The sequence below is a fragment of the Perna viridis genome, chromosome 9 (genome assembly GCF_037379345.1).
Source record: "Perna viridis isolate PV_CMFRI_1.1 ecotype Kerala chromosome 9, ASM3737934v1, whole genome shotgun sequence".
NCBI classification, from domain to species: Eukaryota; Metazoa; Mollusca; class Bivalvia; order Mytilida; family Mytilidae; genus Perna; species Perna viridis.
In genome coordinates this window covers 27,351,897-27,468,790 of record NC_142453.1, presented here as the reverse complement: position 1 = coordinate 27,468,790, position 116,894 = coordinate 27,351,897, and the positions used below count along the sequence as shown (strand labels likewise).

At 32.6% G+C, this 116,894-nt stretch overlaps 6 protein-coding genes and 4 long non-coding RNA genes across 35 annotated transcripts; 5 read left to right on the top strand and 5 right to left on the bottom strand.

Annotated features, from left to right (window-relative positions):
- The first annotated feature begins 11,891 nt into the window (after nucleotides 1-11,891).
- LOC148607581 (uncharacterized) lies at nucleotides 11,892-13,289 on the top strand. The gene is made up of 2 exons (XM_088545571.1): nucleotides 11,892-12,537; nucleotides 12,719-13,289. The coding sequence occupies exons 1-2, from the start codon at nucleotides 12,211-12,213 to the stop codon at nucleotides 13,136-13,138; spliced, it is 747 nt and encodes a 248-aa protein (XP_088401697.1). The 5' UTR covers nucleotides 11,892-12,210; the 3' UTR covers nucleotides 13,139-13,289.
- A 3,907-nt stretch (nucleotides 13,290-17,196) lies between these two features.
- LOC148607580 (uncharacterized) lies at nucleotides 17,197-31,034 on the top strand. 5 transcript variants are annotated; one of them, XM_088544438.1, is made up of 11 exons: nucleotides 17,197-17,267; nucleotides 18,140-18,439; nucleotides 19,366-19,593; nucleotides 19,904-19,972; nucleotides 20,479-20,565; nucleotides 21,739-21,758; nucleotides 22,280-22,460; nucleotides 22,698-22,750; nucleotides 23,391-24,376; nucleotides 26,988-27,280; nucleotides 28,540-31,034. In XM_088544438.1, exons 1-9 carry the CDS (start codon nucleotides 17,207-17,209, stop codon nucleotides 23,580-23,582), a joined length of 1,191 nt encoding a protein of 396 aa, XP_088400564.1. In that variant the 5' UTR covers nucleotides 17,197-17,206; the 3' UTR covers nucleotides 23,583-24,376; nucleotides 26,988-27,280; nucleotides 28,540-31,034. The 5 variants fall into 5 exon arrangements, with proteins under 5 accessions (XP_088400564.1, XP_088400563.1, XP_088400561.1 ...); XM_088544437.1 differs by having other exon boundaries at nucleotides 19,904-20,107; nucleotides 22,280-22,445; nucleotides 22,698-22,732; XM_088544435.1 differs by having other exon boundaries at nucleotides 19,904-20,107; nucleotides 22,280-22,445.
- LOC148607579 (uncharacterized) lies at nucleotides 30,450-35,511 on the bottom strand. Of its 3 annotated transcripts, XM_088544439.1 has the most exons (6): nucleotides 35,314-35,511; nucleotides 34,914-34,960; nucleotides 34,057-34,096; nucleotides 32,525-32,610; nucleotides 31,042-31,341; nucleotides 30,450-30,715 (listed from the first exon to the last, which is right to left on the bottom strand). In XM_088544439.1, exons 4-6 carry the CDS (start codon nucleotides 32,574-32,576, stop codon nucleotides 30,450-30,452), a joined length of 618 nt encoding a protein of 205 aa, XP_088400565.1. In that variant the 5' UTR covers nucleotides 32,577-32,610; nucleotides 34,057-34,096; nucleotides 34,914-34,960; nucleotides 35,314-35,511. The 3 variants fall into 3 exon arrangements, with proteins under 3 accessions (XP_088400565.1, XP_088400567.1, XP_088400566.1); XM_088544441.1 differs by having other exon boundaries at nucleotides 34,914-35,511; XM_088544440.1 differs by lacking the exon at nucleotides 34,057-34,096.
- LOC148607578 (uncharacterized) lies at nucleotides 33,230-43,581 on the top strand. Of its 8 annotated transcripts, none has more exons than XR_015915012.1 (7): nucleotides 33,230-33,330; nucleotides 33,446-33,584; nucleotides 34,206-34,995; nucleotides 35,645-35,738; nucleotides 38,505-39,624; nucleotides 40,307-40,464; nucleotides 40,894-43,581. It is a non-coding gene; the product is annotated as an uncharacterized LOC148607578 (long non-coding RNA). The 8 variants fall into 8 exon arrangements; XR_015915013.1 differs by having other exon boundaries at nucleotides 40,321-40,464; nucleotides 40,894-43,580; XR_015915015.1 differs by having other exon boundaries at nucleotides 38,505-38,608; nucleotides 40,321-40,464; nucleotides 40,894-43,540.
- On the bottom strand, nucleotides 41,296-44,754 carry LOC148607577 (uncharacterized). Its single transcript, XR_015915019.1, has 2 exons — nucleotides 44,192-44,754; nucleotides 41,296-43,745 (listed from the first exon to the last, which is right to left on the bottom strand). It is a non-coding gene; the product is annotated as an uncharacterized LOC148607577 (long non-coding RNA).
- A 2,307-nt stretch (nucleotides 44,755-47,061) lies between these two features.
- LOC148607576 (uncharacterized) lies at nucleotides 47,062-62,742 on the top strand. 8 transcript variants are annotated; one of them, XM_088544417.1, is made up of 12 exons: nucleotides 47,062-47,518; nucleotides 49,582-49,804; nucleotides 53,226-53,316; nucleotides 55,679-55,737; nucleotides 56,376-56,672; nucleotides 57,926-58,177; nucleotides 58,321-58,515; nucleotides 59,445-59,531; nucleotides 60,502-60,518; nucleotides 60,946-61,138; nucleotides 61,409-61,461; nucleotides 62,451-62,742. In XM_088544417.1, exons 3-12 carry the CDS (start codon nucleotides 53,291-53,293, stop codon nucleotides 62,697-62,699), a joined length of 1,428 nt encoding a protein of 475 aa, XP_088400543.1. In that variant the 5' UTR covers nucleotides 47,062-47,518; nucleotides 49,582-49,804; nucleotides 53,226-53,290; the 3' UTR covers nucleotides 62,700-62,742. The 8 variants fall into 8 exon arrangements, with proteins under 8 accessions (XP_088400543.1, XP_088400545.1, XP_088400550.1 ...); XM_088544418.1 differs by lacking the exon at nucleotides 47,062-47,518 and adding an exon at nucleotides 52,661-52,842 and having other exon boundaries at nucleotides 49,417-49,804; XM_088544419.1 differs by lacking the exon at nucleotides 49,582-49,804.
- A 90-nt stretch (nucleotides 62,743-62,832) lies between these two features.
- Nucleotides 62,833-74,504, bottom strand: LOC148607575 (uncharacterized). 3 transcript variants are annotated; one of them, XM_088544427.1, is made up of 8 exons: nucleotides 74,353-74,504; nucleotides 71,423-73,156; nucleotides 70,681-70,763; nucleotides 68,456-68,773; nucleotides 66,794-66,903; nucleotides 66,086-66,275; nucleotides 64,456-64,620; nucleotides 62,833-64,168 (listed from the first exon to the last, which is right to left on the bottom strand). In XM_088544427.1, the coding sequence occupies exons 3-8, from the start codon at nucleotides 70,733-70,735 to the stop codon at nucleotides 63,945-63,947; spliced, it is 1,062 nt and encodes a 353-aa protein (XP_088400553.1). In that variant the 5' UTR covers nucleotides 70,736-70,763; nucleotides 71,423-73,156; nucleotides 74,353-74,504; the 3' UTR covers nucleotides 62,833-63,944. The 3 variants fall into 3 exon arrangements, with proteins under 3 accessions (XP_088400553.1, XP_088400552.1, XP_088400554.1); XM_088544426.1 differs by having other exon boundaries at nucleotides 74,473-74,504; XM_088544428.1 differs by having other exon boundaries at nucleotides 70,681-70,753; nucleotides 74,473-74,504.
- A 9,828-nt stretch (nucleotides 74,505-84,332) lies between these two features.
- LOC148607574 (uncharacterized) lies at nucleotides 84,333-93,594 on the bottom strand. 4 transcript variants are annotated; one of them, XM_088544429.1, is made up of 7 exons: nucleotides 93,504-93,594; nucleotides 90,885-90,978; nucleotides 86,580-86,897; nucleotides 86,270-86,376; nucleotides 85,541-85,727; nucleotides 85,181-85,333; nucleotides 84,333-84,622 (listed from the first exon to the last, which is right to left on the bottom strand). In XM_088544429.1, exons 1-7 carry the CDS (start codon nucleotides 93,519-93,521, stop codon nucleotides 84,540-84,542), a joined length of 960 nt encoding a protein of 319 aa, XP_088400555.1. In that variant the 5' UTR covers nucleotides 93,522-93,594; the 3' UTR covers nucleotides 84,333-84,539. The 4 variants fall into 4 exon arrangements, with proteins under 4 accessions (XP_088400555.1, XP_088400557.1, XP_088400556.1 ...); XM_088544431.1 differs by having other exon boundaries at nucleotides 93,493-93,511; XM_088544430.1 differs by lacking the exon at nucleotides 93,504-93,594 and adding an exon at nucleotides 91,180-93,482.
- An 11,951-nt stretch (nucleotides 93,595-105,545) lies between these two features.
- On the bottom strand, nucleotides 105,546-109,257 carry LOC148607573 (uncharacterized). The gene is made up of 4 exons (XR_015915227.1): nucleotides 109,076-109,257; nucleotides 108,509-108,598; nucleotides 107,325-107,391; nucleotides 105,546-106,648 (listed from the first exon to the last, which is right to left on the bottom strand). It is a non-coding gene; the product is annotated as an uncharacterized LOC148607573 (long non-coding RNA).
- Nucleotides 109,258-112,741: 3,484 nt separating this feature from the next.
- LOC148607572 (uncharacterized) lies at nucleotides 112,742-116,790 on the top strand. Its single transcript, XR_015915228.1, has 4 exons — nucleotides 112,742-113,338; nucleotides 114,287-114,395; nucleotides 114,891-114,994; nucleotides 115,566-116,790. It is a non-coding gene; the product is annotated as an uncharacterized LOC148607572 (long non-coding RNA).
- The last annotated feature ends 104 nt before the right edge of the window (nucleotides 116,791-116,894 follow it).

Here is a 116,894-nt window from a genome sequence, read left to right as displayed (position 1 = left end):
TGGCCTCCTATCTGTTAAGGCAATAAGATGTGCTATATTTACATGAAAGTGAATAAGTGAATCCAAACTTGAAAGGTCACTGAACAGGGAAATCCTGGTCTCAGATCTGATAAAAAAAAATAAGCACAAGCAATACAACAAACGATTACACATAGTACAAAAACTGCAAATTACAGAAATACATTTAGTACGTACATTGTAATAATGGATGGAAGTCTCCATGAGCAGGCAAATCCTGGCCACGTTCAATAAGTAAATTCAACAGCTAAATGTACTACAATTTAAAAGTATCAATTCTGATATATCTTTCTAATGCATTTGAGTTCCAACGGCCAAGCTTCTTAATGTAAGCTTCTGAGTAACCTAGGTTGGCAAAATGTGTAGCTGCACCGATGTGAAAAACTGTGGCCTTTATAGAAAGTATTGTCTAGACCAATGAATTGAAATATTTTGGCCATTTGTGTAGCAACAAAATGGTGGGTTACAGGTTTATGGTTAGAAAACTGAAAGAGAGGTCCATCAGAGTGACCAAAATGCTGAAAGTATACAAACAAAGCTCTGACAGGGCAGAAAGCTGGGTCAGACAAATTAACTGCCAGAGATATTGAGACAGGGTGATGTGACTTAATGGTCTTAAAATGGCGCAGCGTCAATGTGGCTGTTTTTTGGGAGAGGGGAAGACATATCTTTATCAAAAGCAGAAAATTGGACATCACCTGTTTGTATTTGAGTCCATTTGAGTCCTCCTTTGACTATAACAAAATCTCTCCTAAAAGTAAGAATGCAGAAAATGATAACAGAAAAACAGCTTTAAGGAGTAATCTAATAGAATAGTCACTGATACATACTTCAATCTTAGACAACATATGGGTTAAAATGGTTTTAGTAATTGGTAAGCGAGAGTCACACTTGGAACCTTGGGCATTATCACAATCTTTAAGCATTGTTTGGACAATAAATGAGTTGGATTTGTCCTCAAGTCCAAAATCTTTTGGATGTAACTTACAGCTGGTATGTGTGATGTAACAGTAGAAGGACTATAGGACCTGGCAAATAAATGACCAATGAAGTTGCAAATTGGCACCAAAGGTAAAGGTAATGACAAAATCAATGTCTTAGAATTACAAAATTCAATTAATAATTTTCAACAATGTCTGTGTGGAGGTTTGGTTGACTTGGAAAGAGCTGACTGCAGGAGCGTTCTTGTCTGAGAATCTAAATTCGGAACAAGTGGTCAGAAGACAACCACTTATCAGCTAAGAAGACGGATTTTCCATTGAAGGAGTCTAAAAAATACTTTTAACCCTAAGATCAGCTCTAGCTTCTTCAGTTAACCTGATATAATAATGTGCCTTTGAAATTCCCAAAGTAAGGTCGATGAGACGTCTGCGGAAAGCTCTACCAGGGCTCACCACAATGCATGCATGATTAAGAAGTCCTATTAAGCTTTGTAAATCCCTCAAATTGATGTTTTTGGCTTATAACTGGTGGCTACAGCTGCACGAATCTTTGCTATCTTGTCCACAGATAAACGCAATTCTAACTGGCTGGAGTCAACCTCAATGCCATACACTGTCAGTACTGTCATAGGGCGTACAGTTTTCTCCTTTTTAATTGAATCTCCTATTTTTGAGCACAATGCTAAAAATTATTCTGATCATTCAAACATCTAGATGAATTTAGAGGACCCAAAAAGATAAAATCATCAATAAAATAGGACATGCCAATAGCACTGTAATTAAACTCCATAATCCACTGCAAAGCACAGGAAAAAGACTCAAATATTTGACAACTGCTACTAGCACCCATGGGTAAACACTTATCATTATAAAAATAGCCATTCCATTTAAAACTTAATAAATGATAGTCAGAGGAATGAATGGGAAGAATACGAAAAGCATCCTCAACAGATAAACAGCCATAAATATATGGAAAGCCTCATTTCAGTCAAAAAGGTATAAGGAATATTTAGGCTTGACATTGGAATTTTGACTATTTTGGACAGAAATTTGACCTGGAGTTAGAGTTACTGCCCATGAGTCATGATCTTGACATGTATTTTTTGGTAATAAAATGTTTAAATCAATATAGTCAAAATTCCAAATCTTGTCTTTAAGGTTTTTGCAAAATATGCGCATCTATTGGCATACCTGTTGTAAGATCAGCAGTAGTATGCTGACCAGGAGCTATAGAAGTAACCCTAGCCGATGGCTCTGAACCTAGAATGTTTTGAGATGTTGAAGGTAAAGCAGTTACAACAGATTTTGTAAACTATTTTGTTTTATCCGGGAAAGATGGAATCCACAATATCAAGCATTTGGGCATGGCACGCCACCACTGGTTAGTGGATGAAGGTGAGAGGGCTTTTCACATATTATAACACTCAGTTATTGTCAATATATAGCTTTTTGCTCGAGATAACAATTAAGGAATGCATAAAAATAAATAAAAAAAAAACATTAAACATGACCACCACACTAAATATTACCCAAAGTCATTTATACATTTTGGTATCTATAAACTGCATGTGCACACATCTAGACGTACTTGTAATTTAAAATGAGTCTTAATGATTTATTTACCCTTCTGGTGCACCTTGTCCATTGTTTCGGTTTTTAGAGGAGTCCGAGTTACTCACTTACTTTTGTAACTTTGTATGTATTATTTTGGATATTTTATGTTCTTTGTTGTGAGTGTCTGTTTTCCATGCCTGGTCTTTTTCGTAGATTTCATTCTTTTGATTGTCGCAAGAATCATGGTTCCCATGATTACTCGTTTACAAATTCCTATAGAAAATCGATCCATAAATAAAAAGACGTACAGTTAAATGAATGAAGAATGTGAAATAAAGTGGTAATCATTGGAACCTCTTGAAAAATTTGAATTATCTTCGGGTATTTCAAACGCATTTGTAATTTGTCATATAACGAGAGTGGGTATAGTGAATATGTCAAAGAGACTGCAACCCCACAAAGATGGAAAAAATCAGCTCAGGGTCATTCATGGGTCTTCAATAAAAATCGATAAAACCTAAAACTACATTAAACACACATGTACAGGGAAATCTTTGCCCTTTTAGACTCCAGTAAGTAAAACAAAAACCGAAAGTGAAAACGATTCAAGACATACAAAGGCCAGAAATTTCTGACGTGGAAAAGTTTCAAAATATGCGACAGGGTTCAACTACTTTAGATTGATCACAACCTTCCCCTTTTTTCAAATCTGGCCACTGTGGGAAAATATTACACAATTAAACACACCAAAATCTTATTTACAAAAAGGCCCTTGTAGAAAAAGAAATCAAGAAACTGCTTATAAGTTATACAAATACACAAATAAAATGACTACTAGCACAAGCAGTAAATTGACAGCCCAGCTCTAGACCAGTTTAAACCAACAAAAAGGTATGTCCTCATTTTATGCAATATATATTCGGATGCAATATACAGACAAACATTGTAAAGAATGTCTGGATCGCGGATTTTGTTTACAATTTTGGGCTATCATACGTAGTTGTCCAATTTCTGCTCCACTGTTCGTTATATCAGTATAAATTATGGCTCCAAGTTTTTAATGGAGTCCGAGTTGCTCATTTGCTTTTGTTACTTTGTATGTATGATTTTAGTTACTTAATGTTCTTTTTTGTGTATGTCTGTTTCCATGTCTGGTCTTTGTCCCTGGATTACATTCTTTGGATTACTGCTATAACCTTGGTTTTCCTATGATTATTCTTAAAAAGATTAAGATAAAACACAGACATTGAAATCAAACAAGTTAAACAAAACGAAACTACTCCCACTGTTTTTCGCAAACAAAAAGAAATCAAACCCTCCAACAGCTTCAAATGTATTCAAGATTCGCGAAAAAGCTCTTAGAAAAATGTCAATAACTACAATACACATACTGCCCATAGTAGAAAGTGTTACGCTGTAGTATCACACCAGGTAAATAATTCATACGAGAGGAAGTCAAGGGTGATATATTTACAAAGTGTGATACAATGCACAACACCCTCTACTACAAGCAGTATGTGTTATACTATACAGAATACGAGAGTGATATATCGTGTGATATGTCGCTGCCGTCGGGGTGATATATCGATCCACCAATTACTGTTAAGTTGGGCGGGGCAAGTAAGGATGTACAGGGAATATACTAAAAAAAACTCATCACCCATTACCCATAAGAATTCAAGATTTTTGTATGAAGTATAATATTGTATAATAATTCATTGTTCACTCCTTAAAGGAAAATAATCACGAAAGTTCTGAAATGTATTTTGTCAAACAAATAGTTCTTTGTAAAATGAATATAAAAGACGATATAATTGGGTTTTTTTTTCTTTTGTGGGCAAGATTGTTATGACCATTACTTTTTTCAATTGCATTTCTTAAAAAAAGCTTTTGGCTAAAAGTTTAGAAATTTGCATATGAAACAATAAAATAGAGAAAAAATTGGTTTTGGTGACATAGTATGAAAATAGATTTTAAGATACTTTATACCCTGGTAGGGTTTCCAATTTACAAGTCATTCTAAGTGTTAAGCGAAACCAGATGTTGAATTAAAAAATATGTGTTTAAACCAAAATAAGAGTAAATTCAAATGTCTGTTTTGGAAATGAAGACTTTAATATTTGTCCCTTCTGAATAAAACGCGGACTTCTTTATTAAATGTTGTTCAATTTTCGAAATAGTTATTTAAGTTACATGGAAAAAATGAACATACGAATGAAACAAGACAATTTATTCTTTATCTGACAGGTATAATAAGACGAGTTCCATTTTATTAATTATTTTTTTTTTGCGGTGGGGGGAGGGGCTCTTTGGCATACTTGGAATTGATGAGATTTAGAATAAAAGCAACGACACCATTTTAAGAACAAGTTACATGATATTTATAATCAAGGAACATGGATACACAATAAATAACGCAAGTTAATTAAAAGAATATACACAGAGCTAAAGAATTAATTTTGTACTGAAAGCTAAGGTGAAAGGATATAACTTAGTGCTGCTCTTTCTTTGACAAGATCATCTATGACGCCTTTCTCATTGAATGAGAAAAACTGGACGGTTAATGAGCACAACTAGTATCTACTGAAATGCCGATTTTGTGTCGAAAAATATGACACACTGGACATATATGTTCTCGATTTAATCGGATGATTAACATACGTACCTAACGTTCTTACTCAACGAAAGAAAGATGGCGGACATGAGTGGCCACGGGTAATGTTGTCCCGGTCAGTTTTTGTGTTTTGTGTATTCATAACAACTATAAGTTGCCAGAAACCAGCTGAGATTGGTAGTTTGGAACCGAGGACTTCATGGCATCATTCAGATATATGTTTTATGGGCGGTAGAAGGAATAAAAGGAGGCGCCAGGACAGTTCGGTGAGTGCGTCATACATCATGTCGAGCACACCTACAAATAACATGACTTATAATGCGCTTCGTAATGCTAACGAAACATTGTATGGACCAGTGCCATTTATTCCAAATGTATCTCCGCCGAATATGAATATACAACCGCAATTAGGACCACAAATGCAGACATCGACCCCGATACACACCAATTATTCACACCTGAATGCACCGCAGGTATTTCTCAGTGACCAGGGTCAAGGACAATTTAATACACAAACAGTGGTACGTCAACAACAGTCTGGGCCTAGCATAGAATTGATACTCAGTGACATTCAAGTACGTTTAAACAAGTTAAATATGTTGGATAGTATAAATGACAGGTTGCGAAACATAGAAGATAGATTTGATTCAGTTGAAAAAGAAATCGACCAACTGAAAAAATCGGTTACAGAACATGACAAGTACATGGAGTCGAAGGACTTCCAATTTAGAGATTTTCACGATAGAATACAAGACCTAGAATTTGCTAGAGATGAATTGGAAAACCCAACCAAGGACATGCATGAAACCATTCTAGATCAGCAAACCCGTGCTATGAAGTATAACCTGATATTTGAAAACATACCAGTTAATGCGCCGAATCCCGAAGTTAAAGAGGAAACCGAAAATATCTTGAAGCAATTCCTGACAAAGGAGCTTGAAGTAAACGACATTCAATTTCACAATGTCCATCGTCTGAAACCGAGGAGAGACGGACAACCTCCATCCATAGTGGCAAAATTTGTTTACAATAAGGACAAGGACACGGTGATCAACGCAGCACGTACGAAACTAGTGGACAAACAGTACAAGGTTTACCAACAATATCCCCTGGAAATCAGTGACCGTCGTCGCGAATTGGTGCCGAGGATGAAGGAACTGCGGGACCAAAATCAAAGAGCGTATATTGTAAAAGACAAACTTTTCATAAACGGACGGCCGTACGTTCACGACGCACGAGGACAAGGGGGAGCAAGAAACCCAGGCGACCGTAGAAACGATCCTCGAAACCAGGTTCAATTCAGTTAGGACAGGCGGCATAGTGATGTTAATAAAGAACATACAATAAATGAATACATTCAAAACTTAATGTTTGTTGTTTAAATGTGTGTGGATTATTGTCCAAATTAAGAGATCCTGACTTTTTAAATATTTTCAATTATTATGATATTCTATTTTTTCAAGAAACCAAAATTGATGAGTTTGATCATTTAGCTTTACCTAGTGAATTCAGTTATGTTGGAAAATATAGAAAGACGTATACAAGAAAATCTGGTGGTTTAATTACAATTTTTAGAAATAATTTGAAGCATTTACTGGAATTTCCAGATACTCAATTAAATTTTGTACCATGGGTTAAAGTTGACCGTAGTGTTTTAAAAACAGATCGAAGCATGTTATTAGGTTGTATTTACATCCCTCCAGAGAATACTAAATATACATCTCTGGACGCCTTCAATGAAATTGAATCAGAAATGTTCCAATTATGCGAACAAGGTGATCCTATTGGACTTTTGGACGATTTTAATGCCAAAACTGGAACTTTACAAGATTATAATGAAACTGATAAATCTTTACTAGATATTTTTGATATGTTAGACGATGTTGATCTTATTAATTTTATGTATGATTATGAGAATATTGTAAAAGCTGGTGCTTCGTTAATCAGAAAAAGTACTTGTACTGCTAGAACAAATACTTATGGTCATATGCTTCTCGATATGTGTAGAAAAAATAATATCTATATTGTAAATGGAAGATTGGGTAAAGATAAGCATGCCGGTGAATGTACATGTCAAGACGTTTCTGTAATTGATTATTTCTTAGCGTCTTCTAAATTATTTTTCCATATTTTAGATTTTGAAGTTAAAGATTTTTCTCCTCAATTTTCAGATGTACATAAACAGCTTCATATTTCGTTTAAAAACTATCGTACGGGTAGTAAGCAGATCGATGTCGAAAATGATAAACCGAAATCCAGTCAAGCGAAGAACAGGAAGTGCGAAAAATCAGAGGAATACGTAAAAAATTTTCTCACTGATGATAGATTGCAAAATATTATCAGCGAAGTAGATGAATTATTCGCCAGACATGAAATCGGTGACGTACCGAGTCAAGTAGATATCAACAACATTATAGACACCATAGATATGGTGTTTGATGACAACGCGAAGAACGTTTTTGGTATTAAATCTGCGCATTCGGATAAGACACGTGAAACGGACGGTTCACCTGCCAAAACGCCCTGGTTTGAGAATGATTGTAAAAAAAGGCGTAAGGCTTTTCATGCGGCTAGAAAAACTTACAGCCTGAATAAGACCGTAGATAATCGAAATAATATGAACTTAGCAAGTCGTGAAGTACAAGAATGTGCTTAACAAAGCATATTCAAGCTTTCGTTCGAAGTTATCCGCAGATATAAGAGAAGCCTCGAAGAATAATCCGAAGAAATTTTGGGAAATACTTAAGCGATGCACTAATGCTAGTAAATCGGATGTAAAAGTTCCGCTAGATGAACTATACGATTATTTTAAAAATATCAACTCGTCAGAAGACGAAGTTGATAATGATCTAGATCCAGATAACGATGAATTCCGCGAACGCGATCTTGCTGACCGCATACTTAACTGTCCTATTGATGCGTCATTAAGAATTTGCCTAATAACAAGGCTATGGGAATCGACTGTATCAGGAATGAGTACTTAAAAAGTACCCTTCATATATTGCTTCCCACATGCGTAAAAATCTTTAACGTTATTTTTGATACCGGTATAGTTCCAGAAAGTTGGACTTTAGGCATGATAAAACCTATTTATAAGAATAAGGGTGATGTACAAGATCAGTCGAACTATAGACCGATAAGTTTATTAAGCTGTTTTAGTAAAGTTTTTACGAGCATTTTGAATAATAGACTTACCTCATTTGCAGATGAAATTAACCTGATTTCACCAGTACAAGCCGGTTTTCGGAGGAACCATTCGACTTTAGATAATATTTTCATTTTAAACTCATTTATAGAACTTTATTTTTTACACAAAAAGAAGCCGTTTTGTACATTTGTCGATTTTAGCAAAGCTTTTGATAAAGTCAGCAGAAGTGGATTGTGGACAAAAATGTTAAGGTCTGGTATAAATGGAAAGTGTTTCTCTGTTATAAAAAATATGTACCAAAACGTAAAATCATGTGTTAGAAAAGATGGCGAATGCTCTGATTTCTTTAATTGTTCTATAGGCGTTCGCCAAGGAGAAAATTTGTTTCCCTTTCTTTTTTCAATTTTCCTGAATGATTTGGAAAGCTTTTTTGATAATCATGATGTTTCATCTTTACAAACTATAGATGATCTTTTGGCCCAGCATATAGATGAGTTTATGAAGATGTTTCTTTTGTTATACGCTGACGATACATTACTGTTTTCAGAAACGTATGATGGCATGCAAAAAGTTTTAAATGTGTTCAATGAGTATTGTAAACTATGGAAACTCGAAGTTAACCAAAGTAAAACAAAAGTTGTTATCTTTTCTAAGAGAAAGTCTCGTCCTGCAGCACCATTATTGTTAGACGGTCATGATCTAAAATATACAGACTGCTACTCCTATTTGGGAATTTTATTTCAATATAATTGTAATTTCGTTCACACCAAAAAGTTAGTAGAGCAAGCTCAAAAGGCTTTATATGCAGTCTATTATAAGATCAGAAATCTTAATTTGCCAATTGATTTACGGTTAAAATTTTTTGACTCTTTAGTAGCCCCTATTTTACTTCACGGAAGTGAAATTTGGGGGACTGGGAAGAACGATAATATAGAAAAAGTACATTTACAATTTTTGAAAAGAATTTTGGGTGTGAGAATATCTACTCAAAATTTTTTGGTTTATGGAGAGATGGGTAGATACCCCCTGGACATCAATATAAAATGTAGAGCATTATGTTTTTGGAGCAGATTGATGTCTACAGAAAAGTTGTCATCCAAGATTTATAGATTATTATATAACTTGTATATTAGAGGTCAAAGTCAGATTATGTTAGTTAAGAATATTGAATCTATTTTTGACAATGCAGGACTAAGCTTTATATTTGGATACCAGATGCAAGTTGAGATTAAAATGATCAAGTTTCATATAAAACAGATTTTGATAGATCAATTTATACAACATTGGCGTTCACAAATAAGTGTATCATCAAGAGGATATTTTTACTCTTTATTTAAACAAGAATTTTGCATAGAACCATACTTATTAAGACTTGAACAAAAACATTACGAAGTTTCGACTTAGTAATTTTCGTATACCTGTTGAAACTGGACGTTGGTAGCACATAGATAGAGAAAATAGAAAATGTACAAAATGTTAGTTAGATGTTGTTGGTGACGAATACCACTACCTTTTTGTCTGTAACAACCAAGAAATAATAACATTACGAAATAGATATATCCCAAATTATTATGTGCAAAACTGTAGTATTGTCAAAATGGCGGGTATGTTCTCTTTGTGTCACACTAATCTTTTGAAAAATGTATCTTCATTTTTGAAAGGACTCGGAAAACTTTTTGTCTAGAAGAGATTTACTCCTGTCCGCTATGTTTCTTTTCTTCCATATATAAATGTCACTTTGTCTTTGTCTTTGTATGTTTTATATGTTGTATGTTGTAACGTTTGTTTGCTCACGTTGCACACTGTGCCTGAGCTTTTCTAAATAAAATCTTGAATCTCAACGAAATAATCTCAGAAGAGTCAGTATTTTAAATTATGGTTATCTCCCTTATCTCAATTTTTGTGATACACTGTAACAGTAAAGAATCAAATTAGAAATACATTAAGTTTGATATAAAGAAATTAAACAGTTTGTTGTTTTGCCTTCTAAAAGTGAATTCTGTGCGTATTTTCGGCCCATATAAAGTATATTCTTTTGTGTAAATCTCTGGACCCGCCACCTGTTTGGATTATAATTCTTATTATAAGCATGATCTATTGTTGGCCATGAAAATAATAGGTTTACACTTTATTTTCAAATGAGTCTTAGCTTATTTGACGAAATGTACAATTGACAATATAGGTCATAAATATCTATATATACGTCTTAAAACTATATACTGATATTTAAGTTACGTATAGCACAGGTTAAGACAAATCTTTGACATATGTATGTAAAATTGTTTTTTGCAAACTTAAATATCATACACATGTTTTCTACGTCTGAGAACGGTTGGTTTACATTAAAAGATAAAATGATCGGTTAGCATTGAACATAATGTTATCTTACTCAGTCTCCGATTCAGACACACGGTTACAATTGACTATATAAGTCATAAACATATATATATATAGTTCTTATTCATGGATATGCATAAGGCCAAAGCTGAGAGGTGTTATTGGTGCATTGCCGTCCGCAGATAGGTCTTCTCCCTTTTGAGAACACTGAACAACCTCACAGCAGTAGATGTTGCAACATACATTGTCAATAGGGCCAAAATTAGTAATTTAAGCGAAATGCATATCTTTACAACACCCGTAGCCAGGGGGTTCATAAGTTTGTTAAGATTTCAATAAAATATACTATTCGAGCAGTCCGCAAATAATTATGCTTGCTGTCACATGTAATGGATTTGTACTAATCGAGTACACGAATGGAACTAAAGTTAATTCGAATCGGTTTTTATTCATGATTGTGCTGATACAAAAAAGTATTTATTTGAAAAAAAATATTTTTCCTACTGTCAATTCCGTATTTAAGAAATACATACTTTACTGGCAATGGTTTTTCTCTGGAGAGGATGTACTCCTTTCCCTCCAGAATTACGCTCCTTTAAATCTCTGATTCTGCTTACAATTTCTTTCATTTCCTGGTTAATGATAACAGCTCCTTCTTTTGTAAGCTTTCTTATTTGGTCCGCTTTCTGTGCTTCAGACGTGGAAAGTCTCCTGTCTTGTACATTTGTTGTGCAGAAACTGGTAAATCATCCACCACATTATTTTTCATCTGTTCTAGAATAAGCGGCCAGTTACATCGATTCTTCTCGTATGCTCTTGAAATGAGCAATTTTTCAATAAAAGAAACCTCTATGTGTGGTTTGGGTGCCATGGTTAAGAATGATAACCGCGTGGTTGGCTTTGCAAGAAAGTATGGGTACAAGGGCAAACCTTGGATTTCATTGGTTCAAAATCATCAAACAACATGATGAAAAAATAACAACTTTAGACCATACAAATTGTGAATATACTTAACAAAAAAGTAAAGCAACATCAGTACATGTACGTGAAATTGTAATTTGTTGATTTGTTTATAAAAAAAGATATGGCAAATAAAAGATATATTTCTGATACACAATTTCCAGAGTTACATGTAGTTTAAAATACAGAAAACATATGCGTACATGTACACATCTTGTTATTACACCTATCCCTTTATACATGTAACACATGTAATTATATGTTGATACCGTAGTTTAGTACATAAATAATTTAGACACACATTTGTTAAATGCTCAAAATGGATAGAAGAGAACACTGGTCCTTATAATGTATATGCAATACAGAAGACTGAAGTTTATATATTTACCATTTAACAAAGAGGAAGATTTCTTGTTTATTTTGATGATGAAGTTTTTCAACGAGTACAGAAGGAATAGCGCAGTTGATCTGCCTTTTAACAACCCAACCATACATAACAGGATACTTGAAACGAATGCTGTACAAGACAGTACGAGTTTTGGGTGTTATCCGGAGAGACAGTGGACTCGTTCAGGGATGTGCTACAGTAACTACAAATATCGCCACGAACAGCCAAATTCAGATTTGGAGGAAGATGTATGACATTGGAGAATAGACTTTTAATGAATTTAACGTGGCTACGTCAATATCCAACTTACACAGTGTTTTCAATTTACTTTGGTGTTAGTATTGCCACAGTAAGTGCAGTACAAAACAGGATGTGGGTACTTCTTTGGGAAGAATATGTTGGATTTATAGCGTGGCCGGATGTCAACACATGGCAACAAAGATTAGGAACCTGGCCAGAAATACAGAATGTTGTTGGATGTATAGACGGAACATCTCACGAAATTCTTGTACCATCAACAGAGCCACAAGAGGAGTTCTACAGTGGCCATAGAAAGTTCCACTGCATTCATACTCAGGTATCAGTTATCATAATTTGATAAAAACTAAACGTTTTCATGTACATGTACAAGTACAATGGGTACATAAAAATAATATTTTATATTCTAATTCCTTTTTTAGTTTTGTTTTTTTGTCTCTGTAGCATATTTCGCCATTCGTCAATATCGATGACGATTAATTTTAAATTGCATTTTACAGAGGATTAGTGACAACCAAAAGAACGTATGCTTCGTTCAGTCAGGATTTCGTGGCCTTGATAATGACGCATTTGCGTACCAGCAGCTGCCATCAATCGGACCTGGGCTGGACTTGGACTTTCAGGCAAATTTATTTTTGTTAGCAGACAGCATATACCTTAACACAAGACCACTTGTTTCACTTTACAAGGCCAATGAGATAGCTGGACAGGCAAGGCTTGAGAAGAGACGTAGGCGTAGATTCAATATTGTTCATAGAAAGAGACGTGTGTATGTTGAGCACGTAATGAAGGAATTGAAGACTTTTAGGTTTGTAGGGCCTATATTTAGACATTGTAGATGGGAGCTATCTTGTATTGTGGAGATATGTGCAGGACTATCAAAGAAAAGGGCAGATTTGATTAAAACTATGCTTTCTTAAGTATAATTTGCATTTTTCTTATATTTATCAGCACCCATATTTAATGACGCCCCACATTCTCATTAAATAATTACATTTAATAATAAACATTTAAATGTTGAAAACTTGAGGTACAGTCATATTATATTTAAGAATAACGACTTTGTGAACGATAGCCACGTTTAAAAGGTATAAATGGAACTAAGTACAAATAAAATATGAATGAATGGTAAAAAGAAATTGATATATGTGAGCCTAAATTTGTGGCCTTACGGCCTTCGCCAGGGGCAAAGAGTACTGAAGATAAAAAAATTATATCTACGTAATTTCTAGTCGTAGCCTAAACTTAATACATTCATTTTCATTGACAGGCGACAATGCAAATTTTATTTGTATCTCAGTGATCACGCAAAACTAAGAAAAAATCCAAGTACTCATGTACTGAATCAATTTTTATCGATTGCTTGAATTTTACGCCTTGAAACACCCGAAGCTCTATTATCTTTACACATGACCGAAAAAGTCCATAAGAATGATTATTACAAAAAGCAATGTCACCAGATCTAGACCACAAATTAACATCATTCCCGAGATATGTGTTATGCTGTAAACTGGTCTTTTCAGGGGATGTAACCAATTTATCCGTGTTGGATTCTTTTCCGTGTTATTTCATTTTTGTGGGGAAACGATTGATTTTAATTGTGCGATTTCTACGGGACTCGGCGGACACACATCATAGCGGGTCCTTAAAATAGACGAGGTTCAACCTATACACATTTTATTTCCCCATAGTCAAGTGAGGAAACTAAATTGTGCATGGCTTATAAAGGAACCTCATCAGGCTTGGCACTTTTAGTTCAATTAGCTCAAAACTACAATGTTTCCGAATGGAAAATTTCCGTGAAAGAAGTACCCATGCTCGGATGCGGGATAAGTAATAATTTAATTGACTTGGGTGTCATATAATTACCTGCCAAAAACTACTCGACTCAAATATGCCATATATACAAATTAACACAATTATTTACACTTTTAAATCCATAAAAATCACTTCTCTAGATACATAATTTTGAATAAAACAATAAGAAGTTATTTCAATAATAAAAATGCACTGTAAAAGTGGACGAAATTGCATAAAATACATTTTAAAGAGTTAACATTTTCCGTGGAGGTTTTGTCTTCATTTTTGATATTCGCATTTTCATTATTTAAACATGTTCATTCATAATGTGGAAAAACATTTGACTTTGGGAGAATGGAACTTTTTGAAATTTGACAAAAACTAGCATACCGTAAAAAGAAGTCCGATTTGTGGTTATGCCTTGAACCATCTATGAGTGGGACCGCAAAAGTGTGTATCGGCTGAATTTCTTAAATTTGTAAATGAAATATCAGTCATATGTTTTGCATTGTACTCGGAATCAACGCAATATGCAATCTACATCGTAACTTATTTACAGAAAGTAACGAAAGGGGAATAAATCGAATGTAAATTTGATACTTGTTTGTATCCAGATCTAGAACTTGTGTATTTCTGGACATTTCAATGAAAAGAAAGATAACTGGAATGTATTTTTGCTACTATATTCACGTGAGGTCTCAGTATCGTATTAATTTTCCCATATAGTGAAGTGCATATTTTTAGGATTAAAAAAAGATGTAAATTGATTCAATAAAACTTTCACTTACGTAGCATTTCTAAGGACATGTGAAAAAATAATTTCCCGAAAAGAAAATAGGGTGAGTCCACAAAGATCGGACAGAAAAATAGTCTTGAAATATAAATAGCCATTTTCCCTACTTTCACTTTCGTTTTGCACTCACCAAACCAACCTTTTCAGTGGAATATATTTATGTTATTATGTTAGATTTTCTTTTAAAAAAGTTCTTCATCTGACAGTGTGATGTTTGCTCTATTTTATAAGTCATTGTTCATATCTTTTGACAAAACATTACTTTGTAGAGAGGCAAAAAGAAAATGCACTATATTTTTATATCATCCATGTACACCCGCTCAACGATATGCAATACGATACTGGTACCATTACGTCCGCACGTTAAGTTTGTTATGCGATAATCTCTACTAAGTATACCGTAGAAGGAGTTATCGAAATGGATGTTTTACGACATATTTGTCCAGTGTGGTGGATGCGTTTTCCAATTAACGGTCGGCATTATCTTGGGAACAAATTGTGTTCCACTCCTGGCCGACCTATTCCTTAATTCTTATGAGGCTGATTTTATAGCAGATCTGATCAAAAAGAAGGAACATCGTTTAACCAGATCACTTTTTTATCTTACTTTCCGCTATGTAGAAGATGTATTATCTTTATAACAATCGTAGTGTCGGGAGATTTTTTAGATGATTTTTCCACAAAGACCTTTAGATTAAAAACACTACAAACGGTATAAAGTCAGCCTTATATCTTGACATACACTTGGATATTGATAGCAAAGGAAAACTCATGACAAGATTATAAAACAAACGCCATTATTCCGTATTGTCATTTTTCCTTTCTTCTGTGGCAACATCCTTTTAGCACCTGCATGTAGAGTTTTTATATAAATCTCATACACTACACCAAAGCGTGTAGTAACTTTTTTACCGTGCTATATCGATTACTTACAATTAGGCTTCTAGAAGGAGTTATATTGTTGAGGCCATCATTATAAAAGTTTTTTGGTTGTCATCATTGATTCATGGATAGTTACGGTGTACCCATCTGCACCATAAGAACCGATTTGTTCATGATGTCATAGTTTTCCTTTCCTCTTTCGTCTACCCTGAACTTGACATTTTAGCAGCTCGGTGGGTGTTTGTAGAAAATCAGAGGACAATAACCCTACCGGTGCACTTTGACCTTTTCTAGTTTTTATCGAATTTCGAGTTGCTAATTTGCATTTTTTTCTTTGTACTTGTTTTTTTAGTTTTTTATGTTCTTTGTTGTGTGTGTCTGTTTTCCCTGTCTGGTCGTCATCCGTAGACAACATTCTGTATCTGCTCGAATCTTGGTTCCCTTGATTACTCTGATAAAAAGTTACAATTAACTCCAAAAAGTTTTACCTCTTCATCATATTTGATATTACTATATATATAATTTTGTCCGAAAGTGTACTCGGGAATGAATTATTGTGAAGTTATCGGGTCGTGTACGCTTGTCATTGAACAATCAATTTTTTTTCAAGGACTAAAAAAGATAGTCTAGTTAATCTTGAGCAGTCTTAAAAGCGTTTTGTCAGCGTCTTTACTTTACAAACTATGATTATTATCACAAACAAATACATATTTATTTTGAAACTAATGAATCATCCAAAATTAGAGTTGACCGAGTCTACATATATTCCAACTATAAATTAAAAAAAAATAATGAAAAAATACAAAATCATGTTTTCCTCAATTTGTGACAAAGCAAATATATTTTATTTTTTCTGATTGAAAAAAAAATTGTGATGCATTTATCAGTATAACCTACTAAAATCTAATTCCAACTTGCAAACTCTCCATTGTTCATTTTTGCAGCAGTTAAAATATATGTATCTTCTCCTTTAGGAATAAGTGGTTTGAATTATTTCTCTACTCGAGATAGCAAAATTTAAGAATTGCAACAAGCGAATTTATTTGTGCAGGTTAAAATCTTAATGTTATAATAGAAAGGTAGAAAGGTGGTATCGAAATCATCATTACGCTAAACGAGAATCAGGTTCTCCCATGACATCTTTAGTAAACTTGACAACTGCAAAAGACGGGAAACTGGCTTAATTTTTAGTAGGAATACATGTAGACTCGGTCAACTCTAACTTTTGATGATTCATTAGTTTCGAAATTAGTTTCAACTGCGGAAATATTAATTTTCTTCCTGATATTAGTTTCCTGGATATTTACTCAAAATAAATATTATGAACGTGCGTGAAATGGTAAGTTATTAACTTTTTTTAACCAACAATTGCTAGAGTGTTGTAAGTATTTTTATATTTTTAATATGTTGTACATTACTTTTCAATTAATTCTGTGGTATATATATTTTTGTAACTTTTTTGTCATATTTTTATATATAAATATATATATATTTACAGATTTTTAACCCTAGCATGTGTAGGTTAAACATGGATATAATGTCAGTCCTTTATGCAATTGTGTTGACAATTTCTAGTAAGTAATGATAATACTTTCTTTATATATTGGTTTAAACGATGTTAAAATTCTACATTCTAGTGAAAATATTTCCTTGAGATGTTAAAAGCATTGTTTTTATTAGAATAGAATGAGACATGAATAACAAGTTCGAGTGAACTCAATATGTCAGACTGGTCAATTTTACAGATTTTTAATTTTGAAAATACTACAAGAAGGTAGTTACGGCTATGTCCAGGATTGTTTTGGTCTTTTCTAATTTAAAATTTTTCAATTAAAAAGTTTTGTTTACGTGATATACTGGGACACCGTTTTCCGTCACTCAGGCAGACCGCCATGCAAATTTGTTTAGTCTGATTTTTTTTTATTTATCGATTTTGTGTAAACTCTTAAGTGTGATTATTTACCTCCTGTCAGAATGACAGCGGTATATAAATGGTAAAATTAGAATTTAACTAGAAAACTACCACAATTTTTTTAAACAAAATCTTGAACAAAATGTTTTCTAGTAAACCTAAAATCTTAACCGGGAAATACTTTTTCCCGGAAAAAAATTAAATTCGAAACATTTTTATCCTCCATCTCGACATTATGACAAATCATACTCCGATGTGTTCTTACACCAATAAAGTTATATACAATGTAAGAGATAAATGAGTTGATTATTACTTCTTTTCGTCACTATAAGGATATTACAGGTTATTGTATAAAAATATTCTTAGAATTAAAATTTCTTTATGACGCATTTTTATGATAGGAATGGTTACTTTTTTGGGTTTATGAATGTCTTGGGGATAAATGTATAATATGAGAATACGACTATAATTATATCATTAAAGCTATTATAAAGATCAACTCTAATGTTTTGAAAGAATTTTCTTCTCTTCCAGTGTATATGAAATATGCCATGGCAAAGGGCGAAGTTGAAATATACGCAAACGAGAATACTAATGTTGACTTACAGTGTTCTTTTCCATTAAACAACTCAACCTGGTCTTACCGTAATGGCAGCTTTATTGTAATCCATGGGAAAATCAATGAATGTCCACATCTACAACAGAAATACAAGATTGAAATGAGAAATGGCTATGGGCAAACGTTAACAATACAAAATTTTTCAAATGCCGATAAAGGAATTTACCGATGCCAAATGGGGATGAGAAGTGAAACATTTTCCTTGCTGCTTTGTCGTAAGTTTTTTTTACAGAAAGATAAATGTTAAATAACAGCATTTAAATATAATAAATTTATATACATATAAGTCTAATTGGATGTTGGAAGTCACCATCTTACTTGCTAGTCATTGCAACAGGTACAGAGACATGTATCATGCATAGTTAGGATCAGCATGTTGATGAAAGGATTCATATGCATATATAATCAAGTCTAAGGTGCACACAAACTCTGGAATCGATGCGATGCTGCAAATTTGCGAAATCCCTCTCTTCTATATAAATTTCGTCTATCATTGTGAGAGTTCCTTTTTTTCTCACGAGTTGGAAGTAGAGTAACGAGTGTCAAAAACATAATGTTTTACGACTAGTTAACATGTATTTACTATTTTTGATTTAGATTATACGCTTGTTAGGTTGTTGTATTTCACCATATCTGCTATTTTTTTTTCTTATTTTGTCATATAATAAGAACGCAAGAATCTGTTTATGTATAACGTAAGACATTGTAACGAATGTATTACAGATAATCAATGACTAATAATGTAAGAACTCTTTCCCTTTTTTTTCATAAAGCAATGGAATTGTAAATAGATTTGAAATTCTTCTAACTTGTGTGTGTAACATCATAAACAAAACAATGTCATCTACTAATACACATACAATCAGTAGAGTAGGGAACGGTTTTTCGCACATAAGCTAGGAAATGTAAACAATGAAATTAGAGACATCGTACTCTATTCCATATTGTTTTGGATGAGACTTTATTCTTACAATGTCTAACCGAAAATATAACTGTAGTTTATAAAAACATATTCATTATTTTGGTTTTGTTTTGTTTTGTTATGTCTTTGTTAGCTTTTGTTTTGTTTTTGTTTTTGTTTAGGTTTTGTTTTTGTTTGTTTGTTTTTAATTTTACAATGATACATGTACAATCATTTTAGGTATTCCCCAACACATCAAATCGCTGGACAAAATAATTCAAAAATCAATCAAGCGGTCGCTTAGTCACTCAAATGGAATTGTTTGTAACATAACATATCCTACAGATGAGGGAGAGTCTGGAAGAATTATATTCAAACATGATGACAATAACACATTCCTCTTTGAGAAATCGTCTAGATATGAATGTGAACTCATCAACAAAGACTTCTGCAGTTTGAACAAAACAAGTGTGCTTCTTCTTTCAACTAACTCAAATATCATGATCGGGTTACATGTAGTAATTAAAAGTAGCTGCATAGTACTCATGATTATATAAATTATACTGTGTAATGTAAACAAACTTGCAATTTATGTGACAATATGATATATAAGTATTCAATTAATTGCATCATTTAGAAAATGACACATCTAGAAATGTTGATAATGTCGCTGAATAAGTATATATTAAAATAAATAATAGCAAAAAGACGTCCAGGAAATACAAATAATGTATGATAAAAAGCACCCTTTAAAACTCTTCCTTATAAATTTTTTTAGGTATGTCAACAGGGTTGTTAGATGTAGACACCAGCGAAGGACTAACAGAATTGAGGTTTTTGAATACAGGTAATACTACCTGCAATGAATCGATTATTTCAATCAAGAGTAAAAGTATTTTGGTGTTACAAACCTGGGCAAAAGACTCACGGGAGGATTTAGTATGCGTGCTCCATAGTGAAGGGATAGCGAATGTAAAAATAGGTATGATGCAATTTTTTAGATTAATAATTGACATTTTGTGATCTATTCTGTTATAGTACTGTTGTATGCAATATTAAAACATAATTCACCTTATTCCGTTTTATATCTTAGACATTTATTGTTTTTTTTAACAAATAGTACTTCGTCAAAATGCTCTTGTTCATCGACCGGTTATAAAATGACAACTGTCTCATAACTCTGTATTTTGCGAAATCTAAATCATTACACTAAAGACTGGACACTTTCCATATGGTTTTTCATCCACATTTGTAACACATGCTTTGCGATACAAACACATTCTGATTAATTTTTTTATATCAAATAGTATAAAAAAATATTACGATATGTTTCCCAATTTCTATTATTGGCAGGATTACAAACAAAAGTATATATCATCACTGTAGTCTCGGGAACATTCATGACGGTTTTGGCTTTAGTGCTATGCAGGCTAATTCATGGTATGTCAATTAGTTAAAACAGTCGTAAACGTGAAATTAACCAAATAAACTTGCAATGACTCGAGCAGTACATACTGAATATTACATTAAAATATGTTTCACATGCATGCCGTATCCACCAGAGACTCCTATATTTTCAAACTCTCCCAGCCTGACTGGTGATATAGGACGAAGATTAATACAGTATGTGAAACATTTTTTGACATTTCAAGTTCATTAAATATGTATCATATATTTCTACTTCATTTTAAGTGTTTGGAGTACAGATGCGATATACGGCATATCGACATAGTCAAAATGATGTATTGTAGCATATTCTGTTTTGTTTGTTTGTTGGGGTTTAACGTCCAAGCAGCAATATTTCAGCTATATTCAGACGACGAACACGAAACCGACGACAAAATGAACACGAAATAATGATGAAACGAAAATTGGATGGGACACAAGGGCAATGGGGTCGACAAATTTTGATTGCCACTGAAAATAGGGAATGGTGGGTAGGGTTGGGCAATTTAGCCTTTTGTGGCGGAGCCTTGTGGTTCCTACTCCGGGAGAATACCACAGTAACGTGCGAGGAAGTGGCATCTTTCCCAACACGGTGCACCACTATGGTTTGCGGTCGTCAAGTTTTCCGTATTATAGCCTGACAACCCCAGCATGTAACACGCCAGGGGTACCCCATTCCACCACTTGGGGCACACATCCCAGTTGCTCTGTGGGCAGAGCGCCCTATCCCCCGGCTAGGGTTCTGAGCACTATTTAGTCGCCTTTTACGACAACTTAGCGCTGCTGCAGGCCTATTCTTTTGACACCCGGACCTGCACGGGGCTAGGATATTCTGTATAGGTCCAGGTGTGTGGTATTTTCGATGTAGTGTTCAGGATAAAATTTAATTAATTACTTACAATGCTTTTACAAAAAGTATATATTCATCTAGAAATATGATAGATGTTCGAATTATACATATAAAGACTTAAATGTACACACTGTATGTACATATGTAAGTATTTACATAATTCTAGTCTGGAATACTAACCATTATCAATTCAAGTCTATAAGTAAATTTATTGAATAATGGCATTTTATAAATATTAAATGCTATAAACATAACAATTCAGAACGTTTTAAATTCTTATTTAAGTTCTTATTGTAGTCTTATTCTGAATGTTGTAGGACATAGATCAGAGGAAGAGGTAAGTTTTTTTTACAATTTTACAATTTCAGGCTGCTCGGCCGTTCTGTATGAATGATTAGATGTTTTTTTTTATATTGTTTTTTTAACGAGTTAATTTTAAAATGAATCTGTAAAATGTTTGTTGACAGTAAAAAAAGCGGCATTGTTACCGTGCGTAATGCTCAAGAAATGACACTTAATTTTCATGAAAAAAGTAGTTTATTTGTACCATTGGTATACAAGGCGATCGGAATTTCATATGTTTTTATTTTTATTTATTTTTTTTTTCAAAATTTCAATATTTGAAGTTATTGAAATCTTTTACAATGTTAAACAATGTTTGACCGTATACTGTATTAAACCTTAGTATAATCACATAAAAGTACTGAAACTACTGCAACTTGTTTACCATGATTATGATACAAAAGGAAAATTACAAATGAAAATATAATACAGAAATATTTTCATAAACAATAGTAATTTGACCTTTACCTGACTGACAAAGTTTCAATAGATTTTATGTAGTAATCTATGTTACAGGAACGCATTGAAGTTAACCAAGGCAATCAAAATGCAATTCCTGTGTCATCGATCAGGTTTCACAGTGAAGAATACTCATCGATGAAGAGGAGACTGCAGATGACATTAGGACAAGAAGTGTCATACTCTGTTTGTCAATCTAGAAATCAAATCACAGCAACACATAGTAACGATATATTAGGTTTATTTCGTTTAAATCATACTTTGAAAAGTATAATACTTAAAGAGCTTTTAATAAATATCGAGTTCAACAGTTCATTTATGCATCAATACAAATTTGATCATTATTACAAAATCTTTATACTTTACTGTTATCATTACCATTTTAAAAGAACGATTAAAAATAAAACAAAATTTATATAATTAACGTTTATAACTGCTGGTTCAGTAAACTGATATAAAATCACGTATGTTATAGGTGAAAACGGAGGTCAACACTCAGTGACAGATCAGGTATATCCCAACAGGAAGGTAAAACATTCGTGTTACAAGTGTTATTGCTTTTAAGCTTTTGTTTCAAAAAACATTATTTTATACTGATAGCAATAGATAATCGGCTGATTAGCCACACGAAATAGAAATAATGCAGTTTTAACCCGATTCAAAGTCGAGGGTTATAATTGCTATTTGATACTACTTTATTACGATAGTTTAAAACATGTGTCTTAACATAGTCTTAACAAGTATAAGTAGCTCCAGATATATTTACTTACAACAAGCTTGAATGCAAGGCACTACTTTAATTCTACCTATAATGACCAGTGCGTGATAATAGCGTGAAAAAACACAAAAACTCGTACAAATTCATTTTCTAATACTAATGTAACCTGATCAACCATGCATAATGGAGACGACGATAGAAATAATCTTAAATCAACGAAAAGGTTTTTGTCAACTGAATAATCTGGCCTGCGTTTATAAAGAGGAATGCAAAAAATTAAGTTGCCAACGTTGTTCAAGATTTAGTTAAACAAAATAATTTTAGAACATGATCTATAATTATGAGCAAGACATTTGATTTTATTTTGTTTTATCCCTTTACAAATCATCTGATGAGTTTATTTAGCAAACTGTCTCATGTTGTACTTGTCATACCTTTTATGATATTCAGGCCTCCCAAGGACAGAACCTGAACTACAGCGATGTTCATTTCAACAGCAGTGAATGTTTGCCGAAAATTGTTATTGGAGATGATCGCCGCACGCCATATGCTGATATTGACTTAGCGCTAAAAGCTGATCCCTTGCCCGAAAGTGATTCTAGTAGCGATGAACATGAGGATAATGACGATTTTATAACTTAGAGGATATGTACTCATTAATGAAAGCCAAAGCTGGCAGCATTGATGGTGACTGTTAAGCAGAATATTTCATTTTACCCATTACTTTATGATTTGCACTATATTGGCTGCATCAAATGAAACAAAACGGTGCTGTATCATTTTCGTACATTTTAAACATACCATGAACAAAAACTACAATGAAACAGCATTCGTTAATGTTCCTTTTTTTGTGTGAATCAAAAACATTCATGAATAGGAAATGTTAAAGATGCAGACCTCATAACACCAGGGATATTTTAGGGTACAAATATACAAATTTATTTATTTACTATTTCAACAATGTTTAAGGTTTGTTAAGATAGTGTTAACATGTAATCCAGAGGTTACCAGCTCCTTGCCTTGATTATCAAACGTAATATTATGACATATGACTTACATTGATTATGCAAAAAAAAACCGTTCAGTTCAGTGTGGGCGTTGCCTATCAAAAATACCTCGAAGATGTTTTCCCTTGACACTTGAAACATCACGTGTTAAACAGATTATCAAATAATTTCAGTGTATTTTATGATATGCGCAGTAAATGTTATTATTCTCTTATGTTTTAACTGATTTTTATGTACAGCGTAAGTGAAGAGAACGATGGTGCAGCATATTCAAAACGACAGTGTGTACATTGATATAAGTTTATACAAATGCAATAGCTAGCTATATGTTTTAGGACTTTAAATTTTAATTTTACAATATAGGCAAGGAACGGAAAGCTTAAAGCCATCTTTGCAATCATCAATGGTGTGGATGCTGAATTAAAGAATGTAATTTGATTTGTTATTCTTCAGTATATCTAGCTTGACACCGAAATAAATATACATGTACAATTAAATATTGACGACATTTCTTAACTTTTCAAAGTCTTTGATATATTTTGATGTCATACATTAATGTGTAAATTCTATTTTTTAATGTTGAAAGGGCATTTGAAGCTTTTCTGATATTTTTGCATAGTTTTAACATTTTGTTTCACCTCTTGTTTAACTTTAATTTCTATACGTAAGTCTCAACCTTTAGTCTTTTCACGATTTTTGTTGTCTATAAAGTCGTCATAGACCGTTTTTCAACATATGCTTGTGATAAAGAGTTTTGAAACCCTCAATTGTCTCACTGTATCGTGTATACAGTAGGAACCTTTTTATTAAACAGACGTGTCAGTTACTTTCTGTATGTTACACAGGTCCCAGGACATGTGGACAATCACGCAAGTCAAACCCAAATCCCGTAAATTTCGAATAGTTACCCAACAGATATCGATGGCTTGGGCTTTATAAAATAACTAATCGAGAATCGTTCTTTTGCGAAAAAAAATGTTATCTAATCGCGCCAAAAATTTTCTCCCCGTTGTTGAATTGCACCAAAAAGGCAAAAAGTATTGGATTTGTAATCGAACAAAATAATATCTGTTTGAAAGCCTTGCCATTTGCAGCGAATATGTTTTGATTACATGTCAAATAAAGTTATAATTTTTACGGTTTAAAACGTAAACAAACGAATCGTTTTGAACTTTACGAGTTTTTCCAATTACCGACCTTTCCAAAGTACCAACCGTATTCATATTGGGCGTTATATAGCAGTATTACTTCCAGTTGATGTTTGTGATATCAGAAGCATGATTGAGAGGACCCAGTAAGACTGAAAATAGTCAATTTCTCCATTATTGTTCGTTGTATATTGAAATAAAATTACACGAATGGTATCGGTGTATAAATGAATCGATTGAAGCCCACTTTTAAAAATTACGAACATACACGTTAAATTCCATGCAAAACTATGACTGCAAAAAACCCTTTTCAATCCTTGTTTGTAAAGCTTACCTGTATAGTTAGTTTGAGAGATAAAAACTGTTTCATCCAAAAGATAGATGCATATTGCCTGACCTAGGCCAAAATTCCATGTGAGCTTATATAATGACTTTGCGTTCGTAATTGCTTACATTTCTAAATGAAATGCCTCGGAGGAAACATTTTAATACGAACACTGAACAATTGGGGAACGTGTGGACACACCATTTTAATTTGTTGCAGTTTTGTATTTAATTATGATTACTTATTTGATAATAATTTTTACCCCTAATTTCTAGATAATTTAAGTCGAAATCTCCAAACTTTGCGTGTGAAATTTTAAGCCATGTAATTTCCCCCTTCCTTTTTTAACCTTATTAATTTAAAAACATATTCTGTCGATGGGATCCACCTGAGGTTAAATTTTCATGTAAATCTGTTAAGCCGTGTTGGAGATATTGCCCCTTTCAATGATATTTCGCTATTTTGAATGCAATTTCTTTAAACATCTTTTTCTCCGAAACTACTTGAACATTTAGATCCAAACTTGGTATGAATGTTCCTTTAGGGAATTTGGAATAGAACCTATGTGGAAAGATGTGGGAATGCTTTATCGTAGGTTTAGCAAAAGTATGACGGAAATGTTATATATGACATTAAGGAAATTTACAATCAACTGTTTAGTGATATAACTCTATACACTAATGAAGTGATGATTAACATTTCCCAGTGACTTTCTATTGTTCTATTGTTTTAAAAAGTACCTACCGCCGTAATATTCATGAAAATTAAATTAAAACAAATTAATTTCCTTTTCATAATTAATAAATCGAGATTTATAATTAGGAAATTTGAATTTCCCGCGCCTATGGGCGCAAACAGGACCGGTTGAACTGTGACGTCACGAAGTCGGTTTGTAAAGTGAAAGTAAATAGGTAATTGATTAAGATGTCCGACGAAATCGCACATTTTGGACTTTTCCCCTATAATTTCAACCACAAATAAAAAGAAGAGATTGAGGCACAACATGTATAAGCAAGTGTCAGATATCATTGACGAACAACGGAATTTGCAGCCAGATGACTAATATTTGTAAGCAAAATATTATGGCTACTTCCGAAGTCCGAAAAATGTTCGTGTGAATGGTAAAAAAAACTTTCAGAACATTTCTCTTTTATCACTCGTGCAATGGTAAGCTTGATAATTCATCATGTTTTGGTGATAAGATAAATATGATCGTAGAAATATTCACGGAATATTCTTTGCTTACATATTATTTGCAGTATTTGTATTAGTACCAAACCGACTTAGTGACGTCACGAGCCAATCGGAAGCTACCGGTAAAAATCAATAAAATCTGGCCATGTCTTTCTTCAGATAGGAGAGTTCTGCAAGATAGCTATCCACTTATATTTCAAGGCCTTGAGCATTTTATAAAAACGCATTTTGCATTAAAGGTTATTTATTTTTGTTTACGTGGGTATGATTTTATCATAAGAGCCTAATTTAATGCAAAGGTGGTTTTTCCCTTTAAAAATCCATAGTATGGTTTAACCATTTACGTCACGAAACTTCTGCTTTGCTTTTTTAGGTTACAAAAAATTTACCAGGCTATTTTTCGTTGAATTGAAGAACAGTCACATTCGAGGAAAATAAAACACATCTATTACATTTGTTTCCATAAAAAATACGACACAGCTCACTGATAACGACACGAGTATAATAAAGGATGCCGTAGCTTTAGGACCGTCATTCCAGGGGCTTATTCGTCCTAAGATCGACTACGCCGGACCAGTCACAACGCACTCTGAAATATTGTACTAAATTGCTTATCTAGACACTTCCAATATTATACTTTTACCGGTAATGCGTATGCGTATGTCTGTAAGTATTGTCATGTGATAAATGAAGGTATATTTGAATTCAGATACTGTTACATGTATATACATGTATATGTACATGTAACGGATTACTTTCCATATGCATTTGAAATACATTTATATTTCAGTATTTTTCATTTCCGAAGTTCTCTGTATCAGACCCTGTTATCAAATTTTTACCTGTAGATACTCCAATTTGGCTGTTCTAGAACGCTTAAACAACGACCATTCTTATACCGAGGGGTGTAGCTTAGATTTATTTTGGAAAAAATATATATATTTCAAATTTGAGCCCAAAAGATGTTTTACTCAGCAACGCAGGATTTTTTTTTTAACTCAACGTAAAATTCCAGAGCACCCCCGCCCTCCCCCTTCCGCCTTGAGAAGAAAATGGTCTGTGCCTTACAAGATGCGTGGACAGACGGACGTGCTATCAGGAAACGTGATTTCCAAAACCCAAGAGTTTTGTCAGTGGGAGTATGGTAACATTCCTTGCGACTGACAGATTCAATGAATGAATGCTTTATGTAATGTCTCTAATTATGTTATAATTTCTTAACTAGATGTACACCATATAACAAGCTGTGGCTTTCTCGTAAACTATACGTCCAATTCACCAACATTTACATAACATTACGTACGATATATGACAAGACTTGCATTGTTTTCTTTATTCTCAATTTTTTTGTTCGCTTTTATATTTGTTTTTCAATTAAAGGAAAATAATTAAACTTTACTAATTAGTTCTTTGCTCGTGAAACTTTTAGATTACGTTGGATCTATTTATAGGTCAAAAGAATATTTTAACGCTATAAATAGAAAACAAATAGTTTCATGGATCTATATTGATTGACCCAGTCACATTCTTCTTATATCACGGTGGAAATCCACCATCATCAATTATGAATGCGAGCTATTACAGTCGAAATTGAACACGTGGGCTATTTTTTTTAAGTAATATTGATATTGGGTAAAATATTTTAGGAGTTTATGCAACCTCCATTTTCTAAATACGAACTGGTGTCAAGCCGAGATTCTTATATCACTCCAAGGGCCTCGATATTGGTCGAGGTTGATACCACATGCGTATTATGTAGTATAATGAAATGTAAATATATCGGTATTTTTTGGTGCAAATAGTTTACGATTTAGTCGAGTCGAAGTTTCAATTCTTATTTGAAGATGTGCTTACACTAATTGAAAACTTCTGGTGATCTCTAAAAGTATTTCCTAGTTTGTAGTTATGTTTTTTTTTCTTTCTAGTGTATAGCTATTCACCAAACAGGCGATGACCAGGAAGGGCGACAGAACTTGTAAAGTATTCAGATAGTATTGATTAACTACGAAGCCTTTTAATGGAATACGTTTTTAAAATTTGTAATACCAGCTTTGTAACAAATTACATATCTGTTATAGCAAATAATAAAATAATGAATTGCATGGTCATAAAAGGCATCCTACATACAGAATAGCGTTTTTAGCTTACCTGGCCGAAGGCTATTAACATGGCGTCCGTCGTCGTCGTTAACAATTTTTCAAAACTCTTCTCCACTGAACTACAAAATCAATTGGAACCAAACTTGGTATGAATGTTCCTTGGGATATCCTGCACAGATGTGGGGATTTTTGATCCGTCGAAAAACATGGCCGCCCATAGGGATCAGACAATAGTTGTTCGCATTAATCTCCAAAATGGTTAGGTTTAGCCCATTCTGTTTTAGATAAAAGTGTTCAGCATGATGAGATCTATCTGCGGTCAAATTGTCATTTTAATCTATTAAGCGATGTTAGAGTTATGGCCGCCGTTATCAAAAATAGAACATAGGGATCAGACAGTAGTTTTTCGCATATATATCCAAAACCGTTAGGTTTAGCCAAATTCTTTCAAAAGCTGAAATGATCTTTATTTCTAGGACTACAAAAGTCTTCAGGCATAAAATTTGTCAGACGCCTTCTAATAAGAGTTATTGCCCTTGACAGGGAAAATGACAGGTTTTTTTACAGTTTTCAGCCAATGTCTTGAAAACTATGATAGATTTACACTTTCATTTACTGAAATGATCTTTGTAATAAGTCCTATCAAAGTTTGTTTTTAGTCAAATTGTTTGACAACTTCTTGTTTACTATAACTGCCCTTGAAAGGCAAAACTCAACCAAGTGAGCGATTCAGGCTCCTGGGAGCCTGTTGTTCCAGCTTCACACATATTGGCCATGCGCATTTGTTTGTTTGTTTTTTTTTGGTTTTGGTTTTTGCTTTTGTTTGTATGTTTGGTTTTTTTTTTTTTGTGTTTTTTTTGTCTCCGAACTGTCAATATAAGTCATCCTAATTTGATACTTGATAATCTTTTTTGAATATTAGCATGATTTACCCTACTATCATTAAAACATTAACAAAAAACTACACGGTGAACTGTTCTGAAAATTTGCTTATTTATTTGCATATGAATATTCCATATAATATCAGTTTTGTACGAAAATTGAATTATGGATTTTTTGCAAAATAGAGGTTTTTATATAAGCCAACAGCTGAAAATTACCCCCCTCTTTTTGTAAGTTTGGTAAATTAAAAGCCTAGTATCTCTTGTACAAAAGGGATAGAATAAAAGTCGATATTATTTCTGATATATTAATCCTTTTAAAGTGTATTTGACTTTAATATTCAGTTATTAATTTAAATATATTGGGAGTGTGACCCTAAAATACCAGATATGGTTCAGTTATTGTCCGAACATCAGGAAAATGCTTCTTCCGAGAGCGTTATTGGTCCTCTTTCTTTCTAAAATGTTTTAGTCTTAACCCCCAAAATCAATATTGTCATAGACGGGCGAGTGGTCCTCCATAAGTTAATTGGTCAGGGTTCCTCGTTTTACTTATAACAATGATGAGATATGCTGCTTCAATATTATATTAAATGAAGTTCATTTGTATTCATACAAGTACATGTAATTCTGTAAGTCAACAAAGATGATGACGGCCTTCCGCATTCTCCAAATATATATATATATATTCTATGTACTTTTTGTCGTAAATAATTCGGTTGTTTTAAATTTATGATTGGTTCGTTTCGAAGAAATGGATTGATTACTGTTATTAATCAAATTGTCTTCTTTTTTTAATTTCTTGTGAGGAAAATATTGTTGCAAGGATATATTGGTCTTATATGTTTTAAATGTTTAATAAAACATACTTCCATATAAAATTACTACAAGTATAACACAAACGACAACAGCAACTGGTAAGGAAAACACAAACGACAACAGCAGCTGGTAAGGAAAACACAAACGACAACAGCAACTGGAAAGGAAAACACAAACGACAACAGCAACTGGTGACGAAATACACATCACATTACTACTAGTATTAGTATTATTTGCTGTGTCTCCAGTTTTCTCTTCTTTTTCTCTTTTTGTTGAATTCATGTCACTATGGTTTGTCGTAGCTGAAATAATATCCATATTTAATTAAATTATGGGTCAAGTAGTTTATTGCTACATGCAACATATCAAAAATGTTATTAAAAGGCCAATATATCAAACTTTCCACTTTTAGAGAAGAAAAAATTATTTGGTTTTCTGAGCGTTCACTTTCGTTGCATAATATTACTGATTCAACCTAAAGTGTCCTTTGACACTCCTATGATATAATATATTTCTGATAAGGATGGACGCTCACTTGGAAGCTGGCATGTTCTATAAATTTCAGTTGAGTTGTAAATCGTGTCACAAATGTTATGAATTAAAAATTATTGAAACCTTTTATGCTTACATCTGTTACATGATAGTTCCAGCTTTGCCTCATAGCTATACAATCCACACATACACATATACAATACATTCACATCCGCCAAACTTATGTTCTTTATCAAAATAGAAAACTGATTCTCAGCACCGTCATTGAGGTTTTCATATTTGGTACCGTCAATAGATTCCCCGTCGAAGATGAGTATGTTTTTATCTGGCCCTACCCTCCAAGTTTTACTCATACAAGTTTTCGTCTCATCGACATAACAAGTAAGAATTACATCATCCCCAATTTCTTCTGCACACTTAGAAATGTTCCATGAAACTGAAAATAAGTCATGTATGATATCAATACGCAAATCGGCTCCTAAATCAATTACCGAATGAACATGTAATGACTAGTTAATTGAAATTCTTCATCTTTCAGAAAAACTCTTTGCCAACTTTGAGCGATGACTTTAAATTGATCTTCTTATGTTTTAATCTCAAAATGTACACGATTATAAATTTATTTTTTTGTAAAACTGACGAAAACAATAATCGGGTAAAACATATCTAAGACTTGTAGTCCGAATGTAAAACATAGTTTTTTGTTAGAAGTAGCAGCTTTAGGCATTTTCAATACTTCAACATATTTAATAAAGAGTTTGAAATTATACAATATCCGTGCAAACAAAGATATAGATATATATATTTCAGTTCAACATATCAAACCTGTACTGACGACAAAAAAAAACTGTGTGATGGACATGCACTTTACAAATAACACATATAAATACAAGGCTACATCATATGGTTACAACAGAATCAAGGACAAGGAATACACATATACCATGCAAAACAAATATAATCTGTACCTTTATCCCTTAATATGAAAAGAAGAAGTTAGGAAATACATACTAATAACTATAAAAAACATTTTGGTATTTATTTATGATTTTTATTAACAAAAACATCTCATTTCATAATCATGGAACGTTTAAACAATTATTAACAATTAAAATTATTTATGTTTATAAGTTTCAGGGTTATGTTGCTACAAAATTAAGGTCATCACTACGAAAGTTTTGTGGTCTTGATCATGAACTTGTGGACCGTTACAGTGTATCCACCTGCACCATAAGAACCGATTTGTTTAATGTGTCATAGTTTTCCTTTCCACTTTCGTCTACCCCGGACATGACTTTTTATGAGCATCTCGGCTGGTGTTTCTAGAAAAGCAAAGGACGATTACCCTATCTGTGCTCCTAGACCATGCTCCCAGTTTATTGGAGTCCGAGTTGCTCATTTACCTTTGTTGCTTTATATGTATTATTTTGGTTGTTTTATGTTTTTGTTGTGTGTATCTGTTTGTAGTGTCTGTTATTTTCCATGAATTACCTTCTTTTGATTTCCACTAGAATACTTGTTTCCTTGATTACCTTTTCAATCAGCATATTGCTTTATCAAACCATAGCACTAAAGTCGAATCAAGAAAGAGAACAAATTCTAATAAAAATGTAACTTACTAATACTTGCATCACAAAATGTCAATAGAAGTACAATTGGTAATATACTCATTGGCACTGTTTATTTTTTCTTTTCTTCTCGAAATCTAGAAAAATATACAGGTAATGACACGATACAACCTAAATTTTCACCAAAGATCAATCAAAGAGAATTTTGAGGCAGCACTACGAATTCTCGAAACTCGATTTCAATTTATGGCTTTAGACTTTCAATTATAAATTAATGATTTGTGTTCTTCTTTTCTTTAAATGAAAGAAACATAATACATTTTTGATATCAAAACCTTACTTAGATATATATTTGTCAATAGTAGATTGGTTATCAAATGTCTAAAGTCTTTTAAGGGTACCAGAGGGTATTTAATGAGCCTGCAATGTAGAATTGCGCCACTTTGAAGGAGAAGAAATATTTTCTTATACAATTCTTATAACAACCCATATGTTTTCCCTTTCAGCTCTTGATTTTCAAAGGGATGGGGGAAAATCTCCAAGAAGTCTATGTCATTGAATTAATATATAAATAAGTGAAAACGTTCCATAACACGTTTTTCAAAGTATACATTTATCGTTGATAAGTATTGCGTAGATTTAAAAATAAAATTAAATGGTCACAAAATTCTTACTTCTAAAAATATATTAATCATGCAATACCTCAAATCTCTAGTATTTGGTTGGGTAATAAATATGTCGATATAGTCAGTACATAACCAAACCTTCGTTTAACAATTTGTACAATTCGTTTTGATAGTGAATAAATATGTTCAACATTTTTCAACCAAATGATAAGAAACAGTCTAAAGGCCGTAGTATGTTAAATGTTTTTAAATGCTATTGAGTATTGATTTTATTTCTCAAAATTTTTGTTTTGTTTTGTTTAGTTTTATTTCTTGTTTAAGTGTTAAAATAATATTTCTATTTCAGAAATATATCATACCTAATAAAAAAGGGGGTTTTATCTCAGAAAAAACACCAAGAACGAAATCAGTGAGGATTTGTATATTTCAAATGATTCGTGATGGATTACATTTTCGGTGTACAAGGAACATGCTGTATAAAAACGGTAAGGTTATCGTGCTTTTCTCATTAAAATGGTGAAATGTCTGCTGGATCAGATTCATTCTAATTACTTTTACATTCCCGAAAGGTTATTTACTGGAGTTTAATTTCCAGAAGTCTCAATATGATTTTTTTTAAAACAAAATTTACATTCTCACTAAAACTGAGAAACACAATATGCTGAGGATTCTTTTATATATCTGCACATGAAAGGGAAATTAAGAATTTTATGATCAAAATCGTCTTGTCTAAAATTCATTTGTTTATTTCAATTAACTGCGGTTCTTTGCGATTCTTTTCTTTAACTTCTCTAACATATTTAAAGCATACAAAGTATAGTAAGTTTCCAATTGAATAGTTGACCGATTATATGAAATTAGTTTAATATTCTATTCATAAAAACTCGCAGAAAAAGGATATTTTGGAATACCGATATGATTTTGTTTATTTTTCGGAATAACCGAATCAGCACTTACCTGCAGTTTTTATATTATCCGTGCGAATTCATGTTTTAAACTAAAAAAAACGTGTATTATCTTTAAGATGCCCAAACATTTTAATCAAGAACTAAGCGAAGGAAATTTATAACACTATAGTCAAAATTATGTATATATTTTTTGTTTAGAGTCAGAATGTCCATAGACTAAATAGCAGTTTTGCCATGCCTGCTAAACTTAAATAGAAGATAAATACAAGCGACTATAACTTGATTTCAGGACAAGTGTTGTTCTTTTCATTCGATTGAGATTAAACAATTTAAAGAGCTTTGTAATAATAACCCGTTACAACTTATTACCAAATTACGCACAAGATTCAGAAATGAATATCCAGTTTAAACTTTGCTGCACAGAAGTTTTGTGTTGTTTTAAAATAAAAGTTCTCACAACAAGACGACCTCAAAAAGGCATATTCAACAGTTAAGATACTGTTTTCCACTATACGTATTTGTTACAATAATATGGCTGACTGGTAACACCGGCACCTACTGTTCACAAACATTTATCATGATACAAACTATGTTCCTTTTTCAATAGTGAAGTCAATGACGTAATGATATACTAAACAAGTTATTCAAATAAAAGACCGAAAATGCAAATGGCTTAGTTCAATGTTTTATAATGTTTCATTATTCCCCGTAAATCATATTGCACAACTTGACAAAATCTTTATGCTATTGGAAGTTCTCTCAGATCAAATATCAATACTATAATTGCACAATAAGATTATTTTGTTGTAACAAACGGAACATCAGTACATGTTTTATGGAATTTCCAGATACAAAAACGTAGAACAACTGACAAATATATACACGAACAATATTACATAAACTTACAATGTCTTTCTAACTTTTGTATAGTGTTGTCTCGTGTTTCCGTTGACCTGTAATGATAATTCAATGTGCCTCAAACATTATGGTTAGTGTACAATCTCCAAACTTTTAATTTATGCTTCATACCAATATTTTAGGATTGTCGCATATTTACATATTTAACAATGAAAATGGTCTTTATTAGGAATTATCACTCTCCATCAGTAATAAGTCAAATTGAATACTAATAACGATCAAACACGAGCTAGAACTAATCTGGCCTTTCAGTGCAAAGAACAAGATCATGATAGCGAAAAATGTTCCTGCTTTTCAAGAACTTCACCGGAGGATGTAAACAGTACTGACACAGTAACAAATGTTTCAATTTTTGCTTGACCTAACGACAACAATGACACGATTTTACCTTTGTCTTTGTGAGTCTATCATAAAATCAATGAAGTCATCATAAAATCTCAAATAAAGTAACGCGATTTCCAATATAATCAAGTACAAGCATTTATTGATAATGAGAATCCATTTTATGCATGTATTAAAGTACATAAAACCGATTTATATTTAGATAGATATTTATATTTTTAGAGTATTACATCTATTTATAGATAACAACATGTAATCTTTTTAGGTCTTTATAACAACTTGTAAATGCGATATTTCAATTGTTCGCTATCTAATTATCAGGAACTAAACATAATTATATTTATATTTCTTTGATTTTATTTTATCTGGGGTCGTAGAACGGAATGATGCTGCAGTTGTCGTCTGTGTCCTCGTCCAGCGTCCGCTCATGGTTTGGTTTAAATACAAAAACTTGGGTAGAAATTTATTGAGGTGAGAATAATTTTCATCGATCGTCGATACATAGGCGTTATTGTAATGGTTTGTTAAAGTCATTTTAATATCAGTGTTGTAGTCGGAATATTGTTCTTTGTTATACTAATTAAGTGGTTTTATATCGGAAAGATGATGAAGTACAGCGTCGTTAAACATATGAAGATGCTGCTTAAAATAGTGGTCAAAGTCTTTTATTTCTTAAAAATTGTTTTTATTTGGTGAAATATGGCAAATATGATGATGAGAATAGTTGGTGTATAACTGGTGCTAACTTGATGCGTAACAATACATGGGAGCTATGAGGGGTCGAGATGAAATGTACAAAGCTGTCCATTGTTTGTATGTTTGTGCATAATGGTTATTAACATTAGACCGAGTCATAAATTACCCTTACTGGAAGTTATTACTTTGTGTATTGAAGATTTGTTTTTGATTTGTTAAATGGATACTTCACCAAATCCATTCTCTTTGTATCACCTTAAAGGGTATTGAAGTTAAACTGTGTTGCAGACTATGGAACGATTGTCAGGTGTGTTAGTGAATATTGATGATAGTATTATTTGTCTGAACAGAAAGTTGAAAAATAATGTTTCGCCTGTCAAACATAGATACTGAATTTATCTTGATATTTATTTGCAGAAAAAATTGTAAGAGTCGATATTGCTTCAGAATATTCATATTTTTTGTTCATTTTTTTTCATATTTAAACATACAGCATATTATGACTAAATAAAGACTTAAGTTTCAAGACACGCATTTAAAAGTAAACATTCATCGTTATTAAGTGTTGCATAGATTTAAAAATAAAAACGTGCATACATCTCTACATTCTAAAATTATTACTTATAAAACCAAGATACAAATGAATATAAATAATCATTAGTAAGTTTAGTATAAAAAGAAATGACACATATCGCAAAAGTTGTGTCTGGTTGGGTAATAGATAGATGGTATCAGCATATTACCAATCCTACTACAACAAGATGCAATAACAATTTATCCTACAAAAAATAAAATATGTAAAACATCAAAAGACCGTATTTGGCTCATTATATGTTCAAGATTGTTAAATGTTAATCTGATTTATCAATATGTATGATATACTGAATATTTAATGAAAATTCATCGTCCGTCTTTGATCTTGAAGTCAGAGAAAAAAAAACAGTATTTTTCTCAATAAGTTCTAGATATATGAAATAAAACTATTTCAAATATCGTATGAAACGAATGTTTTTACAACCTTGATCAAAAAGCTTGTCTCTTTTGCAACCGTGGTGCAGTCATAACTTAGATAGTTGATCTAACACTGGCATTATTGAGAAATGTGAAATGTATATAAATCCATATGAAAGAGTAATTAAGGATTATCTTTTCAACTAATAGCGATGTTTGTTCCTTGGCATACTTGGTCATTCAGGTTGATCCACCGTTTAAATTTAATACTAAGATAAAAGTGAATTATTTATTTCTCTCCAGAATGTCTTTAGACTTTAAAACATTTTTGTCTTGTCTGCTTTAACATAGATTAATCTTTATAAGACACTTCACGCATCTGATTTAAATTATTAAATTTAAATTAAATACTACATTATATAACGTAAAATAATGGAAACTGAATATCCATGTCAAACATTGCTGCACAGGATTTACTTTTCTTAAGATATATATTTTGAAAACAAGACGACGTACAGTAGACGTAGAAGATCATCAGTCCATTTACAGTTACCCGCCTTAAGTATTCGTTAGAAAATGTCAAATGTTGGGTAAAATGGGAACATGCTGTATGTACACAAACAATTATAAAGATACAAACTTTATGCCTGATTTAATAGTTAAGTGAATGATGTACTGATATACGAAACACATAATTCAAATAAATGACCGAAAATAAAAACGACTTACAATATTTTGTTATCTTCAACATGACAAATTCAAATTTTCGCTGGTAGGAAACTTACAATTAAATTCTCATAGCTCAAATATCAATACAATAATTGCTCAAAAAAGATAACATTGTTATTACAAATGGAAAGTAACATTGAACATCAGTACATGTGTTAGGGAAATTCCATATACCAGTGGAGCATGAACCGATTTAGAATTGTCGATAATGCGTCAATAAACTTTGACCAAAAATAAGATCGTGTAACAAAGTTTAAGATATATAGTGCACGTGTGCAGTCTCAGATGGGACCTTTCCAAACATAACGTTTATGCTTAGTACCAACTCTAAATTTACTGAGTAGTTGCTAGGATTCGATAACTCAAATTCGTGAATATTAAATATTGAAAATGGTCTTATATAAAACTGACCCGTGCAGGTCCTCGCACGTTGAAAAACCCTACTATGGTATTCTCCCGGAGTAGGAACCATAGGGCTCCGCCACAGGAGGCTAAATTGCCCGACCCTTCCCACCTCTCCCTATTTCCAGTGGCAATCAAAATTTGTCGACCCAATTATCCTTGTGTCCATCCCATTTTTCATTTCATCATCATTTCATGTTCACTTTATCATCCACTTCATGTTCATTGCCTGAATAAAGCTGAAATATTGCTGCTCGGACGTTAAACCCAACAAACAAACAATATATAAAAAAATAATTTCTCTCCGTCAAAAATAAATAAAATGTAGCCTTTCAGTGCAGATGGACAAAATAACGATAGCGAAAAAAATGCTTTGATATACAATCTTTTGCGAATGATAATTTGTAATATGGCGGCTTTTTTAAAATTTCAATTTTCAATATTTTCCTTATACTTCAGTATAAGTGTATGGATCTTTATGACATAATACTAGATGGGATGGTGTCATACGACAATAGAAGACCGGAAACAGTTGTTTGATCGTCACTTAAATCGTTCAGGAGGTAGGGACCAAAAAAGGAATATTAAACCACTATAATATCAATCTCATACATGTGGTATGGGACTTTGTGGAACAATGCGAAAAGATCTATTTACACAGCCAATACACGAACGCATGTATATCTTATTTATTTGTTTGGTATTTGAATCTTCAGTTTAAGTTATTTTACCCTAACGTCCTGGCCCCGTGCGTGTTACATGCTGGGGTTGTCAGGCTATAATACGGAAAACCTGACCGCAAACCATAGTGGTGCACCGTGTTGGGAAAGATGCCACGTTTTTCGCACGTTAAAGAACCCTGTTGTGGTATTCGATAGGAGTAGGAACGTTTGCGCTCCGCCACAGGAGGCTAAATTGCCCTACCTTACCCACCCACCCTTTTTCCAGTGGCAATAAAAATTTGTCGACCCTATTATCCTTGTGACCCATCCTATTTTTTTTCATTTCATGTTCATTGTCTGAATATAGCTGAAATATTGCTGCTCGGACGTTAAACCCCAACAAACAAAACAAACAAAAACCCTAACGTCCTGCACCCAATATATGAACGACTTTATATCAAACCAAATTAAAAAAACGGCGGATTTTGTTATTGGATACAGTGTATAATTATAAAATGATAAATTATGAGTATAAACCATACGAAGCGACCATACAATCACATTTCGTGTTAGAAAAAAAATGTTTTTTTATGGTTTAAATGTTCTTTTCTTTAACGAATAATGCAGCATGTATAACGTAAACTACAACAGTCTTATTTTAACATACAATATACGTATATAAAAAAACAGCAATATTGACAATTAAACCTCATTACAAGACCTTTAAAACATTATTCAATGATGTGACGCTGTCATTATTGTTGTATTCCGTAGCTACTTTTTATTGACTTTATGATGTGTAAATGTATGTGAATCTCATTGATGTTCATCAAGTTCGATTTTTAAGAACAATGTCAGAATTTGAATCATGTTTCAACTTATATACGGTTGATATGTTTAATACAGTAATTTTACAGGTAAGCATAAGATACACCTATATACAAATGTACATAAACAATATCGAAACTGGAATCCGATCTTTATTTTTTAATTGCAAACAATAAGTACTTATATGTAAAATTTCGACATCTTTATTTTTAGTTAGAAAAAAATACATACACAATATACATGTAGAAACCAGAATTTCCTTGTTTTCTTTATATAGTTTGAATCAATATATTCACGATTAAAATAGAACCAGAATTTCCATCTTTATTTTTAGATTCAATTGAAATATACAACTATAGCAATTTGCCATACACTTATTAGCTAAAAATAGATCAAAATAAACCTATTGTAGTAACAGCAAGTACGTGGACGGACGAAAATTCATCTTATTTACTGTTTTAAATCGCAAATTGTAATATGACATGCTTCAAAGCTCTTTAGACCATACTCATGGTAAAAAATGGATAAACCTGCCTTACATTTCGTGCAACACATAGGCTGTGTCTATTAAAAAAATATGAAGAACCTAGTCGTATTAGAATCGCAATAAATACAAATTTAATAGCTATAAGTCTCTTATACGTTTATTATACGTCATTGTTAAATGTAAACAGCGCAATGATAAATATTAATACAGTATTCGTACAAAGATTATTGTACATGAACGCATGGTTATTTGGATAGTATAAAAGTATAAAATGTATTTAACAGCATTTGATTTCCAGTAATTTAAGTGGGTGAGGAGTACCATGTCGAAAGACAAGAGATTCGGACTGCTAAATGCAATATCATTGTATCGAATCCACACTCAATTTATAACATACGAGGCGACCAATCTGCTGTCTTATCCGAGCGCGTTCCATTGCCAGGTAATTTGAGAAAAGAATAACAATGCTTGTTTTGGAAAGTATCAAGCAATCCAATTATTTTTTTCGTTTCAATAATAACCCGAATCGTCTATAAGAAACTATTTTCTCCTATCAAAAATCGGAGGGCACCTTTTGAATGAAGACATCTAAGTACGGGTTTTATAGTGCTTAAACAGTATACGCTTGCCATCAAAGACTAATAATCTTCAAAGTACCAAGACGGACTTTGGGACATAACACCGCTTTTTGATAAAAAATAGCTTCACATCACAACTTATCTAACAATGTGCATTCATAACTTCAACCTGAACTATACCGTGTCTGATATAATGTATATTTCATTAATGTTTATGTCTAGTATTCAGGTCCATAGTCGTATAATGTAAGCGTCAATTCAAAGTGTAAATATTTTTTATTTTCACTTTCTAGTGTAAGAAGTTTTAAAGAATAATCAAGGGAACCAAGGTTATAGCCGTAATCAAAAGAATGTAATCCATACAAAAGTAACAGAAGCAAATGAGCAACTCGGATGCCACTAAAAACTGGGAGCATGGACCAGGTGCACTGGTAGGAGTTGACCATAAAAAGTCAAGTCTAGGGTAGAAGAAAGAGGAAAGGAAAACAAAGACACGTTTAATAAATAAGTTTTCATGGTGCAGATTAATACACCATAACGAATCACAAGGTGACGACCATAAAAGTATGGATTCGTATTGAATAACTGCACATTTAACATAAATCCCAGTCGAGTAGTGATAAAAACGGACTGAGAAGGTATATGAAATTTTTGCCAATCGACTCATCGGATAGTTATGTGACAGAGTAAATGTAACAATTTGTATTCGTATTTATTGGAAATCCACAATACACTAATATACTACAAAATAAAGTCATATTCTACCGATGCTTATATCATTGTATTAGACCTAGTACAATATTAGATTATTATAGAAAAATCTCACATCAGCAAAAACATATACTTCAGAAATTTTGAAAAAAATAATAAAAAATACATAATTATAATAAAGTTATTTAATAAATATTAATGGATTTTCATACAATAATCTTATAATACTATAAACATACATCTATGTGAACTTTATGATAAAGTACGTGAATTAAATGTATTGTCAATTTTCTATTTCCTCATCTCATTTAATGATTCATACATTTGAGAATATCAATGTCGTTTTCTGTATCCACTTTGGGCTTGTAAATCAGTCAGTTTTATAAATAGACACAAGCAATGGTATAATACCTTGTAAATTCCGATTTCTAACAGTTGTATTGAGTCTATATATACCTATATGCAATATGATCAATATGACAAGTCAATGGTTTAAACAAGGAAACAAAATTACATAAAGGATATTTTCAGATCCTACGTTTGTGAAATACGATATGTATTCATTTTACAATGAATGAATCATTTAACTTAATATAAACTATATGTAGTGTATACCTAAAATAACTCGAATTTGTGACTAATTTTACCTTCTTAGGTTTAGGCATGTTTATTGACAAATTGGTTTTTGCAACTAGAAATTAATTGTTTGATGCAATTTGTTTGGTATATTAATAAAATGCATAGATATATGTTCATTTGAAATGTTGTATAAACGATTGTGACATAATGATTCCCCTTTCATGGGTAATCAAGGGAACATCAAAATTTCATTGGAAATCAAAAGAATGAATCTAGGGATAAAGACTAGACATGGAAAACAGACACACAAAGATGAATATTGAGTAACTAGAATAACACGTACAATACAACAAAAGTAAATGTGGAACTCGGATTTATCTTAAAACTTGGAGTTTTTGTTCTTAAACAGTTACAGATCACCTAACCAGTCTTTTTTTTTCATTTATATTTAGGTGTTGCGAATTTTAGTTAAAAATAATAGATTATACATGAAAATTGCATTTGATTGGAGTTATCGGTCTTGATTTTGTTTTATTTGGTTGATTTTCTCAAAAGTGCAAGTTTGAATTCAGACATGATTATGCTTATGTAAATGAATACCATATGTAGACTGAAAAAAAACATGGTAGTGTCTGAATTTCATGTGGACTACTACTGAAGTTTTTGAGTACAATGCCAAAAAATGCATGCATTTGGTCTCATTGAAACCTCTTACTCCAAAAAGCTGGAGACCAAAACCAAAACATCACTGCCAACCTTCCTTTTGTTGTTTGAAATCCTGCTGTAAAACTGCACCAAGATCCACTGACTAGTTATAAAGTAATTCAGTAAAAACCAAGTTTCTACGGACATCGATGACACGACGGCCGACGACGCTGACTTCACAGACGACGACAGTGCCGTACTATTATGCATCCGAGTTGTGTTTGCCGTTGTTTAAAAATGAACTAACGATCGAATCTGTCAATCAGCCCAACTTTAATGTTTCCCTTGATCACACTTTCAGTGTGTTTCCATATTTTCTTGACGCTACCTTGTGAATGTTACGAAACTCTTTTTATCAAGAATGTGACAATCCATTTGAATAAGGAATCTTTTGTGGAATGTTATGAAACGTGCTGTCATACAGAGGTTCTATACATCTGGTTTTTTACTTATGTAAACTCTTCCGTTCTTTCACTACCGGTTTGATACCGTTTTCCTACAAATAAAAACTCACAATTCTTAATTTCAGATATCGGAATACACGCATACCGTCTATTGTTAAACACTTATCAATTATGATTGTATCAAAAGTTCGAAGAAGGTAACATGTTTATGCTTGCAGTAATCAATATTAGCACTTGTAAACTGTTAACTTAACACAATCGCATTATTTAAATATCGAGACGTGAAATGGCACTCCTAAAATATATCCCCGTTACAAGTTGCATTAGCTGAAATTGTTGAAAATTGTGATTTGTTTCATGATTCGAAACTTGCTCCGTTCGTCCACGATCAAGCTGCAACACTTATATATATGTAATTTTTGTCGTAAATAATTCGGTTGTTTTAAAATTATAATTGGTTCGTTTCAAACAAATGATTGATTACTGTTACAAGATCAAATTATCTTATTTTTTTATTTCGTGTGAGGAGAGTATTGTTGCAAGAATATGCCTCTATAGCTATAGTCTTATACATTTTAAATATTAAAACATACTTCCATATAAAATTACTACAAGTATAACACAAAAAACAACAGCGGCTAGTAATGTAATAAGTATCGCATTATTACTAATACTATTTGTTTTATCTCAAGTTTTCTCTTCTTTTTCTCTTTTTGTTGAATTCATGTCACTATGGTTTGTCGTAGCTGAAATAATATCCATATTTAATTTAATTATGGGTCAAGTACTTTATTGCTACATGCAACATATAAAAAATGTTATTAAAAGGCCGATATACCAAACTTTTCACTTTTAGAGAAGAAAAAATTATTTGATTTTCTGAGTGTTAACTTCCGTTGCATAATATTACTGATTCAACCTAAAGTGTCCTTTGACACTCCTATGATATAATATATTTCTGATAAGGATGGACGCTCACTTGGAAGCTGGCATGTTCTGTAAATTTCAGTTAAGTTGTGAATTGTGTCACAAATGTTATGAATTAAACATTATTGAAACCTTTTATGCTCACATGTGTTACATGATAGTTCCAGTTTTGCCTCATAGCTATACAATCTACACATACACATATACAATACATTCACACCCGCCAAACTTATGTTCTTTATCAAAATAGAAAACTGATTCTTACCACCGTCATTGCGGTTTTCATATTTGGTACCGTCATTAGATTCCCCGTCGAAGATGAGTATGGTTTGATCTGGCCCTACCCTCAAAGTTTTACTCGTACAAGTTTTCGTCTCATCGACATAACAAGTAAGAATTACATCATCCCCAATTTCTTCTGCACATTTAGAAATGTTCCATGAAACTGAATATAAGTCATTTATGATATCAATACGCAAATCGGCTCCTAAATCAATTACTGAATGGACATGTAATGACTAGTTAATTGAAATTATTTATCTGTCAGAAAAACTATTTCCCAACTTTGAGTGATGACTTTAAATTGATCTCCTTATGTTTTAATCTCAAAATGTACACGATTATAAATTTATTTTTTTGTTAGACCGACGAAAACAATAATCGGGTAAAACATATATGACTTGTAGTCCGAATGTAAAACATAGTTTTGTTAGAAGTAACAGCTTGAGGCATTTTCAATACTTTAACGTATTTAATAAAGAGTTTGAATTTTACAATATCCGTGCAAACAAAGATATAGATATATATATTTCTGTTCAACACACTAAACTCGTACTGACGACAAAGAACTGTGTGAAAGACATGCACTTTAACAATAAAACACATAATTACAATGCTATACCATATGGTTACAACAGAGTTAAGGACAAGGAATACACTGATACCATGCAAAACAAATATAATATGTACCTTTATCCCTTAATATGAAAAGAAGAAGTTAGAACATGCATATTAAATAACTATACAAAAACATTTTGGCATTTATTTTTCATTCTTATTAACAAAAGAACGGCTCATTTTATAGTCATAGAAGGTTTAAACGATTATTAACAATAAAAATTATTTATGTTTATACGTTTCAGGGTTATGTTGCTACAAGATTAAGGTCATCACTACGAAAGTTTTATGGTCTTGATCATGAACTCGTGGACCATTACGGCGTATCCATCAGCTTTCGTCTACTCCGGACTTGACTTTTTATGAGCTACTCGGCGGGTGTTTCTAGAAAAGCAAAGGACGATTACCCTATCGGTGTCCCCTAGACCATTCTCCCAGTTTATTTGAGTCCGAGTTGCTTATTTACCTTTGTTGCTATATATGTATTATTTTGACTATTTTATGTTTTTGTTGTGTGTATCTGCTTGTCGTGTCTGGTCATTGTCTATGAATTACCTTCTTTTGATTTCCACTAGGATCTTTGTTCGCTTCATTACGCTTTCAATCAGCGTATTGCTTTATCAAACTATAGCACTAAAGTCGAATCAACAAAGAGGACAAAATTCAATTAAAAATGTACTTTAGTGATAGATGCATCACAAAATGTCAATAGAAATACAATTGGTAATATACTCATTGGCACTGTGTTTTTCTTTTCTTCTCGAAATCTAGAAACATATACAGGTAATCACACGATGAACCTAAATTATCATCAAAGATCAATCAAAGAGAAATTTGAGGCAGCACTACGAATGCTCGAAACTTGATTTCAATTGATGGCTTTAGACTTTCAATTATAAATTATTGATTTGCGTTCTTCTTTTCTTAAATGAAAGGAACATAATACATTTGTTATATCAAAACCTTACTTAGATATATATTTGTCTATAGTAGGTTTGTTATCAAATACCTAAAGTCTTTTAAGGGTACCAGAGGGCATTTATTGAGCATGCAATGTAGAATTGCGCCACTTTGAAGAAGAATGAATATTTCCTTGAAATATCACTTACAACAGAGTAATTACAACTGTAGAAATCAAATCAGTTAAGTTAAGGTTGTCCTCCTTAAGTTCAAATCAATGAGCATTTTAGGTCGTTTTGCAATGAAACGCCTTTTAGATTTAAGCAAACATATCATGGTTAAGGCAAAAAAAAACTCAGCTTTTCAAAAGTAAAATCCTTTAGATATCTATAGCTATCTTAGTAGGTTGCTACAGCTTACAAAAAAACAGTCAAGATGTATGGACTTTCGTATCAACGTATTCACAGTTTGGTTTTCATTTTTTTTTAGTATTTTTTTATATTTGATTAGTACGCATATTATAAAAAACAAACTGTCAGGAAAAACCGTAAAAAATATTTGATATGCGATTGATAAACGTAAGCAGAAATTTCTATGAGAACACGAATGAGAAACTAATTCAAAATAGGACCAAAAAGAAAAGATTTGGAGGTAACTCTACAGCCCCAAAAAGTGTTTAAGATAACTCTATTTTACTATTCTATGAAAAACGCTTAAACAGAATCAATGAGAATTTTAAGGTAACACATTGAAAACAAAAAAATCGAAATCAAATTTGTATCAATTCTTATAACAACACATATGTTTTCCCTTTTAGCCCTTGATTTTCAAAGGGAGGAGAAAATCTCCAAGTAGTCTATGTCATTGATTTAATATATAAATAAGTGAAAACGTTCCATAACACGCTTTTCAAATTATACATTTATCGTTGAGAAGTGTTGCATAGATTTAAAAATAAAATTAAATGTTCACAAAATTTTTATGTCTAAAAATGTAACTTCGGCAATAAGTAACAAATGGCTTAAAATAACCATTAATCAAACAATGCCTCAAAACTCTAGCATTTGGTTGGATAAGTGTTGGTACATAACCAATCATTAGTTTGAGCAACGTGTACTTCTCGTATTGACAGTGAATAAATATGTGTTCAACCAAATGATTAAAAACAATATTTCTAAAGATTGTAGTACGTTAAATATGTTTTTAAATGCTATTTAGTTTTGATTTTATTTCTCAAAAAAATTGTTTTTTCCTTTTGTTTTTGTTTTTGTTTTTGGTTTTTGTTTTGTTGTTTTCGAGGAGGAAATTAGTGTAAATAAAAGTTTTGAATCAAACCTGTTCTGTTTCTTGTTAAAGTCTAAAAAAATCTTTACTTTTTCAGAAATTTCTTTATATATTTTATTATGTCTAATAAAAAAGCGGGTTTTTATATCAGAAAAAAAACACCAAGAATGAAATCTAGTCGTATTAAAATAGCAATAAATACAATCTCAGTAGATATGAGTCGTTTATACGTTTAGAAAGCGCCATTGTTAAATGTAAACAGTGCAATAAATATTGATACAGTATTCGTACAAAGACTATTGTACATGAACGTGTGATTATTTGAATAGTATAACAGTATAAAATGTATTTAACAGCATTTGATTTCCAGTAATTAAGTGGGTGATGACTTCCGTCGAAAGACCAGAGATTCTAGCTGCTAAATGCAATGCCATTGTATCGAATCCAAACTCAATTTATAACCTACGAGGCGACCAAGATTCTTTCCTATGCTAGCGCGTTCCATTGACAGGTAAATTTGAGAAAAGAATAACAATGTTTGTTTTGGAAAGTAACAAGCAATCCAATTAGTTTGTTCGTTTAAATAGAAACCAAAAGCATGCATAAGAAACTATTTCCTCCTATCAAAACTCGGAATGCACTTTTTAAATTGTAGACAGCTAAGTACGGATCTTATAATGCTTAAACAGTATACGCTTGCCTTCAAAGACTAATAATCACATCATAACTTATCTAACAATGTGCATTCATAACTACAACCTAAACCAAGTCCTTATAATAAATATAATATAATAAAAACTGAAATTCGCGTATAAGAATTCGTTGCATCTGTCTGTACTATATTCAAAAACATAGCTACATTTATTATTATAGCTAATCTAATATCTCCTTGTGCGTGAGTGCGTGCGTGTGTGTGTGTTTATTCCGTCTTCCCGTGAAGAGAGTTTTTTTAAGAAATATGATTTAATAACATTAGTACATGCAAATTGTTCTAGTAATTTTAAGTATAGGACAATACTTTATATGTATGTACAATGCATTTGTTTGTTGTTTTCTATTTTACTTTTGAAATTCAGATGAGTTTAATCTATGACGTGTCTGATACAATGTATATTTCATTCGAGTTTATGTTTTATATTCAAGTCCATAGTCGCATAATGTAAGCGTCAATTCAAAGTGTAAATATTTTTTAGTTTCACTTTCTTAAAATAAGAGGTTTTAAGAAATAATCAAGGGAACCAAATTATAGAGGTAATCGAAAGAATGTAATCCAGGAAGAAAGACAAGATATGGAAAACAGACATGCGCAACAAAGAACATGAAGTAACTACAATCGTACATAGAAAGTAACAAAAGCAAATGAGCAACTCGGACTTTACTAAAAACTGGAAGCATGGATCAGGTACACCGGTAGGTTAAGCGTCCTCTATTTTTCTAGAAGCACCCGCCGAGTTGCTCATAAAAAGTCAAGTCCGGAGTAGGCAAAAGAGGACAGGAAAACTATGACACGTTGAATAAATCAGTTTTTATGTTGCAGATTAATACACCATAACGATCCACGAGTTCATGATGACGACCATAAACGTATGGATTCGTAATGAATAACTGTACATTTAACATTTTACTCCCAGTCGAGTAGTGATAAAAAAATGGACTGAGAAAGTATAGAAAATTTTTGCCAATCGAATAGTTATGTGACTGAGTAAAATTTAACTATTTTTATTCGTATTTATTGGAAATCCATAATATATAACACTACAAAATAAATTCATATTCTATTGGGGCCAATATCATTGTATTGGACATAGTACAATATTAGATAAGTATACAAAACTCACAGATCGTACTTCAAAAACACTAGAAAAAATATTACAAAATACATAGTTCTAATAAAAGAGTTATAACAAAAATATTGATGGATATTTATGCAATAACATTATATTACTCTAAATACACATCTATGTAAACTTTATGATAAAGTACGTGAATTAAATTCATCGTCAATTATCTATTTCCTCATCTCATTTAATGATTCATACATTTGAGAATATCAATGTCGTTTTCGGTATCCACTTAATGAATAAGTCAGTTTTATAAATAGATACAAGCAATGGTAAAATACCTTGTAAATTCCGATTTCTAACAGTTGTATTGAGTCTATATATACCTATATTCAATATGATCAATATGACAAGTCAATGGTTTAAACAAGGAAACAAAATTACATAAAGGATATTTTAGATCCTACGTTTGTGAAATACGATATGTATTCAATGTACAGTGAATGAATCATTTGACTAAATATTCACTGTATGTAATGTATACCTAAAATACCCGTTTTGTCACAAGTTGTACCTTCTTAGGTTTAGGCATGTTGAAATGAATTGTTTGATACAATTTGTTTGGTATATTAATAAAGTGCATAAATATATGTTCTTTTTATAAAATGTATAAAAATTTAAGATTGTGTCATAATGATTCCGACAAAACGTTAAAGCATTGAGTTTAATAATGCTTCCTTTTACGAATGAAAGTCCCTTAAATGAATAATCATGGGAACACCTAAAATTCTAGCGGAAATCAAAAGAATGGATCTAGGGATAAAGATTAGATATTGATAGCAGACACACAAAGATGAATATCGAGTAACTAGAATAACACGTACAAGAAAACAAAAGTAAATGTGCAACTCGGACTTCACTAAAAACATGGAGTATACCCAATGTGCACAGATAGGTTAAAGGTCCACTGCTTTTTAGTAACACCCGCCTTATTGGTAATGAAAAGTCAAGGATAGGTATGTAGAAAGAGGAATGGTAAACGTTGATCCAAGTGGTGCCTCATAAACTGATGGCCATATCAGCATTTACATCACCCATTTTGAATATTTTGCGTTGTTTCCTGTCAACCGTTTGTCTTTTGTCTTCGGGATGTTCTCGGCTGTGTTTGGTTTATTTTGGGATGTACAAAAAGTGAAGAAATCAAAATGAAAACCCATTGTGACTATTAATTGGACATAGAGCCCTATTTATTAGACCCTGGAAAAACTACGTCACATAAAGGAGTTTAAAACATATCTTGGACTTTATTGAAGTTTTATTTGGAAGTTTTAGCAGTAAAATAAAGTTATTGCCCTAAAAAACGCCATTGTACATTCCATTAGTTAGGTCTGTGCGAACATAAACGTACTTAAACAGGAAGATTGCGCCTACGTTTTTAATTTTAAATACTAAAGTGTCTTAGTCATATACGTTTGCTATTTTTGGTCAAATAAATTGTATTCTTTAATAGTTATCAGATTTCAATTATCGTTGGCAACGGTCTAAGATATTGTTCAAATTTGAAAGGCATTTTAGGACTCGAACAACTCCAATTCATGACAACTTCATAAAATTACATCAGGAAAAATAGTGAAAAAAACTCATGATGCAAGTACCAATAGTAATTTATTTCTAAAATTACGCCACAGTTAAAAATACGTCAATATTTAGAATTCAAATAAAAACAAACCTTGACCTTGAATGGAATAATTCATTTAAATTCATTCAAATTTATCCCTTTGGAAGAGGTACAAAACAACTTAAACCAAAATTGTCGTCTTATTGTATTGTCCTAAAAGATATCAAATCTTATAGCTAATTTAATACTAGTGTAATTTATCATTGATTGACTGTAATTGATAGACCTTGAAGAATTTTGTATTGAAATTTAGTGTCAATGACACCGTTACGACGATGCATATTGTGACATTGGCATATCATATTTCAAATATAATACAGATCAGACGTGTGTACGTTCATTTTGTACATGTCCTAAAAATTTATTATTATTTAACCTAAAGATTATGATACTTATAAAATGGAAACTAGCATTTAAATGTATTTCTAACGGTAATTTATCGTAACTAGATCAGAAGCATTAGGAAAAAAAACATTATTGAGAACAATGCTTCTTGCACTGAATTTTTTTCTCGAAAAGTAGTAAAAGTTTTTATTTTTTATCTTAAAAAGATGTTCCTTGTGACTGACAGTTGTTTGTTTAGCAAAAAGAAACCCAATTGTGAGAGTATAAATTCACATTCTACTGATACAAATAATCATGGAATTTGTATTTAAGATGTGAAAAAATTACATAATGAACAAAACTTTGGTATAAAGGTAAAGCACCCATAAAATTTTTATGATACTCTAGCTTAAACAGTTATCTTTCGTGCATTCTAGTAACTATAAAGAATTTTAATATTCAATCTTATACGACAAAATTTTAATATATAGTTCATTTTAGGAAAAACTTATTTCAGTATTGAAGATCGAGCAACATATATTGATATTGAAAAGTGAGCTTTATACGGCAATTTGTTAATTTTGTTTATTCCTATTAAAGGGATAATTATTTTCCTTCTAATGGCTAAAAGCATCCATATCAAGAATAGTTAATGTTTAAAATTCATTATGGAAACGATAATAAAGCAACTGGATAAGACAAAATATAAATCTATTGACCGATTTTCAAAAAAGAAAAACAAAACTCAAACAGTAGTTTCCCTTGCAAACTTCTGTCAGGACAACAACACCATCAAAATGGAAGAAGACTTACGTTGCACCATTTACTAAAAAGGGAAAATATTAGACACAGGATAAACATTTGAATACAATCGAAGTGGCCGCTTCTTAAAAAAATGTAGTTCCTAATTGGCCCAATCCAATACCCTTAACACAGTCCCAGCCCTTCTGTTACTGCATAGTACCTTAAACAATTTCAAAGAAATCCAAAAACTTTTAGTCAATTTATTGTCTTGACATCAGTATAAATGCTTTATCTGTCCCTTTTTGGTCCCCAATTCACATTAGTCTACCTTTTGTGTGTACAGTATTTTCATAGACAAACATTTAAACGCAATTATTAACTATATTATGGCATTAAAAGTCCAATAGCAGACAGTTCATACATTTAAGGACAAACACGTTTAATCAAAGAAAAGTGAGCATGTGGTAGCGAACGCTATTTTCCTTTATCTATATTAACTTTAGTATAAGCAAGTCACGGATTGAAGCAACGACCTTCATCACTCTAGGTATAATAACGCAAAAGTGCGACTGCTTGAGGGTACATTTTATGACATGTCAATCTCAATCAAATACAGTCAAACCTCGGTAGCTCGAACTCCAAGGGACCATTGAAATGTGTTTGAGTTATCGGGAGTTCGAGAAATTGAAGTTCGTATATTTTTTTTTCGGTGCCGGTCCGAGGTCGACTTTATCGTTAGAAATTGCCTACTTCCTACGAAGTTTTGTTAGTTCGTAGATCTTTTTCGTTCGCTTTCGGAAGATTATGTTGATTTGTGGACATTAAAAATGCTGTGTTCGCTTTTAAAAACGTGAGGAGTTCGAGTTCCTTGGTCAATAATTTGCTTTCATCCGATTTTCTTTCATGCTTTTATCATACCGACTTCGGAACATTCTCGAACTTCAATCAGTGTTATGTTAAAGATCAAAACTACCCAATTAGTGATGACTTAAATTTTACCTGTAATTAACTAAAATGACACTGATTAATGATAGAGTTTCAGTTTTTCACACCTTTTATTACCCACGCTGACAAAATTGTTGACGAGTTCGAGGTAGTGAGGGTTATTCTCTAAAATTTATTACAGAAAGGACCGACTAGTCAGTTCGAGTGTTCGAGAAATCCAAGGTTATTTATATTGATTAAATAGCAGAAACTTTTGGTACTTTGAATTGTGTACGAGAAATCCCGGGTGTTAGAGCCATCCAAGTTCGAGCGAGATCGAACTCCAAGGGACCGTTCGAGTTATCGAGAGTTCGGGAAATTGAAGTTCGTATCTTTTCCATTTTTTTTTTTTTGCGTTGCCGGTCCGAGTTCGACTTTATCGTTAAAAATTGCTTACTTAATACGAAGTCTTGTTTGTTCATTTATCTAGTGGTTATTATACGTGTATTCAGTTGTTACACTTATTGGAGATCTAAAACAGTATTAATAATTCTTAGATCCTCAGAATTGCCAAAAACATACTTGTTATCGATCAGCTCTAATTTTTTCCGTTGATAGATTGTTAAATTCAGGAAATATTACAAATCTTCCTGTTATTTGTTATCAGAATAAATCATTAATACATGTATGTAGTTTGTTTGTTTATATAATGAAAAGATGTAATCACTTGTTTAAAAAATACATATAGTACTATGCATATTTTTTAGATGTATATCAGGATAGCGCTGCTTTTTATATCAATAATCTGCCTGTATTTCGTAAGTGTTGATAAATGCAATCAATAGACATTACTGTAATGTAAGTATTTAATTTTAGCACATATTCGATAAATATTCAAATTGCTCATGTCAGATATATGTATAATTTTTTTCAACGCCATAGGGAGTTCTATGGGTAAAATTGAATTAAGATTGTTTATAATTATTATTCATGAAAAAAGGTTACTTAATGAGACATTCTTAACATCCAATATAATATATGGAATACTCGATATTCATAACTATAACTTACTATAAGGTTTATTGCATTTATATTGGTGATATATTTGAATATCATCCCGCGCAGATATATCATTGCACGAGACTGCAAGTACAATATTTAACATTGCAACGGATAATACTTAACATTATGATTTTTTTAAGTTGGAAAACGGCCTTATGAAACAACCTGATGTATTTGTATAGATGCAATTTATACTTTATAAATTTTGCTACTGTTGAACTAGTTCTTATTTCTTCAATACTTCATATCTGAACCACTTAAAACTGCATCGCACCATATTTGTTTTACCTAGCCATCAGTTCATAAATTACTGTTGAATACAGTTAATCTCAACTTGGCAGTTTAATCAACGTTGTAAAATGTATTTTGGAGTGACAGATATACGTACATATTTTGTGTTGACACTTTACAACAATGTAATATTATGGGAGTCAATTTCGGAAGGATATGATTTTTATCCCAAAATATTATATTTCACTGCAAATATTAGCAGTAGGGTGTGCCAAAAAAACACAGGATAGCTATATAACCTCAGACGAAGGCGAGGGTGATATATTTTCTGATCATGTTACTCGGTGTATAAAAATCTGGTGCAGGCAGTATGTGTTACATGCATATCTTACGAAAGAACTCTTTTAATACATTCCATTTTTATGTACATGTACATAACCTTTTCACAATTTATGGGAAACTAATCTCTTGTCCAATTGTTGCAAGTCCTCACACAGTGAATGTCAACCTAGATGAAATATTATACAAGTATTTCAACAATGTAATAAATCGACAATAGCAAAGCACAAAACTGAATGCTTCTACTCCCGTAGTGGTATTAATTCAGTGTGGATCTTGAAGAATTCGAAAGATCTTTTGGAGACATTCAGTTCAAGACTATTATCTGAATATAATAGCATTAAAACCCATGATTTTTCAACACTGTTTACTTTTATTCCCATACACACTCGAAATCACGAATTAAAAACATTGTACATCGTTGTTTTTTTCAAAAAAACATAGTACACCTAGATACAAATATATAGTTCTTGGTAGAGATTCCTCATTCTTTGTAAGAAATAATTCTAAATCATCTTCCGAATATACAGAGGAAGATGTTTACAAAATGCTGAAATTTTTAATCGACAACATATTTGTCCAGTGTGGTAGACGTCTTTTTCAACAAAAACGGCATTCCAGTTGGTACAAATTGTGCTCTTTGACTTGCTGACCTATTCCTTCACTCTTATGAGGCTGACTTTATAGCTGATCTGATCCGAAAGAACGAATGTCGTTTAGCTAGATCCTTTAATCTCAGGTAACGCTATACAGATGAAGTATTGTCTTTCAACAATCCTTATTTCGGGGATTTGATACATCGCATCTACAAAAAAGAACTTGAGATGAAGGGTACTACAGCCACTGTGAAGTCAACCTCATACTCATATCTTGACCAAAACTTAAAAATCGACGGTAAAGGAAAACTATTGACCAAACTTTACGACAAACGTGATGATTTTTCATTCAGCATTGTCAACTTTCCTTCCATCTGTGGCAACATCCCTTCAGCACCTACGTATGGATTGTTCATATCACATCTCATACGTTATCCCAGAGATTGCCGAAACAACGCAGACTTTTTGCGTCGCGCTAGAACTCTAACAAATAGGCTTCTGGAACAGGGTTATGTTGCTACAAGTTTGAAGTCATCACTACAGAAGTTTTATCGTCGTCATCATGAACTCGTGATTTATTCAACGGGTCATAGTTTTCCTTTCCTTGTTTGTCTACCCCGGACTTGACTTTTTATGAGCGAATCGGCGGGTGTTTCTAGAAAAGCAAAGGACGCTTACCCTACCAGTGCACCTGGTCCATGAACCCAGTTGTTAGTAGAGTCCGAGTTGCTCATTTGCTTTTGTTACTTTGTATGTATGATTGTTATTTACTTTATGTTCATTGTCGTGTATGTCTGTTTTCCATGTCTTGTCTTTGTCCCTGGATTACATTCGTTTGATGACCGCTATAACCTTGATTCCCTTGATTACTCTTTATTATCTAAAATGAAAATGGAAAAGAGGTGTATATGGACATTTTGTTATTTTGGAATAAAGTATAATATATGGCTATATTGCATGGTCTTTATATCGACCTTTTTCTAAATTTACAGGTGGTGTGTGTTACACGTTATTATGTTTGTTCTATATGCACTTGTTCTGAATAGTTTTGGTAAGTAATGAATACACTCTCGAAAAGAAGAAATTAAATCAAAGTTGAAATAAAAAATGATGCAAACCTTTAATAAGATATTACATAGCAGATGATGAACCAGTAATGTCCGATGAAATGATATTGCACACACAACACTTTAATTTCCGGAAAGGTTTTTGTCGTTTCCGTGTCCATTACGGGAAGAACAACTCGTGTACTTTCAATCACGTCTCTTATAAGAGTCAATCACTTGGTATCTCGGTTACAAAGACTTTGTTCCATTGTGTTCTTGCTGTTTTGTATTCGCGTGGTGATCAGTTAAATTAAGTCCTTGCATGTCTGGGACTGTTTTAATGTTGGTATCAATTAAACAAAACATTTGAATTGCATACTACTTTGACTGCAATTAATCATTCCAAAAATTTAATACTTTACAGCAATTTAAAGTCGCCCGTTATTTTCAGATGGTTCCAATCACACGATCGCGATATTTAGTGAACACTAGTGCATTGCAAATGTTTGTATTGACTTGTTATTTACAAATATTTTAATGACTTAATTGTTTTGATTTAACGTAATCAGTCAGATGTTCCGTATTATAACTTATATATAAAGTTTTTCAAAACATCATTGTTATAATTTGTTTTCTTTTTCAGTGTTTTTAAAATGTGCTTTGGCAAACGAGGGGACACTACAACTTGCAAAATTGAATACAAATGTTGAATTAAAGTGTCCTTACCCAATCAACATGTCCACTTGGGCTCACTCTTCAGGCAGTTTTATTGCAATTTTCGGGACAACGAATAGCAGCACGGACCAATTACAAAAATACAACTTTAAAGAGAACAAAAGTGAGCATACGTTAATAATACACAATTTCTCAGATGATGATGAAGGACGATACAGATGCCAAATGAACAACAATAACACTGTAATTGATCTGCTTCTTTGTCGTTAGTTAATTATTCAGCAATTTTCTGTTTACTTTTTTCCAACGGCTTTGACTTAATATGTAAACAATATTTAAGGTCGAAACTTCAACAGAACTGGGATATCTTGTTTTTGTCATGAGTGAAGCCCCGAGTAATTAATGAAAATAACAATATATTTATCATAGTAGTAAAAGGAATGATTGTGTTATTATTATATTGCAATAATTAATATGGTGATAGATTTGAACTGTAACATCAAAAAGCGGGAAGAACACTTTAGATCAGTGATTATAGCTAAATTCAGTTCAATTTTAACTGAACCATTTATTTTTTTAAGACATTTGTCCTTTCATTGTATGACTGCAAATTTATAAGTTCGAGGTTTACACTTTACAAGGGCATTGTGCGCGTGTACCATCAATGTGAAGACCCGGCAAAATCTATCAACTAATTTATTGAGATGAACCTAAAAACATAGAAAAATTGCACCATATGTTTCCATATATTTTAAAACATATGGAAGCATGTTTAAGACCAATTCGGAAATGTTTGCATTTGTGCTGAAAAAATCATATGGAGCCAACAGTTTGTTTTTTCTAAATTTTTACACATAACAGTTAGTCCTATGGAAAACATATAATTACCATTTAATTATATTTGTTAGTCCTTAACATATGTTTTACATATGTTTTAAATGGTGGTCCTAAATATATGAAAAAACATTTGAGAAGGTATATTTTGCATGTGTTTTCAAAACATTTGCAAAACATATGTTACAATTTCCCCCTTGTACGTCAATATTGCATGTTCGCACGTGTTTGAACGATTCTGTGGACTTTTTAGGTACATTTTTAATCATTTCCTCGAGATAAATCACTCATTGTTGTCTTTTATTTGACTAAGAGTGTTAAATACTTTGCGTTTAGGACTATTTACATGAACCAAATGGCAGTCCTTGCATTTAGTCAAAAACGAGTTAAATTAGAAACGAGTGTGTGCCGCCATAGAAAATACAAAATCAGGTGCCACATTATACTTATGATTATAAACATAATTTTGATAAAGGAAAATGAATTAAAACTTATCTGGAATACTTAAAATAATGCTATTTCATTTTACATTTAGAAATCTGCCATGTGTAGTCGGTATTTGATTTAAATGGACTTCTATTTATTGTTTTCTTAAACTGTTAATCTTGTCCGTTTTGAAGTTTTAAAATGTAATGTTTTATGCATGTTCATTTTCTGATACAACAATGGTGCAATCAATTTTAGGTATTCCACAGCAAGTGAAATTACTAATGGAAAATATTCAAACATCAATGGGGCCAACTTTTGGTTATCCGAATGGACTTATATGCAATAGAAAAGTTCAAACAGAGATTTCTACAGAAGAGCACCAATCCAGAAAAATTATATTTAAGGCTGATGACAATGAAACTGAATTGTTTGAGGAGTCGGTCAGATTTGAATGTGAATTTATCAACAAAGAGTTCTGTAGCTTAAACAAAACTGTTATGACTACAGGTATAGTTTATTTGTTGTATCTTATATGATGAGTAAAATTGGAAACATCAGTTCTGGTACTCCCAGTTTTTAGTTGCTCATTTGCTTTTGTTACTTTGTATGTATGATTTTAGTAATTTTAGTCCCTTTCCTTTTCTCCGCAGGAATTTTTACCGTTTACAATGTTGGTGGAGCGGACGTTTTGAGTTTCACATGTACATGTAATGACACCTCTTGCAATGAGTCAATGGTTGCATTCAAAATCAAAAGTACATTATATTTTTCTTCCTGGAGGAAAAGCTCACAAGAAAGCCTAGTTTGCGTGCTTAGCAATATAATGAACAACAGAACAGGACAAGGTATGGCCGAATAACTTTAACAAGTCATATACTGTAACTATGAAAACTTTCACGTATTACATAGCAGCTAAAAACAATTGTTGTTCTTTCCCTTGTCCCTTAATCCATACAATAAATATCTTAGCCTAGTGAAGTACGCAATGGTTGCGTTGCTTTTTTTTCTTTTTTAATATTTTATACCTCAACAATATCATTATTATTATTGTAAACCTTTAATTTGCTTTAGTTAACTTTCAATTGTAACACTGTCCGTCCGTTTGTCTGTCGTCAACACTTTACACAATAACTCAAAAACGCCTCAACCCAAAACTTTGGTCAATTTTCATATTGATTAATAAAAAACTACATTTAATTTTACATTTATTTAAAACGTCTGTTTTTCAGTTATAGGACTTTTTGCGTTTCAAAAAAGGAAGATTTACCGTTTTCGCTCTCTAACTGAAAAAAAAACTTTGAGCAAATGCCACGAAATTTGGATATAATTTGCGTTCATGGTCATAGCCTCCCTTTCGTTTTCTATAAAATTTCAATTTATCGTTTCCGAGTTTAAGTGCCTTTTCATGAAAATCGAGGTGTTGTTTTTTTTCGTTCTCTCGCTCTAACTGAAAAAGGCGTTCAGCCAAAGTCACGAAACTTAAAGATATTTTTTATATCCATGGCCAGGGACTCCTTTTCATTTTCTGTAAATTTGTATTTCTGATTTTTGGCATTTTTTTATAAAAAAAAGAAGTGGTTTTTTCAGTTTTCGTGCCCAGCCAACGAGCGTTTCATGAGCTTTTAGAGCAGCTTTTTATTTGCTATGCTAGGATTTAATGTCAAACGTTCGGTATTTATTTACTTTTATAAAATATAAATGTATTTGTTTGTTTAATTCAATGACTGAACGATACATTAACTGCATGCTTTGTAATTCTTATGATTTCAACGAGAAGTACGAATAAGTGTGTATGTTGGCATTGTTGCCTCTGGAGCACTTGTGATGGTGTTTGCTGTTGTGCTTTGCAGACATATCAAAGGTATGTTGATCAAGAAAAAAATTCCATTAAAAAACTTTATGCGCAGTTTTTTTATTAAACCCTCATTTACAAATTTATGCATGTAGTGAATGAGGTGACTGCACTTCCTTTCTGCCGTCCGTACTTCCTTTATTTTCTACTGTTACACAAAGACATATCGATTTCAAAACTACTCCTACAACTCAGTGAATGGAATTAATGAAACGTTCACAGAATCTTTATTACATATTTTCATTGCGCACCTCTTATTTCAGACTTTGATCCAAATCACTCTTAAAGTCGTGAAGTGCATGTAATCGAATGGAGGAATCGGGGTAGCAACATGCACAGTTTTCTTCTAGTGTTCCGTTTAAAATCAAACATATTGTTGAAGTTACAATGAATTTCATAGCTATCTGATTTGTTTGTTCAGGCAAAACGATAGGTTTCTATCACCATTCTAAATCATGCTCTAAAACCATTTCAATTAATTTAAGAATACAGTTAACAAGCTATTGAAATGCATATCTTCAATACCAATGTATAGCGTTTTAATGAGTATTGTGGGTAAAAATACTTGCAATACTATTATTGGTAGTATTTGGTAAAGAGGTCATTTCATATCATCATATCATTTTTACACCACATCTATATACATATATCAAGCCCAGGTCAGGTATCGTCCCGAAGACTACTGATCCTGTCGTAGATATGACAACCAAAGATTGATAAAAAAAAATGATGTTATATATAATTAATACGAGAATTATAGTTTTACCAGCCGATTACGAGACGTTTTAGGACAATGATACATGTGACCACATGTTTTGAGACTGGAAAAACCCTGAACATTTTACGTTATATCTTAATATCATTTTTTATTTTGGCATGCGCTTATTTTTTACTTTGAGTACATGGTTATGCATTGGATGTTCCATTACTGTTTGTAATGATAGAACATATAAAAGAACTGATTTAAATAATTTTGCAGGATATAGATCAAAAGAAGTAAGTCTTATTATAAGTGACAAATATTTTCGTTTAAGCAGTATGTCTCGTCTATATTTTTATTAAAAATGTTGGTTAACTGTATTGCACCTTATGTTTACACATTATCTAGTTTTAAGAAGTTTTCGCATTTGACATTGGCAGTAATATGTTTTAATTAGCGTATAACATATCGCAACATTTTGAAAACTTCTTCAAGTACTTATCAATGACAATATTAATGTCCACGTTTATTTCTTCTGATATCGAATAACAGGTAAACCGGGATCTATTGAATGTACATTATATGAATTCCAAAAGTTTTCGATTCAAAGATGGCAGAATATATCAAAGCACACACGTTAGTTCTTGAATAATATCCGTTCAGAACATACAAAAGAGACACTTATTTCGAATTAATTCTCTTATATTTTATATAACGTTACAGGAGAATATAGAAAATAATCAAGATAATGATGTTATCCCTGGACCATCAAACAGCCTTCACAATGAAGAGTACTCATCTATAGAAAGGCGACAGCAGATAACGTTAGGCCAAGTAGTATCCTTCGCCGTCTGCTCATCTCAAAATCAACCAAAAGCAATATGTAACAATGGCAACAGCGGTCTTAGTTGTCAAGGTACTTCGTTTTGTGTTTTTATTGTTGTTTCATTGTCAAGGTACTTCCTTCGTTTTGTGTTTGTAATTGATGTTTCATAACTAACAATGAATAATTTTCGAAAATTACAAGTAATGTTTACATGTTGATTGTCGCCAATTTACGCTCTGTTCGACTATTAAGAAATATCTACTACCAAAAACCGTCATCAGTTGATATCAAATTGTAACAAACCGTGAAAAAACATTTCTATAGTTAACGTTTGACAAATATGCTTCCAATATTGTGTAGGTCACATTACAAAACGCCAATCAGAGACAAGTCAAATATCCACCAGCTACAAGGTAAAATTTTAATGTATTTATTTTTATTCAGACTATTAAGCACTTGTTTCTTTTGGCACATTGATGTATTCTCTTTTACGAATCTGTGACAGCTTTTAGAGAGATAAGGGTAATCAAGGGAACCAAGCTTATAGCGGTAATCAAAAGAATGTAATCCAGGGACAAAGACCAGACATGGAAAACAGACACTCACAACAAAGAACATAAAGTAACTAAAATAAAACATACTAACTAACAATAGTAAATGAGCAACTTAGGCTCAACTAAAACCTGGGAGCATGGACCAGGTGCACCGGTAGAGTAAAAAGGGCAAATAATGTCCAGCTGTTTTGATGTTTTCATTTTCTGAAACATAAATATCTATAGTTTAAACATTCTTATTCTTCTTCATGTGCTCGACGTGGTTTTGCAAAGAACAGATCAATTAATAAGCTAAAATGTCAAGACCTTGGTAACTTCTCATTAGACAAGGTATAACGGTCAAAAGATAAATCAAAGATTTGCGATTGGTACATCATACACACTGATTTTTAGTACCAGGCCACATAAAATTCAGGCACTGGTAAAGTGATTTCTGTTGTAGAAAAACCCACCAAACAAAGGATGCTTTTGCAGTCTATATATGCTATATATTTTTCACATAACAATAATTATTTGTGCTCAGATCAAAATTTTAAGAAAATCATACATTTATCTTCCACACAAATCAACCAAATCAAATATAAACGATTATACCTCTTGCAAAGTCCTTTTTCATGTACAGACTACATAATTTTATCACAAAAGCGCAACAACCAAATGAAAAACTAAAACTTGTTGTGTGATCAGTAATTGTTTCTGAACCAGAAATAACATTGAACTCGGTGGGTTTTTGACAAGCACGAATCATCTCCTGTCTGATTTTCATAAAGACTGATACTTAAGTTAGTTGCAATCTTCGGTTAAGTTTTTAACTTTGAATATCTAATTCTATTTTTCTTAAATTTCAGACCTCTGTTGAACACAATTTGAATTATACGTGTATCAGTTTTAACAATGAGACATGCTTGCCGAATATTATTATTGGAGATGATCGCCGCACTCCATATGCGGACATAGATTTGACAATGAAGGCAGATCCACTGCCCGAGAGCGACTCTAGTGGTGATGAACATGAGGATAATCGTGATTTTATGACTTTAGAAGAAATGCAGTCATTAATAAATGTCAAAACTGAAAAATGTGAAGATGACTGTTGATCTTAAATATTTATATTGATATAAACACAGTCTTGAAAAAATATTCATTTTGTTATTTTTGTTGCAAAAACCAATAACAATATTTGTATAACAAAAATAATAAAAATATGACATAAGCATATCAAAATACTGATTGCAAGCAAATCATTGTTTATTTGTAAAAACCTGTTCAGAAATTAAAAAACAAACATTTCTTCATGAAATCCAATATCATACATGTATTTTGTTTTCACAATAGCAACAAAATGTCAACTTTAAATCCATTCAGAAAATTCTTTGTCATTTGGGTCGCAATTATAACACTTTCCGGTATAATTAGAATTAAGATCACACTAAACTTATCACAAATTACAAAATCTATTACTCTCCCTTAACTAAAAAAGTTGATATATTTTTTCTCATAATTAGTAATTGAATTAATATAAAGTGGTTAGCTTGATACAGTCGCGGTTGACAGAAGTATGATCTAATTGACAATACCATATTTTTTTTCTAATACTGCGATTGTCATCTGGACAACACTAAGAGATTGATCTTATCATTTCTGGCAACCACTTGTTTTGCACGCTTACCCTACCGGTGCACCTGGTCCATGCTCCCACTTTTTAGTGGAGTTGCTCATTTACTTTTGTTACTTTGTATGTATGATTTTAGTTACTTCATTTTCTTTGTTGTGTATGTCTGTTTTCCATGTAGGGTCTTTGTCCCTGGGTTACATTCTTTTGATTACCGCTATAACCTTGGTTCCCTTGATTACTCTTTCATACATTACATTGACTTTCGAATATATCTACCTTTGCTAATGTTGAACATATTCAAATACCCTTCCACTAATATATAATCTTCTATATGAAAGTACTTCCTGCCTTTATTCTTTTAGCTAACGACCGATCATAGCATTACAAGAGGCAGTCGTCATGTCAATCCACAAGAATATAAATGTGCGGCATCAAATTCAGCCGATTTGGGAAAATCTTTGATAAAAGCGATTGAAGTGAAGATTTATGATTGTAAAAGCTACTATTTTACTCTTAATATGGCAACTTGTTACTTATGGGTGGCTCAGAAACTTGATTTACTGCTTGTTAGCCCTCACTTATTCATAATTAAAAAAAAAACATTTTTACTTTAACGATTCACATGACGTTCATTGAATGACGGTTGATACAATAAATGCCATGACAATTAGCAAACAAACACAACTTTTCGAGTGCAACGACTGTGTTTAGTATACAAAGACATTTTTCACATATATAACAAGCTTTTGCTTGTATCATCAAATGTTTCCACGATGCTATCAGTGTAAATCAAACCACCTCTTCCGTCTGTCGAGACCCCTGCACGCCAACGGGGAGGAGGAAGTAGGGTTTTGTGCAGGATGGAGATGATTTTTTTCCAATTTGTTTTATCGTCATTACATAATACGCTTTCGCCTGTGAAACATCGAAGACTCTTTCTTTTTTTACAACCTGAAAGGAAAAGTGTATAAAAGAGGAAATACAGTTTACATTAATGTTTTGCATCTTACGTAAACGGTCTAAGAGTATTTTACCATGGGTTTCGTCAGGATTATATAAATTTATATAACAATTTAATAAATATAGGATAAAAGAAACCAGAATCTACTTCTCTTAACAACTTTAAACTTCCTACTTTTGATAAAGACTTTAAAATGCAGGATCGCTTATGGTTGAAAATATAAACAATATCATTTCTATTAAAATTTTTGTCCTGAAATATTCAATACTATACTTACAACAAAGTACCGTAACAACTAGCAGTACAATCCCTACTGCAATACAAGGTAGGATAATATCGTAACGTACATCCTCAGTAGCTGTTGAATTGGAGGAGTGTATACTAGTATTGACATCAATTATTGAAGAAGTACTGCGGTCACTTGAATGAATATCGTTGGTACCTAAGTATATAAATATTTCATTTTTTATCAAAAGATTCATTTGTAAAAGAAAGGACACAATAAACACATAAAATGTGAAAGAACTTCATGTACAAAACAAACGTAGTTAAAAAAATACACTTGCTCAGTAACTGTTAAGCTTACCTAGAATAAGGAAAAAATTTTAATGTAAAATAATAATCAATCAATGGAACGGAACCAAGGTTATATTGGTAATCAAAAGAATGCAATCCAGGTACAAAGACCAGACATGGAAAACAGACATGTACAACAAAGAACATGAAGTAACTAAAATCATACATACAAGGTAACAAAAGCAAATGAACAACTCGGACGCCACTAAAAACGGGGAGTATGGACCAGGTGTACCGTCAGGATAAGAGTCTTCTGCTTTTCTAGAATCATCCGCCGAGTTGAGAAATATACCTTTATCTTATAAAAAGTTACTTTAAATTAGTGCAATGATCCTCTAAAACCACTCCAAACCTTTTAGTTTGAGGGTATGTACAAATTTAAAGTGACCTATTCCCTTTCACTCAAATAACCATCTGGAAATAGAATACCCCTTTGTAGCTCCTTATTCTTACTTGACTTATGTCACATCCCAAAAACTAATCCAAGTCGTTCTTTTGTGGCATGGCAAAGTGTAGTAAAATTTATATGAGATCCATTCACCTACATTCAAACTGTTCTTCAAACGGAAAGGAAATGCTTATTTCAGGCCTTATATGGTTGAAAAGTCTAAAGAAAACTTTAGAAAAGCCTTTACCCCAAAATCCATCACAGTCTTCCTGTGGTGTTAGGGTACCTTATAAGACAATTTCAAGGAGTTTCATCTACCAATAGTCAAGTTAAAATCTAGACATTAGGAAAATGCATATTTCTAGCATCCCCTTTTTGACGTTTTTATGGTTTTTACTGGAGTAATATAATTAAATTCCATCACATCCTTTTTGCCCCTTATTTTAAAATGGTTAAAAACATAACCACAAACATCAATACCAACTTTCCTGCTATTTTAAAGATCAATTAACAAGTATTCAAGTTATGGCACGAAAACCAAATGTCTGCGGACAACGACTACAGCCCATACCATTATACGACCGCTTAATTTTACAGTCCTTTTAAAGTATCTTGTACAATCAAAAAGCTATATACATAACAAAAATAATCACTAAAATGAAACTTTGCGATAAAGGAAACAAACCCTACACTTTGATGAATGATTAATCTAATAATATGCTGATGCTTAAATTATCTTTAGGTTCCTAAATTGTAACTAGATTTTCACCGAAATCATATACCAAAACAAAAATAAACCATGTAAAATTGTGGCATGACTGTTAAACAAAATATCACGCACTCATCTTGAGGAAGAACAAACAAAATATCAGCTTGATATTTCAAAACATTACCCAAATATGTCAAACCACTGCTGCATGAAGAACAAAAAATTTTTACAAACCTTTACAAGCATATTCCAGTGTTTTATTGTATTGCATTTTGAGATTAGCATGTAATTCACATTCTATTGCCAGTTCAAGAATATGGTTGCAGTCTCCCATAGTCAGGTTGTACAGAAATGTGATAGAAACGTTATAAAAATATCCATTCTTTATCACAGTCGGTGATGTATTGTTCGTCTGTTGTTGATCCTGGAAGAAAACATACATATGAAACAGATGAAAAAGGGAATTTTAATTAACCATAAGATTGAAAAGATAACCCGCGAGCAAAATCAATGTATCTAGTGAAAGTACAGTCTAAGAAACTCAGGTAGTTGACCGTAACATACCAACTTGAACGTTGCTTAGAGGGTGTTTTTTTATCTCTACTTTGTCATAACTAAAATTGAAGACAACATGATGCGAGGATGTTTGGCTTGGTCTACAATGAGTAAATGTACATGGCTAATATGCCATTACTATTTGTAATTTTCTACAACATTTAAAGTAGTACACCTACTAAGAATCATGCAAAAGAATGTGCTATAGAATTCGAAATTAAGGGAGATAACTCTGTAAATGATACTGAAACACAATAGAGTTTTTAATGTAAATTAACTACTTAAACAGATAGATTGGAAAGAATTATTATACATTTCATCCCATATTACAAAATTTGCATGATTCTTTTTTTTTACGTAAATTAACTTAGGCGTAAACTATTTTACTTTAAGGCGAAGCAAACAGATTGGTACTGGAAAAACATTCTGTAAGATAAGGTTCGAATGCACTGCATCATTTCGTATATCAAATGTTAAATTTGTGTTGTCAGGTTTGTCTGTAATTATAAAAAAAATGCATTTAAGCAATATAATTGTTTCAACCAATGTCTCTTGATATCAAATAAATCATTAAGTACTTTTTCATTCAAGAATCGGCCAAAATGTATAGAAGATGTAGCACATGAAGGAAAAAAACGCAGAGATTTTATTGCATTAACCAATTAATGTTACCTACAAACCACCAGAAATAACCATCACACTGCTTTCAAAATTTGCCTTTTTAAGATATTGTTAGGTCAAATTCAGTTGAAATGCACCTTAGAAAAATTGCGGGAACTTTCCCGCACTTTTTCCCTATATAAGCAATTAAAAAATATCTACGTCACAGATGCGTTTGAATAAACTTTAAAGCTTTTCGATTGTTTTCTAGATGAATTGAATATATTTTAGGCAAAAATGACTAAAATGGGGGAAATTATGTGCCACCCATTGCCTGATTCTTACACAGAATGGTACTTAAATGTTTAACTTGTTTCACTTTCATTTTCTTAAGTGGCCTATAACATTAGTTTGCTGATGTTCATTAAATAATGTTTCACCCCAAAAACAAAATAAAATATCGAAGAATTAAAACGGAAGGATGATTCACACAAGTCATAATCCACAAACAGTGCCAAAACATGAAAAACATAGAAGACAGGACGATTTTTATACATAGCATAGATAACAGAACAAAATACAATTTCAAATAAACAAGCAATCAAGACGTCACAAAAAACTAAATCATTTATGAACGCCCACCAAACAAAAACAGGATCACGTCATAGGAAGTGTAACCTTTTCGTACTCTGCCAGCGACAACCGTCACATTACAAGTAAGTAAAATCTGCTAAACGTCATATTTTTTAGGTCGTTTATTGAATACAGTGGACTGAATATATCGTTTTCTTCTGCGAGATATAAACATCCCATAGGGTAATTTATGGAGGTAGACCTAGGGTAAGGGACATAACTATTGAAATCAGTGATATGTTTGTATCATATTCAATTTCACCAAAGCGTATGAAGCTTTCATTTGAAAGAGAATGAAAACTGTCAAAGTTACTTTGACACTTACATGAGATTGATGTAAAATGCTGAATACAAACGTTCCAATGATTTGAAAGAGTTGTATCCCTTACATTTGGTCTACCTCTTTAGCGCACACCGTAAACTTGCAAATCGATGAGAAACAGTTGTCGACATCGCTGAGGTGTAAAATGCCTACAGTATGTCCATCAGCCTTCATTCCTATATCTTTGTCCAAATATAAATCCTGGCAGTATACACATCTCAATGTGGTAATATCACATGCCACAAAGTGTCATTACAATGCTGCAAGCTGCTTAGAAAATATTTCGGACAGACAGGGTAAAACCTATATACACTCCTAAGATTTTGTTTGCGGGAGAAGGGGTATAAAATAGTTCGGACAAACGGACTGGAGGACAGATAAGGCGAAACCTTCATACCACCAACCCCCGAAGACTCCATGCGCGATGGTATAAAAATCAACTTTTTTTGGTTTTTCATCATTTATTTTTTGTATTTGTAAAGTAAAATACTTACGAACAAATAATGATTCTTCCAGTGATAAAAATATTGTGTCGCTGGAAAATCCACAAGAACAAGTATAGTACTGATTTACATCTAATAAACTGAAGTTTTTGATAATAATTGAAAAATTGTTAGCATTCAGATCTGTATTGTCTGCATACTTTGCAGTATTATGGGAGAAATCGTTGTACACAAGAACGGCAGTGTTTGCTCCAATCGTCCACTGACGTACTGGACAATCCTTGGAATTACGTAGGGGACGTTGTGTTTGACATGTGAGTATAACATTCTGTCCAAAAACAGCTGGTCGGGAAGCTAGCTTTGCGATGACTGAAAACAAAATGCAGATATAAGAAGGTTTTTTTCCAGTTGTCTATTTTTATAGATTGTTCAAACATTCATTTTTCTTCTACAATAATTTTTCAATAGCATAAGTGAAATCGATTCGAAATGCACTTATTGATTTAGTAATAGTATACATACAGTACTTGAACCGATCCGCGCAACGGTTTGACTGATCGAAGACCGTTGACTGATTGATTGATGACGGATCGATGACCTGACCGATGACCGTTGACCGATCTGATCGCAATTTTGTTATATAAAATGACAAATGATTCGTAAAATATAAAACATATGTAAAATAAAAGTATAAAATGATGTTCAAATTTATTGTATTATGTATATATGTGTAAAATTGACAAAGAAAACACCGGAAACAGTAAAATATATTAACCGCTATGTGGTTACGTGATGCGATCACCGGTTTGATGGATCGGCTTGACGGATCGATGACTGATCGGAAACTGATCGGTGATCGATGACTGATCGCAATTTTAATTGCGCGGATCGGTCCAGGTACTGTACACCAAAAAGAATGACAAGACATGTTTTGAGAGATAACTTTTGAACTTTCAGAATGTCAATGAACATTTTGACAAAATTAACTCGAATTTGTATATGTGTCTACCCAAAGTGATGTTGTGACAAAAATCTCGTTATTGTTCATTGCTTTGACTTATTACGAATCCTACAAAATTAAGTTTACATTTTATAAAATAATTTTCAATTGTTACTAACATTAATAGCTATAGTATACCAAAAACATACCAGTAACTAAAGTATACAGATAAATGGGATGAATCTAACAAGCTAAAATGCAATATAAATCATTTAATAAAGAATTGTCCCTTTCAGTTCATTCATTTGAATGAAGAATTATCCGGAATTGCTACAAATGGTGAACAATGAAGACAACACAATTTGTTTTAATTGTAATATTATGTGCGAAGCAAGATTTACATTCACATTTTATTGGTATTTGTTAAAAAGAAAAAAAGCTTAAAATAAGAAACCACTAGAAAATTTGTTTTAGATTAAACCAAACACTCCTTCCGTAAATTGAACCTCATTGCTTTGGAATTCACTAAGCCAGTCGATATTTAGATTAGATGAACTAACGTTTAAAAAGTAAATAATACACACAAAGTTCTACTTCTAAGTATATTCAGAAAGCTAGAGTTTGAATAGCTCTATCTGATTACAATGATGAAATAGAATATATATGTACATTCAGAACAGAGGACAGGAGATCGCTATATTCTCTATGGACTACATGTGCAGGCTTTTTACTAATAATCGTGACATTCTTCATCAGGTAGGATTAGCCAGAATAAGGCATGGCTTCAACCTTTTAGCATAAAAATCCCTATCAGGAACTACATATTTTTCTATATCATACGCTGCTTTTAATTCATCAACCATTGATCAAAGTTGAGCCTTAATATTACAATGTTAGCAAGAAAAATGAAGTTCTCTCAATAAACAACTAACGGATAATGGCTGGTCATGTTCAGCCAATTTTGTCAAATTTTCTGACTCCTCTTTTTTTTTTCATTTCATAGCATCAGTATTTTTAGCTCAGTGATCCTCACTTTTCTTTTCATAATTTCATCAAACATACCTTAACTTTTTACAGAGGGACTGGAAAGAATCTCTATTTTCATCAGCTACATTATGTTGCTGATCACGGTTAAAGTTAGAATACATGTACTTTGAAGATATTTTGAAACTAGCATTTTAGTACTCCGGTAACGGGTAGTGATCAGTTAAATGAGCTAACTTTTAGGAAGAAGCAAATGATTATAGAAAATATATGCATGCATTCGAACATCATTGTTAATATAATAAAACACATACGTCAAACACCACATCGAAAAACAAAAACTTTACACTACCTGATGCGGCAGAAAAGTGGACGAGAGGCAGCAATAACAATACAGATATCCTCATATTGCCAAGTTTTGTATTCTGTGAAATACTAAAAAGTTAATTTTGAAGTTAAAAACCTATTTTATTACTTGTATGTAGTCTTCTCTAATATAACATTAACAATAATACGAGCATGACAAACATGTACAAGGACACGGCGATGATGTTAAAGTGATGATGATGATGATGATGCCTTAAAGACCAAACATTTTACAACTATTAAGCAAGAAAAAACGTTTACTTTTCTTTATATATTCATACACGTTCTTGTAAAGACTATAATGCAGGTTTTGGGGAGCCATCTCAGATTTTAAGGTCATAAATCACGACCCGTTAATATAGGAAAGTAAAGAATATATGACCCAAGTCATAACAAGTACCGGCCTACTTTTTAAAAGTATCGGCTTACTTGTTTAAAGTATCGACATACTTATCAAAAGTATTGGCATACTTTTGAAAAGTATCGGCTTACTTTTCAAAAGTATGCCGTTATTTTTTTCACTATGCATAAAGTTTTTGTATCGGCTTACTTTTGAGAAGTATGCCGATACTTTTAACAAGTAAGCCGATACTTTTGAAAAGTAAGCCGATACTTGTTGAAAGTAAGCCGATAGAAATATGTAAGCCGATAGAAATATCCCTATTTTGACATGAACGGCCACTGATAGAGCTGTTACCCATCGAAAAGTTAGTGTGAAGTATACTTACAATAATGAAAATCAAATCCTCCAATCAAAATGGTATTAGCAGTAGTTTCAACAGAGTGAATTCATACACCAAGAAACTCAATTTAATCAGAAAACATGAGAAAAACCGAGAAAGTATTTTTAAACATCTATTTTTGAAACCCACGTCAAAAAAAAATCTATACAGGTAAACAGTCATATCAAGTATTGGTAAATACAAACAGTAGGTGCAGGACTTCTAACAAACACTGTACTATACTTTCTGACCGAAAGTTTTCACGAAGTAGGTACCCACAGCTTAACGAACGGATGGAACCAAGCGGTCAATATTCTGACTTTCATCAGCCTTATATTTACGTTAGAGTGACGACTTTCAATGTGTTATTTCTCAAGCAAGAAGTTTAACACTGGAATACCGCAACGTTTCAAAATATTTATTCAACAACTTACTTCCTCTGTGCCAGTATTTCCTTCATTACATTATTCAAAGGGCAATATATGTAGTATTGTATTTAGTATTGGTCTATAAAGTTTTCATTTTTGTTCGGGATTGTACATGATACAAACTGAAAATCCACATTCATCACTAAAATTCATTTGTAATCTTTCCAAATGTACGAACAAAATTAGCATTCGACGTATTGAAAGTAAAATAACCTAACTTAAAGCCTTAAGTATTCACTTAATTTCTCCATTTTCCTCGTGTTTGGAAAGAATTTGATAGTTGAAAATACAATATGTCTTTTTAAGCAATTATAATTAGGTGTATTTTATTCTTTTTTTTCAATTATTGGAGAATTTACCGAAAAATCAAAATACTTACAATCTAAGATTGCGTAAGCGTTTACCTTTAAAGAGGGGATTGCATATATATAACAACATTTGAATGAATACTTTTATTGCGCAAGCAAAAACATGCTTTACGAAAGTCAACGATGGCACAGAATATTTTTTGTTTATTTTGTAATAAGTATGACACAAGTCCATGTAGTGTAAATACAGCGTCTATTGTTGATCTACCTGGACAGATCCTGTTGACAATACTGTCTAGAACACCCGAATTTGTCCAATTAAACACACAGGTTGTAAAAATATCTCCACGGAAACATTTGTTTATATGCAGGTTTGTTCTCCGACCGTTTCAACGGAAAACGTGGCGGATTGTACATCGAATTTCGTGCATTTTGGTTAACAAAATCAGGCTGCAACCAAACTTCTTTACAATAGTCCATCATATAGTAGCCGAGATAGACCGGTTAATTTTCTACTACACATGTATTACTTGTTGCGTTTTGTGTACGATCGTGAGGTATTTTTGCAATCACACATCCTTTGAAAATAAGAGACCTATTCATGATCACCATCTTTTCTTTTTAGCTAAAAAAGAAAAGCTTTCATGTCCTCTGCTGGAGAGCGATATTGTTACATTGGAACATCTTGCTTAGACATACATGTACATGTACTTATCCAATTTACATTAGGCTATGAGTAAAGTAAGAGGAAAGTTGTTGTCCGCTCAATTTTTGCCATCAAGTCTCTAGAATCGAATTCTGCAAATAACATCCATCGAGCAGACAATACAATACAGGCAAGACTTTTCTAAAGTCTCTTTTATTATAACTCTTAAAACTGTACGCCAGTCCATTTACATTTAACGTCTTTGTTTGATACACAAGGATTAAATTCCCTCATTATCGCAAAACAGAACTTTTCCAGTTTACACCATGAAATGCAGATCTGTTCACATTCATAGTCCCTGCAATAAATAAAAATGTAATTCAGGAAACATACATGGTCTTAATGTGTATCAGTTATATCTTTATTTGACTTGAAATTGAGACAGCAAATAGAAATACGTGATTTCTACTATTTTATGTATTTAAGCGTTTTCAGAAACAAACTGAGGAAAATTAACTTTTGTCTTAATTCATACATCTACATTTAAAAAAAAAACAGTTGAATTCTCTTCCTTGGCTGTGCAAAAAGACATTTTCATTTCATCTTTGTTGGGAAATACCTGTACCTTAAAATAAGAGTTTCACGTATAGTTGTTTAATGGTAAGTGACTCGAATTAAATAAACCCTGTCACGATGTCAAGCTAGAGAAATGAACCTATTGTATTTTAGGTTAGGTAATTGAAAAAAAGAACGTCTGTCAAAATAATGTTATATATTCATCAACTCCGAAACAACATAAAAAATTCGCGTATCTTTGTGTAATGTAACGCAGAAAGTATTTTATTTTAGTTATCAGCACTTTGAATATTCATTCTTGAACATGTCATTTTAGATGTCCATTCAGTAAAATCACTGAATCAGTAATTAGACAAAAACAAACATTTTTTATGATCGTGAAGGAGAAGGCGACAAAATTGTAAATTGTAAATATGATCGTGAACAACCAAAAAACACACGTGTCACTTATCTAAAAACAAATGACTATATTTTGTCTATACATATAAACAATTTCTATTGAATACGTACGAAGTTTTATTACCGTATGTAAGTGTCATTCTGACATATACTGTTTTATATTTATGAAAGTTTTTGAATTTTGTATTTTTAACAATTCTGTTTTCTTTTTATGTTGTCTCTTGTGTTTGAAATAAACACAGATCTTCCCAAAACGTGCAAATAGCCAGGATACGACCAAGGATCAAACCTTTTACACCGGAGCAAATCAAGCTCAATGCAGCTGTAAATTTTAAATGTGATAAAATGGTTCTCTTAGTGAGTTTTGACTGGGATGAAAGCAGTCAATTTACAATTAGACATTACATTGTACGTGTGAATCTTCTTGTGTAATACCATGTAGGTCAATACACAACACCCCTGAATGAAAATATGAAATTCAATGAAATGCGTGTTTCTGTTCTGGTTATGATATCAAAAATCTATGTCACTCTTATTTTTTTTTATCATTGTCATAAATTTGTATCAGGATCGACTAACCAATACTCAACATGCTATCGCACGAAAAATCAAATGTCTAAGGTCGACACAGACGACCAATTAAGCCTTTCCCTAATCCTTAATAAATAACTGATTGTATTATAATAATATTATGCTTACCGCATTTTTTGTGTCATTATCCGACCACCCACGACAGATCTAATAAAACTAATGAACTTTTATTAATCAGTCAATTCCTTGATTAAAATAGAACGAAAATTTCCAATTACTAGATACAAAAATAGAAAGGGAAAAAACGTCTCTAAATTTAGACAGGATAAGATTATTCGCGTCTGCAAATCGCCCCATTATCTTTAGAGCTTATGCATTTTTTAGATTTCTGCACATCAAAAGGGGGGGGCTTTAAGATAAAATATCTGTTTTAGCCAGAACTGATTTAAATTAGAGTTTATTGTTAGTTCGAGTGTTCATATGTTCCTATTGATATTTTTATTTTAATAGTCTTTCAATGATTGAATAGACTTAATATCCTTAACCCTGTTGGTGTTAATTGCCGGGGTACACAATTGGGCCAGAAAACATTTTTTTTCTTGAAAATTCCTACCTCCGATTTTCAACCAGATTTTATTAATTTCTTACGGTTATCGATTTATAAGGGGCCAAAAAGGCCACCCCAAAATAAGATTAAAACCCTGTCTGTGTTTTTAATCTTCGAGTTTTCTAGTTATAAGGATCAAAGGTAATGGATTTAAACGGACACCCTTAAAGCCAAATTCAGATTCAGCATATCATGTTCACCCTGAAAACCAAATTTCATCATAATTGGAACATTTTAAAGTTTTTGGGTTGGAATATCAGTCGCAATGACATCATCCATTTTAACGTGGTCTTGAAATCCCAAAATTAAGATTCGGCATGTTATTTTCACTCCAGAACCAAATTTAATTCAAAAAAGGGCAATTTTCCAAATGGGCGCTCCTTACGGAGTTTTCAAAACTCTGGTACAACTTCAGATAATACCGGATATGTGTGCAAAGTTTCGTAAGAATCGGCGTTTGGTTTCTGAGAATTTGTCCAGATAAGTTCAATGACAGAAAGACGGAAGATGACAAAAAATAAAAATAATAATCTAAATGATCATTAAAACAATAGGTTACTGACACATTGTGGTCGGTAACTTAAAAACAATAATAAAAACAGAGTAAAACAGTAAGTCACACACTTCGGGTGTTGACCTAAGACAAGAGATGATTATGATCTGAAGGAGAATTTAGGGCTCCAAAACCGTCCTCATTTGTAAAAATTTGGATTCTGCATATAATCCCCCCCTTAAAACCATATTTTATTCATATCAGAGGGTGTTGAAATTTTCGTTGTAAAATGACAATGGCGACTTTTGAAACTTCTCGAAATATGAAAATGTCATTTAACCCTTAAAACCAAGTACATGTACTATCCAAATCGTAGTATTTTTATTTTTAAATTTTTTGCAGGAAGATCAGTTTCCATTGTAATGAGCATCAAAGCGAGCGTAAGAAACGACACAACTTCAGGTGGTAAGCATATGTGTACAAAGTTTCATGAGACTCTGCTTTACGGTTTCTGAGACTCAAGTTGAAGCGGAAGAAACAGAGCAAAGCTATAATTCGGTTCAGAAACTTCGTTTTTGGAGCACTAATAACTAATAGCATAAACTAATAAAAATAATAATAATAATAATAATAATAATAATAACTAGTATGTTAATTGTTTGTTAAATAATTGAAAGGTCTTTCCCTTGAAAACTTTCTCTTTTGTTTGATACATAAAATGCTAACCTTCTACATTTTAACTTTTTGCACTTGGTGACTTTTGCAAATGCAATTGTCGATGTTTCCATCATGATTTTTGTAATGTAAACTCGACGACCTTTCATTAGATATACAAGAACCCTTATTTTTGTGAACTTTAGAATTTTGCACCTAATAACCGAAACTGGGTTCTTTTTCTGTATAAAAAATTGAAATTTCAGATGTACACATTATGACCTTTAATTTGATATGCGACAATTTAACCATATAAACAACTTAAGTTTTGCACTCATTGACCTCACCCAACTCATTTATTTCGAGACAAAACATCGATATTCAGGATGTACGCTTTAAGACCTTTCATTTGATATGCAACAACCTTACCCTCTAAGAACTTTAAATTTTTGCATTTAATGACCCTACTCTTTGAATATGTATGACTTATCATGGTTGAAACTCTGATTTTTGAAATGTGCTCATTTAGACCTTCAAAATGATATATATCACATGACCCCCTTCGCCGAAGTTGAAAAAATGATGCAATATCAAATCTATAAATAGGTACTGATGAAATATATCAAACCATTGGAAAATATGAAAATTTTATGTTGTTGTAGTATCGTTGGTTTTTTATATTGGTCTGTGGTATTTTGTCAAACAGTTTTACTTGCACAGATCTTTCATTTTGTGGAATGGCCATTTGTGTGTCTGTTGTTGATTTTAAAATATATACCCTCACTCTCAAAACTTAGAATTTCAATAGATCCGGAACTAGACAAGATATCTCAAATCTGTAAGCAGTATGATTATTTACAGAGCGTATGCAACGAAATTTCAAAACAATTGGGCAACTCTGGAGCTCATTTTGAGCCCAATGACTATTGAAATATGATGCAATAACAAACCCCAGAACCGGAGGTCGTAGAAACATGAAACTACCATCATACATCTTAGGATTACTTGACCTTGAAGAAACTTACAAGGTGAAGGTCATATATTTATGTAAGGTCACAAATCAGATTCTTTAAAACGTTAAAAAGTCATAACGTTTGAACAGACGGTCTGACAGTTGTCAATTTGTCTCAAAATGTAGGGTGTATTGAGAGGGTCATTTCATACCCTGCATGTATGCACTTATCTCTTATTGTTTTCTTAATATCAAGTCCTGTAGTTTGCAGTGAGAAGGCTTTCTAGCATTCTATGACCTTTGACCTTGAATGCAAATGAAAGGGCACATGGACTAAAGATCATTGATGAAGGTCCCATGTTTCTACAACTTCTGGTTCTCGAAATAAAAATTTTAAAAAGTATGATATTTCAAGGGATATAACTCCTGTATGGTTTGATAATAAAATACATGTTTATGTTTAATCATTAAGTCTTCCTCTGTTGTACACGAAACAGTTTTTAGATTGAGTATATCTGTTATGGTTTTCATGATATGAGCAATTGAAAGATATTGTTTTCAGGGGACATAAGTCTTATAGATGATAATGAAATCCTTAACAAGGTCATTTCCTAATAGAAAATGATGACATATACATGTTCACCAAGCATGATGATGATATCCTGAAAAATGAGTTCGCGGGACCATGTTGACCATGTTGATTAGACCCTAATGAGCGGGAGATAATTTCTACAATGGATGATGAAATTTTTCACCAGATCATCTTTTAAAAGTCTCTAATGAGCCCTATCGATGGTCCAAATTTGGTAATGATATTTTGAAAGCTGAATAGGGGAAAGCATGTCAAACAAAATTTTGCAAATGACGAAAGGATAAAAAAAGCATTATATAAAACAATAAGGCCTTTTCCATGTAGGGAAAGCCCTTAATAATAATAAAAATAACAATAAAAAAATAAATCACCGACACTTCGTGGTCGGTGACTTAATGATATTGGGTTTATGTGTCTATGCAAATTTTGTAAAGTGTAATCTCATTGAAAAATATATTTTGTAATGAAAAATATTAGCCATTTCAGTTAAACTTTTGCACCCAATAAAATGCATGTTTATTCAATATGCAGTCCTAAAAAAACAATCCGATTTTATAATTATTTTAGGCTCTGAATACAGCTTTTAAGAGTTAACTTGTAAAATCATTACATGTTACCTAAAAAAAGAATATGAATAAGCTACTATAAATAGAGTCAATAATAGCCTTTGTGAATGCTAATGTCCTTATTATCTAATTCATGATCAAAAGGGTATACTGGACGAATTACGAGACGTGGGTTGTCTTGCATTTGCAAAAAATTAGTTTGTTTCACTGTTTACAATGTTTCCGAGACATGCCCTATTTTACCGAAAATTAATAGTTATTTTTGGATAATTGTAGGTTAGTTTTATTTCGTGTCGATTTAACACACATTTCATCATTAACCAAAATAAACCTATAAATATGTCCTTTTACAAATATTATAACTTTGTTATTTTTAGAACTTATGAAAAGGCTTTTGTGTTTTAAATCGCAATTGCTGTATTAAGGTTGTTCCCTACATGGGTGAGACCTTATTGTTTTTCTTATGTTTTTTAATTCTTTCTTTACTTGCAAAATTTACTTTGACATGGTCCCCTCCCTAATTCATCTTTCAAGATATCATTACCAAATTTAGACCATCGATAGAACTCATGAAGAACTCTCATTTGTAGGCGTTTTTTTCAACATGGTCCCCTGAACACATGTTCAGGATATTATAACCATTTCTGATGAACATGTATATATCATCATGTTCAACCAGAAAATGATCCTGCTAAGGATTTCATTATCATCTGTAAGATTTATGTTTCTTTAAATTATTTCTTTCAATCGCTCATATCTTCATCAATGATCTTTGGCCTATGCGACAATTCATTTTAACCCAAGGTCAATGGTCACAGAGTGCTAGTTTTTTTTTTTTACCCTTCTAACATTTACTTTGACACGGCCCTGTTTCATCATCTTTCAATATATTATTTCCACATTTGGACCATCAATAGAGCTCATTTAGGACTTTAACAGGATGGCCCTGCGAAGAATTTCCTCATCCATAATAAGGTTATCTCTCGCATATTCGCGTCTTATCAACATGGTCAACATGATCCACCGAACTAATTTTTCAGGATATCATAATCATACTTGGTAAACATGTAGATGACATCATGTTCTATTAGAAGATGACACTGCTAAGGATTTAATTATCATCTTTAAGAGTTATGTCCCCTTTAAACAACTTCTTTTAATCGTTGACATCTTGAAAACCATGATATATAGAATCAATCTATAAACTGTTTCATGTTCAAAAGAGGAGGACCTAATGAATAAACAAAAACATAGATTTCATTATATCACTTACAATATCATACATGTTTTTTTTTTCAAATTTATATTTCGAGAACCGGAAGTTGTAGAGACATGGGAACTTCATCTATGATCTTTGGTCCATGTGACCTTTCATTTGCATGCAAGGTCAAAGGTTATAGAGTGTTAGAAAGCTTTCTCACTGCAAACTCCAGGCCTTGGTAAGAGATAAGTGCATACATACATAGCAAATAATATTGTCTTGACTTCACATAAAATGAATAAAAGGATGAGGCGAAGAGACGGCCGAGCATTTACCCCGTTTAGTACCGAATCCTTTTATTCCTTTTATGTGAAGTCAAGACACTATTATTGTGTTTACACTGGAATCAAAAAGAATATTTTCATGAACGAGGAATGTTTTTTCCCCAATACGAATTATAAAATTTATTTATAAAATTATTCCCTATGTGGCGCCTCCCGTGTGGGCGGAATAATATAGTTGACGTAGACAGGTGTAAGAGAGTAATCAAGGGAACCACGGTTATAGCTGTAATCAAAAGAATATAATCCAGGGACAAAGAACCAGACATGAAAAACAGACATACACAACAAAGAACATAAAGTAACTAAAATCATACATACAAATTAGTTTATGCATTAGCGATCAAGTAGAGTGCAACAGATTGTGCTAAATATTTACAAATAACTGACTCATTTTGCAACTAAGATCTGTATTGGGGTTAACAAATAATAACAAGTAACAACATTATTTCCTTTGGACTTCAACGCTTGGTTGGCATCACTGTCAATGGCGGTCGGACATGTAAACATTCTAGGTCTCTACATGATTGATTGATTGATTGTTGGGGTTTGACGTCCGAGCAGCAATATTTCAGCTATATTCAGACGATGAACATGAAGTGGATTATAAGATGTACATGAAATGAGGATGAAATGAAAAAGGGATGGGACACAAGGATAATGGGGTCGACAAATTTTGATTGCCACTGGAAATAGGGAGATGGGTAGGTTCGGGCAATTTAGCCTCCTGTGGCGGAGCCGTATGGTTCCTACTCCGGGAGAATACCACGGTAGGATTTTTTAACGTGCGAGGAACGTGGTATCTTTCCCAACACGGTGCACCACTATGGTTTGCGGTCAGGTTTTCCGTATTATAGCCTGACAACCCCAACATGCAACACGCCAGGGGTACCCCATTCCACCACCTGGGGCACACAACCTAGTTGCTCTGTGGGCAGAGCGCCTAGCCCTCGGCAAGGTTTATGAGCACTATTTATTCGCCTTTTACTACAGGTTTAGCGCTGCTGCAGGCCTATTCTTTTGACACCCGGACCTGCACGGGGTAGTTCTCTACATGAATATGCGCCCCGTAGAACATGGACGATATCCTGTTAGACATGTTTGTCTGTGAGCATATATTTGGTCCATCCGACTCAGCTACAGCTAAATCGCTTTCATCAATCTGCACGAAAGGTAAGTCACTATTTGTGTGAGATACTGTCTGACAATGAGACGGCGCGGTGAAAGGAACCAGTGTCCGCGAACCAGCAGTGGATAAAATATTTGAAATTTGCTTGTGTTTGTCCTCACTTAACTGTAATTTCTAACAGATTGCACACTCTTGTGCCCGAAAATTTGCATAATGTCTGTGTCTTGAACGGTACTGTCCTTAAATTTCTGAATTATATATTTTCTGGCGCTGTGTTTTTTTTTTTTTTTTTGTTTTGTTTATGGTGGTAGTTTCATGTTTCTACAACTTCCGGTTATGGAGTTTGTTATTGCATCATATTTTAATAATCATTGTGCTCAAAATGAGCTCTGCCATTGACGAAATTATTTGTAATTTTGTTGGACATGTTAGGTTCCATCACACAATTTTCAGATTTCAGATATCTTGTCTTATTTTGGATCTTTTGAAATTTTAGTTTTTCAGAGCGAGAGTACACATTTCAAAATCCACAATAGACACACAAATGGTCATTACATAGAAAGATCTGCTCAAGTACAACTGTTTGACAAAACACCAAGAACCATTATAAAAAAAAAAAAACAACTATACTACCTATATAATAACTAAAAATTTTCATATTTTCCAATGGTTTTATATATTTCATCAACACCTATTTATAAATTTGATATTACATCATTTTTTCAACTTCGTCAAATAGGGTCATGTAATATATCATTTTGAAGGTCTAAATGAGCATATTTCAAAAATCAAAGTTTCAACCATGATAGGGCATACATTTTCGAAGGGTAGGGTCATTAAGTGCAAATTTTTAAAGTTGCATATCAAAAGAAAGGTCATAAAGCGTACATCCGAAATATCGATGTTTTGTCTCCAAATAATTGACTTGGATGAGGTCAGTGGGTGCAAAGGCTAAAGTATTTCATATGGTTAGGTTGTTGCATATCAAATTAAAGATAATAACGTGTGCATCACAAATATCAATTTTGTTATTCGGAAATAGCAGCCTTTTTTGGGTTAATAGGTGCAAAATGCTAACGTTCATAGAAAGTAGGGTTGTTGTATATCAAATGAAAGGTCGTCATGTTCCCATTACAAACATAATGATGTCAACATCGACAATTGCATTTGACAAGGTCTCCAAATGAAAAAAAATCAAACTGTTGTAGAAGGTTAGCATTTTATGTATTAAACCAAATGTCTTAATGTAAAAATACACGAACTCCCATTAAATAGTATAACCAATTTAGATTTTATCTCCAAAAGAGAAAAGATAAGAATACAATGGCGTCCGATTATTTCCCATTGTGGAAATTGAAGTCATCACTACGGACGTTTTATAGTCGTCATCATAAACTCGTGAATCGTTACGGTGTATCTATCTGCGCCATGAAAACTTGTTTGTTCAACGTTTCATATTTTTCCTATCCTCTTTCGTCTACCCCGGACTTGACTATTTATAAGAAACTCGGCGGGTGTTTCTAGAAAAGCAGAGGACGCTTACCCTACCGGTGCACCTGGTCCATGCTCCCAGTTTTTAGTGGAGTCCGAGTTGCTCATTTGCTTTTATTACTTTTTTAGTTACTATATGTATTTCTGTTTCCCATGTCTGGTCTTTGTCCCTTGATTACATTCTCTTGATTACGGCTATAACCTTGGTTCCCTACAAATAAGGTTTGGAAAAGCCCCAGGACCGAACCAAATTTCCAGCTGAGATCGATCTTGAAGATCAACTCGGAGAAAAACCCTACAACACCTCGATTGATTCATCGTTGGGGTTTAACGCCCCCCGAGCAGCAATATTTCAGCTATATCCAGGCGATGAGCATGAAACAGGTGATAAAATTAACATGAAATGATGATGAAATGAAGAATGGGATGGGATGGGACACAAGGATAATGGGGTCGACAAATTTTGATTGCCACATGAAATTGGGAGAGATGGGAAGGATCGGGCAATTTAGCCTTTTATGGCGGAGCCCAGTGGTTCCAACTCCGATAGAATATCTCAGAAGGGTAATTTAACGTGGCATCTTTCCCAACATGTTGCTCCACTATGGTTTGCGATCAGTTTTCCGTATTCTGGCCTAACAACCCTAGAATGTGGGGGCTACCCCATACCACCACCGGGGACACACAACCCAGTTGCACTGTAGGCAGAGCGCCCTAGCCCCCCACCAGGGTTCTAAGTACTATTTAGTTGCGTTTTACGACAAGCTTAGCACTTCTGTGGGCCTATTCTTTTGACATTCGGGCCTGCACGGGGCCCTACAGCACCTTGCATGATTAGTTTGAAAACATCTGGGTAACAGTGGAAATCCGTAGGAGTGGAGTTTAAGTTACATCATTAAGCTTCCAAAGACCTGAGCAACTGCCAAAAAAATCAGCTACTCTCCAGATTCCGATACGGTCGATCATGTATTGACCAAATTGCCACGGTACGGGTCATCATCGAGGAGTAAATAGAATGGCAATCGCCCCTCTACATAAATTTCGTGGACTTCAAGAAGGCCTTAGCATAGTTAACAGAATGGAAGGTACTAAGACTGTGTAAAATCCCTGTAAAATAGTGAAGATTATCCAAGGACTCTACAAAAACACCAAATGCCAAGTCATTTACAATTCAACACTCACACCATCCTTCAATAAACATACAGGAAATAAGCCAAGGTTGTCTCCTGTCACCCTTTATTTTCTATATAAGTGTGCAGGAATTTAAATTAGATATAATATACAAACGTGAATTTACTTTTAGCTAAAAGGACGATATTTACAAGGTAATCACTCTAAACTGGCCATGCATAATTGATTATGACGTGGGATGCTTCCCTGCACAAGTCCCAGACTTTCTCATGCTATCGATGGGAAACTTTCCGGCTTGCAGGAGTAGCAGACTTGCTCGTGCTATCGCAGGGAAAGCTAATCCCGGCCTTCATGAGTCCCAGACTTATTCATGCTCAGTTATGGTTTAGAAAAAAGAAGCAGCTCCTCATCAATTCCTACCTACAGACAAAGCCATATCTTGTTTAGGCCAAGTAAATTTTACCCAACCCTCACCAAAAAGATGGGGTGGTTGTTAGGATTTTATTTTTTTATTTTTTACTCCTTACCAGATAATTGCTGGCCTAATTTTATCTTTTTGCTGTATAGACATGTTCTAAATCCATAGTCACATCAGTTTCAGAGACGAAACATTGTTTTGGTCACCAAGAATTGAAAGATTTGTATATTATAGTGCCTAAATACAAGAAATTGAAGTGAAACAATCCTGATTTTGAAATTTCTGTCCCAACTAAGCGGGAGGGGATGTAAATTTATTAACTAAATTTATTTGGTCTTAACAAGAATGAAATATCTGATTATCTGAGTCTTTACTTTCATATGTCCTTCCTTGATATTTATGCAATATTTTCCATTTCTTGCTTATCGTAAATTCGACTGGTTCATGAAGAACTTGCGTTGTGGTTTTTTAATAGTAAGAACACTCTCATAACAAATAACAATGACAGTTTCAAAAACAATGTAACAATGGTCAGCACACTGAATGTTAAACAAATATGCGAATACTATTCTTGTTGATTCTTACTGCTTTTAGTTTTGTGTAATACTTTCTCTTATTTGTTGGCCGGTTAATAAATATTTTGTTTTAGTATGGCTGATCTCAAATGACTATGCTGTTAAGTGGCATCACACCGTCTGCATCTACTGGTGTTTGTATGCTCCTTCTACGCAGTAACCTGAAATCTATATAGAAAACACGTAAATCATAATTTATATAAAAACCATAAACGCCCTACAAATAGTTTTAAAACCCATTGATGTATTCAATAGAAAAAAATTCGATAATGATTTTTATTGTTAAATCAATTATGTTTTGAAATAATTATGTTATCGTGGTTTATTCTCGTAAGTTTAAATTGCCTTTGAAAGATTACAATAGAACACTTAAAAACATACTTGAAAGCCTTTATAAAACTATTATCTGTTTATCGGCATATTCTCCATTTTAACACTGTGACACCTTTGCAAGACCCAATACTGTACTCATCGTCTTTACATAAATAATTACAAAGTACCGGAAACGGCTTTGTGGACTTTTAATGAGTCGTGCTCATGCTTTAAAAAATGTTCACGTCCTGGATTACAAAGCTACATGTAATAAACTAGCAAAGTGATATATAGTAAATTAGGATGCAGTTATTCGGTCTATATTGTGGAGTGAAAGAAACATCTTACTCAATTACAATGATTTCAATCGTTTTGCAGGGCTTTTTGTTAAAACGTCTATTTAGTCATACGTACATTTTATCATGAGCAGGGAAACTGATACAACCAGGAGACATGTTATCATCACTAGAATCAAAAACCCAAATATTGAAATATGTCTTGAATCTTCGGTTCGTACAGTTGTTGTTTCATACTGCTCATTACTGGCGACTTTGTCAACGATTCTTACTGTGTATGAAAATATCAAAACAAGTAAGAAAGCATACAAATAAAAAGTAGAAAAGCTAAAATGTATCAAACGAACATCGACTCTACCAAACTGGGAGAAAACATCTATGACTCAAAACATTCACCAATATAATAATGAAATAACTTGAGGTACAATGTGCTGTTTATACGGTATGCACATTAATATCAATTTAGATATAGGCTTACCCGTACAATTTCTTGTTATACCGCCAGTGATTTGTATAGGATCAAGATCTGCATGTAGTTTACATATCACCACTGGAATCTTGTCACAATCAAAATCTGATACATTGTATGTACCTGTATATATCACATCATACAGTAGTCCATTCTTTGTAGAATTAGAGACAATGATTGTTTGTATTTTATCATTCTAAAATGTTAATAGCAAATTAGATTATTTTTCTATTATGATTTATAAAAACAGGTCTTTGATATCATCAAACACATATTGTAACTTCTGAAATATTTTCTGTCAAGGTTTTGTTTAGTATAGAAAGTGCGATAAAAGATCTATGTTCATATAATTTAAAATTTCTATCTCACATACTCATAACGTGAATTAAATATTTCAAAGAAGTAACAAAAAATCAGTTAATAATCATGTGAAATATTTATGAAATTTGGGGCAGATACATGTACCTCTACCTTTTTAACATCAAATAGTTGCCTTTACTTGACATCCATGACGGAAAGTTATTAAACTAATAATGCATGGCAACATATGCACCATATGCTGTAACACCCCAGAAATACCTATACAATAAACACGAGAGCTTATATTGAATTGTGGTCTGATAAGGGTAAAACATTTTATTGTAATCTTCGTCAGTTATTCAAACGTGCTCTACTTATTGAAGTACATTTTCACTAAGACAAGTCTTTTGTTGAAAATTTGTAGTTAAATTTACTTACGAGATGTAACGAACAGTTTGGTAGTGGATATACTCTGTCAAGGTTTGCTTGAATTACCACTAAGCTGTTTTTGATACTTGTATTAAAACTTTTATGCTTTGGATAATCTTTAAAAAAGATACATCACTTTGTGATTTAATATATATTCAATAAATATAAATTAGTGTCTTTTGAATAATGATTGGGTAGCTATACGTTAACAACTATTTTTTTTTCTTTTTGTATTTAATTGAATTTCATTTTTATATGACTTTAGCACAAACACCACTTTATAGATACCTATGTTTTATTACACAACAATATTACTTACACACGAAAATATCTTCTTGCAGTTTTAGATAGTAGGTTGCGCTTTCGAAACCACATGAAAAAGTGTACATTCGATTTATATCAGACAGGCTAAAATTCCCGATGGAAAGAGTTAAATAATGGCATGAATGATTTAAAGTTTCAGTGTATTTAGCTATGTTGTAGGAAACGCCTTTGTACACTAGCACTGCTTCATTCGCTCCAATGGTCCATTGATGAACTTTACAATCCTCAACGTTTTTTGGGGGGTTGTTTATGAAGCATACAAGATTAACAGTAGAACCAAATACTGCAGGATTTGAATCTAGTCTCAAGTAAACTGAAATAAGAGTGAATTTATTTTTGGAGCACAATATGTATGATTCATTTGCTTGTTATATTTTTATATTCTATATGCACTTCTCGATGAAAGTAATGTGTGGTAATCGCAACGTGACAAAAATGTATTAAGTAAGTATTTATGTACTTTGAAAGTTCCTTTCTGAGAACAGATGACGGACATAATGGTGAATTTTAATATACTCCATAATTATGATTAAGAATCCGATTGAGAATATTTTTCTTTAAATAGTTGTGTTTCTTCCCTTTCACTTTTGTTTTTTATTAGTATATTGTATGGTATATACTGTACTTGCATTTTGCTATTTGTTTTATGTGTGTTCAGCGCTTGTTTAAAGTCATATTCTGTAATGAAGGGAGAACATCGAAAGTAGAAGGAAAGTTTGATACTGGAACTCCGTAGCAATTAATCAGACCAGTGTAATGGGCTAAGAATTTTGGAAAGATAGCCTTAATTTATTAGTAATACAGAGCTGTTCAGGGGGCTATTGTGTAAACTGCTGAAACTTAATCAGGCGTTACGAACGCTATTGCGGCACATACGGTAACATCAGAATTCGACGTTTTTCGACACTTTTCGTTTCTTGCTTGCTTGTTTATTGAAAAACGTGTATAGCAAAGCAAAATATGTATAATTTTTGATTGGTAGCAATTAAAACATCTTGAGCATTTCTTTAAAAAATCGAAAAGATTAATTAATTTGATTATCAGTACTACCGGTAAATTAAATTTGCAAATGCGTGGAATGCAACCGCCACATATATGCATACTCTGTCTGTCTAGAGAAGGAATATAGCAACTTTCTCCTGCGATAAGTTAAAATCTGCATTTTGATATACATGTATGATTTTAAGTTACAAGTACCAATAAGAGACTTTGGACCTTTCACAACTTAGTATTTCGATTAAAAGAGCTTTCTTTTAATCAGAAAATCGGGCATCAACATCTATTAGATAGCCGCTCATTGATTTTCTTTTCATTTGCTCATTTGCGTTTTCCAAAATAAAAAAAATGTTTATGACTCCCTTTTCTGCATTCATTTTATCTATTAGCAATCTGCTTTTTTATACATTTTAAAGTTCTGTCAACACTATTTTGCATTTCAGTCATTCTACTCCGATCGAATTCCTATAAACTATAAGAATTTATTCTATTTTTTGGGGGGTTTATTCTTTCGTTTGTAAATAACACAACACACAGATACTCTTAGTCTTTTTATATCTCTTTCGATTTTTTTGTCTCTTTCAGTTGCCTATGTTCTATACTTGTAATTGCAAAGACGAGTATAAGTGTCTAGTTCTTGTTATCTAAAGCGGAAATTATTTCCGTTTCATTTTCCCATTTGCCGATCCACGAAAAACGTTCCAAACGTTCAAAAAGTGAAAGTTCGACAAATCGCTAGACATTTGTTTTGTTCGAAATTTATCCGTTTTGAACGGTTTAAACAAGAAAACATGAAATATTTGTATTCCTAAGTGTATGTACATATACAAAGTATTATCATTTCATAGAAGAAATTGCCAATCGATTGTAGAGTTGCGTTGGAGCATGACATTTTCTGAACGAACCCGGAAAATATTGACATCTGACATTTTGTTTGTACTGAAAATTTTATCAAATGTCGACGTAGAATTGCTGAAAGTATGTACATTTTTTGGGAACCATAAATCGAAAAAGAATATTGTGTTAATAAGTTCTTACATTAATAACGGAATTTGATTACTGAACCTTTTTTATAAATCTGACCATTTACCAAGACTTTTATTTTTGCATTGAATATTTTTTGCCCAAAATTAACGCAATTTCGATAATTATCTCAAAAGGAACATATGATATTATTATTCTATGCAAAATTTGGCGAATTTCGTATCCTCTGCAGTATTTTAGCTTTTTTGAACCTACACTGTCTTACACCTGACATACGGAATTTAAACGTTTTTTACGGGTTTTTGGAAAGTTAATGGATTATAAAGAATTAGAAGTACCATTTGTGACATATATTCAGAACTTATTATTTGTCCTGATTCCAACAGTATACAGTTTTCACATAATCACAGTTTTGATTGTTTACAATAGTCATTTGTAGTTTAGATAGGTGTGTTTTTTTTTTTTTTTTTTCAGTACAGCTGCAATAGCGTGCGCAACGTCTCAGGGAATTCGCGTAAGAGCCGAAATTGAATTGCAACAATCGTAACATGAATTCAACATACTCTTGTGTGGTCTATTGTGAGGCGGAAGGATTGAAAATTGGTGCCAAGAATAAAAAAAAAATCAGCTGTCATTGAAAAGACATGACTTTCTGCGACGTGAATAATTTAAAATATGCGACGTCTGTGACGTCACTCAGACGTCACTTGTAGATATTTTTTGACAACGTCACGTCTTTCCTAGAATTTGCGATAGAGATACAATCAAATGCCGTTAATTCGTAGAAAAGAAACTACGAGCCCGAAGGACGAGGGATTTCTTTTCACGAATAAACAGCATTTCATTGTTTCCGTTACTTAAACTATTGTTTTGACGTCTCTTTAATCTGTTTTGCTTTCCAATTAGGTCTGAATAATCCAACACTATTGCATTGATTTTTTCGAGTGGAACCACGACCTACAACAGCTTCAATTCACATCAAGACGTTGATATGTGAACAGTTGTTGACACAGAATTCTGATAAAACCTGACACTAGAGCTAGGTCGTCAATTCAACCTTTTTGAGTTTTGTATCAGCATTGTAATCATAGTATTGTCGTCCATTGAAAAAGCTTAAAGGTTTGTCTGCATTTTTTTCTTATTAAAAAAGACAATTTTCCTAGTATTTCATTGATACATAATATATGTATTCCTTAAAAGTAACCTTCATATTATACAAAATAAAGTACATGTAATATATGACACACTAGAAAGGATTTTTTTTTGTAGTAACCAGGCACGTGAAAAAGAAGTGTGCTTGCAGTATCTCATACATTACTTTGGTAAAATGTCCATCTAAATTTCCGTGAACTATGTTGCATTATAGATGTACGTGTGTATGGTCTCTGTGTAAAAGGATCAGACAATCTGTGTGAAACATGTTAGGAAATCTCCATTTCAACTGGAGAAGATTTCTTTCATATTGTCAGATCGGCGGGTTTTCACTTGAATGTTTCGGACTTTCCCATTTTGTCTGACTTCCACAAAGACTTGTTCTTTCTTAATTGCATAACTTATAAATTACTATTTTTGTAAGGAATTACATTCACACGAGTGCATTGTACCCTTTTCATTTGCAAGTATTATGGTATGTAAAGCCAAAAATAAAATAATATGCCTGTTTCCGGCTATCCTAACTACCCTATTTTTGGCGCCTATCTTAAACATCTTATGGTAAATTTGGCTCAAGCACTGTTAAAATCTAGATTGTTTTCCCATGAACTCAATTTAAAATGCATTTGAAAAATAAAATAATTTCCCTACATACCAATTTGTTTCCTACTGATAGCAGGAAACATGACTTGGTTTTTTGCCCAAGTGTGGCCAGCCGGTTGTTCTTAATTCAACAGGAATTATCTTCGTTTCTCTCATAAAAGTCGTTAATTCGATTTTACCCTTTTCAGATGATTAAGTACAAAGTGCAGCCAAACGCACTTTCGTGAAAAGCAAACTGGCGAAGGGACTATCGAAAACCCAACAAAGATTTGCTAATGTGGATTTGGTGTTAATGTTAACTTTTTCGTTAGTCCTTTTTTGGACTAGTGGTAATTAGTGGTGAATTGATAAATGGAACAACGGCTTACACTTTCTAAAAACTACTCACCAAGTTGTTTTTGAAATGTTTTATCTATTGTTTTCCATCGTTTAAAGTAAAAAAAGAATCCACTATTTAAACAATATGTTGACGTCACAACAATGGTTTAAGTGTCTCATGCTCTCACAGATTTTAAATTCGTAACAAATGTCGTCTGAGAGTCTTAATTAAAATGTATTTACTTACTTGTCGCATTCACCACATGAAAAATCAATATAATAGAATATGCTATCATTATATTGCATTTTGCAAATGTCCTTGACTGTACGAATTCTAAAAACTAAAAAAAAAACAGGTACGTGAGCATTGTCATAAAGAATTTAAAATGTCTTTGTGTTCGTGTCTACACTCATTCCATAATTGTAAACATTGACATGGCATATTTAAGTCTACATATCAAAACAAAAAGAGGATCGAAATATAAGTTAAACTACTGCAAAAGAGGATAAAATACCATATAAAGGAACTATTTCTAACTCACTTTCTCTCCGACTCCGTAAAGATGTCAGAAGTAAAAAAGAATTATGACTGTATTATGTAGTTTAACACAATTGTACGATGTATACAGTCAATTGAGTCTTCTTTATCAACTATCCTTCATCTTTATATATCAACGTCCGTGCCTCGGTCGAAATGGCGAACCACATTTTTCAGTCTGCTAACGATCAGGACTTGCATGTGGGAAAGAATATCTAAAAATTTAACGAAACGACTTTAATCTAATCAGAATGGTGACCATTTCTTTCCATTATCATTGAATTCTATTCCTTAAATCCCATCACTTTGGCTTGGTTTTTCCTGTGTTTTGTCTTTTAGTCTGACAAATCGATCTCCTGATGATCTCGTAGAAGTGTTTTGAATAACTTTAGATCGTTGGTTCAATTCCAGAGTTATCAGAGTGAATAAGATTTGGTGGTCGCTTCTCGCCAAACACGTGGATTATAAAACATAGAATGACAATTGATAGACTCGCAAGATCGTTATGATTATGTTCTATTTAAAGTTCTATTAACATTATGGACTGGAACAAACAGATCTGTTCGATTGAAAAAAAAATCGTACTAAAATGCATGAAATACCTGCAAATTGAGGTTGAACTACGATTAATCAGTAAATCACACTGAAACAACTTTGGAGTTGAATTTATTAGTAGCAAGTGTCGAGGCTTGCTGGGACATTACAACAGGGTGATAATCTGTCCCTGTTACCTTCCATGGCCGTGATCAATTAGCAGACGTACGACTGGCACTTTTATTATTCAGCAATCATAAAACAACAGCAACGTACAAACAATAAGAGGAGAGAAAGAGTCAAAAGACTCCCTTCTTGAACGTAAATCTCTGAAGTTATCTCTTTAATAAGTTCCTTCTTAGTCCTCTTTTCTAAGTTCCCTATCTCCCTATATATACTAACGATTATGTAAAACAACTATGTATTAGTCAAACCCCCCGGTTCATGTCTATGTTATGATTCATTCATTATGTTTATTTCCTCCCTTTTTATTTGTCATTTATTTATTGATATTACCCTCTTAATTGTAAATGAATCTGTACAACTACCATTTTCCTCATGCACCTTTGTCATCTTAATGGTTGTTTATGTATATGGGTATGTCATGTGTACATGTAACACCTTTTTGATTTGGACAAGTATGTGGTTATAATTTGTTTTATTATCTGTTGTCCACATTGCAATTTCATTATGTATTGGGAGTTATTTTGTACCTGCTCTCATGTTTTGTATAGTTGTTTTACCCCTTATACATATTAATTTAATCAAAAGTTCACATGACAAAATATCAGTTATAAAGTCGCAAAATATCCATACACTCTCCTCCCTTTCTCAAAGACTAACATTATTTAATCAAGAATGTCTAACCACTGTCCTATCACAACGTGTCATCTTTACACTAAGAAACTATTGCGCAAGTCAAACAAACTTTTTCGTTCAGCGTTGATAAATATACTGGTAACTGATTCTTATCGATTATGGACATGTTTAATTCATAACTTTCAGTAAATATTACAACCAGTATTTTTGTTGACATTTCTAGTATATGAGAATCACATGCATTGCAACATGGTCAATAAATCTTTTTGACTAATTTCACGAGATTGAAAATAATATTTGTTTGAGATTTTTCGTTGGAAACCCCTTAGGTTCTGTTTAACAAGCCGTTCATTTTTTCCTATTTTTTTTAGTTTTCAAGACATTGGTTAAAAACTGCAAAAACGACATGTTTCGTCTTTCAACTTTACCCAATAAAGACTGTGGTAGGTCTCTCCTAGCTGAGCAAAGAAGGTCACATTTACTTTCCAATATTTTTCATATCTTTTTTTTTATTATTTGCAATATATACGCGACCCCTGTGGTCTTAAAACAGTAAAGGTGGCCATGTTTTACGTTTTATTTAAATTATCGACACAATTACCCTTTAGATGCTGGTGACCAAGTATGGTAATAATCCACCGAGTGGTTTTAACAAAAAGTTAACAACGACGACGACAGACAACGACGGACGCCAAGTGATGGCAAAAGCTCATACGGCATTAGCATTGGCGGATCCAGGGGGTTGGCATCTCTCCTTTCTATCAGAGAAATTGTCATTTTCATGTGTAAAATTGACAAAAAATGGCTAACAATGTCCTATCAACCTCCTTTTTCTAAGAAACCCCGTCTAAAACCCCTCCTTTTCAAAGTCTGGATCCGCCCCTGCTTAGGCCAGGTGAGGTAAAATGTAACAAGAAGTCGAAAAATGTTAAAAAAATATACAAATATATTGAAACCTACTCACACACAGCTTACCTCAACAAGATCAATCATTTCATAATGATTTAAAAATTAATATTTTACATATATACATTTCTATATATAAATGTGACTCAGAACGAAGACCATTGCCAGACCTAATTGATTTTTACCGATAGCTTCCGGTTGGTTCGTGACGTTACTAAGTCTGTTTAGTCTATTTGTTACTGATAGAAGTAAAGTAAATAATTTGCCAACAAAGAATATTTCTATGATCCTGTCTATCTAATCACCAAAACATGTTGTTTTGTCAAGCTTACGATTGCACGAATGAAAAAGAAAAAATATTCTTTGACCGGCAACACGAACATTCTTCGGAAGTAGCCATTATATTTTCTTCAGTCATTCTAATATTATGGTTGGAAATCCCGTTGTTCGTCAATGTTGTCTGACATTTACTTGCATGTTGTGCCTCAATCTCTTCTGTTTATTTTAGGTTGAAATTATAGGGGGAAAGTCCGAAATTTGCGGTATCTTAGGACATCGTAATCAATTACCTATTTACTTTCACTTTACAAACCGACATCACAGCCCAATCGATCATGGTTGCGCCCATAGGCGCGGGAAATTCAAATTCCCTAATTATAAATTGTGATTAATTAGTTAAGAAAAGGAAATTATTTTATTTCAGTTTAATTTTCATGAACAATTAACAGATTAGTTTAGATATTTTTGACTTGCACAATAACATAGTCTTCTCCTTTTTAAGAGTAGAAGTTAATTCTGACATAGAGAGCCCTACAGAGGTATGTTTCATATTATACCAGAGCATTTTCAAATTTCCAATCAATTAAATTGCAGTACATTTTGAAATAAGTTTAACCATGCAATCCAAACTGTATTTTATTATATTTCATGTTTTACTTTCAAAACATTTTGTTGTAATATTACACGTGCAATTGGCACCGAGTGTAGGGGGAATTTATAACACAAAACTGTCTTAAAATCTGAACACGACATGCTGACATTGATTGTGTGGACCCATTGATGGTCCCAACGTTTACACATTCATTTGTTATAGAACAATAAATCATCTTACACTAACCAGAGCAGAGCTAGTATTGACTAATGCACAGGAAAGTGTTGCTTGAAATAAATTATTGCCTGCAAGAAGTTTCTTTGCGTTCTTTCCTCTAAAGATACAAAATATCAGGAAATGGAAAATTTATTGTTTTTATTTTTTACAGAAGAACGTGAGAAAAATTCTTATACATGTAATTTCATGTAATCTATAACAACTAAGCAGCTTCCTTTCAGAGTTGTGGGATTTACAAACTTCAGTACAGAAACATCCTTATTCAATGTAACTCATATGTACCACTATTGGTTTTTGTTATTCAAAAAATCTAAGAGTCCAGAATTAGAGCAACAAACCTACATTAAACGAAATGGTCAATTATTAACAAGACATAGCAACACATCCATGCAAGCACACACTCAGGAAAGAAGCATAGTAATATATATATATATATATATATATATATATATATATATATAACTTGACTGTCTTATAATGTATAAATCTAAACCTTTGTTTTCGAAAACAAAAGGACTTCAACCCTGAAAAACAAGTACCCTCCTTTTCCTCTATGTAGAACAGAGGAAATATCCACAATCATTTTACCATCTTATTTCAGTGAGGGTTTATAGTGATAGAGGTACCAATCCTTCCATCTGTTACGCAGAGGAGTTCTCATATCTTAATGTTACTCCTCCTACACCACTGAACGGAATTTAATGAAAGTTTAATAGAATCTTTTAATTTTGATATTTTGCATTTGAAGAGGGTGGGGTTACAGAATCACAACGAACGCCCCCCCTCCCCCATAAAAGAAGTATTGGAGTGCCCCAACATCCCCCAGCTATCAATTTTTGTTAAATACCACAACATTCTGTCTCTAGCCAATCCCAATCCAAACACGTTCAAGACTCTTCGGGCAATATCAGTCTGCGTCCATACTTGCCCCTCGGGCAATACCAGACTGTGTCCACACTTGTTACATATTCATGTAAATAAATTAATTACGGTTCTATGACGGATAGTAAAAACAAATGAACAATGATATTTTTTAAACGATTAGTGACTGTGTCGTGAGCGACGAAAGTTGGAAAATGAGTGATTGTGGGATGAGCTCGATATAATTGGAGATGCAATGTAAATTTAGAAATCAAGATTTTTTTTCTAACCGGATTTTTCTAATTTACATTACGTCACACAGTTTCCATTATTAATAGCGGACTTCCATTTCTGAATTACGTCACGCATAATAGATAGATTTAACGTCAGGAACTGTCCAGGGGTATGACAGTTTAGAAGAGCTTTTCGTATTGTCTTTGGCGCGACCCAGGACAGTTTCAGTCAGGATCTTAAAGAATAATTATGTTAGACACTAGCAATGTTTACAGTATTATACCTATTACCGGTTTTGAAAATTTTAAATCATTGTGTACATACGACGTATATGAACGAAAAATGTTTACCGTCACACTTACCAAGTATTTTGTAGATGTATGGATGTCCTAAAAATCACCTCTTAGGAAAGGTCTACTTTTGGGTACCTTGATATCCATCACATTTTCAATGCACTTTTACGGACATAGAATATCTAACATAATTAAATGTCTTTCTTGTGTCATGCAAATCCTGTATTTTACTGTATGATCTGCATTCTGAATAAATGTGTGGTATGTCTTGACAATGTACTAAAACGAACCATAATGATAATCAGTTATGACTTACATGGATATAATACACATGTGCATCATATTACTATTTCTTCACATTCTGTACAGAATATCACATGGCAAAATTTGTACATGGTATCAACACCAATATCGGCCCACGGGCTGATAAACATTGTAGGTTGACGTTTGGTACCGCATATGATACAGATTTAGGCAAGTCATGGTCATTATATTACATATTTCAACCTATACTTCAAGTGTATTCCGTGTAGGGTGTGATATACAGTATGATATATAGGTCTATGGGTGTGATATTCGGTGTGTGATAAAGGTCTAGGGATGTGATAAAGATGTGTTATATAGTTGTAGGGATGTTATTTAGGGCATGTGATAATTAATATGCGTTATGCTATTAATATAGGTCTAGGGGTGTTTTAATTATTTTCATTTACGTACCGGTTATCTAGAAAAGGAAGCAAACGAAATGATAAATCTTTAGCACAAATGAAGTTGTGTATATTTCAAAAATTGCCCGTAGGACCCACCCCCCCCCCACACACACACACACACCTCTAGGTCTGCCGATTCAACTTTTAAATTCGTTGCCACATTGCTCAAGATCTATAAGGCCAATGGTCGTTCTATCTGTTACCATATAACCGCTTTGTAAAAATTGATATATCATAAGGTCGTTCTTTTGGACATTGTTCGGCACAGCTTTTCAGTTACCGTCGAATGGTATAATCTAAACCGATTTTGATATACAACTAGACAGATAGAGATCGACATGAAAATCAGACACCATGTCTCCTAACAACTTGTTGTGAACTCAGCATTTAGCACATGGGTTTTAAGTTTAGAAGACATTCTGAAAACGTAAATGAAACAATTCCTGGACCAAAAAAAAAACCTTGATCAGTAAAATATATTATGTTCTCTGTAAGATGATACATTACCGTAACTACCGTCTAAAGTATGCTTTTCAATTTAGAGTTTAAAAGATGATCTATTCGCTGTAATTGGTACCAAAACTTTCTTGTCAAGGCAGGGTTATATCTTTGAATTTAATATTTTTAAAATTTAAGGATTTTGTACTTTGCGAACTACTTGTAATATCGATTGGTATTTTCGACGATTTTCGATATCTTTAATTTATTTCATAAAAAAAACCCAAATCAGAGTAATTAATAGTACTAACTGTCGTGAGGGGAATTTATGACTAAGTTTCGATCATGGGAATTTTTTTTTATCATTCTCTTTAATAAAAAAGCAAACTCTACCAGAGCGTTTAAATATAATGTTTATTGGTAGTACTTGAGAGCAGCCGATTGTTTAGGTTATTTTTAAGTGAAAGTTAATAAGACCAGGAAGATATCAATTAAAATCACGATATTTACATGAGCTAATATACAGCTGCAACGTCTATTTAATTTTTTTTTTGTTGGTTACCTTGTGTAACCAGAAAAATAAATTACCTTAGTATATTTCCTTCTTTTATTTTATTACCTTCGGCTTTTCAGAACAAAATTAATGTAGTTACATGTTTAAAACCTTTTGTTCATTTTGTATTTAGGTTATACGATAATATATTTTTTTGATTTCAGAAGTAAAACGACTTCTGATTGGATAATGGACTGTAAGTTTCAATAAACGAAATGCCGGGAAAGTCCTCTTGTTTCATTTGGTTTCTTTTCTATTCGTATCAAACGAGTGTTTAAAACATTGAACACAGATTCTGGTTGTAGTAGGGTGTTTCCAAAATGCAGGAAATACACATGAAATCTTTTTGTATAGGTTGTAGCGCAGAGGTTGAACAGATTAGAGGAGTTTATTGTATATAATGTTGTTTAAAAATGGATTAAATGACATGGAATAGCGCTGAAATATTCTTCAAAATACTGCAAACCTTTTCTATTTTGTCAGGTTACATTTTCAAGCATACATAACTCTAATTGGATTTGATCCAAAATAATAATATAAGTGCCAGTTGATGAAAATGATTCTATCTAATTGATAAAAACGTCCCTTGGATGTTAGATTGTCATTGTTAATTTCATGTCTTTCAGTTATTTTTATTAACAACACGATGCCTCAATCATGCATCTGTAAATACTGTCCAGAAATATTCAACACCTTCAAAGAAATAATGTGATATCTTACAAATTCACCCTAATCTGCAACTTTACTATAAAAAAACCCAAATTCTTTCTTAATAATCTGGAAAAGCACCTTTTATAAACGTTGACATTTGTATTTGATACGTGTGACCTTTTGTAAATAATCTTACAAACTTTGACATGTAATAAAAAAGCATGAAAGACAATTCATATACTCTACTCTAATACATATAAATATAAATAAACTTATACATGTCATTTGACGTCCCTTTTAATGAACTTTTTTGTATCGAATTGTTCCGGAAAGGTATAGAGAACCAACAGAGCAGTAATTAAAACCGAAACGTAAATTTCTTACCAATAAATTATACCCGTAGAAGGCAAAATCATATTCTTAGCAGTGAAACAGGCAAGAAAATTTTTGAACAAAATATCTTATTCAGTTAACACATGGTTACATTATATCATAACAATTAATAAAGCCCCCTACCCGTCATATTTTTTTATTGCTTGAAACATTATGATAACAGTGTACTTTTTAAATTTGTCTCTAACAAAACAAAACCATAAACAGTATACCAACTTGCTGCATCGAAAATGTACTAAAAATAAGACACAACCTTATTAATAAATTAGATAAGAAAAGCAAGAGGTTTTATCCTTATGTTACTCGTCACAATCTGCTGTGTTTGCTCACTACAGATTGAAATCACCTCCCTAAAACTTTTTTTTTATTATAATTTTATTATTTTTTTTTTATCATTTTTTTTTAAATACATTTGGTCAATAGAATGAATTCAACACACTTGAGTGTTATATATATCATATTAATATAACTGTATTTTGCATGTTTGAAATCGTAAATAAATAAGATTACTGATTTTCTTTTCTCGAAAGTGTTCAGCATTTTTTCATTATCGTCTGCACGCGTATTACTGATAACTTACCCGTGCGCTCCACATCATTTGACTCCTGCAACCACTGCCCATTGTACAGCTTCCAGGGTATTGATTATTGCATCCTAGGAAGAAATGACTACATCCTTCCATCAGATGTCCACATCCACAACTGGTGTCAACGTGATGTACATGTACGCCAGGCATGTTCAACGTGTACCATTCTTGAGGAACTAAATAATGTATTGTTATTCTTTAGACTGGTTACATGTAGGATGATATTGAATTTTCTGTAACCATATGTTAAATTATTCTATACATAGAAATATCATATCATTATAAGAACTCTCTATCTACGTGTTTGATTTGAACACGCGGTTTATCAATGATTGTTTTATTTAGTTTATACGTGGTGAGTACTGGTTTGAATCTGAATCTTAATTTATGATAAACGCATAACATGAGACATCACAAAACTTTTATGATTTTGTTTTGCTCTCTTTGGTTTGATGGAAGCATGTGTTTTAAATATTTACTTGTTTGTTTAATTCATCTTTGTTTATGTGTCATTTAACATGACTATTTACTTAACTACTGACCAAAGAAGAATAACTCTTAATAAAATACCAGCTTCAAGCAAATTCGCAATACATGTCTGTAAAAGGTTCTATTCTACTACACCTGCATGACATAAAAAGGGTAGTCAATTAAAATGAAGACGGAATTATGGATAATTGGTTCTAAGTGAATATATGCTTTGTTCACTACTTCAATTACGGAAAACTTTATGAATATTACAATGTCATGTCTTCTTGGATTTCATGTGAAAATGCAGTTTGAAATCTGTGATCAAGAGAATCGTTGCTTCCCCAAAGTATATAAATGATGCCACTCTATCGATGTTTAATAGCAGTTTCTAAGCATCTCCTAGATGAGTTACCACCAAAAGTTTAACGACCTTCATCTGGCCGGAAGTTAACATTTGTACATGCAGTTTTTTTCCTATTATTTAGTACGAACAATTCGGGAAAATTATTATTATTTCGACATACAAGTTTTACCAAGAGTTTTCTTGTACATTACTATCACCATATCAGCATGGGGTACTGCAAGAATGTGGACGTTATTGAAAATCATTTTAGTAGCAAAAAAGTAAGAATGTAATGATGTGTCATTATGTCATCTGTATATGTATAACATTTAAAAATTTCATGTAGATGTTAAATTAAATTTAGGTCGTATACACTTATTGCAGTGACAGTGGTTACCTTAAATTCTAGATGATACTGTCATATTTCTATCCAATGACACACACTTTCCGTACTTCTCCTTTTAAAGCTTCAGATTGTTCGCACATGTATGTCCATGATATAACACATTATATAAGTTTATGCTATATTCTAAATCCTACGTTTTTCAAAGCCTTGACTCCAATCGTTGACGAAAGTCTCTCTCTTTGTATAATGTGAATACATTCCAATGTGGAAAAATGTTTTAGCAAACGTTTCTGCTGTTCTTATTAACCTTTTTTTCTCGCTTTTTGTTACTCTACTCGATAAGATGTACAAAATGGCCTACACAGCATTTTAGGGTGAAAAAATTATATAGAATAAAAAATATTTCAGGGTCAATAAACACTTCTTAAACGATAAAGGAAAACAAAGCAAAACACAGATAAGAACTATGTGATTATAAAAATGCCTTCTAAGCCGTTGATTTAAAAAAAATGTACAAGAACCTTTAACCACCGGGCGGTGAATAAATTTCTGCTAGAGTTTTCGCGCCTTTTACCTTTTAGTTTTCTACATATTTCATGGGAGAAACCTATTTGCCTTTAGCATATCTTTGATATAAATTATTTCTACACTATGCTAAAATTAAGATTTTAACGTGATTGCTAAAGCTTGTATGTTGAAATTAATTTAAAACACTCATTACTTAAGGTCAAGGAGAATCTACATTTTTGCAGACTTGGTTTTCTTTTTTTTTTTAATTGAAAAAAAAAACGGAAAACATGAATCCATCTTTAATACACAAAATAACTGATGCTAGTATTGCATCTTATCTTTTCCTCTTAACACTTTCTAATATATTGCGTGATTTGTGCATATTTTGTTAATACATAAATGTATAAGATTGACATGCACATGCATCATCCATTGCTATTGTACTATTAGCACAAATATTATAGCATTTCAAGGTTATCGCGATTATTCTGGATGAAAATTTGGGACGTTAAAACACTTAGAATTTTCGCAACGTTTTGTGAATAAACATTCTTCATAGCACTATTTCAACACCTTTATTTTCCAACCGAGTAAGAGTGGGTATATACAAAATACTTTGATTACAAACTTTATTCATAAGTATTTTGGTATTAGTGTGAATTATATACTTTTGGCATTTCGCCCTTCATTAAAAAAAACTTTATAGAATCACTTTTATTTTCTTTTATTGACGTCCCTTTTAATTTAACGTTTATTCGACTGTTGTTTTCTACATGTAAGTAAATTGTTAGAAGTGGTATTTTCAAATATATTTTTAAGATTTATTAAAAAAAAACACTTCTAAGAACGGAACTATTTCAGTCCACAAAATCCCAGAACAAAATGCGAATACTTATTTTCACTATGTAATCTAAACATCAGCAGCATAAGAAATAAAATAGAATTCCTAGATAACTTTGCTGATGGATTTTATATTTTGATTCTAACTGAAACACACTTAAATGAACACATCCAAGGCCATGATATTCTAATTGTTACTTTTTAGAATACCCACTTCGCAAAGATAGGTTTTACGCAGGAGGTGGTATCCTAATATATTCGAAACAAAATATAGGTATTTCGAGATAAATCGAACTTGAAAATCCAATTGATGAAATAATCTGGGCAGACGTTTATGCATATGGTCAACCCTTTCTGTTATGTGCAACCTGAAAGAAGAAAGCGAAGAAAACTGCATTTATTTTACAACATTGTCAATAATTAAGCACCCAACTATCTCAATAACCTTGTACCCCACGAGCCCCGTGCAGGTCCGGGTGTCAAAAGAATAGGCCTGCAGCAGCGCTAAGCTTGTCGTAAAAGGCGACAAAATAGTGCTCAGAAACCTAGCCGGAGGCTAGGCGCTCTGCCCACAGAGCAACTGGGATGTGTGCCCCAGGTGGTGGAATGGGGTACCCCTGGCGTGTTACATGCTGGGGTTGTCAGGCTATAATATGGAAAACCTGACCGCAAACCATAGTGGTGCACCGTGTTGGGAAAGATGTCACGTTCCTCGCACTTTTAAGAACCCTGCTGTGGTATTCGATAGGAGTAGGAACATTTGCGCTCCGCTCAGGAGGCTAAATTGCCCGACCTTACCCATCCCTCCCTTTTTCTAGTGGCAATCAAAATTTGTCGACCCTATTATCCTTGTGTCCCATCCTTTTTTTTCTTTATTTCATCATCATTTCATGTTCATTTTATCATCCATTTCAGGTTCATCGTCTGAATATAGCTGAAATAATGCTGCTCGGGCGTTAAACCCCAACAATCAAGCAATCATTTACCCCACGATGTTCAAAGTTAACTTCGTATCCCTTGAGAAACGGTAAGGATTTCATACAGCCATTCTGTAGGCTGTGATTAACATCTGAATCTTTCATTCCTTCTGTTATTGAAGCATAGAACAAACTCGACCCATCCGTTCGCGATCTAGGCTCTCTTTCAAAATTCAAGGCAGCACTAAAAGATAGATCCTCTAAAATAACTACGCCTTCATATTATTCATACGGCCCACGAAAAGTTAACATAATACTCTCGCTACTCCGTTGTTCGGCTTCGTTTCTAAATAGAGATCTTGCTAAAACTAATATAGTGTCTAGCCCAGCGTGTAATTGGGGTGCTAATAATGAGGGCGTAAATCATTTCTTCTTTGTCTGTCCTTTCGATAATGATATCCGAAACTACTTTATTCATAAACTGAATTGGCTACCCATAGAAATAGATAGTAGTATTCTCATCAAGATCTTACAAACGAAATGAATGTAGCAATTGTAGAAGAAGTTCTAACATTTATCAAGAAGTCGAAACGTTTCCTCGTTGTTTAAAATATTTGGAGGCGTCGGGTCCACACACAAACTATATATATTTGTTAATCTTTTGTTTTGGTATTTTATTTACCCAATTGATATTAGTTGTTTTCTTCTTTTTATTTCTTGTGCATGTCATAACTGTATATCCTTGTAGTATGCTCTGTGTAATATTGTAAGAATTGTAATTCGTGGGAGAATACTTCAGAAGTTTTACTACCTTGTGTCACATCCCATTTGTCCTAGTTGAGCAAATAAAATTGTTATAAGCTAAACTTCAGTCCACTGGAGGTGAAGGACAACATTTGACCGCTTCGCAATTCATTGATGCTCGCGGTCAAATAAAACAACTTTTCGGAGATGGTCTCCCAAATCACATAGAGGTTTCTTTCTTTGGAACAGACAATAGCAGATGATGACCATATCTGTGTCCAGATCATCAGTTCACCACAACAGTCTAACCGCAAAATCATGAACTGGCATATAAATCTTCAAAAGCATGATAAAAACCTGAAGGCGGACTTTGATGTAATGAAACGATTTTACCAATCTTATGAATGGAACAAGAATATGTTAAAAAAGGATAATTGAACTTGAATCTTTCAAATCTCTGAAGTCGGGCTATATAACATTGCAGCGTATGCACAGATACACGGGCGCTGAACACGAATGAATTTTCATGGTTTTTTTTATATCCATACAATAACTGACGAAAATAGCCTAAATCATAAAATGAGAAATTTATCGGCATCAGTGGAACAGACTTGAAAGCATATTTTTTTTTTATGAATAGAAGATATGACTACAACGGAGGCCAGTATACGATACAAGTAACTTAAAGACCATAAAATACGTAATGTTCTTCTAAATAACTTCTGTGCAAATATTTTTTCTGTTTTCTTGTAGTTGCAATTTTTCATTACACACATGTACACGTATAGCTTAGATAAAAAATAGTATTAAATTGCATACATGTTTTAAGATGACAATCCAGTTGTTTCGATATTTATACTAATAACATTCTAATCCTGATTCATATGCATAGATCCAGATCATGGCAGACGACAGAAATGCTAAAATATACCATATCGAGATTTGCATAGCTTAATCCACGTGGCTTAATCATTAATTCATTACCGTGCCTTCTAATTGTTATGTCGTTTCGCAGGCTTTAGAAAAAAAATAAGTTGAAGGTTGATGACTTTATTTTTTTTTGTCTATGGGATGTGGTTTAATTTATCAAATATCGGGTGAAGAAGCGTCTTTTTGTACAAGTCCGCCAACTGACGTTCGGTATAGAAATACCTCCGATTTCGAAGAGCGTTGTAAACAAGTTCAAGGTAACGTCAAGTCCGTACCGGTCGTTATATTTGTATATGTGTAACATACTGAATATTGCGATCGGGAACCAGTGCAATTTCGACCCATCCTATTTCTAACTGATTAAGTATATCTGCCGCCCTAGCTTTGCACAGAAATGTTCTTACGAATTGTAACGGTTTTTGATGAGTATTTGCAATTTAACATTGTATTTCAGCAGTAAAAACAATTTATTTATTTTGATAAATTATTTCCTAATTTTGCATAGATCTGTATTTAAGTAATGACTTTGTTTAATTATCTCTGTCACCGAAGAGTTCAAACTCAGTGCAGCTAACCGACCATGACTTAACTTACGTAACAAAGATTTTCCTTCATGAATCACTTAAGGCAAGCATGCCCTCCGAGTTTAAAAGTTTTATATTTTTGATGATTTACATATATTCTTGTAGTTCAGTCTAAGGTTTTTAAATGTTGAAAACTTTTTTTAATGTCATTGTTCCCTTAACGATTGTTTATTTCGTAACTTAATATTTTCAATATGGTACAAGAACCTCATGTAAACAAGAGGCTGCCAGGAGCATGAATCGCTCACCTGGTTATTTTATTATTATTTTTATGGCCTTTCAAGGGCAATAACACTAACACGGAGTTGTCAAACAATTCTGACTCCATAAAGACTTTTGTGGGACTTTTCATAAAGATCCTTTAAACAATTGAAAGTTCCATTCTATTATAGTTCTCAGGATATTTGTTGAAACTGCTAAAACGTACTTTTTTGCCTTTCAAGGGCAATAACTCTAACATGGAGTCATCTGACAACTTTGGGCCTTGTAGACTTTTGTAAGAATCATTTCAGAAATTGAAAGTTTCATTCTATCTAACATATTTTTCCAGATATTAGTTTGGTTCTGTATACTTGTGGCAAGAAAAAAAAACATCCATATCCGGTTTGTACCTTCATTTTAGGAGCTGTTTACTGTTTATTAGAAAAAACTCAGCCGCAGAGTACTGCATAACAGGAGTATATAAATGTATATATAAATATAAAATACATACATATAAACACAAAATATCACACATAAAGTTTTTTTGCATTTTGTTTTACAATATTTACTAAAATAAATTTGCAGTTAAAATTCGAAATTCATGGGATTTTTTTACTGCACAAAAGAAAAATGCACTAAGTGAATATGAAAGGCATACACTCTCTATGACTGTCATTGTATTTTAACACAAGATATCCCATGGGATTTTAATTTCTCCCATGGGATTTTTTTTCTCCCATGGGATATCTTGTGTTAAAATACAATGATAGTCATAGAGAGTGTATGCCTTACATATTCACTTAGTGCATTTTTCTTCTGTGCAGTATGAATAAAAAAGCTGAATGACTAAAAGAGAGAGGTTTTTTGTATTGTTTTGGGATGTTTTTGAAGTTTTTAATCTTTTATAGCTTTGAAATGAAATCACTTTGAAAATTCACTTATCAACCACAAATGTAAAACAACGAAATAGAAAAAAATATTCAAAGACACTCTGACTATAAATATGCTGTTTAAGAATATAAACTTAGAATGCTGTATGAGCAGTACTTTTATCTTAGTATTTATTTCTCATTTATGCTTCATTTCTCGTCTCTGTAGAATAAAACAAGTAAAAATCTTTATGCAAACAAAATATATAAAATATTTTACAATACCATTTTATTTGTAATCAAAGTGATCTTATTTTTTCTTACTTGATATATGTTCATTTCTAATATCAACAGCTGAAATTACTTGCAATCAGAGATCTAAAAGATAACATGAACAGACAAACAGACACACAGATAAAGTGCTTTCTATATAAGTTCGTGGCAGCACTTTTGATTTATTGTGCAAAGTATGAAGAACAGATGGACGGACACCAGTACGCCATAATATGTCCCGTCTCAAAAAGCAGGAGAAGAAAAATTCTGGAGAACAGTGTATACCTGATATGATAAGCTATCAAGTTTGCATATACTGAATTAGTCATTCACCATAGAGGCAAGCAGGTGTCTGGTCTCTGAAATGGTGAAAAACAATTCTGCATAATACATATGGTACATTTCAATTTAGTTGAATTAATTTTCATTGCAAGCATCCTTAAAGCAGTTATCTTGTAATGCACATAAGTAACATTCAATGTTAAGTCCAACATGCTGGGGGTAAGCTTAATCAAAATTAATTAAGAGATTGTGGAGAAAGCTGTCGTTGAACTTTCAAAAAATGTAACAAGTTTAGTGTAGTCTGAGTTGCTCATTTGCTTTTGTTACTTTGTGTGTATGATTGTAGTTACTTTATGTTCTTTGTTGTGTATGTCTGTTTTCCATGTCTGGTCTTTGTCCCTGAATTACATTCCTTTGATTGCCGCTATTACATTGGTTCCCTTTATTACCTTTGAAACACAAGGTATGTTAGTGGTGCAAAGATAAGAGCTTAAAAAATAATGGTCCAGTTCAACTATAATTTTAGAATAGGACTTGACAAACTCTATTTGCAATTGAATATTCACACAATAAAGATATTTGTTTTTGGCTTAATCATATAACAAAAGCATCTGTATATAAAAAGAGATATCTCCTGATAGCAAGTAATAGTGATTTTTACCAGAACTTAACATCTAGCTAGAGCTTGTTTATCTTGCCTCAGACATAGTTGGTTTAATATTTAATTTTGCAAGTTCTTTATATGTCACTCACCTTTTACGAGTCATTACTAAGAATCCTTTCATGCATCCTCTAATCTCTCTTGAGCAACATAGAGCACCTTCAAAACAATATTATACTTATTATACATTATTTCAAAATTAGATAACTTTCAGATTCTGTATATAGACAGTAAAATGGAGTTATAAACATGTAACTGAACCAGGGGCTGCACTGGCTTCCAAAATTCTGTCACCAATTTTTTTAATCAATGTTCAGAAATAAGAGCAAAAAGTGGTGCCAAAAAAATATTCCAATTTTTTAAAATATGACAGTACTAAGTCCACTGATGAAAGTCCATGAGAAGAAAAAATGAAATCAGTACAATTTCTATGCCATATATATACAATTTCCAAATCGTAACACAATTTCTCTTCAAACACAAGAAATCTTACATCCCAATTCCCACTAATGAAAACTTGCATCCAATCTTCAGTGTGTGATGGACAGGTTGAAAAACTAAACTAGTATTTTTATATTTAAAATGCTAAAATCAAAACTCTGTACTACATTTGGGTCTAGAAGCACTGAATCTATTATGGTTTCAAATGATCATATCTATATTGTTAATTTCAAATTTAAAGCCTTTCTGAACTGTTAAAACAGAAAATTTACAACATAAATAAGTTACATTCGTACCCGTAACTATCTGTATCTACATTTTGACAACAAAAAAAAAACATGTGTACTGTATCTTAAGTGAGACAGTACCTACCTCTATCTAGTTTGTCTTACTGCGTGCACAGATAAACTTATGGAACATATACAAAATGTATTATTCCAGCATTCAAAAATGGTCATTGCTTATACTGTTTTAGTCACATTTTTCACTCGATATTTATTCCATCACTTGTAGAAGAATTACCATTGCAGTACATAAATAAAAATCACTGCTTAAAATATGCAAACTATAAAGTTTTTGCCCAAAAAATGGCAAAATATTGAAAAAAAATTCCAACAAAAAAGGGGGGTCTAATCCAGACCATACCCTTTAAAAAGCCATCATGTTTACATGGTTTTAGTAAACATTATCTGGAAGTGAGACGTGCTGTTGTTGTCCAGTACATGCAGCCCCACTTGTAGCAGTAAAATGGTTATGACTGAGTGATCCTTCAACTCGCGTTTATTTCCGTTTAGTAAACGACAATATCGAATACTCGGGAATGAATGATACTAACCTGTTTCTATTTTGGAAAGAACGAGTTTAAAATATTAATTGCATCCAAGATTTTGAAAGCAGTGAAAGTTCTTATTCTGGCGTGCTTATTCTCATGGTCTCAGTATCGTATTAATTTTCCCATAGACTTCTATAGTGAAGTGCATATTTTTAGGATTTTTTAAAAAATATGTAAATTGATTCAATAAAACTTTCACTTATGTAGCATTTCTAAGCCTAAGGACATGTGAAAAAATAATTTCCCGCAAAGAAAATAGGGTGAGTCCACGAAGATCGGACAGAAAAGTAGTCTCGAACTATAAATAGCCATTTTCCCTACTTTCACTTTCGTTTTGCACTCACCAAACTAACCTTTTCAGTGGAACATTTTTATGATATTATGTTAGATTTTCTTTTAAAAAAGTTCTTCATCTTACAGTGTGATGTTTGCTCTATTTTATAAGTCATTGTTCATATCTTTTGACAAAATATTAGTTTGTAGAGAGGCAAAAAGAAAATGCACTATATTTTTATAGCATCCATGTTTTGACGTACACCCACTCAGGGATATGCAATACGATACTGGTACCTCATGCGAAGAGTTTCTCAATGAGTTTGGAAATACAGGGGAAAGAAACGAATTATTGTGTAATGTGACAAGTTATGATTTGACCACGGACCAAAAGGTAACAACACATGGAAACGTTCTATCGTGCACCACATTTCACACTCCTAGTATTTTAATCGTAAGTACATTTTTTATCAGGCTTTCTAAAAATCAGACAGCACGTCAAAAACCAGCCCATTTTATTTCTTGTTTAGAAACAGTTACTGATCACATAACCAGTCTTAGATTTTTATTTGTTTGTTGCGCTAAATAGAGAAGAAGTATGTACAAAAATGTAGATTGTAAATGAAATTTGCACAGAAGCATCGTTTGTTTGGTAGGTTTTTCTTCACCGTGAATTACTTTTTATCCAACATGAATCACTTTTCCATTAGCAGTGTCTGAATTTTATGTTGACTGGTACTTAACATTTGATCTAATCGGAACTTTTCAGGGTTCTCCTAAGTGTTATTTGTACAAATTTGTTGTTGAATTTGTACCAAGTCTGCAAAAATATTTAACAAAACGGACTTATTACAAAAAAATGCCTTACTAGATGTAAACTAAGATAATCATCACATTCCTTGTTTGTTGAAACTGGGGGTTACTATGGTATAGAGATGTCACAGATAGTGTGCTTTGTGCACAATGAAAAGTGTCGACAATGAATTTCATTTTGTATCGAGTTGTGACGCCAGTATGTCTAGCCTTATTATTTTAGAAGCCCCTCCTCTTTCAAAATATAGCACATGCATATATTTCAAAATCACTGGAAATTTCAAGTTGATGCGTAATTTATGTAGGTTCCTTTTCCATGTATTTACAGTCTTAACTTAATTACTTTAATTATGATTGTGTATTTGCATTTGTAACGTATATTATCTTCTGTTCAGGTGTTAGAATACTGGGATATGTACTGTTTGTTGTAACATTGTACTGGTGAGCATGATTGCCTTACTTAACTTATACAGATATTGATTTGAATTGATCTTTACAATGAATTTAAAAAATCAAAATCTGCAGTCAAAATGTATACGTAAAACTCAAATTTTCGTTTATTACGAGAAAATTACTACAGGTATTAACAGCTCGATATTCCGTTTTACTGTTAATTAAGTACAATATACAGGAAGTGGTCGGTTTAGCTGGGGGCACTTATAATCTAGGTAATAAATACATCCCGTAATATGGCTTCGTACGTGTTTCGTGTGGCAGATCAAGATATTTACAAAATAGGAGCTGACATAGGACCTTAAATTTACCCAAGAAAATTATGAAAATGATACATTCTATTCACTTTTATCGAAAATATGTGAAGCAACTATTTGTTTGATTATTTGTTATGCACAAATGTCACATTAAAAAATCAATTTATAAGGGGACCAAGGACAGCCGCCGTAAAACCTGGTTTAATCCTCAATGTCCAAAGGAAATGCCTGTACCGAGTGACGATGACCATTGCAATGGTTGCAAACTTTCCGGTTGTACTTTGATAATACCATTTAAATTTTATGCAGATTTTTCATTTTGACTCTTACATAGAGTTTATCACTTCGATAACTTTGTTAATAATCATTCATTTGTGATGGAAAAATATTCATGTTTGTCTCTCACCCTTTGTTTTACGGTAATATTCTACACATAGCACGGAAAGCTCGATACTCGCCCAAATAGTAAACTAAACCGTTGAATAGGCTTATTCGTAAGGGATATAATGTTATGATATTCTTGTCAGATCTTTAAGGATGACATTTTTTTGGTATTTCATTGATTCGCTCATGGAGTCTTTTAATAGAAATTGGACCACTGTAGGAGAGTTCGCCAATCTCATTAGTGATGTCATATTCACTAATTTTCATATCATTAAGTGTCAAATTGGTTGGCAAATAAACAACGAAATAAACAATTAGCAAATTCATCATTAGAATCCCAATTTTAAAAACTTTATAACTTTGTTATTTTATATCCAATTTTGGTTCTGTAAAATGTTTCATTTAGATAAAATAATTCATATTTTGTGTGTAAATTTTTTACTCTTTTACTTAAAATATAAATTTGAAATGATATTTATATGTAAACCTCTATTATCATTAAAAATTTTTTTAAATTTTTTATGCTCACATAGTCTAATTACTGAATATTTATTTTAAAATTCCGTGGATAAAAAGAGTATTATTGGCAGTGTAGAGAACCAAAAGAATTTTTCAATTATCTTAAAAAACGAAAACGTTATGATGATATAAAGTTGATGCCCCATGCCAATCAAGGGATTTTTTGCCAACCAAATCCAAATCACAGGTAAGTGATGACATCACGAAGAACTCTCCTATATTTTAAAACAGTTTTTGGCATGACATGGGTTGTGTCCTTATTGTATGACGTGTGAAGCACCGTGGCTCAACCGCGCATGGGAAGAATTGAAATTGATTTTACATATGATAGGGACATCCAGACTTGGGACCGGCAAGTTATCCGGGTGGAGTTAATGTCCATTTAAAAGATTTTTCAATACTAGATCCAATACAAGGTAAATCTATTTAAGTGTAGATTTCATCTTTTTGGCATTTTTTGGATATATATATTCCTAACTTCTATTTTATTTTCATATTTTTATGAAATATTTGATATCACTACCTTTTACAGGTAGACTGACACAATTAGTGCCAGTCTTTGTAAGCGCAATTCAACTACGGGGAAATATGTTGGGACAATTAAACTAGTTTTTTATCCAATTGGCTCAAACGTTGAATCGAAAAACGCGCAATGTACACTTTCATTGAACTTCAACGTGTAGACACTTGGTAACCAATATGAACTGTACAAAATAGTATGTTCAGTGTACACCAGGTATAGATTGTACATATAGATTCCACCGTATAGTGTTTCGAAAAGTAGAATGGGTGAATCTTATTACACGTAAGTACAATACAGTTTAATGCATATCATATAAATTGTAGCTATAACCAGAGGTATGACAAACTTTAGAGCTTCAGTTTCTCTACATGTATGTAGGCGATTTTGAAATCATACAATTAAGGATTTTTACTGTAATGTTGGAATATACTAGTATACCTTTGTCATCATCTCATCTCTCATCTGTAAAAGCTTCTTGTATATAACAGGAACACACTTTTGTACACTATATACACACGGATGATCAGAACTGTAAGGGAACGAACATCTTCTACTGCAATATTGGAAAGGTAAATCTTGTCACCTGTTGAGTCACCTGTTCTGTCTGAGCCATAAAACAATTATTTTTTTTAAATTACCTCAGGGTGATTCTATTCGTCACCTGGCCTGTGTAGTGTCGTACGTAAACTTAACCGAGATTTTGAAAGTGGGTTCTAAAAGGGGTGGGGGGTCTAGAAAAAAGGGGTGTGTCATAGTTTAATATTTCCTCATTTTCACCAAAATTTTGCATGAAATTATCCACATTAATCCAATTATATCATTTTTAATACTTCTTTTTTGAATATAACAACCAAAGAATTTTGATAGGCTATTATAAAAGTCCTTGGATATAATTATATTTACTGGAAGGATCTGCTTACTAGTGAATGAGTTTTTTTTCTTTTAATTTATAAAAGATTTTTATAATTTTACTAGCGAATTGAAACCGTACATGTAACAGGCAGTTATAATTAATTACAGGTCTATGCGTGTAACTGTCACCAATGATTTTACAGTCCATGCTTTACTTTACATTACAAAACCGAATTACTGCAGCCCGTGAAAGAGGTTCGCTTGCATGGAGGTTATTTTCTGATATGGCACCATCCTATGGACGAACGGAAATGCCAGCATCTTACGTTAGATCTGGGTATTAAAATGTACACGTACTATGTTTAATCAAGACAAAGTCCCGAGAAAGTGCAGTTTCATTCGTTAGCCCAAGGATTTATATTATATATAGCATTTACCTAAATTTAACTCGCTAGCTATGAAATAACTTTTTGTACAACTATTTACTACGTTACTGGAATGCTCATCTTGTGCGTTCCTGCATCGATATAACAACAAGTGTTATACGAAAGGATAATTACAGAGGAAACCTCGGATATGTATTGTCAGTCAGTGCCGAAACGGGGTGCCGAAATCACACATGACACAAGACGCTTTTGTATACGGTTCATTCCCCGCTATGACCTCGTCCCAGCAGCGAGATAAGTGTTGATGCTGCAGTCGTTCAGAAACTAACGAATTCAATACAGCAATGAATGCATACGTCAAGTTCCGACTACAGTAAGTTAGGAGTTGTACTGCTTCAGAAAATCTGCATGATTTGCTCTGACTACTCTGCTCCTGAAACAGTTTCCTTCTTCCACAGTCACAGGTTATTGTATCTGAAGAATCCTTTTTTGAATTAGGTTCACTGTAATTGTAATATTTATTTATTAAAGTTACCGTGGTCAGGGAATTTATATTACAGGGACTGGTCACTCCTTACCAAGTTTATAATATGGAGTAGGCATTGCCTAAATCAGCGAGCACCGTGAGCTTTACTGTATATGTACCGTCTTTGCAAGACTTATAAAAATAATAATGATCATAATGGACATTACAAAGTGGGGGGGGGGGGGGGGGTGGCGACCCGGATGAAAATTTTTGCTTCGCAAGTGCAATATTTTTATTTATATTTAACCAGCAAGCAAAATCAATATTTCTATTTATGTCTTGTTAAGTAATGGGGAGTTTTTTTCAGCTATACTTATTTAGTGAAAAAATGAACACCCAGCCCTTTTTACAAATTTCTGGGTCTGCCCAGCATATAGCTACTTATCTGTCAAAGAAGAATTAAAGTATTTGTAATCAATTCAACCTCATTTGAACATTAATTACAAGAACAAGTCACAAGTTTTCAGTCAGTAAAATAGACTTACAATTTGTTTACTTATAGTACAAAACAGGCACTACCTGACAATCCTGCAAAAAGTTTTAACTGGATTTGTTGCTTAGCATGTGTTCCTAATACATGTTAGTTCTTAAATAGAACTTAAAATAAGATAAGCTGTGTGCAAAGATTGAATTATGTTGATTGGCATTTGTTTTTTGTTTTTTTTTGGAGGGGGGGGGGTCAATACTAACAGAAATTTTTCAACAGAACCATATTTAACTGAATCTTTACGCATGTGGCTGGCATTTTAATACTTGTACAACTAAATTTGTGTAGCTGTATTTTTATTTTTTCAGAACTTTAAGTGAAGACTTGTATTTAAAAGAGAGACACTTACACATTTCTTAGAGAAGAATATTGACCAATTAAAAAGGGCGATTATCATTTGACACATTTACTGTAGCAGTAAGTACTTATACATGCAATACTCAGTGATTATTAAATAATTAAACAATTTTTTTTCATCCACAGGTATGCATTTTTTAACATAATCTTGATGACATTGTCAATAGGCTGAAACAGTTTTGCTTTGAATACACAGGAAGCTTTCATGACGCACATTTTAATAGAAAGCACACTTAAACTCACAAAATAGTAGTGGAGATGTTTGATTTTGTTTTTCGTTTAACAGACTATCAGAAACTTTCACGCATACTGTTTGAATGATTAAAAAGTCATCTAATTTTTTATATTATTAAAGTTGGAAAGTTAGGCTTTATGTAAAGATATAATATATGCACTAGACCCATAAAGGGAGATAATTAAACTGATTGGTTTTTAATGTGAAAACCTTGTTAGCACAGCTCCTCCAAAACCACTCAAGGTATTTTAAAAAAAAATTATGGGAAGAAATGCATCAGTAGAGATTCAATGCAGTACTTTTAGCTTTGTATATTGTAGGGACAACCTGATAATACCAGATGACTATTAATACATTGACCAACCTGATGGATTGGGTTTTGGATCCTGTAGTGTGAGCAACATGTGATAACTTGTAATTACAGGTATTCCTATATATGCATGGTAAAGCATTACTTGTACATGATTTTGATGGTTTTTTTTAGGTAATCAGTTTACTTCAAATTGTTATTAATGTTTTGCACTCTGTTAGTTAATTGAGCACAAGAAGCATATTACTTGTAGTTAGTTTTTCAACTTAGCACATTAAGTTCTGTCTTTATACATGAATGAGTTCCATATAAATCAGAATACATTAATAAGTTATAAATATTTGTAAGAAACCTTTAAGAGTTGAAGACCTACAGATTATGCTTTGCATGGCTTTGAAAAGTGAGGGGGTGGTTGTTGCCTGCTGAAACTGACCAATCACTCTCATAGTAATTAGTCAGCCAGTAACACAAATCATGTTTACATTAGGTTGTTACTTTATTATCTTTCAAGGTAGGTTTTTGATAATTGACATGTTGTTAAGCATTTTTAAGATGTATAGCCTTCTACATGCTCTAGGGTTAATTACCATTGACCTTGACATCACATTTTTGTGCTTTGTTTGCATTTTTTTAAATTAAAAATCTACCCAATACTATGACATTTTTAGTTCTTAACTATTTTTAGGTATCATTATTGGTTGGGATTTTATGGTCAGAATAGCTATCGGTATACAGCAAGAAATTCCTGCAAAATTTTAGGAGGATTTTCACATTATATTTAAGAGCAACACTATCATGATCAGATCATCACTACAAAGTGTGCAGTACATAACATGAGCTTTTTCTATTATTACCATCAAATGAGAAATTGAGAATCTTCTTTTGGTGATACTGGAGTACAGTTGTAAAGAAATCATCATTGCTACCTATATATGATATATGTACATACATGTACTTGTGACTGCTAATATTATTCCCACTGAAGCTAAAGTGTTGACATTCAAGAAATAGTTTAGATGTATCAGCCTCATTCACAGAAGGGTAAAATTGGAGGAAACTGTAGGGGTTTAGACATAAGCAACAAACATGTAAATTTTGAAATAGGAATGTAGTTACACGTTTATTCATCGGAAGAAATCAATTCATTTTTTTCAAAACCCCACCATTGCAAAAAAGGTTTTAATTTTTTTAAATAATCATTAATAAATGTCTGCCGATTCAGGAAAAACTTAGAATATACATTATTGTACCTTACTATGATTTGATGTGCTATAATGTGTATCAAGCATTCATTTTCTGTTTAAGTAATTTTATATCTGTTTACATTCATGACAATATTAGGTGTTTTTATTATGTCTATGTTAGCCAGATTGGAATAGTTTATATGAACTGTGATTCTTGCCCATGATATAATGTTCAAAATGATAAGTTAGACTTTGATTCAGACATTTAATTCCTGTCAAATTGCATGGGCATCTATTTCATATCCTTGGAAATTATGGAAGAAGGTTTAGGCGTTAATTTGCTCATCTTTGCCAAAATTTTGCACAAAATCAACCCAATTTTTACACAAAAGGGGGGTGTATTAAATAAAGTTGATTTTGCATTTTAACACTTTTTGTTTAAGAATGGACATAAAATGCCAAAAAATACAGATACTTTTGTGTTGAATGTGGATATGGTTATGAATTGTGATGAAAGACTAACCTTTTTGTAGTTATTCAACAATATCAGTACTTTTGCAATGCAAAAAAAAAATGAACTATATTTTGTTATAAAGCATGTTCAAGAAATAACATTTGTCAAGATAATTTAGCTTCAATTCTTTTTTAAGTTGAATAATTAATTACATAAAAACATGCATATTCCTTATAAAATTTAATAAAGTAATAAATATACTTACTAAATGTGAGAATGCATTGGTTATTACTTGCTTATAAATAATAGAGACGAAAATTATTTAAATTCTATAGCTTTATGCAATCTACACACACATTTGTACTTTCTGGTATCT

Excerpts from the sequence above, each read along its gene's own strand:
- LOC148607579 (XM_088544441.1), bottom strand. The coding sequence starts at position 32,576 with ATGAGTATATTACCAATTGTACTTCTATTGACATTTTGTGATGCAAGT. Across the intron at positions 31,342-32,524 it reads ATTTTGTGATGCAAGTATTA|TTTCATGGAACATTTCTAAG; the intron begins GTAAGTTACATT and ends ACTTATTTTCAG. Across the intron at positions 30,716-31,041 it reads GGAACTATCATGTAACAGAT|CTACGACAAACCATAGTGAC; the intron begins GTAAGCATAAAA and ends ATATTATTTCAG.
- LOC148607581 (XM_088545571.1), top strand. The coding sequence starts at position 12,211 with ATGACATTGGAGAATAGACTTTTAATGAATTTAACGTGGCTACGTCAA. Across the intron at positions 12,538-12,718 it reads TCCACTGCATTCATACTCAG|AGGATTAGTGACAACCAAAA; the intron begins GTATCAGTTATC and ends TGCATTTTACAG.
- LOC148607580 (XM_088544434.1), top strand. The coding sequence starts at position 17,207 with ATGTGTAGGTTAAACATGGATATAATGTCAGTCCTTTATGCAATTGTG. Across the intron at positions 19,594-19,903 it reads CTGCAGTTTGAACAAAACAA|GTATGTCAACAGGGTTGTTA; the intron begins GTGTGCTTCTTC and ends AAATTTTTTTAG. Across the intron at positions 21,759-22,279 it reads GACATAGATCAGAGGAAGAG|GAACGCATTGAAGTTAACCA; the intron begins GTAAGTTTTTTT and ends TCTATGTTACAG.
- LOC148607574 (XM_088544429.1), bottom strand. Across the intron at positions 86,898-90,884 it reads TCATGTGGTGAATGCGACAA|TTTACTTGAGACTAGATTCA; the intron begins GTAAGTAAATAC and ends CTCTTATTTCAG. Across the intron at positions 84,623-85,180 it reads TTCCCTGCTCATGATAAAAT|ATTTCAGGTTACTGCGTAGA; the intron begins GTACGTATGACT and ends TTTTCTATATAG.
- LOC148607575 (XM_088544427.1), bottom strand. The coding sequence starts at position 70,735 with ATGAGGATATCTGTATTGTTATTGCTGCCTCTCGTCCACTTTTCTGCC. Across the intron at positions 66,904-68,455 it reads GGAAGAATCATTATTTGTTC|ACAAACCTGACAACACAAAT; the intron begins GTAAGTATTTTA and ends TTATAATTACAG. Across the intron at positions 64,621-66,085 it reads ACTGGAATATGCTTGTAAAG|GTACCAACGATATTCATTCA; the intron begins GTTTGTAAAAAT and ends TTATATACTTAG.
- LOC148607576 (XM_088544419.1), top strand. The coding sequence starts at position 53,291 with ATGCAATCAATAGACATTACTGTAAT. Across the intron at positions 55,738-56,375 it reads ACTTGTTCTGAATAGTTTTG|TGTTTTTAAAATGTGCTTTG; the intron begins GTAAGTAATGAA and ends TTTCTTTTTCAG. Across the intron at positions 56,673-57,925 it reads AATTGATCTGCTTCTTTGTC|GTATTCCACAGCAAGTGAAA; the intron begins GTTAGTTAATTA and ends AATCAATTTTAG.